Source organism: Schistocerca americana, chromosome 11, assembly GCF_021461395.2.
Source record: "Schistocerca americana isolate TAMUIC-IGC-003095 chromosome 11, iqSchAmer2.1, whole genome shotgun sequence".
NCBI classification, from domain to species: domain Eukaryota; kingdom Metazoa; phylum Arthropoda; class Insecta; order Orthoptera; family Acrididae; genus Schistocerca; species Schistocerca americana.
The window spans coordinates 157,615,355-157,759,533 of NC_060129.1; the positions used below are offsets into that span (position 1 = coordinate 157,615,355).

The following is a 144,179-nucleotide window of genomic DNA, read 5'->3' on the forward strand; positions in this document are numbered from 1 at the left end:
GGAAAGGTGATTTCATTCGCATCAGAAGGACGTGTCGAAGGACCGATACTGTTAACATTACATACCGGGTGTTTCCGTAAGGCCGAACAAAAATTCAACAGGACATAGAGATTGCTCCACTGAACAATTTGAGGTATGGAAGCTGGGGTCTGAGAAACCAGCTTAACAAGATATGGGAGTATACTCGTCCACCGTTCTGTCTAGTGTTACTGTTTTCCAGCTTATTTACAACTAACACGTGTAGAAGTTTACTGTTGGCCCTCTGAATTTTACTGTTGGCACGACACACGCTGGAAAAAGACGTTCACTTCGCATTCGATATACCACACCCTTCCATCGGATTGCCAAACTGTGTACTGTGATTCGTCACTCCACACAGCGTTTTTCCATTGTTCAATCGTCGAGTGTTTACGCTCCTTACAGGAAGCGAATCGTCGTTTGGTATTTACCGGCGTGATGTGTGGCTAATGAGCAGCCGCTCGACCACAAAATCCAAGTTTCAGTCACCTCTCATATACCTGTTGTAGTACTTTCAGTCGATCTTGATGCAGTTTGGAATTCCTGTGTGATGGTCTGGATGAATGTCTGGCTATTACACATTTTGACCCTCTTCAACTGTTGGCGCTCTCTGTCAGTCAAAAGGTCGGCCTGTACGCTCTTCTGCTGTACGTCTCCCTCCTCGTTTCCACTTCACTATCAAATCCATAACAGTGGACCTAGGGATGTTTAGGTATGGGGAAATCTAGCGTACAGACGTATGACACAAGTGACACCCCAATCACCTGACCACATTCGTAGTCTGTGAGTTCGGCAGAGCGCCCCATTCTGCTCTCTCACGATGGTTAATGACTACTGTGGTTGCTGGTATGGAGGACCTGGTAGTACGTTGCAGCACAATGCACCTAATACCAAAAACGTATGTTTTTGCTGGTGTCCGGGTACTTTTGATCACATTGCGAATTTTTTTTTCCCTTCCTTTTCCTACACTCGAATACCAGTCCTCTACCAATATTAAATTTTGCTCTCCGTTAACTTATGAATAATTTCTATTGTTTCATATTAAATTGTTTCATTTTATGTATCATTTGCGAAGTTGGTTGACGTATAAAACTTGTACTGCTCTGGTTGGTTTTAGCTTCCTGTTTATCTTCGCCATGATAATGCATTCTCTGCGCTGTTTACAGTGCGTTAGCCACGTTTCCGTTTTCTTCTTCATTCTTAGACCTGCATCTACGAGGTGTGGCTAGAAAAAAACCGGACTAGTACTGGTGAAACAATAAAACGAATGCAATAAGGCTGAAAGTCGCTTGGCCTGTCACGTTACTCTCGCTCCGCCTACTGCTCGAGTTTCATCTGCCTCCTGCACTCAGTCTGCCCGTGGCGTCTGTTTTAAGTAGTTGACGTTTTGTCTGTGCGTCGGAAAATGTTGAGTATACAGAAAGAACAGCGTGTTAACATCAAATTTTGTTTCAAACTAGGAAAATCTGCAAGTGAAACGTTTGTAATGTTACAACAAGTGTACGGCGATGATTGTTTATCGCGAACACAAGTGTTTGAGTGGTTTAAACGATTTAAAGATGGCCGCGAAGACACCAGTGATGACACTCGCACTGGCAGACCATTGTCAGCAAAAACTGATGCAAACATTGAAAAAATCGGTAAACTTGTTCGACAAGTTTCCTTGTCAACTCCTGTTAACTCAGACACTGCTCTGATTGTTAAACGGCGATCTTGTCGAACAATTTTACCGATTTTTTCAATGTTTGCATGAGTTTTTGCTGACAATGGTCTGCCAGTGCGAGTGTCATCACTGGTGTCTTCGCGGCCATCTTTAAATCGTTTAAACCACTCAAACACTTGTGTTCGCGATAAACAATCATCGCCGTACACTTGTTGTAACATTACAAACGTTTCACTTGCAGATTTTCCTAGTTTGAAACAAAATTTGATGTTAACACGCTGTTCTTTCTGTACACTCAACATTTTCCGACGCACAGACAAAACGTCAACTACTTAAAACAGACGCCACGGGCAGACTGAGTGCAGGAGGCAGATGAAACTCGAGCAGTAGGCGGAGCGAGAGTCACGTGACAGGCCACGCGACTTTCAGCCTTATTGCATTCGTTTTATTGTTTCACCAGTACTAGTCCGGTTTTTTTCTAGCCACACCTCGTACATTACCCCATTTGACTTTGTATTGGTAAACCTATATTGACTTCCCCAGAAGTCCTATCCTTCGTCCTACCACACTTCACTACTCCCACTGCATATAAACTGAACCTGTTCATTTTCTTTTTATATTCTCTAACCAACTTAAACGGCTAACATATTCCCCTCTGTGACCTCTAGAACGCCAGTTTCGTTTTTTTTTCTGTTGATGACATCCTCCCGAGTTTCCCCCGCCCAGAGATCCTCATTGAGGACTACCATACCTCCATAACATTTTACCTGACAGTGTGCCCTCATTATTTAACTATACAGCAAAGCTGCAGGGGCCGCGCGGGATTAGCCGAGCGGTCTAAGGCGCTGCAGTCATGGACTGTGCGGCTGGTACCAGTTGAGGTTCGAGTCCTCCCTCGAGCATGGAAGTGTGTGTGTGTGTGTGTGTGTGTGTGTGTGTGTGTATGTGTGTGTGTCTTTGTCCTTAGGATAATATAGGTTACATAGTGTGCAAGCTTAGGGACTGATGACTTTAGCAGTTAAGTCCCATAAGATTTCACACACATTTCAACAAAGCTGCAGGCGCTCAGAAAAGTGAAGACAACTAGTAATATTTTGTTAATAGCTTTTCTTCCTGATCCTGCAGCGTCAAAAGACGACAAAATATTTAATGAAGTATGTATGTATTCTCCACACATCTATGTTCCCTCGACACACAATAGGGATTCTTATAAACTAAAACTGTACTCCGTCCGAACAGGCCATGAAGGTCCAACTGTAACGACCGGCCGCCGTGTCACCGTCAGCCTACATGCGTCACTGAATACGGACATGGAGGGTCATGTGGTCAGCACACAGCTCTCCCGACCGTATGTCAGTTTACGAGACTGGAGCTGCTACTTCTCAGTCAAGTAGCTCCTCAGTTTGCCTCACAAGGCCTGAGTGGAGCCCCCTTGGCAACACCAATCAGCCGATCGAATGGTCACCTATCCAAGTGCTAGTCCAGCCCGGCAGTGCTCAACTTCAGTGATCTGACGGGAACCGGTGTTACCACTGTGGCGAGGCCGTTGGCACTAGGGTTTATTGCAGGTCGTTGTTAAGTTCAGCTCTACAGCCTGCCCACTGAATTAGATACGGCCCTCTCTCCCTGATGCAAGAGACATTAAACCCCAGTTTTGGCAATGCTTATTATGGCTAACTTGCTTTAGGTGAAAAGTATACTCGATGCACAGTAACCATGTTCTCGCTTGCCCAGATGGCAAGGCAACTTCCGCTTCGGTATATTGACTGCCTTCCTCTAAAATCGCTACACCAGGAAGAACAGCAATTAACAAAATAGTTGTTGACGGTATGCAATATGACAAGGAACACACATAATTAACTCTGTAAGTGACATAAGGTATGGACCTTGGAGAGGCTGCTACACCGCGCGGTCTCAGGCGTCTAGTCACGGTCCGCGCGGCTCCCCCCCCCCCCCCCCCCCCCCCCCCCGTCGGAGGTTCGAGTCCTCCCTCGGGCATGGGTGGGTGTGTTGTCCATAGCGTAAGTTAGTGTAAGTTAGGTTAAGTAGTGTGTAAAATTAGGGAACGATGACATCAACAGTTTGATCCCAAAGGAACTTACCACCACCCCATCACCTTAAAACTCTGAACAAAGGTGAAGCCAAAACGAAAATTAGAATTTAATATCACTCCTTAGATAGTTTAACAAATTCGGTATTGTTGTTATTGTTGTGATCTTCAGTCCAGTGACTGGGTTGATGTGGGTCTCCGTGCTACTCTCTCCTGTACAAGCTTCTGCATCTCCTAGTACCTACAGCAACCCACAGCCTTCTGAATCAGCTTAGTGTATTTATCTCATGGTCTCCCTCTACGACTTTTACCCTCCACTCTGCCATCAAATACTAAATTCATGATCCCTTCATGGCTCAGAACATGGCCTACCAACAGATCACTTCTGCTAGTCAACTTACGGAACAAATTACTCTTCTCTCCTATTCTATTCAGTATCTCCTCATTAGTTACGTGATCTATCCATCTAATCTTCAGCATTCTTCTGTAGCACCATATTTTGAAAGCTTCTATTCTCTGCTAGTCCAAACTATTTTTCGTCCATGTTTCACTTCCATACATAGCTACACTCCATACAACTACTTTCAGAAAAGGCTTCACGAGACTAATTCTATACTCGATGTTAACAAATTTCTCCTCTTCAGAAACGCTTTCCTTGCTATTGAAAGTCTAGATATTATATCCTCTTTGCTTGGGCCATCATCAGTTATTTTGCCTCCATAATAGAAAAACTCATGGACTACTTTAAACGGTTCAAATGGCTCTGAGCACTATAGGACTTATCTTCTGTGATCATCAGTCCACTAGAACGTAGAACTACTTAAACCTAACTAACATAAGGACATCACACACATCCATGCCCGATGGAGGATTCGAACCTGCGACCGTAGCGGTCATTCCAGACTGAAGCGCCTAGAACCGCACGGCCACAACGACCGGCGGACTACTTTAAGTGTCTCATTTCCTAATATAATTCCCTCAGCATCACCTGATTTAATTCGACTACATTCCATTACCTTCGTTTTGCTATTGTTGATGCTCAGTTTATATCCTCCTTTCAAGACACTGTCCATTCCGTTCAGCTGCTCTTCCTGTTACTATGCTGTCTCTGACAGAACTACAATGTCATCGGCGAACCTCAATGTCTTTATTTCTTCTCCATGGATTTTAATTCCTACTCCGAATTTTTCTTTCGTTTGCTTTACTGCTTGCTCGCTATACATACTGAATAACATAATATTCCTTATAAATGTCGTGTGGCTAGGGCCTCCCGTCGGGTAGACCGTTCGCTGGATGCTGGTCTTTCGAGCTGACACCACTTCGGCGACCTGCGAGTTCATGGGGATGAAATAGGGATGATTAGGACAACACAAAACCCAGTCCCCGAGCGGAGAAAAATCTCCGACTCCACCGGGAATCGAACCCGGGCCTTTCGTATTGCCCTTTTTCCGCGCTGATCATTGAGCTACAGGAGGCAGACATAATATTCGGTAAAATCACATTCGATGTTATACAATAGATTTCAATAAATGCTGTTTTCTTTATGATTCTTAGAAAAAATAGTAACTAAGCACCGATTCACAGGAGGACAGGCAAGCGGTGGTGGTGGTAGGTTCCTATGGGACCAAACTGCTGGGGTCAATGGTCCCTAGGCTTACGCACTACTTAACCTAACTTAAAGAAAGTTACGCTACGAAAAACACACACACGCGCTGAGAGGGCTCGAACCTCCGACGGGGGTAACCGACCGAACCGTAGAAACGCGCCCCCGTTGACCGCGCAGCTACCCCGCGCAGCCACAACTAGGCGGTGAAACCTTGGAACCTCAAGCAGGGCTGCACTAGTATGTGCGTGGGACTCTGCGGCACAGTTTTTGTGCCCGCAGTTCGCAACAGGAGAAGAACATAACACTAACCTACAACTGAATCATACATCGCAAGAGACTTTCAAGATGTTCCACTATAAAGAAGCTGGTTTAACGCTGGACTGCGGAATTTCTTTTCTGTGAATACAACAAATAAACAGAATGTGCGGTTCGCAGGAGATCTTCTGTAAAGTTTGGAATGTAGGAGACGAGGTACTGGCAGAAGTAAAGCTGTGAGTACCGGGCGCGAGTCGTGCTTCGGTAGCTCAGTTGGTAGAGCACTTGCCCGCGAAAGGCAAAGGTCCCGAGTTCGAGTCTCGGTCGGGCACACAGTTTTAATCTGCCAGGAAGTTTCAACAAATAAACAGCTTAAGCAAAATTTGGAAGCTTTTTGGTGTGCTTGCACGAGTGTAAAATCTAACACAGAATGAACTGAATACTTCTGTTGCAGAGACGCTCACGCATAGAATACAGAAAGCGATATGTGAATCGAATTTTGCCTCAGTTTTTCTTGTATGTCTTCCCAATACTTCGCTAGGTCACAGCTGTTGCTGAAGTCGAACAAAGATTTTTTTTAAAGGTAATGAACATTCTCAGAGCTACGACGGAGCTGCAGTTATTGTCGGTCATTTGTGTGGACACGTCTTCTAATGCAACGTTGGGTCACCGTTTCGCTCATCATTTGAATTCAGTGGTGTTGCTAGTCTTGTCAGAGGTAAGTGCAGTAATAGTTTCCTCACTTTAAATGGTCTAGTTCCTTCCATTCCACCTGAACCTAATTCACTTGAGCTCTATAGGAGAAATTAAACAAACGAATGCCTTGAGCATGAGCCGTGTGGTGCAGTACAGCATATCGTTTGGTGAAATCCTCATATAGCAGACAGTTAGCTTCACTTTTCAACGACAATATAGCTCTAGATAAGTAGAACGATGAAGCCTGTAATTCTGCTCATGGATTTGAAAACACGATTCAAGATGTTAGTTTCCCTCATTCGACATACTTTCGCAGATGTTTTTCCTCTCGCTAAAACCGTACTGATATATTGTAACGCCGAGTTTATCACACTGGAAAAAGTGTAACACCAATTTGTGCGTTCCAAGCTGTGTTGAAAACGGCCAACGTACGGACGAAACAGCAACTATACATCCTAGGCCTGATACTGCCGTAAATCTAGAAGCAAACATAATTTTGATCAATGTAAGCAGTAATAATTGAAGCTTGTACAAAATCGCTTTAAGATTTCTTTGGACGATTTTTCTGCACTTGGTTTTATTTTTCCTTTTTTTCGTTCGCTGCTGTTTAGGATCACAACGGTGGTTGCGCATATTTCCGGAGAAATGCTGGTTATTTGTTGGATTTCACTGTCAAATGGACTCCAGGCAACTTTGCTGTACTGTGCAGTGCCTCTGGTCGCGCCTCGTCGCACTTTCCAGCTCTGAGCACAAAATGGGCTGCTGCTGGCGGCGTAAGCAACGGAGACACGCTCCAGCTGAGAAGTGTGTGCCGCAGTTCGATTTCTTTATGCTGAGGGATTCCGCCTGATCTCATGCGGCCCATGTAACACAACCCTCACGTGTGATAGCAAGGAGTGGCAGTCATGCAAGATCTTTGAAGCAGAATGTCCATGATTCAGGCTGTCAGGGAAGGAAGCGAATGACAGCCGATTTCCTTGTTCACTGGTTGGATAAGGCGATTCGAGAAAATCGACCTTAAGGGGCAGTCCAGAAGAAGCGGAGAGGAACCCTGCCATTGGGCAGTGACCCTCTTCATGAAAATGCTCAGCAGCTCACTTCAGATGCTATAAAGACGCTCGTGCAGTCTGAGATAGGAAGTGTTTGGTCTCCCACAATAACAGCGTCGATTTTGCTTTATCACTAACGGCAGTGTGAAGCTGTGTCGGATGCTTCCCTGAAGTCAAGGAAAACGTCACAAACAAGGCCACCGGTGTATACACCGTAGTGCGCCACGTGGAAGAACACAGCGAGCTGAGTGTCCCAAGATCTCTATACATGGAATCCATGTTGATTTTTATACAGTAGGCTTCCGTGAGCGTAGTTCATATTCCGTAATTCTTGGTTGATGTCAACGATACAGGCGTATTATTATTTACCTCGGTCTTATGAACCTCCTTCGAAATGAAAATGACCTGCGCTTCTTTTCAGTCGCTAGCTACGCTTGGTTGCTCCATGCGACCTACGATAAACAGCTCGTCCTTGTTCAGGTTTCAGCGCTGTTCTTCATCTTCCTGCCATTGGAACTTTCAACAGCACGCCACTGATAGTCAGAATACTCGTTTTCTCCGTGTTATCTTCAAAAGATAACGTGAGGTGACATAACCTTCAGATTGCCAGCTCTGATCCATCGAACAAAAGGAAGGACAAGAATAGAACAAAAACCAGAACATGATTCACACACCCTACCAATGACATCGCCGTCTGAAAAAAATCAAGGCTAATAGCCTCATAAAACTCGTTAATTCACATGACTATGAACGACCTAACGTGAAAGCCGGTCGGGGTGGCCGAGCGGTTCTATGCGCTACAGTCTGGAGCCGCGCGACCGCTACGGTCGCAGGTTCGAATCCTGCCTCGGGCATGGATGTGTGTGATGTCCTTAGGTTGGTTAGGTTTAAGTAGTTCTAAGTTCTAGGGGACTGATGACCTCAGATGTTAAGTCCCACAGTGCTCACAGCCATTTGAACCATTTGAACCTAACGTGAAAAATATCAACATACACTGCACGCACCTGAGGACGGCTCGACGAGAATAGTTCAGGCCCGGATTTGGGGGGGGGGGGGGGGGGGTGCAGACAGGAGTGCCTGCCCAGAGCGGCAATTTCACAGGGCGCCAAGTACATATTCTTGAAAAAAGAAACCTTGTTTCACATGTCGCCTGAGCATCCAGTACATGTTGTCTATCAATAATTCATATGATTTTGAAATGCATCTAAGTTGTTTTCTGGATATTTTTGAACACATTCTACGTTGGTATCTGAAAGAATCATAAGTTGTTTTCGCATGTATACATAGTCTAAGTGATATCTCTACCAGGGAATTCCCTCGCGTCTAGAAATAAAAACAGAGGACGGTGCTATACGAGCTGAGCCGAATAAACCCGAACGGGTGAATGCTATTTGCAGTTTGTTTATGTGGTTGATTGGCAGTGCGAATTATCAGCGTTATTTTATTAGTTAAATTCATAAATTCAGACTATCAGAGTGGAAATAACTGGTAAGACGGATTACATATTATATTTCTGCGCTTATCCAATAAAAGGAAATTTTGACAGAAAATTTTTGCCAGATCGCTACATTACCAGTTGTACACTCCCCGGTTAGCAGTCGCATTAAGGTCTGTTCTCGTTAGAGAGCGGAAAACGAGTCGTACGAATACGTAATGACGACTGAACGGGGAATAAACGCGTGATAATTGAACCTGTGGTGCTGGCAGGGTTACTGAAATTAAGCAGGGAATAAGCTTTCACAATGGAAGGAATACTTACAGAATATTTGATGAAAATATTCTTGTTAGAACGAGGAAGGAGAGGAAACGGCGACGCCACACAAATTATGTGGAAGAATATGACGACTGCAAATTTATATAAAAGATTTGGTACTACTATTTTTCGATCTCATGAACGAAACGTGATACTATTTCTTAATATAAAACTTTCTGCTTATAGTACGCCTAATAGGCATTTGATATTGATACTTCGTGAGTTATGCTGTCATGTTATTTACGTAAGCGACGTAAATAAAAATGATCATTTGTGCGAAAACGGACTCACTTATTTGGTGTGTGTCACAATTGCAGCAATATTAGGAAGGCCAGTTCATTTTATCTAGCAGACAGTGGAAAAATAGACATAATCAAGTCGAAAAACCACACAAGTCTTGAGTACTACGCGTATTAACAGCTTTTACAGTATTAGAAGACGACATCTTGATTTTGCATATAGCAGACCGTTTGACGGACTTTGATGAGGTAGTAGATTCTTTCACAGTAAGGAAGGCACACCATGGAAATCTGTAGCAAGATTAGAGACAAAAAAATTCTGGGACCTAAGGATTAAAGAGATGTGTATTGTTTTGATGGTCTCTTGTTTTTAATGTTTTTTTTTTTCTTCCTTAGGAGGAGGCAGGATGTGAAACCGAATGACTAGGAGCAGGAAAGACACTTCAGGACAATTTAAATTCCACTACCCTGAATATACGTTTGATGCCTTCCACTGCAAAATATACACGATCGAATTCCACAGAGCAAAATACAGTGACGTGTGATAGACGAATGCTGTGTGAAGAAGCGTGGCACTCCAGTTTGGCATACTTAAGACCGAATAACTTGTCTTACAAATCCTTGAACATATATATTTTATACATCAAACCCTCGAGAAAGATGCGCAGTTCAAAATGAACATATGTTTGAATAATTTAATCTTTTTAAATTTATTACGTCATATCACAAACACTAGAGGTGGTGGGGGAGGATGGGTTCCACTACGTTCCTGCCTCGCTCGCCATGTTGCAACTCTGCGAACTGAAACAGCCTCTCGAGTGCACCGCGCTTTGTCGGTGTGGCGTAGGGAGCCGCCGACTTAGCGAAGGCGAGGCGCCGCATATCGCTTGTGAACCACTGCCCTCGACCGCCAGCAGTCGCTATCAAGGTTTATTTTTTCTTTTCTGAGAAGTAATTACTCACCAGTGCAGCTGAGCAACAGACAAACTGCGAAGAAGGGCGCTGCACATGAGGAAAAAGACGTAAAGGCACTCTCTGTCTGCACATTTTATGATATGTTTAATACACAGGTTCGCGTCAGATTATATCGCCGTTTTCATTATACAGGGTGTATGAAAAAGAATCATCCGATTTGGCACGTCTACATTTTTGAAACTAACAAAGATATAGGAGGTTGGTTCATTAAGTAATGCCCCACATTTTTTCCTCAGAACATATATTTTGTTAAGACTCAGAATTTTGTGACAATATACATCAACATGTCTTGTTCATGTCCTATTTTTCTACGTAGTCTCCATCACGCTCTTTGGCTGTACCCCAATGTTGTGGAAGAGCATGTACTCTCCGCTGGTAAAAGCTCCTGTCCTGCGGGCGTAGCCATGTTTTCACTGCATAACTTGACCTTTCGTCATCATCAGTGTTCCCCGTAGAGAATCTTCAAGCGGCGCAAAGAGATGGAAGTGGGGGGGGGGGGGGGGGGGGAGGTGCATGCATTATCGTCTAGGAGCAAGATCTGGATTCTTGTCCGATCGCACATGTCGGAAACGGTTCTTTATTCAGAGTCTTCAGGTATGTCAATGAATTGATGGTTGACTCCCTTGGCATCACATCTACCAGAATGACGCCATCACAATCCCAAAATACTGTCATCATGACTTTTTTCAGAGTCTTCAGGTATGTCAATGAACTGATGGTGGACTCCCTTGGCATCACATTTACCAGAATGACGCCATGACAACCCCAGAATACTGCTATCAGGACTTTTCCGACAGAGGGGGTTGTCTTGAATTTCTTCTTTTGTAGTGAATGAGGATGATGCCACTCCATCGACAGCCTTTTTGTTTCCGGCGCCAAGTGGCGCACCCTGCTTTCGTCACCGGTAACGATCCGTGACAGAAAAGTCCCTCCGTCGGTCTCAAAACTTCAGATGAAATGGCTTTTCTTTTAATCTTGTGGTCCGCTGAGAGCATTCGTGCAACCAGTCGTGAGCACCTCTTTGCATATCCGAGAGTCTCGATCATTGCAGACGCACTTCCAGTGCTGACCGACAACCGTAGAGCCAATTGTCGAGTTGCGTCGCGCCGGTCGGCACGAATAATGGGTTCCCCACCACTCAGAATGTCTGTGACAGGACGTACCGAGCATGGCTGATCATGGAGTTCTGTTTCTGAATTTCCTGAGGCTGTAACTTTCTTTACCCATCGACCAACTGTACTCCTATCAACTGCATCATCGCCAGAGACTGTACGCAAAATTTTACGGATGTTGACCCCAGTTCGTTTTCCTGTACACAAGAATTCTATAACAGCATGCTGCTTGTAACGTGAGTCGTATGTAGACGCAATGTTGACGCTGTGCTACGGCTCTGCCATCTGCCAGAACGGTTCGAAACTTCACCGGGCACAGAACAAACATAAAATGTGATGCATCAACAAGGACATTTGTCTTTGTACATTAACGCATTTTCAAAAAAAAAATGTGGAACATTACTTACTCAGTGACCCTCGTACAATGAATATTCTTTTTTCATTAACGGGAAACTGAAAAAGTTTCTTTTTCATACCTTTTCGTAGGTGTTCAATATGCTTCCCTTGACATGAATGGCAAATGTCAATCCGGTATTCAAACTGTTCCGCACTGCAGCTAGCATGTCTTCAGTTACAGCCTCCACAGCTGCTGTTATGCGATGTCTCAGTTCACTCATTGTTGTTGGTAATGGAGGCAAATAAACACAGTCTTTTATAAACCCCCATAAGGAATAATCACATACAGCCAGGACCGTAGACCTGGAAGCCAGTAATGTAAGGCTGAATCATTTGGTCCATTGCGATCGATCCATCGTTCAATAATCCTTTGATTTAAAAATTCCCGCACTTCCAGACGCCAGTGTGGTGGTGCCCAATCCTGTTGGTAAATGAAGTCGTTCGAATCCAGTCTCCAACTGTGGGATAGGATCGCTCGCAAACATATCGAGGCTTATGCTTCCTGTAACAGTGTTCTCGGCAAAGCAAAATGGACCGTACATCTTTTACCCTCTAACTGCACAAAACCCATTAAAATTTGGAGAATCCCTCTCATGTTGTACAACTTCATGTCGTTGTTCCGTACCCCATACTCTCGCAGCATTACGGTCCACCTTTCCTTTAAATGGAATGTTGCGTCGTCACTTAACACTAAGGGTGGAAGAAAACTGTCACCCTCCGTCTTGCTGACAGCGAAATTACAGAACACACGTTGTTGTTTGTCACCTTCACGAAGAGCTTGCAGTGGCTGAATTTTGTACGGTTTCACGTGTAAACGTCTGCGCAACACACGCCAGACGGACATCGGAGGCATGTTGAGCTGTCGGCCTGCACGGCGAACGGATTTCTGCGGCCTCCTTGTGGAACTATGGCGGATGCGTTCGACGTTTGTGTCAGACACTCGCAGATGTCCCGGCGATTTGCCTTTACGGAAACAACCTGTTTCTCGCAATTGTTCGCGCCATCGTCTAATGTGCTGTAGCAGGATCCACACCATACCCAGTACGAAAGTCACGCTGAAAAGTTATTACCGTCCCGCACTGCACAAAACGTAGAACACAAAACGCTCTCTCTTGTCTTTACTAGAACTGAAGTGGCTGCACACTACTGCTGCTTGGCGAGAACCATGTAAAACTTGAGAGTTTCCTCTTTCCATCAGTACATTATTCACGCACATATCTCAAGTAACGTAATAGTTGCATTTTTACCGGGTCATCGAATTTTACACTTACTTGATTGGAATCGAAAGAAGGTCAGAAAACTCGGAAAGAACAGCTGCAAGCGCTGAACGAAGCATATGAGGAAGAGGAAGGGTTACTATTTGCTGCTGGAGTCGCAGATTGATCGGAAAGCATTTTACATTATTGTTAACTTCCTTGAATTTCTAGTTTCCGAGAATTTATTTTTCAAAAGCGTTCATCTCGAAATGACTTTTTTGACATTTGCGTGCAATCTAACTCAAAAGGTAGAGAACCGATCATTATGAAATTTGATAGTATGATTATTTATAAAATTACGAAATATTTGAACCACCGTGTGAGATGATATCATGGTTTTAAGCGTATTTTTCTTTGCTTAATTAGAGAAAAACAATCCTGAAAATCGAAGTAAATTGTTCCAACGCCTACAGACATTTTAATATTCATTATTTTCATCTGCACTGAGCTTCATATTCTTAGAAAATAAGCTATTAATGTAAAATCAAAAACTTTTTGATTTCAGATGAAAATCGGAATGGCTGCACTGCACGCAATTGGAGAACTATACTCACACTCTTCAGCGGACATCACAGCCTAACTTTGTTAATTTTGGCTGAAATTATTGAAAAAAATTCACAAAAAGTGTTCGAAATATGAATTAAGTGGTATAAAAATTGCTTCAAATTCTAATTAAATCTTCCTACCCCAAAAGAATCTCGAAAATTCGGTGTCAAACAGCTTCCTCGTGTGGTTTCCCCCTCAATCACAAAATTATCGACAGTTTTGTACACTTTCAGGTGCGAACCCCTTCTCGTCCAACAGGAAGGATATAGAAAAGGCCAAGGACCGTTAGGCAGAGCGAGTGAAAATAAGCAGTCAAGATCTTCTCAATTTTGTAACTCTACAAATCTAGTCATCAATTGTAGGGCGCATCGCTGGAACGAGACCACTGTCATGGCTGGACGCAGTGCTGACGGCAAGTGAGAGGCGCCTCCAGAGGGCGAGTAATGGTCTGTCCGGGGTGCGTATCTCGGACAAGGAGAGGGAAAGGCGACTGAAATGAACACCTCGTGGTGGGCAAGTGCGTCGCTGCCGGGAAATGGAGTGGACAGAGGCTGGGAACGAACAGCATCTGAGGTGGCACACGTGGCTTTCTCCTAGTCAGAGGTTCCAGCCACTCTGTTCCGCGATCGCTTATCTCAGTCTCTGCAGTTTGGGGCTTCGTGCGATGGTCGAAAGAAGGGACCGTATTTCACGGTGAAACAGTTTAGAAATACCGAATGCATCACTTTGCATTACGGTGCCAGAATGGCCACTGGGCGACAGAATACGCGTTATGAATTGACTTACAGCCTTTGCGTAAGAGCAAGAATTCTTAGTGTTTCGGCTAAGATCACATGGCAGAAATATTTCGAACGTCAGACCTATACAAGGGTTATCGTTGTCGGTGCGGAGGGGGGAGGGGGAAGGAGTGGGGGAGGGAGGGGGTCTCGAGGAAAACTGCGGACAGAGTGGGTGGGAGGCGGCAGCCCAGTCCAGGACAAGAAGCGAGTCCCGCTGGCGACCACCACTGCACTGGCTGCCGCGGCGCCCGACGTGTCTGGTGAGTCTCCACGTACTCCTGCCATCAACGTACGGTAGGTATATACTGTGCGTGTAACTTCCCTCAATTTGACATTCTTGTGTTCTCAGTGTTATCCACACTTAAAAGCGGCGAGTATGAAAGCGGGGGAAAACTAAAGGGAGACTGAGATGTTTTTCACTTTTCCCAACTATTTTCCTCGACCTGTAGCGCGACAGCTCTTATTATGAACTGCTGTATTGTCTCACGTCAGCTATGATCTTTAGTAAATACACCTTCTTACAGCACAATGTAAATAATGGTGCTGCCAGCATTAGTTATTATTGTACGGAGTTGGATGGTTTTGATACAGGTTTTAGAACGAATGTTGCTTTTGATGTATGCTTGTCGGACCTAAAAGACAACTGAAGCAGGCGAGGCTTCCGCAATGAAATTTTCACTGCGCAAAAGAGTGTGACTAATATGAAACTACCTGTCAGGCCACTTTCCCGCGAAAGGCAAATGTCCCGAATTCGAGTCTCGGTCCGGCACACGGTTCTGATCTGCCAGGACGTCTCAGGCGACAGTTGCTGGAACACTTTTACAGAGTGGTAATGTATGTAACATCTATCTGCCAGCTGGAAGAAATTCAGATGCTCTGGGTTCATAAATGTTTTTACTAAACTAAGAAAGTTGGATGTTGAATTTATGTAGAGGCTGATTCCAAAAGTTTACTCAGCAACGTTGTGCACAACAGCAGGTGTTCGAAACGACGACTAATTGGAACGCCTGCAGCCTTATCTGTGCAAGTACGTGACATACACGATGCTACATATCCCAGTCACTGGATAGAATGGGGAAACCAATTTGCATGTCTCCTGTGCTCCCCTCATCGGACGCCTCTTAATGTTTTTTATCTCTTGTCATATCAGCAACATTGTCTACATGACACGGTGTCTGTAAAAGTTCAGTTTCGTTAACACATGTTGCAGTAAAATTTATAGTCCATCACTCACGTTGGATGGTGTCACTTTATTTGAACTCACATTTTTGAGAACGTGTGTTTTGGTCCTGTCATTAAATAATTTGTGCAATACTTAATCAGTTTATTACTTCCCATTCGCTCAAGCTCCAAGTCGGTACACACTCACGTTTTATATCAAAGTCTGCACCATTGCTGTAGTTCAAAATCTCACTCTATTTCTGAGACCATATAACTGTTTTATTTCGTACACATCCTCTCTTTGTGTAACGTATACTCGTGTTCTGTAACAACTATTGGTACCTTCTCGTACTTCCCTTGTCTTCATCCGTCTTCTTGGTAATCTTATATCGTTTCCGTCGATACACAGCTGAAATTAAAGTTCTTGGACCTTTTCTCTTTCCTCCTCCTTGTCTTCGGACTTTTCTTCGAAACTAATAGTGTGATCTCCTTTTACATTTTAGTACTGTAATGCGATAGTGCTGCTGTGTTAATATGCTGGGTGCTCAAACTACTTCAACTTCCTGCGTGCTATAGTTCTTTTCCCTCCGACTATTACTTTTCCTACTCATAAAACAAGACTTCCCTTCTGCCCACCTTTACACAGCCACACACCTGGTTCAGCTAACTCGCTTTCGTTTTCACAAAATTTGCACAGGTTAAAATTTTCATATCGGACTAAAGTATTCTCGTTTACGCACAGAGCAATAGGAATCTTATACACACTGCGTTTAATTTAGTTTAAGATCAGTAATACCTACTTGTGTTGGCAACAGGTAATTATTGCATGTCTGAAACCACACTTCAAAGTGGCTAGAAGACGATATAGTATTATGAGGATTAACAACAAGAGTGTGCCCTTTAAGGGACCTCGCGCGACATTTTCTCCCATTCCAAGGCAGTTTCATCCCTGGGACACCCTATGATTTCCGTTATGAAGGTCCGACTCCACCAGTATAGAAATGATGCCGTTAATGCCACAGCTAATTGTCTGCTCTGTAGAGCTTTGTGGCTCACAGAGTGGAAGAATTTGACAACTTCGCAAAATATACAGCGGGATATTTAATTTTGCTTACCTCTGCAATCGTTCAGTTTCTGAGGTTCGGTAGTGTTTTCTCCATACAGAACTCGTTGCGAAAGGCAAACAGTGCGGCTGGTAAGAAGTTTTGGTCAGTCACACAAATCAGTATTCTATCCGAACCACATTCTCATAGACTTTTGAAAGGAATTGAAGGACTCTAATAGGTCTGTAACTAATTTCGCTTATCTGCATTTTTACAGATCTCTGTTTCCAAACGTCATTGAAGTCTGTCAGCAAGTACGGCCCCAGTCATTGAATGATTACAAACAGACTTAATTATATTCCTATCAACTCTGGACCAGATTAAAATAGAAATACATCTAATGCGCCTGTACTGGGCTTGTAGCCACTTTGAAGAAGTAACCAGAGTCGCTATGGCAGAGATTGACACGGTAGCGGGTCTGATCCACACGGTAATCAGGTTATGAGGGAGCTATTTATTTTGGTAGGTACCTACTACGACGATGTGGCACTGATAAACTGTTTTTCATAATTCCTTAGTTTCTCGTCGTAATAAATTATGCTTAGTTTTCTCCACACATTCCCCATCCACAAAATTAGTAGGAATCACCTCTTAGCTCAGATACTAAGTACGCACTTGGTTACAGCAGTTATAGCTGTATGGCGCTCTACTTAGCGACTACGATAGGTCGACCATTATAGAAGGCCAGAAAGGGCTGAAAACTGTACTTCTGATTGTAGATAAACTGAGGAATGAATGAGGTAACAAGTCCGCATGAGCGCTTTACATTATGTCCAGAAAACATGTGATCACACTCCCATGCATGTATTGACCTGGTATGTAAGCGTACTTTAGCATTTGTGTGTAGTTGTTGTAGTAATGGTGGTAGTAGTAGTAGTAGTAGTAGTAGTTGTTTATTAGTAGATCACTATGTACAGGCATATCGGACACGTCCTGGTATTACAATCTAGGATCGATAAAATAAGATAATTCACATATAGAGACATTTGTAGGCTTATAGGTCTAGAATGGCAAGAGTGTGACAAATAGTTAGCCGTGGCCTTATAGTAGGAATAAACCTAGCATTTATCGGAGATGGGTGGGGACAATGAAGAGCGAACCATCCACCCTCCCGAATACAAGGCCAGTCAGTTTAAGACAGTGCTACCTCATTCGGTTTATCCCTTGCGTACAGTACTTCAGGCGGCAGGGAACTCGGTTGGAGGGGTAAGCTACTACCTGAAACAGTTTACAACACAATACGAATTCATCAAACACACTCGATGTCTTGAAAAATTACAGAATTATCTGTGTTACATAATAACAAAATTTAAATGTACTTATTACTCTGAGGTCATCTAGCAACATTACTCATGCTTCACAGCAGAGGTTGCTTCGAACTTTACACCGAGACAGGCATTTAGTTAAATTCAAACAGAATGAAATAATTTGTCAAAAAATAAAGGAATCATTAAGTGAAATTAAATGTATATGAAAGGAAGGGGAAACTACAGCCGTAATTCTTCCCGAGGGCATGCAGATTACTGTATGCTTAAATGATGAAGGCGTCCTCTTGGGTGAAATATGCCATAGGTAAAATAGTCCCCCATTCAGATCTCTGGGCGGGGACTACTCAGAAGGACAGCGTTATCAGGAGAAAGAAAACTGCCGTTCTACGGACCGGAGCGTGGAATGTCAGATCCCTTAATCGGGCAGGTAGTTTAGGAAATTTAAAAAGGGAAATGGTTAGGTTAAAGTTAGATATAGTGGGAATTAGTGAGGTTCCGTGGCACGAGGAACAAGAACTCTGGTCAGGTAACTACAGTGTTATCAACGCTAAATAAAATAGTGGTAATGCAGGAGTGGGTTTAATAACGAATAAAAAAAATTGCAGCTCTGGTAAACTACTACAAACAGCATAGTGAACGCATTATTGTGGCAAAGATAGACACGAAGCCCACGCCTAGCTCAGTAGTATAAGTTTGTATGATAACTAGCTCCGCAGATGATGAAGAGATTGATGAAATGTATGATGAGATAAAAGAAATTATTTAGACAGTGAAGGCAGACGAAAATTTTATAGTCATGGGTGACTGGAATTCGATAGTAGGAAAAGGAAGAGAAGGAAACGTAGTAGGTGAATATAGAATAGGGGTAAGGAATAAAAGAGGAAGCCATCTGGTAGAATTTTGCACAGAGCATAACTTAATCATAGCTAACACTTGGTTCAAGAATCATGAAAGAAGGGTGTATACATGGAAGAGGCCTGCAGGTACTGGGAGGTTTCAGATAGGTTATATAACGGTAAGACAGAGATTTAGGAACCAGGTTTTAAATTGTAAGACATTTCCATCGAGCAAATGTGGACGCTGATTACAATCTATTGGTTATGAACTGTAGATTAAAACTGAAGAGACTGCAAAAAGGTGGGAATTTAAGGAGATGGCACCCGCATAATCAGACAGAACCAGAGGTTGCAGAGAGTTTCAGGGAGAGCATTAGGGAACGATTGACAAGAATGGAGGAAAGAAATACAGTAGATGAAGAATGGGTAACTTTGAGAGATGAAATAGTAAAGGCAGCAGAGGATCGAGTAGACCAAAAGACGAGCGCTAGTATAAACCCTTGGGTAACAGAACAAATATTGAATTTAATTGATGAAAGGAGAAAATATAAAAATGCAGTAAATGAAGCAGGCAAAAAGGAATATAATGTCTCAAAAATGAGATCGACATGAAGTGCAAAATGGCTAAGCAGGGATAGCTGAAGGACAAATGTAAGGATGTAGAGACATATATCACTAGGGGTGAGATAGGTACTGCCTATAGGATAATTAAAGACCTTTGGGGGAAAGAGAACCACTTGTATGAATATCAAGAGCTCAGATGGAAACGCAGTTCGAAGCAAAGAAGAGAAAGCAGAAAGTTGGACGGAGTATGTAGAGGGTCTATACAAGGGCGAAATACTTGAGGACAATATTCAGGGAATGGAAGAGCATGTAGACGAAGATGAAATGGGAGATATGATACTACGTGAAGAGTTTGACAGAGCACTGAAAGATCTACGTCGAAACAAGGCCCAGGGCGTAGACAAAATTAAATTAGAAGTACTGATAGCCTTGGGAGAACCAGCCCTGACAAAACTCTACCATCTGGTGAGCACGATGTATGACACAGGCGAAATACCCTCAGACTTCAAGAGAATATAATAATTCCAATCCCAAAGAAAACAGGCGTTAAAAGATGTGAAAATTACCGAACTATCAGTTTAATAAGTCACGGCTGCAAAGTACTAACAAGAATTCTTTACAGACGGCTGTAAAAACTAGTACAAGTCGACCTCGGAGAAGGTCAGTTTAGATTCCGTAGAAATGTTGCAACATGTGAAGCAATACTGACCCTACACTTATCCTGGAAGATAGATTAAGGAAAGGCAAATCTACGTTTCTAGCATTTGTAGACTTAGAGAATGCTTTTGACAATGTTGATTGCAATATTCTCTTTCAAATACTGAAGGGGGCAGTTGTAGAATAGCGAAAGGCTATTTACAATTGGTACAGAAACCAAATGGCAGTTGTAAGAGTTGAGGGCCATGAAAGGGAAGCAGTGGTTGGGAAGGGAGTGAGACAGGGTTGTAGCCTATCCCCGATGTTATTCAATCTGTATATTGAGCAAGCAATTTTGCGTAATCTCCTTCGGAAACTTAGTGTTCAGTTCTATTCCTTTACTTAAAATTATGCTTATTTTTTCTTGCTAAAGTAAGTTCTGTCTTCATCTTGTTCCAGCTCTTCGGACAGTAAAAGCGAATGTCATCTATCATGTGTACAACTTGTTTGTAAATGTACACACACGGTGCACTTAAGACCTCAGTGTTTTGAACAGATCTTTGCAATCACGTCCAGTTCTACGCTTGGTTACTTATGATATGACACTTTTCTGCAGTTTTGAAAATTGTGTTCGTATTTTGTACATTTGATTCCCAGAAGAGAATATTATAATCAAGATTTGAGCGTACATATGAACAGTATGTAACTACAAGATGCTGGCTGTTATACACTGAAGAGTCGAAGAAACTGGTAGCGTGCAGGGCTCCCTCGAGTGCGCAGAAGTGCCGCAACACGACGTGCCACAGACTCGACTAATGTCTGAAGTAATGCTGAAGGGGATAGGCACCATGAATCCTGTAGGGGTGTCCATAACTCCGTAGGAGTACGAGAGTGTGGTGATCTCTTCTAAACAGCACGTTGCAAGGCATCCCAGATATGCTCAATAATGTTCATATCTAGAATTGTCCTGCTGGAATAGGCCAACCCCGTAGGAATGCACAACGGACGTGAATCGGTGGAGGTGAGCAGACAGGATTCTTACGCACACGTCACCTGTTAATGTCGGATGTAGATATATGTGGGGTTCCATATCACTCCAACTGAACATGACCCACACTATTACAGAGCCTGAACGAGCTATAACAGTCCCCTGCTGAAATGCCGGGTCCATGGATTCATGAGCTTGTCTCCATAATCGTACTCGTCCGTCCGCTCGATATAATCTGAAACGAGACCCACCCGACCAGGCTACAAGTTTCCAGTCGTCAGTAACACAATTTCGGTATTGAGAGGTCCAGGCGAGACGAAAATCTTTGTGTTGTGCAGTCATCAAGGTTACACAAGCGAGCCTTCGGCTCAGAAAGGCCGTATCAATCACGTTTCGTTGAATGGTTCGCTCACTGACACTTGCATTGAAATCTGCAGAAATTTGGGGAATGGTTGCACTTCTGTCAAGATGAACGATTCTATTCAGTCATCATTGGTCCCATTCTTCCAGGATCTTGTTCCGGCCGCAGTGATGTAGCATACTTGATGTTTTACTGGTCTCCCGGTATTCACGGTAGGCTCGTGAGGTCGTCGTACTGGAAAACCCCCACTTCATCGCTGCCTCGGAGATGCTGTGTCCATCCCTCGTGCGCCGACTGTAACTTCACGTTCAAACTCACTTGAATCTTGATGAAGTGCCATTGTAGCATTAGTAACCGATGTAAAAACTCCGTCAGACACTTGTTGTCTTATGTAGGCGTTGACAATCACAGCTCTGTATTCTGCCTTTTTGAAGTATCTCTGTATTTGATTACATATGCCTATACCAGTTTCTTTGGTGCTTCAGTGTATAATGACGGCGGGTCCCTAAGGGAATAGGATGCTGAATACATCACGTAGCAAGTACCTTTCGCTGTTCAACTGAGATGCAGTATTCATCCCTAGAAGCTTTTCATTTGCTACATTGTCTATAGAGGTGCCACTACATTTAAATGAATAGGATCACTTTCCCTCTTCAAACTGAAATTCATGACGTTTGTTCTCTTTATGTTAAATGTCACATTATTGCTTATTTTCCGATTGTAAAACTCTTTAAGGGCTTTGTTTGCTCCCTCTACAAGGAGCTCCCTAGTTTTCTCAGAGATCAGCAAAGATATTATTTCTCCATGACTGTCACTAGTGGGAAGAGTATTGTTCCTAAAATGCTACCCTCAGGCACTCTTGCATTAATATGTTTTGACTCTGATAAATGCTTTACTAAGACCTTAGGCTTATTTGAGGTATGTGTTATCTGTATGATTTTTACCCTGTGTGATACGTATGGACAGAACCAGTCACTAGCTACTGCTCTTATCACTAATGTTTCTACCTTATTTAGTAGAATATCATGGTCAACAGTATCACAAGCAATCGAATCATCTAAAAACTACGTGTGACACACTTATCTTTGTCAAGAGAATTAAGTTATGATTACACTATGGCTCATTCTATACTCCTACTACTTCGAGAGTCAAACAATTATTCACTTAAAATGTATTTATTCAAGTAACTCAGTAATCTTTCATAAATGTTCATATTTTCCAGAATGGTCACAACAGCGCAATGGGCCACTAATTTTCTATACTGTCTGCTTACCTCTCTTTAGCAGGGGTGCAAATCTTGCCTGTTTTAAACATGCTGGAAATTTCCCTGATATTATGAACTCGTCTGTCGTGTGTATTAAGGGAGCATGTACACTCTCTACGCAGCGTTTCAGTACACACATTGTTACTTCATCTAATCCTTTTGACCTTTCATATTTTAGTTTTGCATAGTTTTACTAGCTTCTTGCTCTGTTGCTCTAGCAACAAAAGTGTACTTATGACTTTTTGCCGCAGTTAGCAACGTTTTTAAATCTTTCGCCGCGTGCGATAAAGATTTAATAATTCTGGCGCATTATGACTGTTTTTAATGTAACTGAGGTGCAGAAGCATTTGGAAAGATTTCTTAACAACTGCTGTTATCCATTTATTTTTGTGAAACATTTTTAGTGATTTGGGTGCTTTTCAAAAGGTCTTTTGAAAATTCAATTTAAATGATGTTGAGAATATAGACGATTTTACATTTACATTCGTTTCTCATTACAATTCATCCCAGGTTTGGTTTGCTGGTTCTTTTGGAAAACCTTGTACTTTGATTTCTGATAAATATGTTTCATAAGTTTGGAGTTTAGGGAATTTTCCATACCCGATTTTACTGTTATTTGACAGAAACGCTCTGATAATCTAAGATCTTGTACAGCTATTTCACACTTTTCTCTGTCTATACTTTTGGCCACATGGTCAATCACTGATCCCTTTGTTGTAGTAGCCATTGTTGTACTATTGACCAACTGGGACATCCCTAAACTCTGAAGGATGTTTGTGGGGATGCTACTAGTTTCTCTTGTGATACTCGTCTTCATGTTTATGTCTTCACACAACAATATGTAGACTATTCTACTTGAGATTTTAGCTGGTACTTCTGTTAATTTATTGAGGAAAATGTCCACAGTATCACCAGGAGATCGAGATAAACACATACATATTGATTAATTTCTTGGCCATTAAATAGCCGATGTAGCAGAGTTTTTCTGTACTTATCGTGCTAAGGTCATATCTTGCTTCGAATTCTGATCCTTTTCTGAAATAAATACATGACAGTCCGCCATATGAAGTAGTCATACAATAAGTCTATCCTTTCATCCAACGAAAATACTGCATGTTCTAATCTGAGACTCTACACAAATTCTAAGTGACGCCCCCAGTAGCTGAGTGGTCAGCACGACAGACTGTCAATCCAAAGGGCCCGGGTTCGATTCCCAGCTGGGTCGGAGATTTTCTCCGCTCAGGGACTGAATGGTGTGTTTTCTTAATCATCATCATTTCATCCCCATCGATGCGCAACTCGCCGAAGTGGCGTCAAATCGAAAGACTTGCACCAGGCGAACGGTCTACCCGACGGGAGGCGCTCGTCACACGACATTTCATTTCAGTGACAGAAAGTATTGTACAGTTGAAAGATTACATTCAAGATAAAATATCTGTATTTTATTTTGTATCTATTACATGTTTATTTCTTATTCAATCTACCCATCTAATCTTCTGCGTCCTCCTGTTGCACCACATTTCAAAATGTACCATTATCTCCTTGTCTGAACTATTCATCCTCCACGTCTCACTTCCAATTACGGCTGCACTCGTAACAGATACCACTAACTGGCACTTAAATTGATATCAGATCTTAATAGATTCCTTCTTCTCAGTAATTCTTTTCGTGATGTTCCAGTCAGCATTTTATATCCCATCTACATTGGCAATCAACAATTATTTTCCTCTCCGTATAACAAAGCAACTGCTTTTACTTACTCATTTCCTAGCCTAATTCTCTAGTCATCACTTCATATAATTCGACGACATTTCAGAACTATTGTTACACTTTTATTGATGCTCATTTTACACCCTATTTTCAAGACTGTATCCATTATGTTCAACTGATCTTTCAAATCATTTGCTATTTATGACATAATTACAGTTTCGTCAGATAACCTTAAATTTTACAATTCCTCTCCCTTAGTTTTTTATTTCCTTGCTCAATTTGTCCTTGGTTTCTTCACAAGACACTCAATGTGCAGTTCAATTACGTACGCTAAAGGCTTCAAAGCTATCGTTTCATGTCCTTATAACTGCAGTTCAATTTCTGTACAAGGTGTAGATAACGTTCCATTTCCTTTTTTTTTACTTCTAATACAATACAATTAGAAGTAATTCTAATACAATTAGACCCCCCCCCCCCCATGAACCATGGACCTTGCCGTTGGTGGGGAGGCTTGCGTGCCTCAGTGATACAGACAGCCGTACCATAGGTGCAACCACAATGGAGGGGTATCTGTTGAGAGGCAAGACACCGTGTGGTTCCTGAAGAGGAGCAGCAGCCTTTTCAGTAGTTGCAGGGGCAACAGTCTGGATGATTGACTGATCTGGCAATTTTGGAATTGCAAACGGTTGAAAACAAGGGAAAACTACAGCCGTAATTTTTCCTGAGGGAAAGCAGCTTTAATGTATGGTTAATGATGATGGCGTCCTCTTGGGTAAAATATTCCAGATGTAAAATAGTCCCCCATTCAGATCTCCGGGCGGCGACTACTCAAGAGGACATCATTATCAGGAGAAAGAAAACTGGCGTTCTACAGATCGGGCAGGTAGGTTAGAAAATTTAAAAAGGGAAATGGATAGGTTAAAGTTAGATATAGTGGGAATTAGTGAAGTTCGGTGGCAGGAGGAACAAGGCTTTTGGTCAGGCGAATACAGGGTTATAAATACTAAGTCAAGTAGGGGTAATGCAGGAGTAGATTTAATAATGAATAAAAATAGGAATGTGGGTAAGCTACTACAAACAGCATAATGAACGCATTATTTTGACCAAGATAGACTCGAAGCCCACGCCTACTACAGTAGTACATGTTTATATGCCAACTAGCTCTTCAGATGACGAAGAACTTGAAGAAATGTATGACGAAATAAAAGAAATTATTCAGATAGTGAAGGGAGACGAAAATTTAATAGTCATGGGTAACTGGAATTCGGTAGTAGGAAAAGGGAGAGAAGGAAACGTAGTAGGTGAATGTGGATTGTGCCTAATAAATAAAAGAGGAAGCCACCTGGTAGAATTTGGCACAGAGCACAGCTTAATCATAGCTAACACTTGGTTCAAGAATCATATAAGAAGATTTATACATGGAGGAAGCCTGGAGATACTGGCAGATTTCAGATACATAATATTAAGGTAAAACTGAGATTTAGGAACCAGGTTTAAATTGTAAGACATTTACAGGGGCAGATGTAGACTCTGACCACAATCTATTGGTTATGAACTATAGATTAAAACTGAAGAAACATCAAAAACGTGGGAATTTAAGGAGATGGGAGACAGAACCAGGGGTTGCAGAGAGTTTCAGGGAGAGCATTAGGGAACGATTGACAAGAATGGAGGAAAGAAATACAGTAGATGAAGAATGGGTAACTTTTAGAGATGAAATAGTAAAGGCAGCAGAGGATCGAGTAGACAAAAAGACGAGCGCTAGTAGAAACCCTTGGGTAACAGAACAAATATTGAATTTAATTGATGAAAGGAGAAAATATAAAAATGCAGTAAATGAAGCAGGCAAAAAGGAATATAATGTCTCAAAAATGAGATCGATATTAAGTGCAAAATGGCTAAGCAGGGATAGCTATAGGACAAATGCAAGGATGTAGAGACATATATCACTAGGGGTAAGATAGGTACTGCCTATAGGATAATTAAAGAGACCTTTGGAGGAAAGAGAACCACTTGTTTGAATATCAAGAGCTCAGATGGAAACCCAGTTGTAAGCAAAGAACGGAAAGCAGAAAGGTGGAAGGAGTGTACAGAGGGTCTATAAAAAAGCGATGTACTTGAGGACAATATTATGGAAATGGAAGAGGATGTAGATGAAGATGAAATGGTAGATATGATAATGCGTGAAGAGTTTGACAGAGCACTGAAAGACCTGAGTCGAAACAAGGTCCCAGGAGTAGACAACATTCCATTAGAACTACTGACGGCCTTGGGAGAGCCAGTCCTGACAAAACTCTACCATCTGGTGAGCAAGATGTACGAGGCAGGCGAAATTCCCTCAGACTTCAAGAAGAATATAATAATTCCAACCCCAAAGAAAGCAGGTGTTGACAGATGTGAAAATTACCGAACTGTCAGTTTAATAAGTCACAGCTGCAAAATACTAACGCGAATTCTTTACAGATGAATGGGAAAACTAGTAGAAGCTGACCTCGGGGAAGATCAGTTTGGATTCCGTAGAAATATTGGAAGACGTGTGGCAATACTCACCCTACGACTTATCTTAGAAGCTAGATTAAGGAAAGGCAAACCTACGTTTCTAGCATTTGTAGACTTAGATAAAGCTTTTGACAATGTTGACTGGAATACTCTCTTTCAAATTCTGAAGGTGGCAAGGGTAGAATATAGGGAGCGAAAGGCTATTTACAATTTGTATAGAAACCAAATGGCAGTTATAAGAGTTGAGGGGCATGAAAGGGAAGCAGTGGTTGGGAGGGAGTGAGACAGGGTTGTAGCCTCTCCCCGATGTTATTCAATGTGTATATTGAGCAAGCAGTGAAGGAAACAGAAGAAAAATTCGGAGTAGGTATTAAAATCCATAGAGAAGAAATAAAAACTTTGAGGTTCGCCGATGACATTATAATTCTGTCAGAGACAGCAAAGGACTTGGAAGAGCAGTTGAACGGAATGGGCAGTGTCTTGAAAGGAGGATATAAGATGTCCATCAACAAAAGCAAAAAGCAAAACGAGGATAATGGAATGTAGTCGAATGAAGTCGGGTGATGCTGAGGGAATTAGTTTAGAAAGTGAGACACTGAAAGTAGTAAAGGAGTTTTGCTATTTGGGGAGCAAAATAACTGATTATGGTCGAAGTAGAGAGGATATAAAATGTAGACTGGCAATGGGAAGGGAAGCGTTTCTGAAGAAGAGAAATTTGTTAACATCGAGTATAGATTTAAGTGTCAGGAAATCGTTTCTGAAAGTATTTGTATGGAGTGTAGCCATGTATGGAAGTGAAACATGGACGATAAATAGTTTGGACAAGAAGAGAATAGAAGCTTTCGAAATGTGTTGCTACAGAAGAACGCTGAAAATTAGGTTGGTAGATCACATAAGTAATGAGGAGGTGTTGGATAGGATTGGGGAGAAGAGAAGTTTGTGGCACAACTTGACTAGAAGAAGGGATCGGTTGGTAGGACATGTTCTGAGGCATCAAGGGATCACCAATTTAGTATTGGAGGGCAGCGTGGAGGGTAAAAATCGTAGTGGGAGACCAAGAGATGAATACAGTAAGCAGATTCAGAAGGATGTAGGCTGCAGTAGGTACTGGGAGATGAAGAAGCTTGCACAGGATAGAGTTGCATGGAGAGCTGCATCAAACCAGTCTCAGGACTGAAGACCACAACAATAACAGCAATACAATCAGGAACTGAGAAGAGACAATTCCAAATCTAGGAACGCTTCGCTCCTGAAATGACATACGGTACATTGCTTCTAGAAGAGGAGAAAACTCTTTCGCATACTCTAAATAGAAACAGATTGACATTCTGTCAGATCCAGTAGCTATTCCTCTGTAGAGTGATTTCAGTAGTTTTTGTGCCCAATGGACGTTTATTTCGGAATATGTCATTCAGGCGTTCGCTTGACGAATTAAATAAGGAACCACTGTAAGATCCTCCTCAGAGAAACAATTTTGGAAAAAAGTGTAGTATGTCGGTTATCTCTGTCATCCGCCATTTCGATGCCGTAATGTGGGGACTTATCACTTCAATATTTTCACTGACCTAACAGAAGGATACAACTACTCAGCATTTTATTTGAAGTCAGCAGATGTAATGTATCTTTCCAATTCGTTGAATCATACAGCTTATTTTCTTTTGTCCACAGGACTTGCAGAACAGTAGAATTGAGTTGCTTCATTAAATAATTTATTTTTCCAATTTTGGAGTTCTGTACTGAGAGTAGAAAACTTCGTATTACGCTACTGTCAAAAGAATTCGCGAATTTACATATAACAAAACTTTCGGTTCGGTGTTCAAAGGAGATAAATCCTAAGCTGTAAATTTTTTTTACAAATGAGTCTCTTCCCTACCTTCTGGCAGCGGTGTCTGGACGTCGCAAGGCCGGAATATCTGACCTGCACTGCGGGCTGACTCGCCTTTATGTGTCACAGAGGTTAGTCGCACTCTGGTGTTTTAATGTCCCGGTACGCAGATAAGAAATGATCCATTTGTCTAACAATTTATAGGATGTTTAGCGGAGTATTGATAAATGAACTGAACAATCAAAACCGTAGGGCTAATAAAGTGGACTAACACAATCGAATTACAGTTCATCATTCATAAATATTTATTGATATTACTGAAATATCTGTGAATGGTGATCTCACTTCATTGTGGATTCAAAGGAAAGTCATTAACAAATAATCATAAATAAAGTGCAGAAGTACAGCGTAAATGCAGAACATATGCTTGCAGATTTCTTTTTTCTCAAAGCGGTAATTATCAAAACTGTGTGCAAACATTTCAAAAAATTTTGATCCTTCACACGATGCAAAACATCGTTCACTGCTCACATGCAACCAATAACACAGCTGTAGCAAAATAATCTACAGGGTCAGAATTATTCAACTGTATGAGAAAAATCGCGAATTAGTCACAAGCTGTCGGGCGTGCAGCATGTGAATATCACTACTGATATTCGTCCATGGGTTATGAGACGTTCGATATGCCTGCCATCATTGGTGATGATGTGGCGCAGACGAATAGGGAAATTCTGCATGACCCGCTGAAGTCTCGGAACGTCGATGCTGTCGATGACCTGCTGAATGGCTGTCTTCATTTAAGCAGTGGTCTTGGGGTTACTGCTGTACACCTTGTCTTTAATATAGCCGCACAATGAGGAGTCGCATGTGATCAGGTCCGGAGAATATGGCGGCCAATAGAGACCCTTGAGACCCCAGAGCCAGAATGCGGTCCCCAAAGCGCTTCTCCAGGGCATCAGACACTCTCCTGCTTCGATGGTATCGAGCTCTGCCTTGCATGAATCACATCTTGTCGAAATCAGGGTGTCTTTGGATAATGGGGATGAAATCGTTTTCCAAACCCTGCACGCACCGTTCGGTAGTCACCGTGCCATCGACGAGTATCGCACCGATTATTACGTGACCCGTTGAGGGTGGAGAGATTTCTCGACTGCGGAGTGCGGATTCTCAGTCCCCCAAATGCGCTTGTTTTGCTTATCGACGAATCTACGCAAATTAAAGTGGGCTTCGTCGCTAAAGCAAACCAAACGCATGCGGATATTAATTCCCATCATGGCCCGTGGCTAACCATGCAGTTTTAACGTCCTAAAGCAAACCGTTGGCAAGTTATGGCGATTTTATTGCCGGCCGCGGCGGTCTAGCGGTTCTAGGCGCTCAGTCCGCAGCCGCGCGACTGCTACGGTCGCAGGTTCGAATCCTGCCTCGGGCATGGATGTGTGTGATGTCCTTAGGTTAGTTAGGTTTCAGTAGTTCTAAGTTCTAGGGGACTGATGACCACAGATGTTAAGTCCCATAGTGCTCAGAACCATTTGAACCATTTTTTTTTGCGATTTTATTTCATTCATTTCAATAATATTGCAAGTTCGTTTCTGCCTTGGTTCTCACTAGTACGAAGCTAGAGGTCCAACAAGTGTTCCAAAATAAATCATCGAAACTGTATTTATAGTATTCGAAATCCTGCAGGAAGCGTGGGGCAGAGCTCAGTAAATTAATTGGAGTCCAGCGCTCTGCACCCAGAAAGAGTTTGCGTTAACTCGCCGACCAGATCTGTCTACAGGTTTACCTCTCGTGAGATCACCGGAACGACACTCCGAGACAGAAAGCTGCTGAAACTCGAACGACGGAACACCAAATACCGAATGAACCGAAAGACGCAAAGAGAACAGGCGCAGTGGTCCACGCCCTTCCACATTCTCTGTGGCATCGCCCAACACTGACTCAACGTTTAACACTGAGTAATATTCATATTTAAGGCTGTCCCACATACGTACTTTACATTAAATTCAAAATAGTTAAATTAAAAATAATCTTAGTTGTCACGGACATTTTGTGGCCACTCGAAGCATGAGCAGTGTGATATTACATAAGATATTAACAAAAACGTAAATCATATTCAAGTAAGTCGTTCTGTGCACACACGAAATATGCTACTTAGAGATATACGATTAACGTGTCGCTAATGTAAGAGGAGTGCCCATCCGCCATCTGTTCATTTATTCTCTAAGAAGTTACATAAAGTGGAGCTTTTCCTTTTTCATTTAGAATTTTCTCTAAAGCCCATTTCCATTAATCAGTAAACCTTGGATTAAATAGCATTCAACATCAGCTACAGTAATCATCATAGATTATGATTACGTTTGAATCTAAATATCTCAACCTTCCCCTTATCACGTGCAACTGTGGCAAGTTCAGAGTATTGGCACATTTAAAAAAACCGTAATGCTACAAAACAGAGCAAGTTGCGTAAATGAAATCTGGTTTTTGTAGTGTTTAGCTTTGAGGTGACACCTCATATGCTGCTACAGCTCGAAGAGTGTGTTAGTTGTTAACTGTCAGTGGTCTCTGACAATATCCGTAATCAAAAGTTTCGTAAATGTTGTAATAATTGTCACAAAATTGTGATCAATGTTGCGGTGCGCTCATTTCTTCACCAATATCTCTGTGATATCTTCGGTTTCATGATAGATTGCCCCCATTCGAGTCAGCACTCAGTTGCCACCATATACAGGGTATATCAAAAATATTTATCCTATTTGACACGTCTATATTTCTGTAACTAATAAACATACACAATGACTTTTGTGTTTTGATGAACGGAAAACTCAAAAAAGTATTTTTTTTTCATTCCTTCTGATAAGTGTTCAATATGCCGGCCTTGAAATGTACGGCATATTTCAGTGCTGTATTCAGATTGTTCTCACACTGCAGCGGGCATGTCTTGAGTTGCAGCTTCCACAGCTGCTGTTATGCGATGTCTCGGTTCATTCACTGTTGTTGGTAATGGAGGCACATGAACAGAGTCTTTCATAGTCAGGTCCGGTAACCTTGGAGGAAAGAATGTAAGGCTGAATTATTTGGTCCAGTGCGGCCGATCCGTCGTTAGGCTATCCTTTGATTTAAAAATTCCTGCACTTCCAGATGCCAGTGTGGCAGTGCCCCATCCTGTTGGTAAATGAAGTCGTTCGAATCAGTCTGCAACTGTGGGATAGGAACTTTCTCCACCATATCCAAATATGTACTTCTTGTAACAGTGTTCTAGGCCAAGGAAAATAGGATGTACATCTTTTACTGTTCTAACTGCACAAAACACATTCAATTTTCGAGAGCCTCTCTCATGTTGTACAAGTTCATGTGGTTGTTCGCTACCCCATACTCTCACATAATAACGGTTCACCTCTCCATTTAAATGGAATGTTGCCTCGTCACTAAACACTAAGCGTGGAAGAAAACTTTCATCCTCCATCTTGCTAAGACCTAAATGATAGAACTCCACACGTTGTTGTTTGTCACCTTCTCGAAGAGCTTGCAGTGGCTGAATTTTGTAAGGTTTCGTTCAAATGGTTCAAATGGCTCTGAGCACTATGGGACTTAAAATCTGTGGTCATCAGTCCCCTAGAACTTAGAACTACTTAAACCTAACTAACCTAAGGACATCACACACATCCATGCCCGAGGCAGGATTCGAACCTGCGACCGTAGCAGTCGAGCCGTTCCGGACTGAGCGCCTAGAACCGCTAGACCACCGCGGCCGGCACGGTTTCGTAAGTAAACGTGTACGCATCACACGCCAGGCGGACATCGGGGGTATGTTAAGCTGTCGAGATGCACGGCTAACGGATTTGTGCTTACTCCTTGGGAAACTATGGCGGATGCTTTCGACGTGTGTGTCAGACACTCTGGGATGACCTGGCGATTTGCCTTTACACAAACAACCTGTTTCTCGCCATAGTTCACGTCATCGACTACTGCTGTGTGCTGTAGGAGGATCCACATCGTACACAGTACGAAAGTCACGCTGAATGGTTGTTACTGACACGCAGTTCGCAAAACGCTTTCCGTTGTCCCGACACCATTTTTATTATCAGGGGAACTAAAGGTGGCGAACACTGCTGCTACCTATTGGTAACCATGTAAAACTCGAAAGTTTGCTCTTTCCAGGAGTGTGTTGTTCACCCACATATCTCAAAGAATGGTTCAAATGGCTCGAAGCACTATGAGACTTAAAATTTGAGGTCATCAGTCCCCTACACTTAGCACTACTTAAACCTAACTAACCTAACGACATCACACACATACATGCTCGAGGCTGGATCCGAACCTGCGACCGTAGCAACAGCGCCGTTCCGGACTGAAGCGCCCAGAACAGCTCGGCCACGGCAGCCGGCTCACATATCTCAAATACCATAATAGCTATGATCTTTTTGAAATCGGATGACACTTTTTGACACACCCTGTGTTTCATAGAGCGCAGTTTCCACCAGCACCGCACTCGGATGTACCCGCTGGCGTGTCCTTAGCCGCCTGAGGGTCGCCTAACTCGGCTAACGACACTGCTCCAGCTCTGCATAATACATCACCACGTATTGACACACACTGCAATTTCATTTGAAAAAGAGAGGCTGATCCCCGTCCCCTGCAGTTAATACGAGTACGACGTCGCTCATCCAGCAGTTCCTCGCAGTTAAGCAGGTGCAAACATGATAACGATCCCTTAAACGGTTTCGAAACTGACGTAAACAGTTCAGCTGATCAGCCAGTATACAGGGTGACTCACCAAGGTATGCAAACATTTTAACATTATATTCTACAAGTAAAACTAAAGGAGAAAGTTCGAATAAACATAGGTCCACAAATATTTAGCTACGGGGTTACGGCTCATAGGAGATTTTGCCTGAAATTTAGCAACTTCGCCAATATGAAGCCATCGCAAAACTGTACGAGGTTAAAGTAAAAAACTATTTCCATTTACTTTGTTGTTATTAATAAGGTAAATCTAATAAAACATTTTCCCACGACGTCTAACAGGCGAGACGTACTTGTAATTCCTTCAACAAGAAATGCCCCGCATCCTCGAAGGTGTTCCACTAGCTACGCGATTGCAAATGTATTTTCAACATGACGGTGCGCCCCCAAATTTCGCCAACGCCGTTACTAAACGTTTAAATGATCATTTTCCTCAGAAATGGGTTGGTCGTGGTGCTACACGTCTGCGGCCACCCAGATCGCCCGATTTAACGCCAATGGATTTTTGTATGGGGATGGATGAAAGACATAGTTTGTGAGGAAAAAGTCAGTACACGTGAGGCATTACTTGCTCACGTTATGAATGCAGTAGGCGAAATTAAGAACAACCCTGTGAAATTGAAACAAGCAACAAAATCTGTTCCTACACATGCAGGTAAAAGCACTGAACTCGGTGGAGACATTTTTGAATATTTATTTATAATGTATTGAGAAATTGTATGTTCAATGTACAACTTCCTTAACAGTGAGCTTTGTCTCTTCTGGTTTAACAGGAATTCATGTGTGCTGTGGTATTAATTAAAGCAGATTATCTGACACATTCATAGAGTTTCAGTTAACGTTATTAGCATTATTTTCCAAAATCAAATTCTCTACAACTTCTGTTAAATACTTTGTGGAAACGTCTGGAATTTATAAAACAAATTGGGCCAACTAGTTTATAAATTGAAAACTTTATGAAATTACTTCTTTTCTTTTCTGGATGTTCTGGAAAATTACTGCAGATACACGCCTGGGACAAGTTTTATTAGATTCACCAGACCAACAACAACAAGATAAATGGAAATCGTGCTTTACTTTAACGTCGTACAGTTTTGCGATGCCTTTATATTAGCGAAGTTGGTAAATTTCAGGCAAAAACCTTTATTAACCGTAACTGCGTAAATAAACATTTGCGGACCTATGTTTATATGAACTTTTTTCTTTGATTTTACTTGTAGAATAACATATTAAAACAACTGTATATCTTCATGAGTCACCCAGTATATTCGGAACAACGGAGTGGCAGCCGCCTCATAAAATGGTGAAATGAAGATTAATTTACGCTAATTTATTTATTATGAAGCTAGCTGCTAGAAAATGTCTTTTTAGGTTACACTTATTCCGTAAATTTCAGGTTGTTCAGCAGACTGCAAGTTTGGTGAGGTTATTTTCACAGAAAAGTTCCTTACTTGTCGCGACACCTGAGACCTTCCGCCATGTTCTGCAGAAGCTTTAGTTGGTTCGTCCGCATTTTTGTGGCGGTAGTCATATCTACTGGCTGCAGCCACCCAATTTCTGTTACAGGTAAAAATTTTACTTTGTTCGATCCATATGAGTCTGGGTATGATAGTAGATAACCATAAGAAATGAAATATATTTTTAATTTTTTCATTGAGATTGTTACGAATTTCTCTTTCAGAATTCTATACAGAAGTCACCGCACATAGTTTAACAACCACCAAAGGTAAGTGTTTCATCCATTGCTGCTACAGACACCTCATGGTCCACGTGGTTCTTTTGGTAGTAGTTTATTTAATCACAGTAGTCTTATCTCGTGGTTTGAGACGTCCTCGCCGGCGCCGTGGGGAGGCGAGCGTGTACAAGCTTCCCTCCAGCTGCCTGCGCCACCTGTTGCCTGCTTCTCGCCGTGGCGTGGCGGTCGTATTCAAACACACTGCATTGCTACTTATTTTTAGAACGGCGAAAGAGGATGTAAGATGATTGTACACTAAATTAATCACAAATTATGTGATATCTCATTTGTTCAGAAATCTCTCTCGTCCAAGCGTCACACAAACTTGTATTCAGCACTGTTCGTTGCTCCTACATGATAGGCAATACGTGCCTCACACGCTACTGCTTTTCCAGTAGCATAACTGGCAGAGACGGGCGCGACCCACCCGTGGTACACGCCGGCGTCGACTTGTTGGAATATCTGCTTTGTGTCAAGGGGAAGTCACAAGAATTCTGCGACCGAACTACGCAACGCCGTTGGGTTTCAGTGTATCATTGCCTTTGGTATTGTAGAAAGCTCCAGTTGGAATGCCATTTAGTCGTCATGTTGCACATACTGGGTGATTTTTACCACAGTGTACAGACTCTAGGGATTGAATCGATGAGGGGATACGGAACAGAAATGTGTAACGAACTTATGTCCGAAAATCCATGGTTTCCACGCTAGAGAATCTTTATTCAGTCACATACTGTTACAAAGACTGCCGTATAATTCGCGCTGTACCACGCAGCGACAATTACAGTGTGTGCTGAAAATCGTTTCCAACGCATGCGTGTATACGCGCCGTAGCGTGCTCTGTCTCACACGCTCACATCGATCAGGCTGCAGCCGAACAGTGTCAGAGGCAGGATGAATACGCTGCCCCAGTGTCTCCACGTCTGGAATGGACTTTTCATACGCGCTACTTCTTAGTTGACCCTGTAACCAGAAATGTAGCGGGTTGAAATCTTGTGAACGAGCAGACCGTATAACTGGATCTCCTCGTCCGATCCTTCAACCAGAAAAGATGCGATTGAGATGCGTCCAGGCGCTAATGGCGAAGTGGGCTGGAGGACCATCGTGTAGCAGCCACATAACCCTTAGAATCATCAGTGCACTGTTTCCAGCAAGTCACCCACAAGAAACGCCGATATTTCCGACCTGTCAGGCGACGTGGGAGGAAGACTGGTCCCAAAATAGGTCGCCAATTATCCGAGCCCAGACATTCAGGCTGCCACGATGCTGATGATTCGCTGTCATCATACCATGGGCCTTCTGCATACCATCCCAAAGATGGCTGTTGTAAAAGCTGAAGATCACGTAAGGATGGCGTCATCTTTGAATAGGATGGATGACACAGATTCCGGAATCGTGGTTACCTGGTGAAGAAACCAGTGACAAAACTGGTACAGATGTGGAAAGTCTGTCACTACTAAGCCCTGCACACGCTCTAACTGATAAGGGTAGTACCAGTTGTCATGGAGAATGTTCTACACGGTCGTCTGGCTTACCCTGTAGTGGTGGGCCAACTGCCTGCTACTGATATGGCGGTCGCCTTCCACAGTGCTGATTACATTTTCTTCCAACTCTGGTGTCCGATCATTTAGGTTACGTCCTTCATGACTTTCTGCATCCTAGGTCATTATGTGCGAGAAACAGTATCACCCTCTAGGAGAAAACCGTGAATACTGTAACCGTCGCTGCATGGAATTACACTGTAGCTTCTGTAACAAAGTATGATTCAATAAATGGTGCCTAGCATGCATTTCCGGACATCATTAGACAGTTTTTGTTCCGTATACTCCCATTCATCGACTCCTAGGGTTTGTACATGGAATTTTCACAAAAGTTTACCAACACTCCTTTAGTTGAGTTGTGCTCCACACCGCACTTTTTTCCCATGGCTATTTACTCACAATTTCCTCTATTTCCTTCGTGTCCAAGTAAAATCAGATGTGTCAGATTAATTCGCCTCTAAAATTCGGGTCCCAAAACTTCTCATCAATTTTAAACATGTTCTTTGTGTCAACTGCATCAAAATCCGAGCTTGTGTTGCAATAAATTAAGTATTTTCGTATGCTGTGTGCCACGGGAAACGTACTTTGTGCTATAACGTCAGTTGCGTTTAACATTTCTCCTCGATAAAAACTTTGGACTAGCAACCCCATTCAAAGAAACATTTACCAAATATTTTATTGTGTATCAACGTGAATAAACGTAAATTTTTGAGAATTTCCGTAAGTTACCAATGATGTGTATTGGTACGTCATAGAAAACCAGTGTGTGTGTGTAGTGCTTGTTGTAAGTAACATGTCGTGTTCTGTTGTCTGCATTTGCTGTAAACTAACGATGATTTTGATTTTGTTTTCGATTACTACATCTAAACACTTTCAGGAAATTAGTAGCTTTTATAGAAGGTGCTACTGCTGCCGTAAAGAAAATCTCGATTTGTGTACAGACTGCTTCAGATCTTAATGGTAACTAGCTATCCTTCGAACTTAACTGGTCCAGAGTATAAAAAAGAATAGAAGGATTACTTTAGCGATACTTGTTTGCCGTTCTGTAAGACATTACACCAACCATACTGCAGCCACACTCTGTAAACTATCCTTGAAAGTGGGAAGAGTCAGCTGACGTTTATAAGCTAGGATCAGTCGACTGGGATCTGCTGTGCATGGGTGTTTCTGGAGAGTTCTCAACAGTCATCTATCAGATATACCACAGATACCTGAATTACTATCACCTCTTGCTGTCGCTTCTACAGGAAGTACGTGATCTGTCACTGCTTATCTACTTGGCTGTCAGCAGATTCTACAACAAGTACATGATCAGTCACTGCTTATCCACTTGGCTGTCAGCAGCTTCTACGGGAAGTACATGACCTGTCGCCGCTTATCCACTGGACTGTCAGCAACTTCTACAGGAAGTACATGGTCCCTCACTGCTTATCCACTTGGCTGTCAGCAGCTTCTACGGGAAGTACATGATCTATCGCCGCTTATCCACTGGAATGTCAGCAGCTTCTACAGGAAGTACATGATCTGTCACTGCTTATCCACTTGGCTGTCAGCAGCTTCTACAGAAGTACATGAGCTGTCACTGCTTATCCACTTGGCGATCAGGAGCTTCTACGGGAAGTACATGATCTGTCGCCGCTTATCCACTGGACTGTCAGCAGCTTCAACTTGAAGTACATGACCTGTCGCCGCTTATCCACTGGAGTGTCAGCAGCTTCTACGGGAAGTACATGATCTGTCGCCGCTTATCCACTGGACTGTCAACAGCTTCTACAGGAAGTACATGATCTGTCACCGCTTATCCACTTGGCTGTCAGCAGCTTCTACGGGAAGTACATGATCTGTTGCCACTTATCCACTACACTGTCAGCAGCTTCTACAGGAAGTACATGATCTGTCACTGCTTATCCACTTGGCTGTCAGCAGCTTCTACGGGAAGTACATAATCTGTCGCCGCTTATCCACTGGACTGTCAGCAGCTTCTACAGGAAGTACATGATCTGTCACTGCTTATCCACTTGGCTGTCAGCAGCTTCTATGGGAAGTACATGATCTGTCACCGCTTATCCACTGGTCTATCAGCAGCTTCTACAGGAAGTCCATGATCTGTCACCACTCATCCATTTGGCCCTGAGAAGCCTGTCAGTGGCAGGACTGGGCTCCATGCATCAGGGTGGACTCAGGGCGTCATACCCATGACCCTGACGAATGAGACAATGACATGTCTGGTACATCTTATTTGTAACAACCATTTTTCGTAGTATGATGTAGCCTTTCTCATTGCATCTACTAGTCCTTGAAAACGAAAGTTAACTGTCTCCAGTGAAGGTATATACTTGTTGCAAAACATGCTTCCTCCACACCACTTCTCTCTCTCTCATGACACTTGTTTCACCCTCACCTACAGCCTTATTTAAAATCAATCAATTTAAAATCCTTGCACTCTACTTACTTTTTCTGAATCACTTGATTGCTGGACTCCTTACTCCTGTACTGTCAGAAATCGAACTATTTCATTTTACCAATGCTTTGTGTCTTACTAGGTGCTACAAATAATAATCATAATAATAGTAATAATAATAATACTGTACACACCCTACAACAGAACAGGGGCCACTACATAATATGTCTTGAGTTAAGGTTTAATTTATTTCATGTATTGTTATGGAGATATTTAAAGGTATGTGGTTTGTGTATCTCGATTTCTCTATCATACGTGCATGGTACAAACTACTGTGCATTTTATGAGACATTTACCGTATGCAATTTATATGCCTTGATATCTTTACCATAGGTCCATGGTACAAAGTACAAACTACTGTGTATAGCAGGAGGATTATGTGTGGAAGATGAAGTCCATACATTCGTTTGGCAACCTCTATTTGCACCACATCGTGTAATTCGTTAATGCTTTATTTGAAAATAACCATTAATTAATGGTAACTTATGCAATAACTATCACATCATTATGAAATAGTAATAGTAAAAGTAATCTTTTGGAAATAATTTAGTATTGTGAGCGAAACACATTTAGACACATTTGTTTTCATCCCTCATAAATTTAATTATATCCATTGGGGGGGGGGCTAATTATGCCTCTACTCAACACAATGTTGGGTGTTGTGAGATTGGAGAATGTCAGGATTTGGATCTAGCTATGCCCACCATCTCGATGTTATGTTTCTAGAAAGTCATATCAGACCGTGATAGCAGTTAGTTGATCCCCTGTGAGTATCAGTTCCTGCAGAGAAACTTGCTGGATTAGCGGTTAAGGGCAGAGTATACAGATTTCAGGCGCAAAATATCGTTGTTTCCTTAAATAACTGCAGAAATCAGGACTGTGTATTGAATACACTACCTTCTGACGCTCTTAGTATTGTGCTAGATCTCCATTTTGATATTCTGCACAAGTAATTGTAGAAAGAGATTAACGATAAGAGGTCTGTTCCTTCTGGGCTTTTTGTACAAGCAAATAGGAAAGTTCTAAGGGAGGATGTAATAGATTTTGGTCCAAAAATGGATTTTTCAAAAATATTATTTTCTTCATCTACACAGTTTACTCTATGCTGTGTGTGAATTTTATCGTGATAGCGGTTTTAGAAATGCCATTAAATTGTTAAACTGATTAACTCTACACAGCCGGTGCCTTTTCCAACAACTGGGAAACTGGTTGCTTCAGTGGAATATTTGTCACTGTCAAAGCTATTTTCTTTCGATTCCTTTGGCTGACGTCTATATCATTGCCTGAAAACTTTCTTGCATGTGGTTCATTTACGTTTTGACAATACTAATACATATTAGTAGGTGGAAGGTTGAATTCACAAATCTTTACGTGGGAGTCCACATTTATGCATAATTGGTGGTGGCAAAACTATGTTTAGGAAATGGAGGTTTCATGGAAATCGGGTTACCAAAAAAAAGAGGAAGAAATTAGAAGTGAAGAACTTAAGCTCTTAGCTTATCCAGTGACAAAGCACCAGTGTACCATCTGCGTCTAAAAGACGATCAGTGTAAGTTGAACAATATAAAATGAGATGTATTCCCATAACACTCATTACCAGAATATGTTATGAAAGCATTTAATCCCACATTCAAGTTTCTTGCAAGCCCTGATTTATTGAGGAACTGTCTTCACGGAAAGTCACAAAATTGCATATGAAAGCCTCAGTAATTTAATTTGGATTACATGCTCAAAAAGGACTTTCTGTGGACTTCAAGTACTTAAAATAGGTGTCTATGATGCCGTTATATGTTACAATAATGGAAATAATGGCAGAATTGAAGTTCTGAAGAGATTTGGTACAGATCCTGCTGTGCATACAAGAAAAGGATTTTACACCATCGACGAGAGCAGGGTCAAGGAAGCTAACAGATCAGTGTCTTACCTGCAAAAACAGGCCATGCATATTCTAAGAGGAGAGAAGATAAACCTGGAGGATGAGGAATATCAGTATGGAGGATTTTAAAATTGAGGTAAGCTTATTACATTTAGAAGTATGAGAAGAAAATCTTTGAACATCATTTTCTCTGTTTTACATTTTTTTTACTTTATTGGAAGCCTTGCCTCAAAAAGTATATGTTCTAATGCTATGAAATTTTCAGGAACTGTTAACAACGCTCTGCTGTCTCGTTGGAACTAAAAAATTGTGGATCCACCACTTACTTGCGGATATTTAGATGATTGTATGTAGAAAAAGGAAATTTGGATGCGCAAAATTAAAAACTCTTAATGATACAATTTGTACCACAATTAATAACTGTGGTTCAGTGGTCTTATAACCTTTTCAGGACACTACAATAAAATTTTCAGATTAATTGCATCATTAGAATATGAGCTATGGCTTTTTATAAAAAAGAAAATAAAAAATGAAAAATTAAAATTTTGGCAAAATATTAATCATGCATATTTTATTATATTTGGCTGTTGAAACACAGCTCTTTTGCTTTATGCATACAAAATTTTAGATTGCACATTAATAAATATGACGGTAATGATTTTTAAATAAATGTTATCATTTTCCGTTACATCCCCCCTTATAAAGTATTTTTAATGATTTTTACCTATTCACTTTCGGCATCAGTCTGACACAGCAAAGAAATCATATTGTTGCAACTGGCATGTGATTGGAAACATATCCTAACTGCAGGTTCATACAGATTTGATTGCGGCTCATACAAGTATAGAGAGTATTGTGTGAGGGCAAAGAAGTGATCAGTGACACTGTGTTCCAGAATCCCTCACAGTGGGACGAGTTCAGGCGGCTGAGGAGGCCACGGCCGAGGATCTGGGCGCCCTGCTGGACGCTGGGGACGGCGCTGTGGTGACTCTGCTGGCCGGAGACACGCGGCTCGTGGCTCACAGGGCTGTCTTGGCCGCCAGGAGTCCCGTGTTTGCGGACATGTTCCGTCGCGTCACTGTAGAGGGCAGCAGCAACCAGCTCGTACACTCGGACACAGAGGGTCCTGTGATGCGCCAGGTGCTGGCATACCTCTACACCCTGCAGGTGCCCCAGCTGCCCAGCATGGCCCCAAAGCTGCTGGTCGCCGCCGACAAATACGGCTTGTCGGTACTGAAGGCGCATTGCGAGCAACAGGCGGCCTCACAGCTGTCTATCGAGACTGCGGCAGCCACAGGTGTTCTCGCGATTAGACACTCTGCTAACAGGCTGAAGCAGGCCGCCATCGTCTTCATAAAGTCCCACTTGCTCCACGTGGTCGCGACGCAGGGCTGGGGTGAGGCTGTAGTCAACGACCCACAAACTGTTGTGCAGTTGACTCACCTGATTGCAGAGACGCCAACAGACACCAGGTAAGCCACTCATCTACGTTGCACAGCTCTGAGTGTGTGTACTGCCAAGTATAAAACGTCCACCACTAAGTTTAATTAGATGTGCCTGCACAGTAAAATTGATATCATTTTCTGATATACACTATGTGATCAAAGTATCCGGACGCCTGGCTGAATATGACTTACAATTTCGTGGTGCCCTCTGTCGGTAATGCTCGAATTCAATATGGTGTTGGCCCACCCTTAACGTTGATGACAGCTTACACTCTCGTTCGATCAAGTGCTGGAAGGTATCTTGGGGAATGGCAGCCCACTCTTCACAGAGTGCTGCTCTGAGGAGAGGTACCAATGTCGCTCAGCGAGGCCTGGCACGAGGTCGACTTTCCAAAGTATCCCAAAGGTGTTCAATGGGATTTGGGTCAGGATTGTGTGAAGCCCAGTCCATTATAGCGATGTTATTGTCGTGTAAACACTCCGCTATAGGCTGCGCATTATGAACAGGTTCTTGAAAGTGGTGAAAGATGCAAACGCCATTCCCAAATTGCTCTTCAACAGTGGAAAGAAAGAATGTACATTAAACTTCAATGTAGGCCTGTGCTGTGATAATGCCACGCAAAACCTCCATGACAAATACGTCCACATCATGAAACCAGCGCCTCCGAATTTTACTGTTGTTACTGCACACGCTGGCAGAAGACGTTCTTGGGGCATTCGCCATACCCACACCCTGCCATCGGATCGCCACATTGTGTACCGTGATTAATCACTCCACACAACGTTTTTCTACTGTTCAATCGTCCAATACTTACGCTCCTTACACCGAGCGAGGTGTCATTTGGCATTTACCACCGTGATATGTGATTTAAGAGCAGCTGCTTGACCGTCAAATCCATGTTATCTCACCTCCCACCTAATTGTGACTGTACTTGCAGTGGATCCTGATGAAGTTTCGATTTCCCATGTGATGGTCTAGATAGATGTCTGCTTATTCCACATTAAGACCTTCTTCAACTGTCGGCAGTCAGTCAGTCAACAAATGCAGTTGGCCTGTACGCTTTTGTGTTGTATATGTCCTTTCACGTTTCCACTGCGTTATCACATCGGATATAGTGACCTAGGGATGTTTAGGAGTGTTGAAACCTCGCTTACAGATGTATGACACAAGTGACACATCAGTCACCTAACCACATTCGAAGTCCTTGAGTTACGCAGAGTGCCCCTTTCTGCTCTTTCACGATGTGTAATGACCACTGAGGTCGCTGATATGGAGTACCTGGCAGTATGTGGCAGCACAATGCACCTAATATGAAAAACGAATGTTTTTGGGGGTGTCCAGATGCCTTTGGTGACATAGTGTATGTCATACAAACACAGGTGTTGTTACCATTGGACTGTCACACACTAACTGAATAGCATGTTGAAATGCTCTCAAAGAACACGCAAGCACAATGTAAGCAAATATAAAGAAATTGTAATTAGTACCTAAGCAGGATAGATGCCTCAAAGAAGTGCCGATCTGGAATATTTCAAAATTCGGTATCTCGTAAAGGACTCCTGCAACAAACACCAGTGACATTCTGATTTACGCTACTTTTAGTCTGTTAATGTCAATAGGAGTGGTTCTATTGAAAAACGTGTATCTTTGCACAAAAATACGATTCCTAGGTATTACTACAATCTATTGATTGGCTAACAATACTGATACGCCCGCTAAACCGGCTGGTCAGAACAGGTAATAAGATTGTGGAAAGGGCCAAGGGTTGAAGTCAGTTACTGCTTCCAACCGTCATTCATTCTACATTAATAACCTTTACTACCAAAATGGCACATAGCCACGAATGTAACTCTTCAATAGCTGAAGGCCTCCAACAAGAAATCTTAAAGATAAAACCCAATTAAGAAAACAATAAAATAATTCAGAAACAACATACGCAAAGTGCAATACAAATGGCTGAGGGCCACAATTAAATTCGAAAATTTCAGAATATATTGGCATAGACCTTTAAAGGAAGAAGGCGAACAAGAAACCTTACAAAAACCAAAAATTCCGTTAAGACGGCAATAAAATAATTTAAAACCCCCAAAAAAAGCAACATATGCAAGGTGCAACAGAAATGGCTGAGGGACACAAATTTCATAACTTCAGACTATATTGCCATAGACCTTTAAAAGCACAAAGCCAGCATGTTTAACAACAAAAAATCTTAAAAATCAGCAAGATAATAATCCAGTTAAGATAGCAACAAAATAATTTTAAGGGGCAACATATGGAAAGTGCAGTACCAATGGTTGAGGGCCACAATTAAACTTCAAAATTTTAAATTATATTATCTTAATCTTTAAAGGCAGAAGGCTGCAGTGTTTAAGCTTGAAAGCCAAATTTAAAAATTAAGTTTGCAAAATTTTAAGAAAACAAAACAAATAACCATAAGCCTAAAATTTAAAATAACTGACAACAGATAATTAAAAACCGGTGGCACTCAGATGGCCTCCAGAGAGGTCGGTCTGCTCTCGTTCACTTTGAAACTATGTCAACACATAGCTGTCATAAGCGTAATTGCTGAGCTTCGTACGAGCCTTATATTTATGTATTATTTTGTACCAAATACTGTGTAATATTCTAGGCCACAGGTACGAGAAAATTAGGAGAAGCAATGTGTAAACTGATTATCTGAATTCTGAGTAATTCATCTTAGCGGGCTCGCTACTGTCTTTGGCAGTGTGTTTCGCATTATCTGTGTGTGGACAGTACCTCAGCGTACAGTCTGTGGTAATCTGACCACTGACTTCGATGTGAAAACCCTTTTTGAGGCAGTGTTCCTTCTGCGCAGCACGCCGAGCGCTGGAGAGGGCAGGACCGGCCCCTCCCCGCAGCCGCACAGTGGCCACAGCGACGACGGCCGGAGCCCAGCCACAGCTGTGGCCCCCACCACTCCCCAGACGACTCCACAGCCGGATGACGCCGCCGTTTCTCTCCTGCGGTGAGTTCCATCACTTCATGTGCAGACTGTCCACAACTACAGCGCGACATGTTCGGGAGATAGCCTAGTGTTAAAGCAAAGAAATCGAATGTCGCTAATTCCTGTTTTTGACAAAGCAGAAGTTATAGTTCTCGTATAAAGTTACTTCTTTTATAACTGTGACGTTCGACGAGGCAAGGATGCAAGGGATTCTCTACACTCTTCTATGGGTTTGCAGCTTGTCGTATTTTCAATTCCTAACACAACTGAGCCGCTTAATGAAATTATTTGTTGCAAGATGCAATAATACTGAATATATCCCCCAATATAGCAACTGTGTTGGTGTATTAGATGCAGTTTCTGTTTACAGGGATGGTTTCCTATCTTATGAATTAATTCTGTAGGGGCTGGATCTTGATTGTTGCTTATGACTAGCAATCACCTTCACACTTTCTGAAACTTGCATTGTCTTGCATTTCCACGAATACTCTCCCTACACTATAACGAGATATTCTCTCACAGGGTCTGTGGGAACGCGTGAGTCGTGTTCATGCCATTTATTCCATGTCATCTTCTATTACATTACTCCCGCCTCGTTTACTTATTCTACTTACTAGCGTCACTAACTTCCTACCTTACTTGTCCGTGAGCGGCAGCAGCAGCGCTTTCCATACGTGCACTGTCGTACCATCTCTGGAGCAACCGACAGTATTTCCGTGTCGTCGTGTGTCTGGTCGTCAGTGAGGGTGATCGGACCTGGAGCGGTTGGAGTTGGAACGCGGCAGAAGTGCAGTCCAAACGTAGTTGCAGTCAGATACTGAGCCTCCGGGAGGTCCGCACAGCTAGTACCAGCGAGGGCTACCGTTGGTTGGGCGTTCGGTCGGTCACCTCATCGACGAGGTGTATTTTCAGTCGGTTCCTTCCTGTGCAGAGATGTCGGTTGTGTTCCCTCTGCATGGCTGGGTCCGAGCCAGCGTCTCTGGGACGTCGACCATCCGAAGAAAGTCGGCTGAGTTGGAGACGGACCAGCAGTGCAGTCGGGACGCAGCAGCAGTGAAGTCGGGGAAGGAGCGCCGGTGAGTCGCGGACAGCCAGTGCTCGCAGACCGCTCGTGACAGAGGATGAACTGTTTGACGGACGGAGATTGGAGCGGGACGACCGCTGGTCGTCTCATCGGCCGACATATATTTGGTCTTTTTCACCGCTTCTGGGCCTCATCACTGGCTCATCTTGCAGGATGTGGTTCGGTTCCTTCTTGTGCAGAACGTCTTGGCCAATGGGCAAGAGCTACCTCTGCATGATTGGGTCAGAGCCATTGTGCCAGGATCGCCGTGTCTCCCACTTCCCGAGAGACATCGGGTTCAGTCGGTTAGGAGCTGCATTGAGCTCCGGACAGGCGAGACTCGCCCGACCGTTGCTGATACACGTGGTTTGAGTGCAAATGACCTTGGTTGGTTGCTGGTCGGTCGTGTGGTCAGACGACGTGTTTCGTCACCGACTGTCCTTCGGTTTTGTGTGTGTGTCCTCCTGTGATATGTCCTACTTGTTCATCAGTCATTCCTTTTACGAGTGTTCGAGTTTCTTGTGGCAGTGTTTCGTGCAACACTGTGTACCCTGTGTCAGTTCGACTGAGCAATACGTTCCCCTAGGTAGTGTTATAGGCCCTTCGCTATTCCTTATCTATATAAACGATTTTGGAGACAATCTGAGCAGCCGTTTTTGGTGGTTTGCAGATGAAGCTGTGGTTTTTCGACTAATAAAGTCATCAGAAGATGAAAGCAAACTGCAAAACGATTTAGAAAAGATATCTGAATGGTGCGAAAAGTGGCAGTTGACCCTAAATAACGAAAAGTGTGAGGTCATCAACATGAGTGCCAAAAGAAACACGTTAAACTTCCGTTACACGATAAATCAGTCTAATCTAAAAGCCATAAATTCAACTAAATTCTTACGTATTACAGTAAAGAACAACTTAAATTGGAAGGAACACATATAAAATGTTGTGGGGAAGGATAACGAAAGACTGCGTTTTATTGGCAGGACACTTACAAAATGTAACAGACCTACTAAGGTGACTGCCTACACTACTCTTGTCCGTCTGCTTTTAGAATACTGCTGCACGGTGTGGGATCCTTACCAGATAGGACTGACGGAGTACATTGAAAAAGTTCAAGGAAAGACATCACGTTTTGCATTGTCTCGAAATATGAGAGAGTGTCACAGAAATCATACACGACTGGGGCTGGAGATCATTAAAAGAAAGGCGGACGGAATCTTCTCACGAAATTCCAATCACCAACATTCTCCTTCGATGCGAAAATATTTTGCTGACACCGACCTACATAGGGAGGAACGATCACCAAGATAAAACAACGGAAATCAGAGCTCATACGGAAAGATATACGTGTTCATTCTTCCCACGTGCTATGCGAGATTGGAATAATGAATTGTGAAGGTGGTTCGATGAACCCTCTGCCAGGCACTTAAATGTGATTTGCAGAGTATCGATGTAGATGTAGAAGTTCTGTAATGCTGTCTGCTTACTGCAGTAGCCAGTTGATCGGCTAAGACACAGCAGCGTGTGAATGTTTTCATACTGAGTTGATGCTGTCCCCCACGACGTGTAGTTCCACAGCCGTTGCGACGTTCATATATGTCAGTAGTTATTGTGCCTGGGCCTATTAACACAACAATATTTTAAGACGAGTGTTAATGGTCTCTTCGCCTCGCTGCAAATTTGGTTGTAGTGTTTTTGGTCCGGTGACCGAAATCAGGTGCTTGCTTCTTCGGCTGTCTGTCGGTTGGGTTGCCTTCCGATTTAGAGACTGCTGGTCAAGCTGCCTTTCTCGCCTAAACGGGCATTAGTGTTACGATCCCTGGCTAACCGTTGGAAACTTCTGAGGGCCGTTCCTTGTGTGCTAATAGTAATTTCCCTGTTTGGGTTTTAGTTATTTTATTGATGTGCGGCCTTCAGCTGAGTTTTAATATTTCTTAAATTAATTTCCTTGTTTTGCCCTTTTGCATGAAATGTTTTAAGATAGAGCTTTGTCCCTTTTAAATTGAAACTCTTTTCTAGGCCTTTAGCCGTTGAACAATTTGTTTGATATATGGCCTTCAGCCAAGTATCAATATCAGCTAAAATTAATGTTCTTACCTTGTCCTTAAGGCATGGGATTGTTATTTTTGTATAGGGGCCTTCAGCCTAATTTTATATGAAAATTTTTAAGATACGGCCTTGTGTCTTTTAAAATTCAAACTCTTCTTTCTAGGGCTTAACCCATTACATTATTTGCTGATGTGCTTCCTTCAGCCAAGTTTCAATATCTCTTAAATTAATGCTCTTGTCTTGCCCGTTTGCATGAATTATTTTAAGATACCTCCTTCTGCCTTTTCATGGTAACTCTCCTTAGTGTTTTATATGCAGCCTCCAGCCAGGTTCCATTTAAATTAAATTGCTAAGACCTTCAGCCTCTTTCGGTTGAGGATTTAGAAAATATTTTAGGGTGAAACCTCCAGAAGAACCTTGTCGTGACAGCATCTGCATTGAGAAAATATTCTGGACAAGTTACCCTTTTGGATCCCTGGGAATGGACTGTCAAGGTGGAAGTGACCGTAGAATAAGTAACTTAGGGATAACATTTTATGACTTGGAGCTTTGAATTCCTAAGTTTGGTTGTAGTTGGAAAGCTAGGGAGTTTAAAAACGGAACTGCAAAGACCCAGTGTAGATACAGTGGGGGTCATTGATGTGAAATAGAAGAAAGCAAAGGATTTGCCATAAGACGCATTGGGGTAATATCAACATCAAATTGTATAATGGGATTCGTTATAAATAGGAAAGCAGGGGAGTGTGTGGGCTACTGTGAACTGCTCAATGACAGTTTTTCTCACCAGATTCGATATCAAAAATGGTTCAAATGGCTCTGAGCACTATGGGACTTAACATCTGAGGTCATCAGTCCCCTAGAACTTAGAACTACTTAAACCTAACTAACCTAAGGACATCATACACATCCATGCCCGAGGCAGGATTCGAACCAGCGACCGTAGCGGTCACGCGGTTCCAGACTGAAGCGCCTAGAACCCTTCGGCCACACCTGCCGGCGTTTCGACATCAAACGAATACCGACAACATGGCAACGACACAAGCAAAAGGAGAAAAGACAGGAAGTATGGAATTGAAATGCGATAGTAGAGGAAAGAAAAGAAGAAATTGTCATGGGGATTATGGGCTTGGCACAGTGATGAGAGAGGTAAAAGTCTAATTGAATTCTGCAGTCAAATTGAAATGGTAATAACAAATACTCTGTTCAGGAATCATGTGAGGAAAAATATGCTTGGAAAAGACCCAGAGACACTGAAGGATTCGAGCTGGATTACTTCATTGTCAGACAGAGATTGCGACATCAGATATTGGAACGTAAGGTGTACCCAGATGTACACAAAGATTTAATAATTATTAAGAGTAGAGTGACGTTTAACAGAATCGTCCAGAAGAATGAGCATAGAGCGATGTAGCATCATGCAGTAATGAGAAATGATGAGATGTGCTTGAAGTTAATGAACGATGTGTAAATGGCGGTAAGGAATATCACAGTAGGCTATTCAATTGAAGAGGAGTGGACATCTCTAGAACGTAAAATCACAGGTGGTGGACAGATAGACACAGATAAAGGGAAGCTAATTTCGAAGAAACCTTGAGTAACTGTAGAAAGACTGCCACTGATCAACGAAATAAGAAAGCATGTAAATGTTCAGAGAAAGACAGGAATACAGCTACATTCACTGAGGTGGCAAGAGTCGTGGGATACCTCCTAATGTCATGTCAGACCTGCTTGTGCGCAACCTGGAGCAACAACTCGAGGTGGTGGGGACCCAAGAAGTCGTTGGAAGTCCCCTGTAAAAATACGTTGCCAGGCTGCCTCTATAGCCATCCACAACTACGAAAGTGTTCCTGCTGCAAGATTTTGTACAAGAAATGACCTCTCTATTATGTCCAATAAATCATCGGTGGGATTCATGATGCGCGTTCCGGGTGGCCAAATCATTTACACCAGTTGTCCACAATGTTCCTCAAATCAATCGTGGACAGTTGTTGCCCACGGACATTATATCGTTGTTTGAGAAAATTGAGTCAACAAATGGCTGAAAATGGTCTCCAAGTAGCCAAACATAACCATTTCCAGTCAATGGTTCTTTCAGTTGGACGAGAGGACCCAGCCCTTTCCACGTAAGCACAGTGCATGCCATTACAGAGCCAACACCATTTTGCACAGTCCCTCTTTGGCAAGTTGGGTCCATAGCTTCGTGGGGTCTACGCCACACTTGAACATTACAATCAGCTCTCACCAACTGAATCCGAGGCTTATCTGACCAGGCCACGCTTTTCCAGTCGTCTAGCATTCAACCATCATGGTCACGAGACCAGGAAAGGAATTGCGGGTGGTAACATACTGGTAGTGAAGTCACTCGCATTGGTCATCTGTTGCCACAGCACTTAACGGCAAATTTGGCGCACTGTCCTAGTAGATACGTTCGTCGTATATTCTACATTGATTTCTGCGGTTATTTCACACAGTATTGGTTGTCTCTTAGCACCGACCACTACATGCACAAGCCGCTGCTTTTGGTCGTTACATGAAGGCCGTCAGCCACAGCATTGACTGTGATGAGAGATAATGCCTGATATTTAGTATTCTTGGCACACTCTTGACACTGTGTATCTTGGAATATTGAATTCCCTAACTATTTCCGATATGGGATGTCCTATGCATCTAGCTCCAACTACTATTTGGTGTTGAAAGTTAATCCCCACTGTGTGGCCATAATCACGACGGAAACCCGTTCACACGAATCACCTGAGTACATATGACAGCTCTGCCAATGCACCGCACTTTTGTACCTTGTGTATGTGATACTTCCGCTGTCTGTATATGTGCACACCACTATTGAATGGCTTGTCACCTCAGTGTAGGCCATTTAGAAATGACATATGTGGGATCTGCCGCGTAGACTAGGTGAAACAACTGCAGAAAAATTGTGAAAAAACTAAAAAGAAACAGTCTGTTGCAGGACTGACACATAATATAGAAAAATCAAAATTACAAACACCATGGGAATTCCACTGCCAGCCTCAGAAGACAGAGCACATAGGTGGAAAGATTACATTGAGAGCCTCTACGAATGGGGACCTTGTTTGATGATTTGATAGAGGAAGGAATCTGTGTCGACGTGGAAGATATACAGGATCTACTATTAGAGCCAGTAGTTTAAAGAACTCTGGATGATTTAACAACGAATAAAACTGACAGGGTACCTAACACTTCATCAGGACTACTAAGTTCAATGGCTAAAGTGGCAACCAAACGACAATTCAAGTTGGAGTGTAGAATCTGTGAGTTGGCGACATACCACCACTCTTTTACAAAAATATCATCCACATATTTCCCAAGATAGCAAGGGCAGATAAGTGTGAGGACTAGTGCGCAATCACCTTTCTTACTCATACATCCAAGCCGCAGACGAGAATGATATACAGAAAAAGTGAAAAGAAAATTGAGAAACTGTCAGATGACGATCAGATTGACTTTAGGAGAAGTAAAGGCACCAGACATGCGGTTCGAAAGTTGTATGTTATAATGGAAGCAAGCAAAAAGTTTTTTGCCCTAGAAAAAGCGTTCGACATTATATAATTCTGCAGAATCTTCGAAAGTCTTACATAAATATGATTATATTACAGGGAAGGACAGGTAGGTTACAACATGTACAAGAAACAAAAGGGAACAGTATGACTGGAAGATAAAGATCAAAGTGCTCAGATTAAGTGTGTAGGACAGGAGCAGTCTTTTGCTCCTGCTATTCCATCTACGCATTGAAGAAGCTGTGATGGAAATATAATAAAAGTTCAAGGGTGGGATAAAATTCGCGGTGAAAAGATGCCAATGAAAAAATTGGTTGATGACATTGCTATCCTCAGCGAAAGTGAAGAGTTACAGGATCTGTTGATTGAATGGAGAGTCTGGTGAGTAAGGAATGTGAATTGAGAATGAATCACTAAAAGAAAATTCTACTGAGAAATAGCAGATGTCAGAAAACTTAACACTTAAATTGGTGGTCATGAAGTAGCCGATATTAAGAAATTCTGGAACCAAAATAACCCTTGATATACGAAGCAAGAAGGGCATGAGAAGCATAGTAGCAAAGGCAATATGGGTACAACTAGCCACCATAATTCTCCTGCTATGAAACATTTATGTTTGGATTACTACTTTGTATGATATTGAACCGTAGACAGTGGCAAAAAACCGAAACTGAGGAGACTAGGAGCGTGTCAAATGTGGTGCTAGAGAAAAGTGTTGAAAATTAGGTGGACTTGTCAGATATGGAATGAGGGGTTACTCTCCAGAATCAGCGACATACGGAAACACTGGCAAGACGAAGGAGATGTAGAGCGTAAAGACTGAAGGGAAAGACAGAGATTTAAATACATCCAACAATCAATTGAGTGTGTAGGGTGTAAGTGCTACTTTCAGATGAAGGTTGGTGCAAGAGAGGAATTCGTGGCAGGCCACATTAAACCGAGTAGAAAACTACTTGCTAAAATAATCTCATTTGACAGATTAATAGAATGTATATTGTCTTTAGTTCATAAAGGAAGTGCTACATATTATTGCTGAGCATGCAACACGCAGTTCGTAGTATCAAAATGTAGGTGTTTACGTCACATGTAAATAACATGGCCCGTTTCTCAGTAGACATTCAGTTTCATCGACGGTATATGGACACGTATTAAAGAAAATTAATAAAGGGTGTGTTAAAGTTTCATCTCTATCAAGGCTTTTATTCTGCTGAGGGAACTTTGAGTAATGGGTGTGAACTTCTGTGGAAAATGAGAACCCATTATTCCTCAACGTTGGACGCTTCAGTCTCCAGCGAAGCCAGCTTCTAACTCATCCAGAGCAATTGCATTGGGTTTAGCTCGGAATTCTGGGCGGGCAGTACATTCATATAATGTTGTTGTCCAAAAATTCTTGCCTGACAGATAATGATTTATGATAAGAAGCACTGTCTTGCTAACGCAAACAATGATGATCTACAGTATGCAGTACACGAAGCTGGGAAACGTGCTTGCTATGCTGTCGAATTTAGTGTTCTCTTAAGCTCAATAGGGGAATGATACCATAACCACGGAAATGTGCCAATAATTTAACGCCATCTCCTCTCTCCTTCACTTCTGACATTACACAAGATGGCAGGTAACAGTCATCAGCCAAAAACAGAGCCTTCCATAGGATTGCCACAGGTGGTTCATCTGCGCAGACCATTCGTTTCCATTCATCGATTGTCCAGTGGCGTCACGCTTTTCACCAATTTAAGTGTTGCGTAGCACTGACTGCAGAAATGTGTGCCTTATTGAGGGGGGGGGGGGCTGCTTGACCATTTTACAACATTCTTTTTACCTCCCTATGCACAGTCTTTGTGCTGGCTGCAGTGCTTCATGCGATTTTTTACAGCGACCCTCCATAAAGCTTCATGGTTCCTGTCCATCAGTACATGCCTCTTCTACCTTTTGCTATGGTTGTTGCTCTGCATTTCCACTTCACAACAGCGTCTCCAAAAGTCGCCTAGGGCTACTGTGTAAGGGTCGAAACATTCCTGGTACATTTGTTACTCAGGTGACATCCAGTGTGTATTGGACATTCGAAGTCCTTAACCCCCCTGATGGACACATTCTGCTATTTCTGGTTCTGTACTGACGACACAAGTCTCTCGGCCTCCTTTTATACTGGCGGATCGGCCTCTCATTACACTTGTTGTTCAGACACACATTAGATAGAGGTATCTAGATACTTTTGATCTGACAGTGTAGCCTATCCCTGTAGTTATTCAATCTGTATGTTGAGCAAGCTGTAAAGGAAACAAGAGAAAAATTTGCATTAGGAATTAGAAGCCATGGAGAAGAAATAAAAACTTTGACGTTTACCAATGACATTGTAATTCTGTCACAGACAGCAAAGGGCCTGGAAGAGCAGTTGAATGGAATGGATAGTGTCTTGAGAGGAGGATATTAGGTGAACATCAGCAAAAGCGAAACGAGGATAAAGGAATGCAGTCAAATCAGGTGATGCTGAGGGAATTAACTTAGGAAATGAGACACTTAAAGTAGTAAACGAGTAAAGCTATTTGAGAAGCAAAATAACTGATCTTGGTCGAAGGAGAGAGGATATAAAATGTATACTGGCAATGGAAGGGAAAGTGTTTCTGAAGAAGAGAAATTAGTTAACATCGAGTATAGATTTTAAGTGTCAGGAAGTCTTTTCTGAAAGTTTTTGTATCGAGTGTAGGCCTCTATAGAAGTGAAAGATGGACAAGAAACGATGTAAACAAGAAGGTAATAGAAGAGAAATGCAGTGCTACAGAAGAATGCTGAAGATTAGATGGGTAGATGAGGTAACTAATGAGGAGGTACTGAACAGAATTGGAGAGAAGGAGAATTTGTGGTACTACTTGACTAGAAGAAGGGATCGGTTGGTAGGGCATGTTCAGAGGCATCAAGGGATCACCAGTTTAGTACTGGAGGGCAGCGTGGAGGATAAACGTCGTAGAGGGAGACCAAAAGATGAATACACAAAGCAAATTCAGAAGGATGTAGGTTGCAGAAGTTACTTGTCGTTGAAGAAGCTTGCACAGGCTATAGTAGTATGGAGAACAGCATCAGAGCTGTCTCTGGACAGAAGACCACAAGAGCAATATACCTAAATGCTGTCAGGCCTTTAGTGTTATAAGAACGTAGGATTCCGCGACCAGTGTCATAGTGATTAAAATTCTTCTGGGTATTATGCCGCGTCATTGCTAAAAACTAACAACAATAATAAACTAAAACCGACGTTTCGGCCCAATCAGTAGGTCTTTAGTATGTTTACGAAGCCAACATGCAGCTCGGCTAGTAATTTGAATGGTATAAATTTGATGTACCATAGTTTCCAAAATTAAAGCAACAAATGGAAATTTTGCAAGGTTACGTGTATTTTACCATAAAATAGTTGAAACAGGTGATAGTAAAATAGAAACGTTGTAAAATATAAAAACATAAACAGCTACAAAATGCACAAAGGTAGATAAAAATGTTCTTATTTTTTTAAAACTTAACCGATTTGCACTCACCATTCGACATCTGGTTAATGTGTTCAGCATCGGGTGTGACCACCTCTGACTCATGCAAGCCTGACAGTGACAGGGAAAGCTGTGAATGGTGTCATCGATCTCATGTGGAGGCAATTACACTATTCTTCCTGCAGAGCTACTCGCAAGTCTTAAAGAATTGTTGGCGGATGCTTATGTGATGCAACCCATCTCCCTAGTGTGTCCCCGGCATGCTCTATGGGATTCAAATTGGGAGATCGAGCGAACCACTCCATATGTGCAATATCTTCAATTCCCAAGAAAACGTCAATCACCTGATCTCTATGAGGCTTAGCATTATCGTCCACCAATACGAAGTCTACGCCAGAGCACCTCGCAAAAACCGCATATGAGGTCCTAAGATCTCGTCGCGATACCTGACAGGAGTTAAACCTAGCCGATTCACCCATACAACGTCATGAAGAGGTGTTCGAGTAGTCAACATAATCTGTGGCCACACCATCAGGCGTCCTCTTCGATATCAGTCTCTTACAAAGCTGTTTGGTTTCCGAAATCGTGTTCCGCATTCCCTCCATATGCAAATCCGTCGAGAATCACTCGACAGACTATATTGGAACTTACCTGTGAAAAGGACATGGATCCTTTGCTCGGCCATCTAGGTGGCATGTTGACGACTTTAACATTTCTTTCTGTGAAGATGTGTCAGAGGTACATATACAACAGATCTCTAACAATAAAGGCCACTCTGCTGATGATGCCTTCTGTATAACGTCTACCTCGATACAACACACCCAGTGCATGCTGCGAGGTTAGATGGCAGTTGCCATGCAGTAACAAGGCGGTGCAGTGATGCCCTTTTAGCCAGATAGCGGCCCTCCCTTTCTGGTATCAGACGTGTTGGGTCCTGCCCTCGTCTTTGAGATACAGTTTCTGTCTCTACAAACTGTCCCCACATCTGAGAAACAACAGAGCGCAGGGAGCCTGGTAGGCGTCTTCTCTGTAGCATACTCCACCGTCTGTAACTGTGTCTACAGCGATTGTGGATGTGAGACTACCCAGCAAACACTACCCCATTTTGTAGTTTCACTGACTTCATCGTTGTAGTTGTTCAGTGACTGGAATGCCAGCTACCATGCAGAACACCATGGTTCAGGTACCTGATGACAGTTGGCATGATTACATTGGGAATTAGACACACGATGGGGAAATCGCAGTTTCTTGCTTTAATTTTGGACACCAGTCTACTGTGGTAACCTTCTTGGAGAGATGACTTTTTGGAACTCATCACAGTTCTGCGATAGTGTTTTGTCCTCAGACGTATGTGTTGGGAGCAATTTGTAAGTGTCTTTCTTTTGATGTAGGGATCTTTCTGGAGAAGAGAAGGACCAGATGCTAATCGTGGCAGCTAAGGAGGGGTCAGTGAGCAAGGTGCGAACTTTGCTGGCAGTAGGGGCCGACGTGGAGGCGAAGGACGACGACAAGCGGACACCACTGCACTGGGCAGCAATCAGGGGACACGTGGAGGTGGCGAGGTGTCTGCTGGAGGATGGAGCAGATGTCAACACCAGGGACAATTGGCAGAACACGCCTCTGCATCAGGCTGCATGGAATGACAATGCGGCTGTGGTGCGGCTCCTGGCGGCATCCTCTGCCGACCCCAACGCCAGGGATAGCGATGGGGGGACACCACTGCACGATGCGGCATGGCGTGGACACGCAGATGCGGCGACTGCACTACTGGAGGCAGGGGCTGACAGGGAAGTCAGGAATGACGATGCGGACACCCCGCTGGACCTAGCCGAGCGGAACAACCACCAGCAGCTCACATACATCCTAGGATCAAGTTCAGTGTAATGCAAACGAATCTGGAGTAAATAAAGCTTTTTATGCGACCTCTGCTACTTTTAACATAAAGAATTACGAAAATCCTGCAGTCTTGCTTTGCACCTATATTTACATAGTACATACAACGACCCCAGTACCATTACAACAAGAATGCTTCTAGACTACTACAGGTAAAAGGAGAGGCACTCCTTTTGCTGAAAATTCAAAAGAAATTGAATAATTCTCATTAATAATAAACATCAGGTTTCTACAGTATTTTATTGGTGGAAAATGCTTTTTAGGTCCATGTTTGGTGCTGTGTGGAACTTCTATAAAATGACAAAATTAATAGATGTTTTTGAAATGCCTGGGCTAGCAGGACAGAGCAGATTAGGTAGTGGAAAGGGGCCAAAATAAGTTGATGTCAGGTGATGAGACAGGATGCTTACGTACGTGTCACCTGTCAGATTAGTATCTAGGCTTATCAAGGGTCCCATATCACTCCAACTACACACGCCACACACCATTACAGAGCTTCGACCAGTTTGAATAATCCCCTGCCGACATGCACGGTCCATGCATTCGTGAGATCGTCTCCATACCAGTACATGTCCATCCGCTTGATACAATGTGATACGAGACTCGTCCGACCAGGGAACATGTTTCCGGCCTTCAACAATCCAACGACGGTGTTCATGGACCAAGGTCAGGCGTAAAACTTTGTGTCGTGCAGTCATCAAGAGTACATGAGTGTGCTTTCGGCACCAAAATACTTTATCAATGATGTTTCGTTGAATGGCTCCCACGGTGATACATGTTGATGACCCAGCATTGAAATTTGCACCAATTGGCGGAAGGGTTGCACTTCTGCGATGTTCAATGATTCTCTTGAGTGGTCCTTTGTCCCGTTCTTGCAGGATCTTTTTACGGCCACAGCAATGTCGGAGTTTGATGTTTTTCTGGATTCCCGATATTGCTGATAAACTCGTGAATTGGTCGTACGGGAAACTCCCCACTTCATTGCTACCTCGGAGATCCTGTGTCGCATAGCTCGGCGCCGACCACGTTGAAACTCACTTAAATCTTGATAACCTGCTATTGTAGCAGCATTAACCGATCTAACAACTGCACCAGACACTTGTCTCATACAGGCATTGCCGACCGCAGCACCACATTCTGCCTGTTTACGTATCTGTCTATTTGAATACGCACGCCTGTACCAGATTATTTGGGGCTTCAGTGAATATTATTGAAAAGTACGTTGATTAACTCAAGAAGCATGCCTGGGATGATTTTTCAATTAAAGTTCCATGTTGTTCAATTTATGAAGAAAAAATGAATACAGCAACGAAAATTAGAATTGCTCAATAGATTGCATACTCCACATTTTTAGTTGAGTTGACTGCACACTGCCCACTATAAGACACCACAAATTAGTTTGCTTCTGATTTCGTGAGTTTGTAATGTTATTGCATTAATTTGTTCTGAAAGCGGTGCTCATATTCAAGACCATAAAAGTGGGTTAAAAGCTGTGAGCTATCTGCGGAAGTTAACCTTGCATTACTGCGCAACTGTTTCACCAGGTATCCAGTCTAGCTTATCAAATTCCCAACCAGACTAACATTAATTATAATCTTTTAGTACTCATCTTACGATAATCGGTGATATATATATAAAAAGACAATTTAAATAAAAAGCAATATATCAATTTACATTTGGAAATTTATTTTAACATTGATCATTGTTCTGTTAAAATTTCAGCATATCAAACTTGATTCATAACTAAACTGGTGCCTTATGTATCATTGTGAAAATGTGAGTTTGTAATCTTACGGAACGCATCAGATAGGGAGCCAAGATTGGGAGACTACATACAACACAGCATTCATAAAATAACACATGAAGAACGTTGAGACATATGCAAGAGAAAATTAACCACAACCAACAGATTAAATTTTCACCCAAAGAAGTTACGTTCATAGCGCAATCCTGTCCGTCATGAAATTACCACACACTGGTATACTAAATTCATACTAACTCTCTGTGAAATCTTCCTGAGAAGAATAGCTGAGGGCTACTTTGATGCTTACACCACATGCTTCACGTGGTCAACTTGGTTTACACAAAGAGTGTAACTCCACAATAATTTTGATAATTGAAATAAATTACATTGAAACACAATTTACAAAAGAAAAACCTCGAACTGGTTACTATCGTCTTACTATTAACCTGATGGGTCAAAAAATTGTATAAGCACGTGGTACTGGTCTCACAAAGTACACCCCACGTGGGTTTAACATAAAGAAAAGTTGCTATATTGAAAAATATTGTCAAGACGAGACGTTATAATCTCACGCCCATTGGCATTTAAGATTGATGATCTTAGTTAGAGTTACTGATCAACACGTGGTTCCACTTTACTCACAAAGTAGTGACAAAGCAACTACCAGAAGATATTCTGAACTTCACTGCGTTGCAATTTAAGATAACATTAGATATTTTAGATCCAAACCTGAAATAAAGGTGATTAAATTTTCAGTTAGGCTTAACTTAAGAAATCCATTGTCCTACGGACTTAGCAGACACGCGCTTAGCCGGAGATCTTACCACTTCAGACGCTCGCCGTGGACAGACTGACCTGGGCCCCTACTGAGCGTGCTTAACAGATACAAACGGAAGTGACCAGAGAGGCAGCTTCCTACACCAACATGACAAGGGACGGACAGGACCATACTAGGGATAGAAACCGCTCTGCTTTTAGAAAGAGTAGCTACCTGTTCCGACGTTGGTCCTACAGTTCTCTAGCAGACAGGCTTGTCTGCTACCATCCAGCATGCAACTAGAAATACATTTGCTCATTCATGCTCTCACACAGAAGGGAAGGGGGATGACAGTATCTTATCATATACAGTATATAAAAGAAAGTGGATGTAGGTTCCGTATGAGACTGTGTGACATGAATTACATATAAACTGTGTTTTAAAGTGTAGTAGTGTGACAGATCGTTCTTGTTTATGTGTAAAAGTAACACGTTTCACTGCTCAGTCTCTTCCCAGATAGTCAGAAACACCACAGTAAATTTAGAAGAGGAATTTATGCTCTAAATGACAACAGATTTAAGAAATTAACATGAAAGGAATCCAACAGAGACCTTTCATAACCCCAACGCTCCGGGAAAAGACTGTGCAGGGAATTTTCTGCCCATGCTAGGACATTCCCAAGCAGGCTTCTCACACCCAACTTAAACCAAAAATGTAAAGAAAAGGGAAAAGGTCACCAGCTACTTGCTAAAACACAATCATTTCAACACATCTTTAGAATCTACCAATTTCAAAGGGAAAAAAACAATCTGTAACACCTATTTCAAAGATAGTGTAGACCTAATTCGGTCAGCAAGTAAAAACAATGGTCCCTGTGTCATTAATATGAAAACAATTTCTGGTTGTTACCCTAATGGAGTTCACCAGTATTTGCTCATTGCAAGAGCCAACTGATCACAGGAAAATTTATGACTGTTTATTAACAAGTAAAATTTATGAAAATAGCAAAGGTGCCACAGCATTTAAAGATAACATGAAAATAACATCAGTATTATAAAGCAGAACATTACAATGCACAATCCGCAAAAGCAAAAAGAAAGATAAGGGAAAAAACATGTTTTACAAAAAGGACATCGCAAAAAAGTTCTATATCTTATAAAACTAATTATTTGTAGAATTAAAATAACTTTGTGGCACTAATTTAATCACTCTACTATATTTCAGTTAGTTAGCAAACAATGATCACTGTGTCATTATACTAAAACTACAATTAATTATGTGATTGTAACCCTTAAGGGGTTCCTCAATATAAATATGTCCCATGCAAAGGCTAATCGATCACAGTCCGATGAGCATGAATAGCTATTTGACTGATAAACGAAGCAATGCCACAGGAATGAATTTACGAAACAAAATATCTCAAATCTAATACAACACACAAAAACAAACATTGTGAAATAAAACAGCTCTGAAAGTACAGTAGTCAACGTCTAAAAAAAAACACCAATAAATAAAACACCTGCAAAATACAAGAGTCAGTCTAATAAAAAAAACACCAATAAATCGAACCCCTGCAAAATACACGATCAAAGTTTCTCTGAAAGGAGGCACGTATATGCATTGGACTAAGAACTGTATAATCACTGTTCACTGGCACACTCAGTAGTTCCACTGTTCCGAGGCACAATATAAGAGGGGGAGGGGGATTCGTCACCGCAGCTGTCAATAGGGATTTTTGTCCATCTGTTGCGTGCAATCCCGCCGACTCTGCCCTCTCATGAAGTTTCTCTTGGTGGCCCATGTCACGTACATCTCGATTTGGTTCCATGTTTGTGTTGTCAAATTCGTGTAGTATCCTCGTTTGACACGCCATGTGGGCAAGGATGATACTTAATGGCTCTTCTTTGTGCCACCCTTAGCTACCAGAGAACATCGAATTATGATTTACTGTCGCTTGAAAGAGGGCATCCACCAGGAAACGTTGATAGGCGTCGATGAAGTCTTCCAGTTTCTCTGGACAGTATGTGTCAAAAGGCTCCACGCCCCTTGTGTTGTTACATTCTTGAGTTATCCTCAATTGGCTCGCCGGTTTGATATTCCTGGGCAAGGATGACACTTAATGGCTCTTCTTTGTCCAACCCTTAGCAACCAGAGAACACTGAACCATGACTTTCTGTCATTTGACAATGGGCTTCCGCCAGGAAATGTTGTCAGGCGTCGTTGAAGTCTGCAAGTTTCTCTGGACAGTACCTGTCAAAAGACTCCACGCCCCTTTATCCCCTGTCTTCTGTCGTTTCACCGCGGCCGTCTCGTCATGGTCGCGTGCGTGTGGTGCGTTGCCAGCAGAAGGATTTCCGCGCGGAGGACCGCTCGGCCATCCCAGGTCATCGCCTCCATGAAGGGTCGCACTGGTGCGGCCGGCCATTAGCTCCGGGTGCAATGGAAAGTGTTTGCCGCGTACCCTTCTTTTGTTGTCGACCGCGCACCCGAAGTGGCCCGGTTGACACTGTGTCCTGCTGGGAAACCCGCCTGGTTACACCTAGTTCTCCTCCTCGCTGCTCCCTCTGTCTCGTAAGAGTTTAGCCGGTTCGCTTTCACGTTCTCAACTGCATTCACAGAAATTGTTCATCATAGTTATGTGATTACAAAATGTCATACATAATACCACTTAGTATTGTCTTTCACAATTTTTTAATAAAAATAAAAATTAAATGAACTGACAATATTATATCTAAATCCACATCACTAATGTGGTTCACTTGCGTTTTAATAAATCAAATGCTACTTATTAATTCACTAAAATGAATAGGATTATGCCTTGTGCAAGTATAGGTCAGGACAGCATAGGATTTACATGCTATTTACAGACACACATGCACATCTGTTGTCTATTCTACAAACTAGCTACCCATAAACATGAATTACTCAAACTTTTACCTCAATCCACTACTAGTTAATCCAACAAGCTAATTCAATGCTACTTCAACACAGTGTTCATACCACTACAACATTGTTCTAATTCGTCCTCTTCCTGATGCTTGCGGCATATGTCTTGTCACGTGATAAATATGGAGAAACTTTCCTTAAACATACACAGTAAAAAGAACAATGGTTATTTACACGCCAAAACATTTTTACCAGTTGACACACCTGATAAGAGACTCGCAATTATACATTTATCATACTCATATGTTCATACATAAAACAGTAAGACAATTTCATCTAAGATTAGGTCATCACAAGAATTAATCACACAGATGACTCTGAGAAGGGTAAAATACTTTCATCATACAGGTTATACTATATTTTCTTACCCATTTTGCTCCAATTTCGTTCCTTCTTTAAGTTAGCTTTTGCTTCCAAATCAGTTATTTCGCCTGTGGTGGTTATTCTGAATTCATTTCTCATGAATGGCAAAATTGTGGTCTCCTCTATTCTGTAAAACAGTTTCGTCTTAACATCCTATTGAACTTACAACTGACACAAAAGATCCGAATCCTCCTGTAGTTTAAATGACAAATGTTTTTCTTCATCCTTATTACATTAAACCAAGCTTTCCTTCGGTCCCATAATCAAAATTATTTAATCTTCCTCTACCTTCAAGAGGGAAATTTCTTCAGTTCAACTCATATAGGCTGCAGTGCATCCCGCACCAGCAAAAACAGTAAGCTGTAAGCTTACAGCATCAGCAAAACATATAAACGTCGCTTTTCTAGGGCAAGTATTAAAGCAGAATAATTTTTCAGGCTCTGGCTCAACATCAGTCAAGACTACAGAAAGGATCCATATTTCTGTTCCATTCCTCATCTGCTGAAAAACCGCTCGTGTTTGAGTACCACAATAATATTTCAGGGCCACGTAAATTACACAAACCACAATTCTTCTTTCACCTTGAAGGGAATCAATATACTGACGAAATTCACAAACAGCACTTTACATACTCAGCTATAAAGAACAAAAAGACATATATCATTAATATTAACATATCATCGCATATTGGGAAGCCCGTGGTTAAACAATCGTATTATTGCATCCTGTTTTCAAGATTCCAAACTTACTCATCCCTTTCTCAGAGTTCTCCTATTTTAAAATATTCATACAGCACGCATGCTATAGTAAGAGCTCCTCATTTATACTGACAGATATAGAATAGTAATAGATAGATAGTAGCACTGAAAGCAAAAAATCGGAAACAAGGCTACAACAGCTGGCGACCTGGGTTTGCCAGACCCATAATACCCACAGATCGGATATTCCCCTGAGTTTTGCATTAATTCAACACAGATCTTGCTTCCCTCAGGAGCTACTCTTTTCAATTTATACAAAAAAAACCATAAACATCACTTCAATCAATCACATAGAAACATCTTTATCATTATTTTTACCAACATGTTATTCAAAATGCATTTATCACAAATGTAAGCTAATCAATTCTTTCTCTTCACCGTCCTCTCTACTCTTCACTGTCCTTTCTACTCAATGTATGGTTTTACATTTGAGACATGGTATAGCCCTTCTGATTTCTTCGATCGAAGAGTTTCAACTTCTATGGCGTTTTCATGGGGAATCTTCCTTATCCGATACGGGCCGTTAAAGACATTAAAAAATTTCTTGCAGACACCTGACCGTTTGTTAGACAGCTTGTGTGATCTGATATGAACATTTTGTCCTACATGAAACACTGTTTTTCTCACGTTTTTCTTATACGCCTTGACTCTGGCTTCTGCTGCACGCTTGATGTTGCGTAAAGCTAAGTCAACAATTGCGTTCCGGCGTAGTCTCGGCTCTAGTGGCCAAGGCACCACCTCTTTGATTTTGCTCGGGGGCTCCTTGTTTTTTAGCACAGTAATTGGCGGAAGCTTTGTTGCCGTATTAGGCAACTCATTAATTATGTTCTGAAATCCTTTTAGGTGTATGTCCCACGATCGGTGATCACGACTGCAGTATAACCTACATAATTTTCCTAATTCACGCATAATACGCTCACTGGGGTTCGAGCTGGGGTGAAACAGAGATATATATATATAGGTTTAATTCTTCTCCTTCGAAGCATCCGCTGCCAGTATTGCGATCTAAATTGTGGTCCATTATCCGAGATAACCCTTTTCACGCTCCCAACTTTATGCAGAAACTGCTTTGCAAATGCAGTTGCCACTGCCCTTCCTGTGGCTCGCTTCAACGGAGTCAGACACACAAACTTGGAGGTTAGCTCCACCGCTACGAAAACATATGCAAAACCTGCTTTAGATCGTACTAGTGGCCCAAATACACTCCTGGAAATGGAAAAAGAACACATTGACACCGGTGTGTCAGACCCACCATACTTGCTCCGGACACTGCGAGAGGGCTGTACAAGCAATGATCACACGCACGGCACAGCGGACACACCAGGAACCGCGGTGTTGGCCGTCGAATGGCGCTAGCTGCGCAGCATTTGTGCACCGCCGCCGTCAGTGTCAGCCAGTTTGCCGTGGCATACGGAGCTCCATCGCAGTCTTTAACACTGGTAGCATGCCGCGACAGCGTGGACGTGAACCGTATGTGCAGTTGACGGACTTTGAGCGAGGGCGTATAGTGGGCATGCGGGAGGCCGGGTGGACGTACCGCCGAATTGCTCAACACGTGGGGCGTAAGGTCTCCACAGTACATCGATGTTGTCGCCAGTGGTCGGCGGAAGGTGCACGTGCCCGTCGACCTGGGACCGGACCGCAGCGACGCACGGTTGCACGCCAAGACCGTAGGACCCTACGCAGTGCCGTAGGGGACCGCACCGCCACTTCCCAGCAAATTAGGGACACTGTTGCTCCTGGGGTATCGGCGAGGACCATTCGCAACCGTCTCCATGAAGCTAGGCTACGGTCCCGCACACCGTTAGGCCGTCTTCCGCTCACGCCCCAACATCGTGCAGCCCGCCTCCAGTGGTGTCGCGACAGGCGTGAATGGAGGGACGAATGGAGACGTGTCGTCTTCAGCGATGAGAGTCGCTTCTGCCTTGGTGCCAATGATGGTCGTATGCGTGTTTGGCGCCGTGCAGGTGAGCGCCACAATCAGGACTGCATACGACCGAGGCACACAGGGCCAACACCCGGCATCATGGTGTGGGGAGCGAACTCCTACACTGGCCGTACACCACTGGTGATCGTCGAGGGGACACTGAATAGTGCACGGTACGTCCAATCCGTCATCGAACCCATCGTTCTACCATTCCTAGACCGGCAAGGGAACTTGCTGTTCCAACAGGACAATGCACGTCCGCATGTATCCCGTGCCACCCAACGTGCTCTAGAAGGTGTAAGTCAACTACCCTGGCCAGCAAGATCTCCGGATCTGTCCCCCACTGAGCATGTTTGGGACTGGATGAAGCGTCGTCTCACGCGGTCTGCACGTCCAGCACGAACGCTGGTCCAACTGAGGCGCCAGGTGGAAATGGCATGGCAAGCCGTTCCACAGGACTACATCCAGCATCTCTACGATCGTCTCCATGGGAGAATAGCAGCCTGCATTGCTGCGAAAGGTGGATATACGCTGTACTAGTGCCGACATTGTGCATGCTCTGTTGCCTGTGTCTATGTGCCTGTGGTTCTGTCAGTGTGATCATGTGATGTATCTGACCCCAGGAATGTGTCAATAAAGTTTCCCCTTCCTGGGACAATGAATTCACGGTGTTCTTATTTCAATTTCCAGGAGTGTAGATCCACGGCCGCGAGGTCACAAAGTTTGCTTGGTATTATCGGGTGCAATGTTGCAGCATAAGTCACTGTGGCCGCCTTTGCTCGCTGACAAGGTCCGCACACTCTAAGTACACCACGAATACGCCGTATCATGTTATTAAAATAGCATGTCACTTTCAGTTTTTCACAACATTTCTGTGCTCCGAAGTGACCATAACTCAAATGTACGTACCATATAATTTTGTTTACGAGTTCCTCCGGAATCACCAACACCCACCTGGAGTCGTCCGGGGCTCGTTTCTTGAATAGTATTCTATTGCGCACTAAGTAGTACTGGCGTATTCCTACATTCTCCTTGTCCTCCCACTTCTTCTTTATATCTTTCAATACTGCGTCCTTATCCTGTTCGTCCGCTATACTCCCTAAAGAGGTGGTAACAAAATCCTCGGACGCTACATTCTGTAAGTATAGGATGCTAAAATTATTTTCACCGAGTTCCCCTTCTTCTGTGTGAACCAAACCTATAGGAATGCGCGATAAAGCGTCAGCAATTACATTTTCTGTCCAGGAATGTATTCTACAGTGAAATTATATTCCTGTAGGTATAGTGCCCAGCGTCCTAGTCTCCCATGCGTGATTTTTGTGCTCATAAGAAATTGGAGTGCACGATGGTCAGTGTACACCCTGGTGGTCCTCCCAAATAAGAAATACCTAAATTTTGAGAATGCCCAAACTATCGCGAGTGCTTCGAGTTCTGTCACGGAATAATTTATTTTTTTTCACATCGAGAGAGCACCCTGCTCCCAAACGAGATTGTTTTCCAAGTTGTAATATCATTATTTCCTTCCGTTTGAAACAGTACCGCACCTAATCCTGACAAGGAACTGTCTATCATTAAACAGAATTCTTGTGTCAGGTCGGGATGCACGAGGATGGGAGCCTCTACCAATGCCTTTTTCAATTTATAAAATTCATCCTGTGCCTCTTGATCCCAGACCCACAAAGCGTTCTTCCCTGTTACTCCACATAGACGGGGTGTACCAAGTACACTAAAATTTATAAATCGCTTATAAAAATTACACAGGCCTAAGAATGCTCGCAACTGTTTTTTATTTGTCGGCATTGCACACTCCGCTATCGCCGCAATTTTCTCCGGGTCAGGTTGTATTCCATTTGCTGAGACAATATGGCCTAAGAATTTTATGTTCTCTCGTCCGAACTGTGACTTATCTAAGTTGACTGTTACACCTGCCTTCTCAAAAACATCCAGTAGTCTGTTCAGAACGTCATTATGGTCCTCCCACGACTTTTCCGCAATTAATATGTCATCCACGTAAATTGTCACTCGCTGTTTCAAATCATCAGGTAAAATGCTATTTCCGACATAATAATTGTGTTTAATTGTCTCGAGTCCAGCACCAAACGAACCGAGTTGTCGCGTTTTGGTACGACAAGCAAGGGTGAATTGTACGAGCTTACTGCCCGCTCAATTATTCCTTGTTCTAACATCTTGTTTATTTCCTTCTCCACCTGGGCTTTATACGCCACTGGAATAGGGTATGGTCTAACAGAAAACTTCTGATGGTCACGTACTCTGAATTGATAAGTAAAACCCTTAATCGCCCCCGGAGTCTCAGAAAATACCCGTTCATGATTCCTAAGTAGGCAATACAATTTCTCCTTTTCCCTGTCCGTGGTTCTGACACCCGCGATGCTCTTTCTCAGTGCATCAGCAAAAGCAACATCTTTCCCCTGCTCACCAGACGTAGAGCACGACTCACTTACATAGTTCACGAGTAGCTCCAGTCTGGGTTGTGACTCGGTTTGAGCTTGAAATTTTAGGCAACTATTTTCTGACTCGGCACGTAATATGCATTCATCAAATACTAAAGTAATTGGCTGATCCCCAACTTGAACTGTCATTACTCCTCTACCCATGTCAATTACTGCATGGTGGGCATTCATGAAGTCATTTCCTAAAATCATTGCCACATTCAGCATTGGGAGCACAAAGAAGTTGTACTCAAACTCTCTTCCCTGGCAGGTAAAATTAAGCCGAGTCTGCCTTCGGATTTCTATGCTCTTACCGTAGATTGCGCCCTTCACCTTTATTCCTCGCACTTGAAAAACGGGCCAAGTCCCAGTCCCTTCGCATTTTTAAAATGCTGCCTCGCTCACTATCGAGAAAGGGCTTCCAGTGTCAATGACACACTTAAAACATATTTTGTTTACTGCAACTGTCACGACTGGATTTATTCCCGAAATTTTAGCACTCGTAGTTTCTTGCAACAAATCCTCTCTAATATCTTCCCTCTCTATATACTGTATGCACTCCTTTCCAATGTCGTTCATTTGTTCCGATTGGGCGCCTTCTGCACTGATCGTTTGTCATTGCCGGTTTTGTTCATTTCCATTTGCTGGATTATGTCTAGGGTTAGCTGGCCGAATTTCAACATCATGAAGTGCTCCGCCTATAGTCCTATTCCCACCGTGTTCACCGTAGTATCGATTCTGGTTGCCGTAACTGTTCCGTTCACGATTCTGTCCACGTCCTCGATCATTTCCGTTGTTCCACCTGTGTTCGCGACTATTACCCCAGTTTCTATACGGCCTGTCCCGATTATTGTTCCGTTCGCGTCGCGACGACCAGTCACGCCGTTGATTAGTACTACGGCCACGACTGCGATCGCGCTGCTGTGCCCCGTAATAACTTTGTGCCTGATTAGGAGGGCATTCTGCTGTATTATATTCCAACTCTTGGAGAAGTGTCTTAAACGTTTCCACGTCCTCTTTGCATCGTCCCGCAAGAATGACGTGGCGCAAGTGCATCGGCAATTTGGTGATGCATATCCTAATTAGTTCCGCAGGCCCGTATGGGTCGTATAAAAATTGATTTGCCTGCAGCATGTGGTCGAATAGGCGTGCAGGGCTGCCGAAACCAGACTGGTTCAAATTTGGCAGCATAATTATGCCATGCTTGACCCTATCTTGTGCCGCTTCCGACCAATAGGCGGACAGAAAGGCTTGTCGAAACTCCCGAGTGGAGTTGCAGTGACGCGCTGCCGACCTCATGCGAATCGCCGGTTCGCCTTCCAAATATCTTATGTGAACTTGCCCAGTCGGGGGGAAGACAAAACTCAAATTGCTCGAGCCATGCACTTGGATGTATTCCTTTTTGCGAATTTCGAAATATCTCAAACTTTCTCACCGTAAGGAAATGTTTGAAATCAAATCCCCGTATTTCCTCCTGGCGAGGCCCTTGAATGTTTCTATTTTTCTCACGTCTGCCCCTCAAATTACATTCTTCGCTGTCGTCAAAATCTCCCTCGTGGCCGGAGTCCCTCTCTGCACTGTTCGTACGGCTATTTTTAGTGCTATTGGCCTGTTCGGAATCACACGCCATGCGGTTTTCCAGATGCGCCACGCGTTCTTGTAATTCGCCTGTTACAGCTTTGTGCTGCCTGTTCACTTCGAACTGTTCCTTTTGAAATCTAAGAAGCGAACGCACTTCTTCAGTCTCTGCGGCCGCTACCGGTGTAGTATTGTTCTCGCTTTCCGTCAGCTTCATCGTGCCTACAATGTCCGCTAATGCCGCAATCTTATCATGTATTTGTCTCTTGTCCTCCGCTCCAGTCTGCTTCAATTGTTCTACTTCCTGTTCGAGTGCGTGTATCGCTTGACAGTTGTCCGCTACTGTGTTGCTAATGGACGCTGGACAATGCGTTTCCGCCTCCTGGACCCTCGAGAGTACCTGCTGGTGTTCCCTTTGGCATTCTTCTCTCAGCGCTTGGAAATTCCTAAGTAGCTGTTCTTCACTCTCTTTATATTCCACATCGCGACTCCGCTTGCCCTGTTCTAAGGCTTGCAGACGGTCATCGATTTGTTCAAATGTATGGCCTAATTCTTTCATAATATCACTTTTTATTTCACTTGCCAGGTTGTTTATTCTTTGTGAGATATCATGGGACACTCTCTGCATCGACTTGTCAACTTTATTTGTCTGCTGGATTAGTTTTTTGTCTATTTGTTTGCCTAGCTCTCGAATCGATTTTTCACATGATTCTTTTTGTTCTCGGAACGATTTTTCTGATTTCTCTGCGTTTTCTTTATTTTGTTTCAATAAGGCTTTCATGAGTTCTCCCAAATCAATTTGGTTAGTAGGAGGCAAATTAATTTCTGGCTCTGCTGTGAGCCCATTCGTCCTGTTTTGCATTTCGTCTGAAGTATTTCCCATTGTATTTTCGGAACTGTCCGACGCGTTAATATTCGAAATCAAATTATCCCCTTGGTCCATGTTGCTTAAGTTGTCGGACCGCTTACTTTTAGCTTGGTTACGTGTCTGCATTAGTGCAATTTATATCCGGTACGTGACACACTAATCAAAATAAATGTGTCCCCCACAAATTACGACAGTCACACGAAAGATACCCAACGTAGTACGCACTTTTTCACACGCAAAATAAACTTTATCTTTGATCGAAACAGTGGAATTTACAAGCGAGAAAAAAAAACACACACACACATATAAAACACACAAATATAGAAAACAAAACAACAAGACAAACAACACAACGCCGCTCAACAACGCCGTGAATCATTTGAAGGTCTGCTCAGAAACATCGCAGAAGTTGTTTGAGCGCTGCAGGAGGAAAAAAATTAAGATTATAACACGCTCGCAATCTAACGTTTCAGAGATTCCAGAGTCTAGCGGAATCACAGAACAGGGTCGCCATGTGTAACGTTGTTGGTTTATTTTGTGGTGTAAGCGGAACTGACAGCCAATAAAAGCGGGTTAAAAGCTGTGAGCTGTCTGGGGAAGTTAATCTTGCATTACTAAGCAACTGTTTCACCAGGTATCCTGTCTAGCTTACCAAATTCCCAACCAGACGAACATTAATTATAATCTTTTAATAGTCATACGACAACCGGTGATATATATATAAAAGAGAGAATTTGAATAAAAAGAAATAAATCAGTTTATATTTGGAAATTTATTTTAAGATTGATCATTGAAATTTCAGCATATTAAAATTGATTCCTAACTAAACTGGTGCCTTATTTAGGATTGTGAAAATGTGAGTTTGCAATCTTACGGAACACATCAATTATGGAGCCAAGATTGGGAGACTGCATACAATACTGCATTCATAAAACAACACACAAAGAACGTTGAAACGTATGCAAGAGAAAGTTAACCACTACCAACAGATTCAAATTTTCACTCAAAGAAATTACGTTCGTAGCACAATCCTGTCCGTCATGTAATTACCACACACTAGTATACTAAATTCATATTAACTCTTTGTGAAATCTTCGCGCAAAGAATAGCTGAGGGCTACTTTGATGATTACACCACATGCTTCATGTGGTTAACTTGGTTTACACAAAGAGTGTAACTCCACAATAATTTTGACAATTAAAATAAATTAGATCGAAAAGCAATTTACAAAAGAAAATCCTCGAACTGGGTACTAACGTCTTACTGTTAACCTGACGGGTCAAACAGTTATATAAGCACGTGGTACTGGTCTCGCAAAGTACACCCCACGTGGGTTGAACATAAAGAAAAGTTGCTATATTGAAAAATATTGTCAAGACGAGACGTTATAATCACACAAGCATTCACATTTAAGATTGATCTTAGTTAGAGTTACTGACCAACACGTGGTTCCACTTTACTCACAAAGTAGTGACAAAGCCACTACCGGAAAATAATCTGAACTTCACACGAGAATTACACTGCGCTGCAATTTAAGATAACATTAGATATTTTAGAGCTAAATCTGAAATAAAGGTGATTAAATTTTCAGTTAGGCTGAACTTAAGAAATCCATTGTCCTGCGGACTTAGCAGACACGCGCTTAGCCGGAGATCTTACCACTTCAGACGCTCGCCACGGACCCACTGACTGGTCCATTCCTGAGGGTGGCTCACAAATACAAACGGAAGTGGCCAGAGGGGCAGCTTCCTATACCAACATGACAAAGGACAGACAGGACCATACTAAGGATAGAAACCTCTTTGCTTTTAGAAAGCGTAGCTACCTGTTCCGACATTGATCCTACTGTTCTCTAGCAGACAGGCTTGTCTGCTACCCTCAAGCATGCAACTAGAAATACATTTGCTCATTCATCCTCTCACGCAGAAGGGAAGGGGGATGACAGTATCTTATCATATACAGTATATAAAAGAAAGCGGATGTAGGTTCCGTATGAGACTGTGTGACATGAATTACATATAAACTGTATTTTAAAGTGTAGTAGTGTGACAGATCGTTCTTGTTTATGTGTAAAAGTAACACGTTCCACTACTCAGTCTCCTCCCAGATAGTCAGAAACGCCACAGTAAATTTAGAAGAGGAATTTATGCCGTAAATGGCAACAGATTTAAGAAATTAACATGAAAGGAATCCAACAGAGACCTTTCAACTTGACATTACGAATGTATTAAATAAACTGACATCTGTATCTAAATCACTACCGGACAACAGTCTTAATTGAGAAACAATGCTTTTCAAATCCTTCTAACAAGAAATACAATTCGCTATTTAGATATGTCTGTTTATGTGCACCAGCTCAACTCATTTCCACAACGAAATCTATTCGGTATATCACGTATTTACCTGGATCCAGTAATTACTGTTAGTTGTGTGTAGTTCACAGGCTAAGTACTAATGATATGCCGTGTTGGTATCGACATTCTCTGCATAATTATGCTGTACAAATACAGGTGATATTTTAATTTTAACTACTGACGACGCGTTTGGCATGATTGTTTTATGTATCTCCACTGCAGGATGCGATTTTAGTATATTTAGATATACTGAAACCATGGTCTAGGATTTCAATAAATCTTTATCCTGTAACTGTTTGGCTGTTATCAATTACCGTGAAGTGAATTGTCTATAAGTAACGAGAAAAAGGATCTGATACTAAATGAGCACTAACAGTAATGTCATAGAATCTTGCAAAAAAAAAAAAAAAAATAGGAAAATCGATTGAAGAAGCAAATATTATGTGCTTAGAAATACCACATTTGAAATTTACACTCGGTTGTAATGTCTCAATTTAAGCGTCCTGTTCAGCTTCGCTGCTTCGCTACAGCAATGAAGTGCAGACACTAAGCAGTTTCTCAACATAATTACTGTGGTAACTGTTGAAATTAAAATTCTTCGTTTCCATCGCGTGCTAATTGCATTGATTACGAGAATAGTTGGAAGAGTACAGACTTTGATAAACAAAATTCGAACAGTTTGGTTGTGAGTTGGCCAAGCCAAAGATTGTAAATGCGAATCTATCATTGTGGTAACATCTTGATCTGCTGCAGAGCCTCATATCTGCGTTCGCGCTATGTTTAACACAGTTTTCGTTATAAAAATAAAAAGTCCAAACTGAGTTCAGAAAATCTGTATAATGCAATGAACAAACCTCCAACGAGTATTTTGATACATATTACATATGCCTCTTGGACACTAACTACAAAAAATGCAAGTAGAGAGGGGGCGATGTTACACTTTTACAAAAGGTAGTTAACCTGCTTCTCACAAGGGATTGCAGTCGCAACCTCTTCTCATTCTTTGTTATTTACATTTAACAGATGACGATCTATCGTTTTTTCCATCACATTAGGGACATCGACATATTGACAATGACTTCGAAAAAAAGTTCGCGGGGGGTATGAATCATTCTGGAACCCACACACACAACGCTTCTTAGTCGTCATTACTGCAGCAAGGCATCTGTGACCAAACAGTAGTTATGGCGCTACTAGAATACGTAATGGGCCTCATAAGAAATTAAAATCACTTCACATCGAAACGAAATGCTTGGTAGGCTGTTAACATATCGCAGAACTTTGACGGGTGTGTTATCTGTCGCTCTAGAGCTGTTTGAATATGAGCGAGAGCACTGCAACTGCTGTTTGCATACCAGCTGTAACGGTGTCGTTCTGAACTTGATTCTGAGTGCTTCCTGAGGTAAACCGGTCTTCAAATCATTTTCCTCATTTTGTCGGAAGTCTATTTACAGCAATAACAGATTAGAAGCACAAAATATTGAAAAATTTTAGAAACTTTTCGTAACAAAAAATTTCCACGTGTAAGTGTTCATGTTTTACACGACAATAGCAAGAGAGCTGAAAGATGAGGCGATATTGGAGTTGCTCTAGGAACACTTTCCATCTGGTACTGACGCTCCTATTCCATGAACGAATTTCTGTTTAAAAACTGCTAGCATGAGTGTGGTTGCACGAGCGGGACTACAAAATAATGCGTCCATAATTCGTTCCACATCATTGCGATACGAGAATCGTTCAAATGAGCTAACTCTACATCCACACTCCGCAAATCATTGTGAGGTGCATGGTAGGGTGTACTTCCATTGTACCAGTTACTTAACCTTCTACATACTTCTGTATGGGACACGGGAGGAATGGTTATTCAGATACCTCCATCTGTGACATAATTAATCCACTCTAGTCCTAACGATCTCTACGGGAGCAATATGTGGGCGACTGAAAGATGTTCCTAGAGTCATAACTATAACTTCGTTAGTAGGCTTTCTCGAGCGAGTTTGTGTCTGCCAGTTCAGTTTCTGAAGAAATTCTGTGATGCTGTGCAATAGGCCAAACAAATCTGTGACCATTCAAGCGGCCCTTCTCTGCACGCATTCAATATCCACTGTTAGTGCTATTTGGAACAAGTCCCACACACTTTCACAATATTCCAGAATGGGTCACGCAAGGGATTTGAAAGCATATCCTTTGCAGACCGATTGCATTTCCACAGTTTTTTTACCAGTGATACGATGTCTGCCACCTGCTCCACTTGAGACTATGTAATCATTGCCTTTCATATTCCTATAAATTGTTGCATCAACGTATTTCTACTAGTTGACGTATTGTAACTATCAGAGGATTATATGTTTGTACATTTGAAGCAAGTTTCCAATCATTGTACCACTTCAAAATTTTATCAACACCTGGCTGAATATTTGTGCATATTTCTTCAGACAGTACCAGATTATGTACAACTGCATTATCTACGACAAGTCTGAGGTTACTATTGATACTGTATGTAAGATCGTTAACATACATCATGAACAGCAACGGCTCCAACGAACTTTCCGGGAGCATACCCGAAGTTACGTCTACATGTGTCGGAGACTTTCCATCCAAGACAACTTGCTACATCCAACTTACCAAAAAACCTCTCAATCCAGTCATAAATTTCGCTTGATAACCAATACGCTTCCACTTTTGATAACAAAAAAAAACAGAACTGCTGCGACTACCTGACTCCCTTGACCCATGAGTTTCAGGACATCACGTCAGAAAAGTGTGGGTTGGCTTTCACATGCTCGATGTTTGCGGAATCCGTTCTCGCTGACAAGGTAAAAAGAATTTTGTTCAAGATAACTCACTAAGTTTGAGGTCAGATTTTGCAGCAAATGGGTATCAAGGACATTTGACAGTAGTTTTCCTGTAATGGTACTTTGACTTCCGCGCCTCCGCCAATACCAAGATATAATTTACGATCGCGCATGCAGAACAGCGCTGCGCCAGCGAACGATTTTTATAAATAATTTTGTTCGTCTTTTTACTTTTGCGTAGGTTTTTTGTTTTTAACAACTAATTGATTACACTCTCTCTCTTGTCTTCATACGAAAGACGTGTATTTTTCGGCGATGTGTTGAATGTGCTTTTTGGGTGGAAATTAAAATTAAATTACAAAGTGAGGTTGTTTCAATAGTGATTCGAGGTGGTTATCGCCTAATTTGCAAATTGATCATGACAGTGACAACTTGAAGAAGCTTTTCAACAGACGGAGAAAAGTGAAAGACGAGTCGTCCTACAAGAGAAATTAGGAGGACAGCCATGAAGACTATATTGTAATTAATACTGCATATCTAACAAGATTATAAGGTAAATTTCAATTAGTTTTCTGATGCTATTTCCGTACAGTCGCTTTTTGTAGTGTTGCCGACCCGGTCTGCCATGCACGGTCAAATTACAGCACGATCTCAATCAATAATAAGTCCGCCTTATCCGTAACTGAAACCACCAAAATTCAAGACATCAATCAGATTTTCAATTTTATATTTTTCACGGCAGAGCCCCGAGGATAAAAGGGAACACTACAATTGGCGTCCTGGTGACAGGACTTGCAATCTTCGGATTTGATACAAGTGCAGTAATTATAAATTTTGGACATTTTATCTAATTTTAACCACTTAATAGCATCAGAAAATGAATTTGGACTAAGTGTCATTCATTTCAATTGTAATGTTACGTGCATGAAATTTACAACAATATTGTTTTCCCTGTTATTAAATCGTGTTAATTTTCATTTTCATGCTGAGGAAATTAATTTGGTAAAAAAAAAGGGAAAAGGATAACGTTCCATAAAATAATTTGCACGGACGCGAAAGAAAAATTTTGGATTGAAAACTGTATATTTGACGCTACATTTGCAACATAAGACTGAAGAACAAAAAAAAAAAAAAAACAAATTGGTGAGTACAGAAATTTACATTTGTTCCAGTTTCAAGCAGCCATCTGTACTTCCTTTATTCCGATCCATTTATTTCGAAATTATTTTTTCAAATTGTAGTTAAAATTGATTTACTATTATTGCAAATGTTAAGTGGAGAGCATATTCACAGTCATTTATTTGTGAGAGGGAAATTTCAGTCCCAGTTTAATAATTCAATTTCTAATTAAAAATCATATAGAAATATCCATTTCCATAAGAGAAATTTCAGATTTCAACATATCATATTTTAAATTATTTTTTTTTGCCATTGAAAAAATTTATTTGCAATTAATTACGAAAATCGCAAGATGGACGCTAGACGCATAGAAATTGTTTCCGCGGACGAGCTTAGTGAAAGTGACACATTGCAAAACATGTCCGACAGTCAAATGAATATTGAACTTAATTGTGAGGATGTTCAAGACATAATTTTACCGGATCGATAAAGACAATAACCCGTATATTTAAACAGATATACAGGTGAATGGACAGTGAGTATTATGCGACAAAACGTGACATTGACAACGTCAACTTCAGAACCAGACATCAATCAGACACGACAAAATGACGAAACTAAGACACAGGACTCTGTCTGACATGCTCAACCAGATTCTGAAGTTACTTGGTGACCAAAACAGAAAATTTGACAAAAGATTTGACGCTTTAGACTAGAAAAATGACAATTTAAAACGTGACGTTGGGAAATTTGACACTAAATTCGATGAACTGACACGGGACATAAAACAAAATTTTGAAAAACAATCGAGACAAATTTGGACTTGACAGAAACCACCAGTAGTCTTGGAAAGAAATTTACTGACTTATCAGACAAGGTTACAAGACAAGAAAAGGTATTTGTGGAATTGAGTGACGAGACAAAAACTGACTTACAACGATGTAATGAGAAATTGTTAACAGTAGTTTTTGAACAGCAGAAAACCAGTACCCAAGTTGACGAATTACGACAGTCACACAATTCCGTAAAAACAAACCAAGAACACTTAGACCTGACGATTACAGACCTTTCAGACAGATTAATTGATGTAACATTGGAGCAGAAATCCTTACAGGAAAAGTTAGAAAAACTTGAAGACAGAGCAGATATAGCATCTTTAAAGAATGACACAACTCTAGCAGAGAAACTTGTACATGAATGCAAATTATGTGATGATTATTTAGATGAGAAGTTTGAGACAGTGACACAGATCATTTTAGATAAGACAAAGGAACAAGTAAAGGGAGAAACAGATAATATTCAGAAAGAGGTACGTAAATTTAAAGAAAATGTAATACCAAGTTTGTCAGTGGTACCAAAACCCATAACAGGCAACCAAAACACAAATGAGAATTATAATAATGCTAGACCCAGCACACAGCCGAAAATAGAATTACCAATGAGTGATACAGATCCCAATGAACCATTTTCAATGCTACCACAAGATTAAAATTACTATCAGACATCACCACATACTATGCACAGTTTGACACAAAATGCAGGACCCATAATACCATCGGGAGTAGCTGATGAAACATTAGTACGACATGGATACTTTCAGACATTTTCATGTGATGAGAAAGACAAAGTGCATCCGATTGTTTTCATCCGCTCTTTTGATGGTATTTTCCCGAGACATTGGTTAGAAGCCGATAAAATTCGATATGTTACAAATTTGTTACGTGGAAGAGCAGCTAAGTGGGGAGCAGCAATGAAAAGACGATGTTTAACATTTGAACAGTTTGAACAAGCATTTCTTGAGGAATTCTGGTCGATCACAGAACAGCAAAGTTTAAAACGAGAAGTATACAATCCAGAAATTTACAACCCGAAGAAAGAGACTTTACGTCAATACTTTGAACGCTACCTAGACAAAACACTATATTGGACAAAACCAGCTGATTTACCAGACGTAATTAGAACACTTAAAAGCCACTTACCATTTCCTTACCGTGACAAATTAATAGGAGTGTCCGAGAACAACATAAAGAGTTTTTTCAGTTATGTTGATGAGATAGATGTTGTTTACAGAGATGAGATCAGGAATTTCAATCAATTTTATCCGATCCATCCAAGCAATTCGCGTATGCACAACAGAAATGACAGAGGCTATTGGAATCCGCCTCCGACACCACAACAAAACACTCAAACAATTCGCACTACAGTGGGACAAATCCATTCATTATTAGGAGAAACAACTCGCAGCATTGGCAAGGAAACAGTAATTATTACTATAATGGTTATCCGAACAGTAAATACAATCAGAACAATAACAGTTATATTCCAAATAACAACAACAGAAGAAGGAACCGAAATCATAGAGATCAAAGAAGAGAGAATAACAGGTACCATCCAGGATATTTTCAGAGAAACAACATCCAACAACATCCAAACATGTATTGCAGGAATAACAGTAATGACAATACCAGTTACAGTCATGGGTGAAATAAAGTATGAGGAAATCACAATGGACCACCGCCACGACACATGCAATACAGCAGCCCTCAATTCCTACCTAACGGAACTCCCAATGCGACGCGAGGTAATGTCAACAACCAAACAGCTGATACTTGGGTGACACGCGACAGAAATGTAAATATTATTGAGTTGGGCAATGACCCCAACCCGCAGCAACACCCGAATTTGCCGGAAAACGAACGACGACCGAGCTAAGCGCTCGAGTTACGGTCGATAGGGAGCAGAGCGCAACGGAACCGACGATTTGTTTTCTCCGACATGATGACAGTAAAAAAATAGAAAAAGAATTATATCAGGATGTAGTTTTTAATAGTACCAGTAAAACAAAGAAGATTATTCAGGCTATAACACGAGTTATGATCGGTAGTTATGAAGTGGAAGTAATGTTAGATACAGGAGCACCAGCAAGTGTCATTTCAATGTCCTTACATAATGAACTCAAACAAATAATGAACATACAAACATTGCCAGTACAGAATTGTCACATTATAAGTGCCACCGGTAACAAATCCAAGAATGTGAAATTTCAAGCGCTAATTAACTTCACATTTTCAAATATACCACTCAATTACAGTTTTCTGGTAGTAGACAAATTAGTTATGCATTGCATATTAGGAATTGACTTTTTGAATGAATATCAAGCAATCATAGATTTAGGAAAAGGGAAATGTCATTTAACCGTAAACCAACAACAACTGACAATAGAGTTAACACAGGGTAAAAACTTAAACAGTAAACAAGGTAAGTTTGAAGAGTTACATTTTGTGTATCCACCAGCAACAAACGTATGCGATTTAACTTTTAATGAAGCTGTATCTCAGGGAGTTAAACCTAATGATTTATATGACAAATGCACAGAATCTGAATATCTGACGAAGGAACAACAACTTGAATTACTTGACGTTTTGCAGCAATTTGCTGAGGTATTTGTGGAGGAACCTGGAATTATTACAGGCTATACTTATGAGATGGATGTTAAACCACACAAAACATACTGTAGAACATATTATAATATTCCTTGATCAAAGAAACCCGCAGTTTTGAAAGAGATTGAAAAAATGCAAGCTTGGGGTATCATTGAAAGGTCACATTCACCATATTGCAGTCCGATACTAGCAGTTAATATAGAGGATGGTAGTGTAAGGTTAGTGCTGGACGCATGAGAAATTAACAAAGTTATAATCCCAATCAACACACGAACTATAAATTTGGAAGAACGACTTTTAAAATTTCATAATGTACAGTATTTAACCAATATCAGCCTCTGCTCATCATTTTGGCAGGTGAACCTCCATAAAAACAGTCGTAAATACACTGCATTTCAATGTGAGGGACGTAGTTTTCAATTTTGTGTTCCACCCTTTGGTCTACGAGTGAGTGCTGGAGTATTTATTGCAGCCTTAGATGCTGTTCTTGGACCACAATTGTTATCGCAAATCACAGTTTATGTTGACGACATTGTCATTGCCACCACTACTTGGGAAGAACATGTTAAACTTTTGAAGCAACTTCTGACTAAATTTTCTGATGCAGGTGTCACTATCAGTTTATCAAAGACTTAATTAGGGAGGAGAGAAATCAAATTCCTTGGTCACATCATATCAATTGAAGGCATTTATCCACACTCAAGAAAAATTGATGCAATAAAGAATTTTCCATCCCCACGGAATCATAAACAACTCAAAGCCTTTCTTGGTCTATCTTCATTCTTCGGGAAATTTGTACCCTACCACCTTCTTAACAGTCCACATCTTCTATCTTTACTCAAAAGAAATAATATTTGGAAATGGACAGAGTTCTGTCAGACAGATTTTGAAGCGATTAAGAATGCTTTAATAAATGCACCGTTGTTATGTCATCCTGACATGACGTCAGACTTTTGCCTAGTAACAGATGCAGGTTCCTATGGGCTCGGAGCGTTTTTATTCCAAATTCATGTAGAAAATGAACAAACAGTCATCAAACCTATAAGTTTTGCTAGCCGCACGCTCACTGAATGCGAAAAGTCATATTCTGTGACCGAGCGCAAAACACTTGCCATAGTATGGGCATTTCGCAAGTTTCGCTACTTTCTATGGGGAAATCAAGCTCAAGTTATTACATTCACGTCTTGCACGCTGGTGTGCATCACTACAAGAATATGATTTTGATATTATATACATAAAAGGAGAATCCAACATTATAGCCGATGCTCTATCTCGTTTGCCACAAGGTCTACAAGAATTTTCAGATGTGACAGAACAAACATCAGATTTCAAAATTTTACTCATGTATGATGGTACATTTGCACCTTACTACAAAAGCATGTGCAGGAAGTTAGCCATATTGCAGGACAATGATCCCAGGTGGATCCAGATAAAGAATAAATTACGTGCAGGAACAGACCCACATCTTGAAAAATATTACACATTACACAAAGAAGTATTATTTCGCTGACGAAACCCTGAATCACAGCATTGGTGTGTTTGCTTACTTGAAGCTCATGTTGATGATTTTATTTTATTTACACACAGAGCTTGGGGACGCTATGGTGTAACCAAATGTACAGATAAGATTATGCAATATTGCTATTTTCCAAATTTAAGGCGAAGAGTATTGAGTAATATTAGGAAATGCATCACATGTCAGAAAGCCAAATATTCTAATCGCACAATCATGGATGAATTGCACCCAATCATACCTAAGAGACCATTACAGCTAATTTCTTTAGATATTGCAGGACCCTATCCACAAGCACGTGGAGGAATTAAATACATCCTTGCTGTGTTAAATGTTTTCACAGAGTATTTAAAATTATATGCTTTACATTCAGTTTCTACCACTGCTATTACCAGACGTCTATTAACAGATTATTTTGTAAGAATAGGAAAACCTGAAGTTATGATCACAGATAATGCAGCATATTTTACCAGTTTAAAATGGAAGACTTTTATTGAAGAACAGAATGTTAAACATATTTTAATTTCAAGATTTCACGTGGCAGAAAACCCAGTAGAAAGAACATTTCGAGAATTTGGACAGTTTATGAGAACACACATACCAGAAAAACACACAAAATGGGTAGAATACCTGGCACCATTTGAACAAATAGTGAACAATTTAACTCACATTTCTACTGGATACACACCAACTGAATTAATTATGGATAAAACAGAAAGAAATGAATGGACAGACCCTCTACCTAAATTTACAGCAACAACAAATCATGTTAGTTTAGAAGAAAAGGTAAGACAAGCTTACAAAACATTATGTGACAAAGCTAAGGAAAGAAAGCAGAAATATGACAGAGGTGGCAGGAAAGCAAAAACATTTCAAGTTGATGAGTTAGTTTTACTAAGAACACATCCTAAACCCACAAAACTGAAACATTTAAACAGGAAATGGCAGATCTTATACTCTGGACCATACCGAATTGCAAATATTCCACACCCTGGCTGTTATTCATTAGAATATCCATTAACACATAAACCCAGAGGTGTACATCCACACAGACATTTGAAAAAATACATACAGTAGAATGTTTGTTAATGAGAAGAAGATAATTAATATGATATACAGTTATGATGAGCCTACATTTAAGTGATACATATACTTACAATCTAATGAATGCAGGTAAGTCTAGAAAGCAATGTGAACCATCCAAAGCTAATAAGATATTTGGTTATAAGAGGAGTTGCTATTGAGGCATATACACATTAGAGAAGGCATATACACATTAGAGGAGGCAGAGAACTGAAGAGAATTATTTTCTTTAGGAGGCATGTGATAATAGTAATGTTGATATGAGTGATGTGAGTGACTGAAAGTGATGAGTGAATATAATTTTAGTTTAATAAGAGGATAAATAGTAATATGAAGAGAGGTAAATGGAATATAAGATGAGAAAAGGGTATTATTATTATTACTATTGTTGAAGTAAAAAAAGTACATGATGATGAATAAGAGGAATATATATACATATATATATATATATATATATATATATATATATATATATACACATAATGCTGAGGAATAAGTATATGTTATTTTGTGAAGAATGAATAATGGATAGGTGAGAATGTTATGAGTAACTGAGAATTTTTGAGAGGAGAGAAACTAGATTTGAACGCTATATCACATGTACTCATGGAATACAGAATGAAAGTAGTGGAAAGATTATTATTTATTGAAAGATTGGTATGCCTGAGATAAAAACTTATGTGATGTCTCATATATTCTTATAACTAAAGGTGAAAGTATAGATTTATGTGGAAAGAATTATTTACAACAGCCACTGTTGGAAATATACCAGAAGATTTAAATCTATAACACTTTAACACTAATCTAATGGGAACTTGTAATGAAATTTTTGGAGTTATGTAGGCTTGACACTTCAGATTGGAAGAATTATTTAAGAGAACATATTTAGCAGTCATCTAATGACATAATTAAAGGTCATCTACTGAACTGAACTAATGCACCATTAAATAGAAAGGAGAATAAGGAGAAAACAAAACGTCGGTCCTCTGTTGCGGCTCATACTTTCATCCATCCAATAGAAAAATTTATACATGTTGATGAAATATTTGACATTATATAATTCATGATTATCTGACAGTATGGAGAGACATACACACATTTATTTATGAATAGAATTTTACAGGTACCATAAGGTAAATACAGAATGGATATACAGCATGGAACGCAGCAGCAATTATCTAAGAAGATTTATTCATTTATTAAGTAAAACATTTATTTATATTGCTTGATACTCATGAAAGGAAGGAGATGAACTACACAAACTTTATAGGAACTTGATTGACTTGAACTAGATATATACATATATATATATATATATATATATATATATATATATATATATATATATATATATATACACTTACCACACTGATGTACGTGCTTGTAGGATCCTAAGATGTTTAGAGGGTCACCGCTCTTAGAAACGGTAATAGAGGGGTACCACTCTTAGAAACAGCAATAGTGGGGACACCCACACTTAGAAACGGTATTAGGTATAGGAACTTTTACATTATATTAAGTTAACATGTATTTTATTCATCATATTTTATTTTGTGTAGTCCACTGTAGGAGATGACTTTACTAGTATTTATGAAGTAGTTAGCAACCATCCCATGAACCTATCCTCCTACAGAGGGCTGTCTTGAAGCTTGAAATACGCGTAAATTTTATTCCAGGAGGCAAGATGAATTTTAAGTTGAATATTCTGGCGAGTTGCCACAATTATCTTCAAATGTTGCAAGTGTAACGAAATGGAAAGAAACAAAATAAGAAAAGAAAAGAAAAAAAGAATGAGCTAACAAATAAAATGTATATTTCAATCTGAATGTAATGTAATTCACATGTCAGCACAATGATATTGAATGTAACGTAAAAATTTACTATATTTTTCATTTAATTCTGTATATGTACTATATGACAACAATGTAACTATCTTATGTAATGATTAATTGTAAATATTTGTATATTTATGTACTTACTATATCATGAAATGTATTTTAAAGAGATATTAATGAACTGCAAAGGACTTGTGCATGTAGCACATGATTCATATAAATGGAACTGAAAATGCAAAGAACAAACCAACATGATGGAACACTTGTCAAGAAATATTTACGTAGTGTCAATATGCCTTGAAGTGTATGGTGTAGTGGAACCAGGCAGGTCTTCAGGTTGGTGTAAAAGACAAGCTGATCACCTGTCGTAGGCAGTGAGGTGTTTCCTGCGCCCTCATTGACCATTTATACCCCAATAGACACCACCAAAATTCGACTGCTGGAGATCACAATTTCATGTTGACACATTGAACAAACTTCGGATTTTCTTCCATTGTAAACATGAATCATGTGAACTGAATTCAAACGCTGTGCTAAGCATCGATAATACGTTGCAATTCTAAGACATTAATGTTACAACTCCTAAAGAAGATACACACCAAAAAGACTGTATACAAAGACTGATATGCAAAGAGCATTTTGCTCAGAAATGTTTTCTGTAATATGTAAATTTCTTATTTTCTCATATATATGTATCTATATAAATTTTCTATACTGCCACGCTCTCTTGCAGAGCGTGTCAGTAGAGGAGGCATTGTAATGGTACTTTTAACTTCCGCACCTCCGCCAATACAAAGATATAATTTACGATCGCACATGGAGAAGAGCGCAGCGCCAGCGACCGATTTTTATAAATAATTTTGTTCGTCTTTATATTTTTGCGTAGGTTTTTTGTTTTTAACAACTAATTGATTACACTCTCTCTCTCTTGTCTTCATACGAAAGACGTATAATTTTCGGCGATGTGTTGAATGTGCTTTTTGGGTGGAAATTAAAATTACATTACAAAGTGAGGATGTTTCAATAGTGATTCGAGGTGGTTATCGCCAAATTTGTAAATTGATCATGACAGTGACAACTTGAAGAAGTTTTTCAACAGACGGACAAAAGTGAAAGACGAGTCGTCCTACAAGAGAAATTATGAGGACAGCCATGAAGACTATATTGTAATTAATACTGCGTATTTAACAAGATTATAAGGTAAATTTCAATTAGTTTTCTGATGCTATTTCCGTACAGTCGCTTTTTGTAGTGTTGCCGACCCAGTCTGCCATGCACAGTCAAATTACAGCATGATCTCAATCAATAATAAGTCCGCCTTATCCGTAACTGAAACCACCAAAATTCAAGACATCAATCAGATTTTCTATTTTATATTTTTCACGGCAGAGCCCCGAGGATGAAAGGGAGCACTACATTGTGAATCACCTCCACTGGGTGTAGTCTGTGTTTTCTGTCAACTATTGGAGGGATCTTCGACATATTATAGTTAAAACAGAGGCTAACTCTCCGAAATTTGGTATAGAATTGGGTAGGGATTCCAACGGGTTCTGGAGCCTTCCTCATCTTAGAACACCTCGAACACTAATATCTGTATGATTCATCTTTGCAATGTGTAACGTGACATCCTTCTCTAGCTTTACTTTTCCTCCATAGCAGTTGTCGATACGAATACTATTTTTCGAATTTTGAACGTGTCAGGTTTATATGAGTTGCTTTTCTGAAAACTTTCACATAATTTCATACAGAGTATTTTATATTTCAAGCTAAAATGTATGAAAATGAATTACTTTATAGAATGTTTTACTCTATGTTATAACCCATAAGTACTAGTTCTGAGAGCACAGTTAATTTATTTTTTTGAAGCATTTGCAATCACGAAGTATTGGCATACTTAAAATTTATATTATTAACTATGTAATACTGTACTGGCTATTATGTTTATTTCTGGCTTCATTTATGAAATAATTATTGAAAGTAATGATGTAACAGAAATTAGTAGAAATGCATTTATTATGAAAACTTGTAAACCCTTTGTACTATAGTTATTTTCCACAGAGTGTGCGAGCCGTAAGCATGCCTCTGATACGATTGGACGTATTTTTGTATTTTGTGTGAACAATGTAATTTCGGCTTTGTCAATGTGACCAAAAGGCTGTGTGATAAACCAAAATGTGAGGAAATAGATTTACATAAAAATAAAAATTCTGCAACAAAAATCTTCAAATTTATTTACATCAATCGAACCGTGAGGACCCAAAATGTGATATTTTCAGCTTCAGAAATCAGACCCCACCCCACAGACAAGACGAATAGGAGCCAACTCTATATGACAAGCTAAGAAAACAGAAAGTTTTTAGTATTCTTCGACCCTTTCAGATTTTTCATAGAAGACTACGCTTATTTTGGACAATTGCTGCAAGTAAGATAGAGGGGCGTAGATTAGAAGTGGAGTGAGAATTAAACTGGATTTTCATTTGCAAATGAACATCTGAAAGAGAAATATTTCTTCTTTTATTTCGCTACTCTCAATTTCAGCCTCTTTATCGTGTATGAGTGGTTGGAGAGTAAGTTTGGTGCCATTAACAGTCTTTACATGTATGACCAAAATTTTTTTGGGTTTTGTGAGAGATCTCTTTCAACGTTCCTCTTCAGTAGGCGTTGAAAGCGTCATGCATTGCCCTCTCGGCAAAAATGTGTTTAATTTAGCAACTCTATCTGTAGACCGAATCTTTGTTTAACGTTTATTATGCAGTAGTCTGTTTCTTTAGACGTTTTTTGCTGGGGTTGTATGCTGTGGAGTGCGTTTCCCACGATGAAACGTTATACTAGGTACATATCTATCGAACACATGGTCAAGTAATCTTATAAACGTGAGCCAGAGTGCTTCAACATGCTTAGAATTCCTAATTGAGATACAACGTTGCTATCCCACCAACTGCCAGAGATCGAAAAAGGACCTGAGTACTCAGGTGTTAAACTCCAAAGAAGTCTGCCCTGAATGTCGTGTGACAGTGTTCATGACTCTAACTCTCCAGAGGGCCTCAAACACTAACTGGTGGAAAAGAAATGTCACAGTGTTGAAGAGTACTTCCCACATTAAATTTGTGTATATTGTTATTAGTAATCATTGATGTTAGAGCATAGGGAAAAAGGTAAGGAAGTACATGATAATGAATGTTTTCTTTTGTGACATAGGCTATATTGCGTATACACCTTGTAATCCTACAGGATAAAATAAAATTCGATACAATTCAGTCCCCCTCCATGAACCATGGACCTTGCCGCTGGTGGGGAGGCTTGCGAGCCTCAGTGATACAGATGGCCGTACCATAGGTGCAACCACAACAGAGGGGTATCTGTTGAGAGGCCAGACAAACGTGTGCTTCCTGAAGAGGGGCAGCAGCCTTTTCAGTAGTTCCAGGGTCAACAGTCTGGATGATTGACTGATATGGCCTTGTAACAATAACCAAAACGGCCTTGCTGTGCTGGTATACCGAACAGCTGAAAGCAAGGGGAAACTACAGCCGTAACTTTTCCCGAGGGCATGCAGCTTTACTGTATGGTTAAATGACGATGGCATCCTCTTGGGTAAAGTATTCCAGAGATAAAATAGTCCCCCATTCGGGTCTACGGGCGGGGACTACTCAGGAGGACGTTGTTATCAGGAGGAAGAAAACTGGCGTTCTACGGATCGGAGCGTGGAATGTCAGATTCCTTAATCGAGGAGGTAGGTTAGAAAATTTAAAAAGGGAAATGGATAGGTTAAAGTTAGATAGAGTGGGAATTAGTAAAGTTCGGTGGCAGGAGGAACAAGACTTTTGCTCAGGTGAATACAGGGTTATAAATACAAAATCAAATATGAGTAATGCAGGAGTAGGTATAATAATGAATAAAAAAATTGGAGTGTGGGTAAGCTACTACAAACAGCATAGTGAACACATTATTGTAGCCAAGATAGACACAAACGCCAAGCCTACTGCAGTAGCACAAGTTTATATGCCAAGTAGCTCTGCAGATGATGAAGAAATTGATGAAATGTATGATGAGATAAAAGAAATTATTCAGGTAGTGAAGGAAGACGAAAATTTAATAGTCATGGGTGACTGGAATTTGAGAGTAGGAAAAGAGAGAGAAGGAAACATAGTAGGTGAATACGGGTTGGGGGTAAGATATGAAAGAGGAAGCCATCTGGCTGAATTTTGCACAGAGCATAAATTAATCATAGCTAACACTTGGTTCAAGAATCATGAAAGAAGGTTGTATACATGGAAGAACCCTGGATATAATAAAAGGTATCAGCTAGATTACATAATGGTAAGACAGAGATTTAGGAACCAGGTTTTAAATTGTAAGACATTTCCAGGGGCAGATGTGGACTCTGAAAACAATCTATTGGTTATGAATTGTAGATTAAAACTGAAGAAACTGCAGAAAGGTGGGAATTTAAGGAGATGGGACCTGCATAAACCGACTAAACCAGACGTTGCAGAGAGTTTCAGGGAGAGCATAAGGGAACAATTGACAGGAATGGGGGAAAGAAATAGAGTAGAAGAAGAATGGGTAGCTCTGAGGGATGAAGTAGTGAAGGCAACAGAGGATCAAGTAGGTAAAAAGACGAGGGCTGTTAGAAATCCTTGGGTAACAGAAGAATTATTGAATTTAACTGATGAAAGGAGAAAATATAAAAATGAAGTAAATGAAGCAGGCAAAAAGGAATGCAAACGTCTCAAAAATGAGATCGACAAAACTGCTAAGCAGGGATGGCTAGAGGACAAGTGTAAGGATGTAGAGGCTTGTCTCACTAGTGGTAAGATAGATACTGCCTACAGGAAAATTACAGAGACCTTAGGAGAAAAGAGAACCACTTATATGAATATCAAGAGCTCGGATGGAAACCCAGTCCTAACCAAAGAAGGGAAAGCAGAATGTAGGAAGGAGTGTATAGAAGGTATATACAAGGGCGATGTACTTGAGGACAATATTATAGGAGTGGAAGAGAATGCAGATGAAGATGAAATGGGAGATACGATACTGCGTGAAGAGTTTTACAGAGCACTGAAAGACCTGAGCCGAAACAAGGCCCCGGGAGTAGACAACATTCCATTAGAACTACTGACAGCCTTGGGCGAGCCAGTCCTGACAAAACTCTACCATCTGCTGAGCAAGATGTATGAGACAGGCGAAGCACCCTCAGACTACAGGAAGTATATAATAATTCGACTCAGCTCAATTCAGTTCAGATTCATCTCTGCTCAGTTCAGATTCATCTCAGCTCAGTTCAGATTCATCTCAGCTCAGTTCAGATTCATCTCAGCTCAGTTCAGATTCATCTCAGCTCAGTTCAGATCCATCTCAGTTCAGTTCAGATCCATCTCAGCTCAGTTCAGATCCACCTCAGCTCAGTTCAGATCCATCTCAGCTCAGTTCAGATCCATCTCAGCTCAGTTCAGATCCATCTCACCTCAGTTCAGATCCATCTCAGCTCAGTTCAGTTTCATCTCAGCTCAGTTCAGATCCATCTCAGCTCAGTTCAGATCCATCTCAGCTCAGTTCAGATCCATCTCAGCTCGGTTCAGATCCATCTCAGCTCAGTTCAGATCCATCTCAGCTCAGTTCAGATCCATCTCAGCTCAGTTCAGATTCATATCAGCTCAGTTCAGATCCATGTCAGCTCAGTTCAGATCCAGTTCAGAAATATACAGCTTCTCTTTCCCTAAATTTAAAAGATTCCTAGCCCAACTGACTGTAGCTGAAACAGTTAAGCCTTTGACATTACAATTGAAACAATTTAACCCACTGCAATTACCTTAAGTTCAGAACCCAAGAGCTCATTTCTCCAAAGTTTTAAATGGTGAGATGATTCAAATTTCACTTGTTCTAAAATTATAATGGTGAGAAATTCACTTATCCTAAGTGTAATATGACAGAGAGCCCTCTGGTTGTCAGACCTAGATCGCTTATACCATACTGTATAGCTCTCTGGTGTAGCTAGTACAGTTGGCACATGAGACACTATGTTTGGGATGGGGATAGGAGAGGTAGGCACTCACGCCTTTATTTAGACAGCAGGAAGGGCCTCCAGGTCGCAGTCTCAGGATGCATCAGAAACCACGCTGTGTCCTGTGTGCCCACTGAGCCATGCTGCTCCACTGTTGGAACCTCCCTGACTGTCAAAGGCAGCACATGCTGCACACCCACCTGTGAGAGGCACCACTCAGGCCAGCTGCCTCTGTGCAACTCAGAGCTGCTGCTGCCATACAGAACCTCCAACATGCTCTGCATTGCTTCTCATAGTCTACTGGCCAACAGGCAGGAAGGAGTCCTGTGCTAACAGGAGTATCTCTGCACGCTGCAATGTAGGTAAACAGCTGTTTGGGGACAGGCTGAGTATAGTGCCACAGTAGACTACACAACTCAGAATTTCAGATCCAGACAGTTTCTCACCTCTTTTTCCTCTGGAATGCATCGCTTTCAGACAAACTTTTTCTGATGTCTCAACCAAGTCTCAGTTTTACAAGTAGTGTGCAACCAGAATTGACGATTATGGCTGCACACTACAGAGCTGCAGCCAAAGAGAGAATCTTCAGCGCTCAAGTGGGTCACATGTCAAGTCGCATAACAATATATCATCTAGGTGACTCACAGTGCCCACATTAGTACACCTATTGTGATGAAGTGGCACCACACACTAACTCTAGGTGCATGCCATGCTCTTAATCCAACTACTTGTCCTTCTGACAGAAACTGTATTAACCTCAAAGAGATTGATTTCAAGTTAGTTTTACATTTTATTTCATACGTTATACTGTCCACCAGCGTTCCATATGAATATTCCAGAAGAATTTGAATATGTTAATACACTTTAGCAACGACTTTCAAGCAGCTATAAACCATGATTTTCGATTGTGAGGCTAGCTCTCCTTCACTCATTCTTTCCATACACTATTCTTGAATGGATCAAAAGAGAGTGTGGGGGCAGTAGCCACCCTACGTCAGCCTATGCTGACTCTCCCATATGCTGACTCTTCCATCACTACCTTTTCTTCAGTACTACACAATGCCATAGTGCCACTGCACTGCACCTGCTTGTATTACTGGAGTTTCTGCCTCTCAATCTATTGTAGACACCCCTTTACAAGATAGGCTGTGCCATCATCTCCTAAGTATTTCTCTTTCCCTGAACAGTCCCTAGACCCTATGCTAGCCTCAATGTTTGACAGTGTGAGAAAACGTCATCGTTCCGATGGCCTGACAGTGAAATTAATCATACTTTGCTCTCATTTCCCAGTATGTAGATGAAAAGAACACATTGAAGGCCTCTATGAGGGGTAGGGGTTGTTGGCTGATTAGGTGATAGAAGAAGAAGAAGCAGGAGTTGATATAGAAGAGAGGGGTGATACAATATTAGAATCAGAATTTAAAAGAGCTTTGGAAGATATCTCTAAAATCACTGGGGGAAGTGGCAACAAATCGACTGTTCACACTGGTATGTAGAATGTGTAATACTCACGATATACTGTCTGACATTCAGAAACCGGTATCCACACCATTTCGAATTTCGCAAGAGTCAGTAACTCCGAGAATTCACCTTAACAGCTCATGTGTCCAAGTTCTCAACAGGAATAGTATGCAGAAGATTGGAAAAGAAAATTGAGGATCTGTTAGATGGTTTATTTTTAGGAAGGATAAAGGCACAAGGGAGGCAGTTCTGATGTTGCAGTTGATAAGGGAAGTGATACCGAAGAAAATCGAGACATTTTCATAGGATATGTTGGCCTAGAACAGGTATTCGACAATGTAAAATGGTGCAACATACTCTCAATTCTGCCAAAGATATGGACAAGCTACATAGAATAACAGGTAATATACAATACGTACAAGAACCAAGATGAAGGCTAAGTCTGGAAGACCTAGAATGACGAAGTACACAAATTAAAAAGGATGTAAGACAGGGGTCTAGTATTTCATCGTTGCCGTTCAATTCATAAATTGAAGAAGCAGTGATGAAATAAAAGAAAGGTTAAAGAGTGGGACTAGAATTCAAAGTGTAAGGATATTGATAATATTTGCTAATAGTAGCTCTATCCTCAGTGAAACTGAAGAAGAATGACAGGATCTGCTGAATGGAATAAACAATCTACTGGACTACAAGATATGAATTGAGACTAAATCGAAGAAACGCGAATACAATGAGAAGTAGCACAGATGACAATAGCAAGAATAGGTTATCACAAAATACATGAAGTCTAGGAATCTACCATCTAGTCAGCAAAATAACCAATTATGGACATAGCAAGGAGGACATAATAAACAGACCGGCACAGATAAAAAAAGACATTCCTGGACAAGAGAAGTCTGCTAGTATCAAACATAGATCTTAGTTTGAGGAAGATTTATGAGAACGTACAATTCGAGCATGGCATTATATGGTAGTGAGACATGGACCGTTGGAAAACTAGAACAGGACAGGATCAAAGCATTTGAGATGTGGTGCTACAGAAGAATGTTGAAAATCAGGTGGACTGATAAGGAATGAGGTGGTCATCCCCAGAAAATACAAGCAAAGGAATGTATGAAAAACACTGACAAGATGAAGGGAAAGGATGATAGGACATCTGTCAAGATATCTGGAAGTAATTTTCATGATACTGGAGGGAGCTGCAGAGAGTAAAAACTGTAGAGAAAGGCAGACCTGACTAATCCAGTAGGTTGCGGTTTCTACCTAGTAGGTCACAGGTTTGATATGGGTACCACTCAGTAAGGGTGTGCAGTTTGAGTGAAGCAAATCAACATTTGTGTCTTACTATGTGGAAATTTTTCCGACAGCTTGCTTCAGTTATCTAGTAAACGAAGATTTCATGTGTAGGACACGCTTACAGCAAACAGTCAACATAATGCAACTTAGGGACACAAATATTTCAGTTAGTTATTTTACAGTATTTGAGGGAGTGACACTGCACGTCGCCATAGACCAGAAAGCAGATTTGTGGAATGTAGAGGTGAGCGTGTACAAATAGAGAAAAATTAAACCATCCCACCTAGTCAGATGTTAGCTCTGACATGCCTTACATGCCCATAGCGTTCTTGTTGCACATGAAATGCCTCCATCATGGGGATAAAACTATTGTTCATGTAGACTGCCAACAAAACTGTGCCAAGTGATGACTAAACCACCTAGTGCTTCCATCATTCATTTGACGTTCATTTCCTACCCCGCCCATTACTTTGGTTCATATTAGTTCCTCAAAGTGAATTCTATTAGGCGAGTGTCACAACTGCCCACCCTAACGGACCCCATACAAGCTGAGCTCTCACTAGCAGGGTCCAAGAATCTATCACTGGATAGACTGTTGTAGCTCCTTCGTCACTTAGCACGGTTTTATGAGCAGTCTAAGTGAACAATGCTTTTACCCACATGATGGAGAAATTGCAGGTGTTCAATCGAAAATTCATTCAATCGAAAATTCATTTTAAGACCACATTTAATAAGGAGTCACCATATTACACCCTGGGATGGTTGTAACAAAGCTTTGCTTTCTTAATGAGTCATGAGTTTTGACACTTTAGACGTTCACTTTAGGCTCTAGAATTCAGAGTTAAGCTAATCTGATAACATTTCCATTGGTTATACAATTGATCAGTTTACAACTTCAATGTTGGTATATCCTACATCGTCTCTAGCCTTATGCAGTGTAATTATCACTGTACATTAGACCTATAATGGTGGTTGTGTTGTCTAATAAAAGAACCTCTATACAGCTAATATGACCCTGAGGCATTTTCATCCCTTCTCAGAACAAAATTTTAATCGATTTTTAAAATTTTGGAGAATTTCTGTAAATTTCTTTACACTAACAATGTACGAGTGTAGCTAAAGCTGTTGTTGCTCCGACTACAAAATATTACGACTCTTCAATATTTGACTGAATGTCCAATGGCCGACTACATGAAGGACATCAGTTTGCAGAAATGAGGAAACAATATGGTCGGCAGTCTTGTTTTCTGCAAACTGATTCATTAATTCAGCGCCTAGATACTGATATCATGACAGCATAATACACACATCAAAAAATGTTTTGCATCACCCCAGTTTCCAGAACTCCTTTTGTTTTCTGCAAACTGCCAAGTTCTATCTATCTGCATAGCTATTCCATAAAATGTAACAAGTACAATTTTCTTCCTTCTTTAGGATTGGGGTGGCATATGTATCTATCGTGAAGTGCTCCTTTTCGTGACCTAGTTGTCTACAGAAGTACGATACGTTCTGGTATCGGCTGTAGAATTCCTGCAATCTGTAGTTACAAAGACTGCCAACTGGGGCAGTGTGGGTGCTGTCAGCAATGGCGCCTGTCTGTCCAGAGTTGCTACAAGCGCTCATCTGACGATATCTGGATAGGGGAATGCACAGAAGGTCGAAACAAGGGAAATGTGTAAAGTAGTGAGATCTGCCAAGGCATCCCATACGTGGTGGTATTCAACACTGTCTGTCAGATCGTAACATGTTTCATGTCAGCAGCATTACAGCCAGATGAAGATCATGAGATTTGAGATTGAGCTTTGCTTCTCTGTAGTTAAACAAGAACTGCTTTTACAATTACAGATGACCAGCACATAAGGTAATGCGAATTATGCTACCAGTATGACACAATAATAAAATATATGAACTATTCCATTATTGCAGCAGACGCAGAAATAGATACCGTCTTATATCATAGAAACATATTCTTATCTTTTAATCTGGAAATTTGGCTGTGTCCTTTTCTTTTATAAGAATTTAACTGATTTTTATTCTATTGACGATGATGCTTCAGCTGCATTATGACATAGGACCATGAACAATTATCATTATAACAGTTGTAAGATTGTGCTGTATAGAATTGCTTGTCTAATCATTTGTGTGTCAAGTCTGTGTGGCAGGCACCTTGCATGAATGGCTGCTTAACCCCAATTGCCTCGCACACCACAGAATACGAAGTCTCTGATAATGAGACCACTGTATTTGAGTCCTACTTAAAGGTGAGTACAAATGATGGACTGCAGTATTCACCTTTGCATTCTTTATTTAGAACAATATCAGACAGATGCAGAGAGTCATTTCAGCATTATTGCAGAGATGTTTGTTGAACTGAATCCTTCACGATAGCATCTCCACGAGTTGCTGCTTGCCGTTCTGCCTGGCGATGACACAGGGTTCGTGCCCGTGTGCGTCCCTGGCCTCAGTGTCAGCTCCTGCATCGAGCAGCACGGCCGCCACCTTTGTGTGGCCGCATCTTGCTGCACAGTGCAGCCCAGTGCAGCGGCGTGTTCTGCCTGCTGTCCCCGACATCCACCTCTGCTCCACCTTCCAACAGACATGTTACTGCTTCCAGTTGTCCCCTCTCAGCTGCCCAGTGCAGAGCAGTTCACATGTCCTCGTCCCTCGCCCCCACTTTCGCCCCTGTCGCAAGAAGCACCCTGAGCTCCTCCACCGCCCCCCCCTTAGCTGCCTGGATCAGTCCTCGGCTAATCTTCTTTCCAGGAAGGCTCCTGCACAAAACATAAAAATTCTCACACCTTCCTGAAAACATACACTTAATAAAGAAAACATACAACCAAAAATGTATACATATGTCCAACAACGACCCTACTATATTCCCCTTCTATGATACGAAACTCGTATATTAAGGTATAGTGGTTCTGTCTTCAACCACTATCCATTAAAAGTTTGCTTATGCAACCTCTCAAGATTTTCATCTGTCAAATTCCGACACGCTGATTGCTGTAACTAATTTTCTTTCAACTTGGGGTGCTGTTTCTTAGCAGTCATTATATCCGCTACAATAGATGCTTCAGGAAGCTTACACTAGTTCTCAGTGAAACTATCAAAGATTACACACAAAACAATTGACATTTACATGTTAAAGACTTTCCTGACGTTAAAGCAAAATCCTTCAAACCTCTTATTGGTATATTTGGTGGCCTTTATCAGCAAATTTCGCCAGCTTCTGTTTCACATAAAAGAAATTCATCGAAACGTTTTACATGTAACAATGGCACCTAATCTACTACTTCTCCATCGTGTGTGTGTCTGTGTGTGTGTGTGTGTGTGTGTGTGTGTATGTGTGTGTGTGTACAACTGAAGCCTGTAACAGAGTACAGTCTTCTACATGAACATATTTGAAAAAACGGGGAAACACCGACACACAGACACAAAGTGTCACTTGTATCTGACAAGTTCACTACAGTCATCCTAGAAAAGAATACATATTGTAAAATACGTGTGACATGCGCTGGTAACTAAAATGTGGCAACTTCTGGACAAACAAAGCAAATAAATGATATGTACTTTTCTTATTCTGCAAAGAGATTTATTACAACTTATCAACATAATATTCATCTTCCATATGCCCAGATCCGTTCTGATAAAATATCAGATGCGCACTAAAATGGTAATACGACTGTTCCAGTTAAAATAAATCCATGAAATGGAATGAAAAATTAATGAACTCTTACATACATCATGTACTCTCGATGAATAAGTTTTTTTGAAAATTTATGTAACATTCCATAACCTGTCCTATTGAATAATGAGGTAGAGAATGTGAATCATGAAAAAGTCTACAATATTTAACAGCCTGCAAATCGTGTTGACCCCCATAGTGCTTTACTAGGTCCACCAATGGTTGTGCTGGTTGTGCTGGTGGTGGTGGTGGTAGTGGTGCTTGTGCTCTACTGCCTACCTCTATTGTGTCCACTGGTTTACAGGGAACAACAGTGACATTTACTACATAGTAGCAATGTTGCTACTTCATTTTAGAACACAGAGTGCACAGAGATACCAAAATCAAGTTAAAGCATCATGGGACTGTGAATGAATAGACCCTGTTGTTTGGAATCCGAGGCTATGGTAAAGAGCAACTAAGTCGCTTCATCTATGTCTATATGTATACCATAAAATGACATGTCATGAGTAAAGACAAAACGACTCATTTTTGCCTGATCAACTGACGTAATAAAACCATTTAAAATATTTACAAATACATTGCAATAGCACTACTAATATCATAAAAGAGCTTGGATCCCAATTCCTACCAAATTTTTGCAGTTTCTTAAAATATTTGTCCGAAAGACTACATGCCCGTCATGGGATAAATAAGCCATGGAAAGGGCCATCAGTATAGTAAACAAGAATGAAATCGGCTGATTGAGAGCAGCCAGACAATTTGGTGTATCACAGGTGACTTTCAGAACGCATGCCACAAACGAAGGGTCAGAGGTTTCAGACTACATTTGATGAGGGGTTTATGCAGGATATAGTGTCCCAAAGGAACTAGCTTACTAAGCCGCAAAACAAAATAGTATCTCTCAAAAATGTAATAAGGACTGACTGACTGACTGACTGAATGGATTTATGCCACACAATCCTGATTTATCTTTAAGGGAGCTGGAAGCTGCTACTTTGGCTCATGCAATGGTATTTAATAGAGTTCAGGTTAACAGATTTTACACGCTATATGAATGTCCTCAATAAAGAAGGAATTTCACCAGCATGAATTTATCTGTACTTTCATGTGTGGACATGAGGCAAAAAATTTTTGCAATGACTGGAGAAACAAGTGGGGGTACTTACAATTGTTGAAAGGAGGTTGCACATTACAACATTAGCGTGCATGAATTCTGCTGCTAACTTTATACCTCCAGCTTTACTCTACCCCTGAAAAAACCGAAAGAGCAATTAACTGATGGAGTACCTATAAGAACTCTAGAAATAGGGCCAGAAAGTGGATGAATGGCTGGAGAAATTTTTCTAGTTTCATTAAGGTAAGCAAAGAGAATAAAGTGTTTATCACTGATGATGATTGCTGGAATCTCAAACATGTTCAAGTGCTGAAATGTGCCAATGAAAATGGAGTTTCTCTATTTTGCCTACTATCCCACTGTAATTGCCAACTTCAGCCAATACACGTTTGCATTTTTGGGCCCAGGAAGACCCATTATAACGAAAGTTTCAAACCTCCTAGAAACACACCCAACGTCACCCAGTGCCAAATGCGTTAGCTCTTTGCCACTGCATAAGGTATAGAAGCATGTGTGGTTAATACTAAGAGTGGATTTCCTAAGGTTGCTTGACTCACTCCAGGTCACACTGTTGCTGCCCTCTCGTTCGCCTGCATCACTTAGCTAGCTGAAATGTCCACACGCAAAAAGGGAGGCTAAGTCAAGGGAAAGTGAAAGTACCACTCAAGCAGGGCTGGGCTTCAGCTCCTAGTCAGCAGAATCCACCCTCTTTTGCGCAAGGCTAAGTATGCAGAGCCTGTGGGTGCCTGGGCACCATTGTACCTCGCCGCCATCACTGAGTACCTAGCAGCTGAGTGCTTGAGCTGAATGGAATCGTAGCCTGCAACAATAAGACATATGTCACCCTGCACCACTTGGACCTGCAATCTGCAACAATAAGATGCGCAACAAGCTGCCCTCTGACATCACCACAGAGGCTTTTGTCCTGCCCAACATCCAAGCAATCCTGTTGCCAAAGGAGAGTGAGAAGAAGGCATAAACGGCGGCCGCCTCTCTGGATCATGGGACACACAGTGCTGCATGCTCCCTGTATGCAATGGGCTCGGCCGGCAGCTTGGACGAAAACAATCTTCGCCTGTACATAGTGACCAAAATTCACATCCACCTAAGTGTGACAACAAATATCCCAATTTTCCTGCATGTTCACATGTTTTACAGAATATTTCACCATCTGAAGAGGAATACTTCCACAAACAGCTTTGAGACTTGTAAAAGATAGCCCTAGATGACTCAAGGCACCATTTGATGAAGTATTTCCAGTTTGTGCTGCAGTACAATGCGCATTAAAGAAACGTAAAATAACTCTGGTTTCTTCTGGCTTTCTGAGTAGCTGTACCAACAACAAGCTTCTAGAAGAGAAAGTGCACCAGTGAAAATTAACTGAGGATTGACAGATATTTCGACAAGCTTGCAAAAGAATATAGTTAAGCAGATAACTCTATAACTCAGATCTCAGTGCAGATGATGACTGTGTTTGTATGTACTGCACTATCTTCTTCCATTCAAGACCAGGGGAATCGTGCATTAAATATATTAGATGTAAGGTATGGGCTCACAGTATGCTGATATCCCAAGTACAGTTATGAATTTTTTCAGACCTTAGAAACATATGCATTGATATGTATTAAACCCTCAAGAGGTTTTGGCTTAGGGTGTTTACTTTTTCTGAAAATTGTGCACTATCTTTTTGTCCCTATTGTAAGTAAAAAATGACACATGAGCATAGTTTCTTGTCTTAATTTTTCTTAGTATTGTAGTTTCATGTTTAATGATTTCTAATAATTTTTGTGGACGTCCTGGATTTTGAAGTGTTTACATAATAAAAAATGATTAAATTTTTGAATAAAAACAAAACATTAAAATAGTGTGTCATTTCTGGAACTGTTCCCTACAGCATTACAGGTCACTAAGGAACCAATGAAAAAGGAAGTTCTGGAAAAACAAAGCAAAATGGTTGCTGGAAAAGTGTGAGCATTCAAGATCAAGAGTAAGAAAGGAATTCTGTTGTTAAAAGCAGAGCAGAGCAAGGTTGGAAACAGTATAGTGAAGACCTCTATGAGTGAAAGGAACTATCAGATGACATGACCCAAGAAAAAAATGGTCATCAAATAACAAAACATAGGGGACTCAGTATTAGAACTTAAGAAAAGCTTTGGAATACTTGCACACATACAAGACAATCTGGTTGGATAATATTACTTAGGAATTTCTATAACTTTTGGTGAAAGTGACACCCATACGACTGTTCACGTTGGTTGCACAACCTATGACAAGGGACATACAAGCAGACCTTCAGAAAAAAATGTCATGCAGATACTATAGAAGCAGGAAAAGGCCAATAAGTGAAGAGTTCCACACAATCAGCTTGACAACTCATGCATCCAAATTTATGACGAGAACAACATACAGTAGAATGATAGGGAAAGTTTAAGATCTATTATAGTCTGATAAGTTTGGATTTAGGAAAGATAAAGGTCTCAGAGAGGCACTTGCACTTGGTAATGGAATCAATATTTACCAAAATTAAAGGAATGTTCATTGGATTAGTCTACCTTTAGGAAGCTTTGGCAGTGTAAAATGGTGCAACTCGTATAAAATCCTTAAAAATAGTTTAATAAATAGGGGAAATGCAGGTAACATGTAGTTATATACAATAATCGACAGGGAAAAATAGGAATGGAAGAAAGAGGAACTAATTCAAAATATGCTAGAAATGGTTCACCCTTATCGTTTAAAACGAAAATCGAGGTATCACTGCTGCAACTGAAGAGATTCAGGAATAGAATTAAAATTCAGAATGAAAGGATTTCATGATAGGATTCGCTGATGGTATTGTTATCATTAGCAAAAGTGAGAAAGAATTACCAGAGCGGTTGAATGGAATGAACAGTCTAATGAATACAGCATTAGGATTTACAATCAAAAGAAAGATGAATGTATTGGGTAGTAGTATAAACAACATTGATAACAAAGTTATGAAAATTAAGGACCACACTAGCAACAAACATAGACATGAGGGACAATGAAAGTTGCTCCGGCAGGGTAATACGACATTCCCTAGAAAACAAGACTAGAAATACCAAACACAGGCCTTAATCTGTAGAAGAAGTATCTGAGAATGTACATCTGGAGCTGAGTAGTGAATGAAAATGAATCGTGCGCTGCGAGAAAAGCAAGAAAAGAGAATACCACATTCAGAATGGGAGGCTATAGAAAGATGTGAACTGATAAGAAAGAAACTGTGGAAGTTCTCTACAAAATAGGTGAGGATACTCATATGTGGGAAACTGACAAGAAGAAGGGACAGGGTAATAGTATGTGAATACATCAGGGAATACAGCCATGGTACTACAGGGAGCAGTATTGCTACTCTCATGTGAAGAAACTCATGTTCCTCCCCCCACCCCCATATCTCACATAAACGTAGGTGGTGCTATCAGCACTAAATTTCTTGGAACAGCCAGAAAAGTAATCTATAACGGTTACAGTTTCTGCTCTGTATGTGTGTCAATGCTGGGACAGGCTGTTATGCAAAACTGCAGCAGCGTGACCAAGGTGCTCCATATCTTGAGGAGCTCAGGCAGAAGAGGCCTTTCCCACTTTCTTCTGATTTGATTCTTTAAGATCGTGTTTATTGTTACCAGTAGGTATTTAATTCAGAATTCTAGGAAACTTTCTCCTCTCTCATTCTTTCCAATAATCTTATATTGTCTCTTAACTATGTCTTTTTACCTTCCCCTATTACAGCAACCTAATGATTATTGGATGTTTCTCTCTTTTTACATCCAGAGATACCTATTCACTATTGTTGTATACTCTCTTACTGTCAGTTGGTTTTCTGGGAGTGACAATGGCTTCCTAACCCGAATTATTGTTGCTATTGTTTTGCTAATTATGACACAAATAAATCACTGAACTCTTCAAAATTACTCCTGGGTTGCTATTCAGTGCTGACCTTTTCCTCAACTTCCTCATCCTGTTGATATCATCACATTCCTCTAACATGCCATCCTTCTTTCCATTTCAGTTCGCTGGTCACGTTAAATCTAGATTCAGGCATCATATTTTCTTTTTCATATTTCCCAGCCTACCTACAATTCCCCCCTTTCCCCCTCACCACTCCAATCGAGGATCTTTGGGACTACCTCGAGTGTGCTGTTCATGCCATGGATTCTAAACTGAGAAGCCTAGTGCAGCTGGCCTGTCTGTACCTTCCAGAAACTCATTGACTCTCTTACCACATACGTTGTGCTGCCAAAGGAGCTTATTCAGGCCTTTGACAGGTTGTCACATTAATGCGATTAGATAGTGATGTGTTCCGAAAACAGCTTCTTTAAAGAAAATGTAGAGCAGTTTTAATATATTTCGTGTTTCAAACATGAATTTTCATGTCATGCTAACCAAACAAGAGAGAATCAGGCTGAATAATTAACAATAGGGGCTAGAAGTTAATTATCAATGATCTAGGGAGTGCAGCCAATTTAACCAAAAGAGAAAATTTCTAGTAAGTAAACAGCACAAAGTATTGCATAAATATTTAAGTCTAGCCAAAAATTTTATTAGCTATCAGAAATTCAGGGGAATATATAACTAAGTGGTGTGGAACAAATGGAAGTTAAATATCAGTGACTCTTCAATGTTCAGGTTATCGGAGAAGGTACAGCAGCAGCAATGGGTAGGGTAGGCAAGGCCGTCAGCAGCACCCTAACTGAATGAAATCCTGTGGTAGTCACTGGAGAGTTTTGTGAAGATACAGAAAACTTGAAAGACAGGCAGACAAATATGACGCCTTTTCATCAAGGATGCAAGCAAAGCATGTTGACCACTAAACCCCTTCTGTGGGAGTGAGTGTTGCATGTGCTCTGCATGATGGCTAAACAGAGAGAAACAATATGGGGACACTCCAAACTGTATGGGAGCACCCAGAGCTGCCGTTAGACCTGGGTTCTTATCCTCTGAGCTGGTCACAGGTTGCATGCATAATGGTCAACCTCACATGGGTGCACAGACGCTCACTTCACCTTTTCTGCGAATCATCTATACAAGCCATTAATGAGAAACAGTTTCATCTGCTGTGCCTTAAATGTAGTTAAAAAGTTTTCTTGTACCGTCTAAAGACAGTAAAGGATTGTGCTGAGAAAATTATTTTCAGATTGTAAACACCGAGTTGGGAATAGCAATTGCTCTGAGTATCTACTTTACACGAACTGATTTCCTCAGGTCTATATTAGCTACATCATCAATCGAAAACTGTAAATATATTGTTGCTCAACATGATCTGTGCTGCAGTAGGCTACTTTGTACCAGGTGTTGGTTATGAGTGACACACTTAGTCCTCATCTTTTCTTGTGTTTACGCAGCGTGACACTATTGCTAGGTATTTTACTGTGAGTAGCAGTTGCAGAAGACACACTGAACCGCTTTAAACTCTACTTTATGCAAACAGGATTTTAGTGACCTGCACAGTGCACAGAATGAGGCCTGAGGCACAGCTCATCTTGGCCCCAAACTAGACACATCACTGCTTCGGCTTATGTGCTCAGCAACGCATCTTTGTGCCCACAGCAAAATGACTGATGCTGTATACAAAGGGTTTGTACCTTTGTTGAGATACCTGATGCAGAAAGCTATAGGGCAACGTTTTGTACACATGCAATTTAACAGTGACAACAAATAACGAGGGACTGTTTAAAGGTCAAAATGTTTGAAGCTACGAAAACTTGGGCTATTTCATGACATGTGCTGGTAAACACTGTTAAATTTAGAGATATGTCTGAATGTGACAAAACTGCCTATTGGCTTCTGTCGCTGGTTCTTTGGCCGATGTTTGTCTGATGATTTTACTGATGTTACGGCAGCATGAGTGGCTGGCATTGTCAAAGCTTCACCCTCCATTGCCGGTGATGAACTGGAGCCGAGCTCACAGCCACAGACCATATGTATCTGTTGCACCAATGTCTGAGGGCTTTTCCGCGGTCATTTCCGGTGCAGTTGTACTCTTGCTACCTGCGACGGTCGTTCGCTGCATTACAGGAATCCAGGATCCGTTTACCTTAAGGCTTTCCGCTTTCTTGTTGAAGCCATTCACGTGTTTTTATATTTCTACAGCTTCTCTGAATAAGCGGCTGATTTCTCAAGCTGGCCCAACCTGCAACGTCTCTTATGTTCTTTCATCCTGGTAATGATTGATCGTCCAGTCATCCCGTCTGTGGCAGCGAGGTGGGCTCCAGTTCACCACTGGCAGTGGTGAAGCTTTGACAATGTCAGCCACTCGTGCTGGCGAAACGTCAGTAAAATCATCAGACGAACATCGGCCAAAGAACCAGAGATATAAGCCAGTAGGCAGTTTGCCAACAAGTGGCGACGAAAGCCTTAAGAATTCCCTTTCAATCTGCCAGGCAACAAAAGTATTCTGAGGTACCAGCAAATGGCTGTTGTAGGCATCAATGAAGCTGCATTTTACAGGACAGAGACATCTATACAAACTCAGTGGCAAACATTATAGCCTTGAACACACACACACACACACAGGTATGGGGACAGAGTTTCACACTTAACAATGGGAAATGCAGGTGATCATCTTGTGTCGCAGTTACCTGGTTTCTGTTAGTGGCCCACCGAGCAACTGACTCACTTTGACCACCTCATCAGGGTGGTTGAGGACCGCATCGGCCCAACCCGCTGTGGCAAACACCAGCGAGTTGGCTTTTATGAAGGCGACAGCGACCTCAGCGAGGCTGGGACAGGAGTGCCTCACTGCCAGCACCGCCGTGCGCGCCGCGTTCTCTGCTGACAGCTGACTGGCCAGCTGCTCCTCACACTGGACCTTCAGCCCCCACACGCCGTACCTGTCTGCAGCTGCCAGGAGTTGTGGGGCCATGCGGGGCACCTCGGGAGCACGGAGGGAGTACATGTAGGCCAGCAGCTGGTGCAGCACCGGGCCCTCCACGCCGGGGATTGTGACCACACTGCTGCTGGCCTCCGGCGTGTCCTGGCAGAGCATGGCGGCGAACACGGGGCTCCTGCCTGCCAGGACGGCCCTGTGCGCCTCCAGCCGCGTGTCCCCGGCCACCAGAGTCACCGTGGCCCCTTCCCCAGCACCCGTAGCAGCAGCCTCTTGCACCTCCTTGGCGGCTGCCATTGCGAATGTTTCTGAAACAAGGCATCACTGAACAGCCATTTGCCCTTACACAGCACCGTAAATTCATGTATTAGGCATACGTGATCTGTGCTCAGCAGCAGCGGGTAAATATCGCCTATTACATGTCAATCACAACTGCATGACATCCTTCCCTAGCCATAGGTGATAGCCACGTGTCTTCAACAATACAATAACAAACACCCGTATTTCTTACAAGAAGTCGACAGAAAGGGGTGATGACACTATTTCTGCAATTTCTAGTCGCAGTACAGTGTTACAAAACAATGAAGGTTTTAAATATGGAGATCAGGAACAATACAAACAAGACCTGGCGAATCTACAGCTCATAATCACTCCAGGTATTTAGGAAACTGCTAGTAATTACCTTTCCTGTTCCACTCCCAAGTAGAGCGACAGTGAAACAAGTACTAAAATGTAGACTTTCACGGCCGGAAATATCATGTCCATTATAATTATCCGGGCTGTTATGCCGTGGTCGGTTGATGAATTCTGTGTCAATTCCCAACGTTTCGTCTCCGACTGTGGGAGACATCTTCAAGGGGGTCAGTAGCTCGATGGAAGGTCCAACACACCCACTACAGTCAGTAGCGAGCCAGTGTGTGTGTTGGACCTTGCATCGAGCTACAGACCCCATTGAAGATATCTCCCGCAGTCGGAGATGAAACGTTGGGAATCGACACAGAATTCATCAATCGACCACGGCATAACAGCCCGGATAATTATAATGGACAGTGAAACAAGTGTCTATATGCCTCCTTATGAGTCCTAATTCCTAGCATCTTATCTTTGGGTTCTTACGCTAAATGTACGTTGGTAGCAGCAGAATCGATCTGCTGTCAGCTGCCAAAGCCAATTCTCTACGTATTCTCAATGGTGTTCCTTGAAAGAACAACAGCTTCCCCCCAGGGATTGACATTTGAGTTTCCACAGCAGCTCTGTAACATTTTCTTCAAACCTATTGCTAGCAAATGTTAGAAGCCTGCCTCAATTTCTTTGATGCCCTTCCTTCAATCCGACCCAGTGACGATCAACACTCACGCAGTACCCAAGAATGAGTCGCATTACTGTTCCATAGACATCTACTTTACAGGTTATTTACACATTCCTAAAATGTACTGAGTACACGCCTTCCCTTCTACCCTACTTACGTGCTCGTTCTATTTCATATCGCTTTGCAGCGTTACTCCAGGATATTTAATCGACGTGACTGTCAAACAGCACACTTCTAATGCTGTAGTGGAGCACTACTGGGTAGTTTTTCCTAATCATCTGCCATAGCTTACATATTTCTACGTTTAAAGGTAGCTTTCATTCATTATACAAACAAGAAATTTCGTCTAAGTCACCTTGTACATTGCTAAGTCACTCAAAAACACCACCTTTCTGCACCTCAGGATCATCAGCAAATAGCTGCAGACTGCTGCCCACCCTGTATGCCAGCTCATTTATGTGTGTGGAGGATCACAGGGGTCCTCTCACACCGCCCTGCCGATACCCCTGACACTGATGAATGCTCTTCATCAAGGACAGCATATTAGATTCTATTATTGAAGAAGACTTTCAGCCACTCACATATCTGGGAACCTTTTCTGTTGCTATCTCCATTAACTGGCTGCAGTGCGACAGCTGCAGATACTTTCCGGAAATCTAGCAGTATGGACTACCTTTTGCCCTTAAACCAGAGTTCGCAGTATAATCATGTCAAATAACAAAGCGAGATTCACACATGCAATGCTTTCTGAATTTGTGCTGATTTGCACACAGAAGCTCTTAAATAAAGGAAATTTATTTTCTTTGAACTGATAACATGTTCAAGGATTCTACAGCAGACGAATTTTGAGAACATTGATCTGTAATTTTGCAGATTCGTTTTTTTATTCTGGTTATATGGATGCACTTTTTTCCAGTCGCTTGGAGTTTAGTGCTACACAAGAGATTCGCGACAAATGAAAGCTAAATTAGGGGCCTATGCCGTATATCGGGTGTCACCAAACATTTTAGCCTAAGGGTCACACTGGCTGTTCTGCAAAATGCCAAGAGCAAGACCTGGCTAGAGCCTCTAAGTTTTCCTGAGGCCTGATACAAGTATTGCTCTGCTATCCTCGGTACAATTCAGTTTTTGTGACGCTTATCACTGTCGTCGTTCTTTACGAGCTGACAGTGGCACTGCAGTTGCCATGACGCAATGAACAGCTATTATTGCTTGAAATCCGGGAAGGAACAAAATGTGTAAGACTCTGTGAGTAATCACACTGAAGTCGGAAACGAAATATCAAGCAAAAATTGGAAACATTAACAGAAAGGTAGAAAAGCTGTTAAAAGTGTTAAAAACAATATAGCAGGTGGCCTTGGCTGGCTGACTGCAGTAATAAAAATGGATGAGCCAGACACTGCCACACACTAAAATCCGCAGCCTAAAAGCAAAAGGCAAGAGAAACACAAATGCTGAAAAGATGAATACCAAATCTAATACACAGCACCAGAGGGGGCGGGGATGAGTTAAAATACAGGTAGGGTGAACGGATGGAAGACAAGGCCACATGCCAACCCTTAGACTGAATGTTAAAATCCTCCTCTCAAACAAAATTTCAAGCTAGATTGGCTGTTCAGGTCGTGCAGCGACACTTCTGCGTGCTCGTGGGGGCCCTATAAGAAATTCGGCAGGTTGTAAGGGAACAACTGTGTGAGGGGAAATGACAAGTTTAATGTCGCAATATTTCTCACCAAAATTACAGCTTTTCACACAGTTTTTAACTCGCCAACATAAAAACAGCGTAATGCATAACACATCTTGCAAACATCAAAAAGTGATATAAGATTACACACAACAATGTTAAATGTTAACTCTCTGAAAGCACATTAACCCTAAATACAATATTATGGAAGTTTAATTCGAAGTATCTTTACCTTAATCCCAAGCACTATAATATGAAAGTTTAATTTGACGTTTCTTTACAAAACTGCTCCTACACATACATTATGATGTTGGTCAGTAGTACGAAAATCGTCCGATTCCAGTTCAAAGTTCGGTACTATTTAGGATGACAATCAAGTCTACGATGGATGGTTAGTCAAGTGACAAATTTGAGCGCAAGATTACCCAAAGCCGCTCGAGTTTACAGTGGACGCAAGCTGGTGAACCGACAATGTTTACGCCTCTGCACGCAGCATTTACCTTAAGCTGCGACGTGCTGCTGTCTGCAAGGCCGCCCTCTCACAGTGAAATTCCTACAAAACTAATCTGGCCTTTGCTGAACTTTCCAGCAGAAACCTTCCCTATGTTTCTCGTTATGTGAGAAAACATGCACTCAGCCCTAGTCTTATTATGTGGCGATATACACGCACATGGTTGGAGCAGCATGCATATTATAGTGCACTCTCAGTTCTCGCTACTTGGCTGGTTCGTTTCTCCACAGTTGGAGACAAACGTTGCCACAGCTGATTCTTTAGCTGGAGTGCAGCCACTGTGAACGCAGCGTCCACACACATTTCTTCTCTGCATCGTACAGAGCGTCAAGTGCTCCGTTCTGCACTTGACACCAGATCAGACAACAGTCCCCCCAAAAAATTTCTCTCTTGTCCTACTCATGGCAGAACTGCATCCCTCCACTTGGGTTCCTTTTTCACGTCACGGCTTTTTTCAACCAATAGGAGCTTTCCTCTTATTTTGTACAAAAACCTTCTACCAATCACAATGTCCTTTCTATCAAACTGCGTCGAAACACTAGTATTTTTCTCCTTCCTAGCGTGTTTCCGCCAATCGGACGTTTTGTGCCCGTTCTAGATGCCTAAAGTACATTGACATTTCCATGTCTTGTACTCGCTGGACGAAAATGTGTCACTTGCTTTTGTTTGTATCCCATTAGAACTCCAAAAAGCAGTTTTCTGAGGCTTCTTCTATGCCCTTGAGCAGCTGCCTCGTGCCTCGCTACAGGCAGGCCTCTGGCTTGAATCACCTGTTCCGGGGTCGCTGCCCTCCTTCCTGCCACCCCTTTAAGTGGTTTCCAGCGTAACTCCAGCAGTGCAGCTTCACTACACCATTGTAGAGCTGGCTTTTCAAAACTAAAAGCGACTCGACTCGTGTTCCCTGTTCTACCTTCCGCTCAATGACACACATTGTATAGGAATTGTGTGTTAATTACAGTCGATTGGCTGTCATCCGTTTTTGCATTACATATTGATAGGCAAATGTTCTAATAACTGCCGATTTACGTTAGGTGTCATCTTCACCTTTTCATTGCTATTTGTAAAGGTCTTCTGTGAGGTGTGAATCTGGCCATTTATTCTGCCACCTTACAAGGTGTAACAGTTTCACTAATAAGTTGATAGTCAGGGAAGAGTAACTGGTTCTCAGTACCTGAAACTGTTGAAAGGCAAGGTAACAAAGAAAGAGGAAAGTTTGTAAAAGTTGGCAAAAATTGATGTGCTAAGCAATATTGAGTTCGTAAGTAATTTTTCTGATTGAGACAACAATGAATTAGTGAAATTTGCTAGAAAACAGCGAATGGATTGAAAAGGTCACTTGGTAGAACTGAGTGATGAGGTTATTCATTTTAAAGCGTGCGTGAAGAGCAACAAAATTAAAACCTGCTCCCCAAGTCCTCTGTGCAGAGTGTTGCGTGAACACCCAGAGCTCTCTTTCTCACTCCTCAAAAGACTCGGCAGTTACTTGCGGTCGTCCATGTCACAGGGTTGAGTCGAGAGTGTTGCCATCCTCTCAGTGAACCCTGGCATAACACAGCAACCAGAATGTGAAGATGTGATCGACGAATTTGCTATAAACAAGGGACAAAATAGACAACTTTGCCTGACTTGAATATGAAGAGTTCAGGAAGTATGTCTTTATTATATTATGATTATTAGCGGCAGCAGCAGTCGTAGTATTAAGTCACATACAGATGTACGTTACAAGGTGGTGATTTTATGTCGAAATGAAGGGTGAAAATATTTTCTCTGCCTAGGGACAGAAACTAGCAAAATTCACCCTTGCCATAGACTGACCGGCAGTTGGTGTTTTCATTTTAGCGACGCACTCCAGCAGAGCTATTGATTTTTTATGTTTTACTTGTACACAAGGTACATGATCAGTGAGATTTCGATTTATCCAATAGAATTATGATTTTATGGGTCAGAATATGAAAGGGTACTCATTGCAGTGAATTTCGTTTGTTTCGTATCGTTTGACAGTAATGTTTCACAATTACAAGAAAAATATTGCGTCGTAATGACAAGGGGGTACGCTAAACAAACTAGTCAGATAGAGTAATGTTTTCTTTATCTTTGAGAAATATTGCCACGCATTTTGGGATAGTTTGAGATTACGAGTTGTGTGTGTTGTTGTTGTTCGGATGTACCTCCATCAAGAGCAGTTCGTGGTCTGGCGAGCCCCGCCGCTCTCCCGCGCCCTCCTCGCCCTTTAAACATGGCGACACGTCCGTAAACGCACCCCTGCTGTCCGGTCGCCGTGTGCACGTGAGCAGCCGGCACTGAGCGGCAGAGAATCTCAGCAGGTGGGGGTAGGGCGTTAATTGACTCCCCTGTCCAGTTAAGACAGAGCTAACCTGTACAGTCCACATGTCACTGTACAGACGTGACGTGGTTTCGGCGTCACAGGTAGCTATCGAAGACCGCAGGAACTGCTATTACACTTGTCAGCGTCCCGGGGGGAGGGGGTGCTTCTAGACACCGTAGTGGACTTCGCATCCCAAATTACGTATTATAAAACTGTACCGTTTCAAGGTAACGGTACATTGAAGATTTGTAAAAACACGTCAGTTTCTTTCAGATTTGTTATAATTGAACGTCATGTAAGGATATATCGGCTGTTAAAGCCTTCATTAAAGTTTCGGTACGAAGGCTGAACTTGCAGCAGCACGTTCAGAGACCGTGAATAGTTACAATAGAAAGAAAACAGCCCTTGGTCATTATTTTTAACCTCAGCCCGTTTTGCAACCTGCACCACGCTAGTAACGAGCAACCCTTAGTGGCTCGCCATCACAGTTTTCTTTACCTTACATTTCTTTGTGACTAAAGCCCTTTTGGCATATTTATTATTTTATAAATGACATATAAGTACTGCCAGTCTTTCACAATGATTGCGTACCTATATTCTGTACCATACGTTTTTAGTCATAATTCTGTGACCATCTTATAGACCATTCTTTGATTTACATTCTGAGGAAGACGCTCCTAGCAATGTTGAAACCCGGTTTATTCGTTAAAAATAGTGACCGAGGGGTGTTTTCTTTCTATTGTTCCAGCAGTACATTGTCAGGCAGCGGTTATGAGCGCTGAGGTACTGAGCACACGCTAATTATGGGGATGATTCGCGTCCTGCCACATCCAAAAATTGTTCTTCACGCCTTCACGTTTGTAAAAAGTTCCTGGGACTTCTCTGTTAAGCTAATAGAAGTATGTTCTGTAATATTTGATGTTGTGTACATATAGCAGCTCTCTGTCTCTCTCTCTCTCTCTCTCTCAGCTGTGAGTTGTCATTGTCAGTAATTTACAAATTAAACGTGAAACTTGCAAATGCAAATGTACATTCACACACACATTGATCATCTCGCAAACCAAATCATTATTGAAAATATAAATTATAGAACCAACTCACTAATTTGCAACACAATTAAAAGATAATGTAATCTGTAATATATGAAATGTAACTATATATAAAGTGTATAAATTACAATTTACGAGCTAGTTCTTCTAGGCAGCTTCTTCCACATACAAACGTCTCCAATTAAAGTGCATTTTAAACCACGAATATTAAGTTTTTCATCATTTTATTACAACAAATTTTTACTAGTAGCGACTCGTTTTCTAGAGATCTTGATTGTGTTGGTGTTTTGAAACAGCATTTGCTCGTGGGACATCAGGTGAGTGAGCTGCTGCCTTACCTCGCCTGTTGGAGTGGCTGCCCGCCCTTCCTAACTACAGACAAACTCCTGACACTAGTTCTTAGAGTTTCTACAAACGAGTTTATCTTGTTGAGACACTGTAATGAAAAATCGAGAAAGTCGACAGACAACTCGTTTCGTCTTCCATACAGCCTGTGTCGTGAAAATGACATTCATTCATTCTTTATTTTTATTTTATGCAGTCAGATGGCGTGCTAATATTAGTCAGGGCCAACCAGTTACGAAACTTCGTAACCGGTCACACAGCTACTAAAATTATTGCATTTATTCATTAATAGTTTTAATTAAGACCCCATGCAGTATTACAACTATGAACAACTTGAATCTGAAAGAACACATAGAAAATGTTGTGGGGAAGGCTAACCAAAGGCTGCGTTTTATTGGCAGGACACTTAGAAAATGTAACAGACCTACTAAGGAGACAGCCTATACTACGCTTGTCCGTCCTCTTTTAGAATACTGCTGCACAGTGTGGGATCCTTACCAGGTAGGACTGACGGCGTACATCGAAAAAGTTCAAAGGAAGGCAGCACGTTTTGTGTTATTGCAAAATATGGGAGAGAGAGTCACAGAAATGATACAGAATTTGGGATGGAAATCATTAAAAGAAAGGCGTTTTTCGTTGCGACGGAATCTTCTCACGAAATTCCAATCACCAATTTTCTCCTCCGAATGCGAAAATATTTTGTTGACATCGACCTACATAGGGTGGAACGATGTCCAAGATGAAATAACGTAAATCAGAGCTTGTATGGAAAGATATAGGTGTTCATTCTTTCCGCACGCTATACGAGATTGGAATAATAGAGAATTGCGTAGGTGGTTCGATGACCGTAGCGGTCGCGCGGTTGCAGACTGTAGAACCGCTCGGCCATCCCGGCCGCGGCCGCCTGCAGAATATCCATGTAGATGCAGATGTAGGTGAGTTGCCAGCGGAAAACAAACACGAATACTACCAACATGTCTCTCCGGTACGGAAGCCTCGATGGTGCAGCTCCGTAGCTGGCAGCTCCTGGAGGCGAAGGCGACGTGGGCGTCGTAGCAGTGGCAACAGAGTGAGATACCGACTGTGGGAACGCGTTCGCTGCCGGCGTCTGGCCCAGGAAACTAACTCAGAGTGCCCTGGTCGGGCTCAGCCTGGGCACTGAGCTGAACACTGGTCAGGCGCCAGGACGCTGCAGGCGCTGCTTCCGGCCGCAGAGAAGGCGTGCGGGGCCGGCGAGCACTGGCCGGCTGCAGCCCGGCCGCCGCTCGCCTGCTGTCTGCGCAGCCGAGCTGTCCCCTGCGAGCCGCACGCCCGCATGACACAACTGTGTTGCCGGTTGCCGGATGAGTAGGCGCTAGGCTTGAGACGGCTGCTACACTTCCACGGGCAAACGTGGACTGTATCTCCAATGTAATGTTTGCGAAATGAAACTGTTTTACGCCTTTTTTTTAATTTTTCAGTTTCCGTGCTGTTGCAAACCATATTAGAAAATACTTAAAAGCTTTAGGGTGCTGTCGCAATTAAGTTTTCTTTCCATTCACTGCATTTATGATCCTATTCCATTTCTACATCTACATCCACGTCCATACTCCGCAAGCCACCTGACGGTGTGTGGCGGAGGGTACCATGAGTACCTCTATCGGTTCTCCCTTCTATTCCATTGTTCGTGGAAAGAAAACTGTCACTATGCCTCTGTGTGGGCTCTAGTTTCTCTGATTTTATCCTCATGGTCTCTTCGCGAGATATACGTAAAGGGGTGCAATATACTACGTGACTCCTAGGTGAACGTATGGTCTTGAAACTTCAACAAAAGCCTGCACCAAGCCACTGAGCGTCTCTCTTGCAGAGTCTTCCACTGGACTTTATCTGTCACCTCCGTAACTCTTTCGCGATTACTAAACGATCCTGAAACGAAGCGCGCTGCTCTCCGTTGGATCTTCTCTATCTCTTCTATCAACCCTATCTGGTACGGATCCCACACCGGTGAGCAGTATTCAAGCAGTGGGCGAACAAGTGTACTGTAACCTGCTTCCTTTGTTTTCGGACTGCATTCCCTTAGGATTTTTTCAATGAATCTCAGTCTGGCATCTGGCATCTGGTCATTCCATTTTAAATCGTTCCTAATGCGTACTCCCAGATACTTTATGGAATTAACTGCTTCCAGTTGCTGACCTGCTATATTGTAGCTTAATGATAAAGAAACCTTCTTTCTATCTATTCGCAATACATTACACTTGTCTACATTGAGATTCAATTGCCATTCCCTGCACCATGCATCAACTCGTTGCAGTTCCTCCTGCATTTCAGTACAATTTTCCATTGTTACAACCTCTCGATATACTACAGCATCATCCGAAAAAAGCCTCATGTTATCCGCAAGATGATTTATATATATTGTGAATAGCAACGGTCCTACGACACTCCCCTACGGCACACCTGAAATCACTCTTACTTAGGAAAACTTCTCTCCATTGAGAATGACATACTGCGGTCTGTTATCTAGGAACTCTTCAATCCAATCACACAATTGGTCTTATAGTCCATATTCTCTTACTTTGTTCACTAAACGACTGTGGGGAACTGTATAGAATGCCTCGTGGAAGTCAAGAAACACGGCATCTACCTGGGAACCCGTGTCTATGGCCCTCTGAGTCTCGCGAACGAATAGCGCGAGCAGTGTTTCACACGATCGTCTTTTTCGAAACCCATGCTGATTTCTACAGAGTAGATTTCTAGTCTCCATAAAAGTCATTACACTCGAACGTAATACGTGTGCCAAAATTCTACAACATTTGTTGTTCTGCTTGCATTTTGTTTTTCAAACTTACTACTGAACTACTGCATCTGTCCACTTGTTCTACCTCTGCTCAAACCTGACCACACACCATATCTTCTGGTTCAACACGGTGTTGTTCTAGGGAGCGTAGCTTTAAATGCCAACATTATGTATGGAGGTCCAATAATGAGCTGTTTTACGGTACACAATTGATTGTACCTATTGGATGTTCACGTGACTCGGATGTGGGACGTTGCGACGTGCTGTAACAGTGGTGACAGTTGACGTGGCACCCGTCCTGTGGCAGCGCTGTGAGAGATCGGACGCCGTCTACCAAAAACATCGCTCACAGCAGACATGAGTAAACAACTTGCGATGGAGGAAAATTAACATCGACCTACACAAAAGCGTAAATAGTGGAAATCAGCAACGAAAGTCTACGAGCTGGTCTCTGTCCGAGCAAATTGCGTTATAAGAAAGACTGATACCATGTGGCGTGTCAAGGCTACACGCTCTCCCGGCAAACAGACATGTAAGCTACTAAATAGAATGTACCTGCGATAGATTTCGGTAACAAAACTGGCGACAATGCAGCGAATGTCTTACGATTGAGAACTGCTCAAAAACATGAGAGCACGTCAACCTGCATGATACTGAACCAAATCAAAACTAAAAAATTATGTATTTTTGAAGACAAATGTTGATGGTGTTAGGACAGCAACCAGCCACAAATTTACTTTCAGTTCCTTTATTCAGAGGGTACTGTTACCGGTTTCGAATCGTTGTGATTCATCCTCAGATGGTTTACACGCTATCTTTATGACATGTGGTGTGTTTTTTACAGATTAATTGTTTTAAAATATAAATAATACATAATTATAAACACGCCACACACAGATGGTTGCGTTACAGATTTTCGTTGCATATGACTTACGTGAAACGTCGGTTTGGAGTGCTTGTTTCCATAACATTCTTCCAATAGATGTAAATGCATTCCCACTGCATTCTTATTGTTGCACACGTAAGGGACTCTTGGAGGTATTTACATCATGGATTACGTTTTTTTTGTAATTTATTATTTGTGGAAAACTGATTGTGATATGTTTTACTGAACAAATATGAAATACGTAACTGCATAGCAATGAATCCCTCAGCACTAAAACTGTGTGCACAGCCAAAGGTTCATGAAAAGAAGTCCCATTCGCGAGTATGTTAACTCAAGAAACAGCCCTGCATACTTCATAAGCCGTAAATTAAAAGACCTCATTACCAAATACGATACATTTGAAAATAACTACACCATACATAACACACATGAACTCATAAACTTAATTAGACTTCCACATCCCACCAACAGCTAAATTAGCATCACTAGACATAGTCAACCTGTACATGAACATCCCTGTCAAAGAGACTATTAACATTATAAGAAACAACCTGCTTAAATATAAGAAAATTAGTGTTGCAGAGATCTGTGAACTCATAGAAATACTTTGACTTATTCTAGAGCATAATTACTTTAGCTTTAACAACAAACTGTACCAGCAATATGATGGTTTGGCAATGGGAAGTAGCTTAGCTGGGATATTGGCTGACATTTACATCAACCATATAGAACAAAAATTCTTCACAACCAACCAGCACATCTCAAACAAAATAATCTACTACAGAAGATATGTTTATGATACAATCTTGCTTTTTGATGGTACCAGCAATGAAATAGATACGTTAGGAGAAGATCTAAGCAAAATGCACAAAAATATTAAATTCACAGTTGAACATGAAACTAATAAAAGCATTAACTTTCTTGACCTGAAAATTTGCAATAGTAACAATAAACATCAATTTAGTACTTGCAGAAAACCTACCACCACAGATGTCAGTATTGGCAACTCATCTTCCCACCCCCGCCAACAAAAAATAGCATATTTCAGAACGATGCTACACCGAATTGAAAAAGTACCAATGAGTGACACAGACCAACAAAATGAAATCAATATAATTAAAACAGTTGCTTATAGTAATGGATATAAACCCACAATAACAGAAAAACTCCACAGCAAAATGCAGACAAAAACCACAGATCCACTTCACAGCAGTCACTTCAAGCCAAATCAGTGTGCCACTGAAGCCAAACCTAAACATGCTACTCTGCCATACATAGCCCCACTTTGATACCAAATAGCTAACTTATTTAAAAAGAAGAAAAATATCACAATCAGCTTTCCCACAAATAATAAATTACAACAAAAAGTAATCCATTATGTAAATACCTCCAAGAGTCCCTACCGTAAATAAAGAATATACAAACTCAAATGTGACACATGCCCAAAATTCTACATTGGACAGACAGGCAGAAGTTTTGAAATTAGATACAAAGAACATATTGATGCTCTAAGACTTGGTAACTTGAACAAGTCAGCATTTGCAGCCCATATTGCTGAAGAAAACCATTCAGTGCGAAACATTGAGGACAACTTAAAGATTTTGCATCTAGCAGAAAAAAGAGCCAGTATGAATATATTACAAGAATTAGAAATACACACACACAAAAACAGCACCACAGACTATATTCTTAACGAACAAAGAGACTTAGCTGACACTCCTTTCCTGAAAAATTTCCAAAAATTACTTTCCAGCCTCCAAAGCAAATAATATTAGTACACCTATCAGCAGATCAAGTAGCAAATTTATATGTTACTATATTTCTCATGATGCTAAATGTAATTAAATAATATACTATTTTACCTATATAGTTCTATATACATATATAAAAACTTTTTAATCAATTTAACAATATCAACTCAAAAATTCAATGTCTCTGTACTAGAGTAAAAGGCGTTACAGTTGCGTAAATGAATATATGATCCTTTCCAAACATAGGACATCACCATCAAATGTTACGATATATCATAGCATCTGTGATACTCATATGATTGTAATCTCTTTGTATGTATCAAAACATTTGGTGCGTTGTAGAAATCTTCTGTGACAAATCCAAAGTGTATAGTGAGAACAATTTACGTGTGCAACAATAAGAATGCAATGGGAACACATTTACATCTATTGGAAAAAGTTATGGAAACAAACACTCCAAACCGACGTTTCACGTGTCACATGCAACGAAAATCTGTAACGAAATCATCTGTGTGTGGTGTCTTTGTAATTATGTGTTATTTATATTTTAGGACAATTAAACTGTAAAAAACACACCACATGTCATAAAGAAAGCGTGTAAACCGTCTGAGGATGAATCAAAACTATATTCTAAACCGGTAACATTACCCTTTGAATAAAGGATCTGAAAGTAAATTTGTGGCTGGTTGCTGTCCTAACACCATCAACATTTGTCTTCAAACTACAGCCACGGTCTCCATCATGTCATCATATGACAAAATTGCATTATGTATTTTTTCAATTTCAGTTTGCCAGGTCGTGTCTGCGATCTTAGTATCTGCTTAATATTATGCTGACAGTGCAATAAAGAGATTCCTTACGGTTAATAATGTGTTGCTGGTACTCCAGTTTGCGCAACGAAGATGTAATGGAGAACGTATAGGCAGGGGACGCTACGTGTTCATTAAAGAAATCCGTAGCATGGAAAACCGCAGTATATCTAAAGCTGTTCGACGATATTCCACCGAAATAAGTATAACTCGCGGCAAAATTACCCTTAGAACCCGATTTTAGTTGCATTTCCGCCACACTATAGAAAGAGTATGTACAAAACATAATTGCCCGTTTTTGTAATTTTGCAGAAATATGCAGTACGGCGTTGCTCACGTCCAAGGACAGACTTTTGTGGTTGAGTGCTTTACATGAAGTGTACACAGATGTGTGAGCAACCTCTACATACGGTAAGATGGATGACACTCAGAGGTTCAGGACATACCATTCACTGTGGGCATGCGCTGTCACAGCTGGAGTCCAGAGGACTTCCAGCATGCAGTGAGGTAGCCACAGAACGTGATGCTGCTTTCGTTAAGACCACGCCTGGAAAAATACCTTCCTCCAAAATGTAGGCCACAATAGTTTTTCTGGTGCGACACAATACAAACACAGTATATTGCCTATGATTTTGCAGTCTTGTTAAGTGATTTGTAGAATAAAGCAGATTCATTGAAATATAATGTGTATGTAGTGTTAATGGTTATCTTAACTAGGTTGAGAACTCCTTTTTTTCCACGTGGCACCCATTTACCTTGACGCTATTATAAGCTCGCCCCTATGCATAGGTCTGTTAATAAACTTTCATTCAGCACAAAAAAATTTTAAATGTAACTTTACCTGTTTATTGTCCGTCTTAGCTCTTCATAAAATTGGTGAATGCGCTCTGCAAGTGTGTAATACCTAAACTAAACTGAACGTCGGTGGAACAGACGTTGAAGGTTTAACAGCACCGACCGACCGCCGTGTCGTCCTCGCCCCACAGGCGCCACAGCACGCAGTTAAGGAGGGGCGCGTCGCTCTCCAGGCCGCCGTCAGTTTGCGAGGCCGGAGCCGCTGCTGCTCGGGCGGTTGGCTCGTCACAGCCGCTGGAGGCTCCCCGCTGGCCGACAGCAGCCGGCAGACCCGGGCGTCCAGGCAGCCGGCTTGCCAGCCGAGGCCGACAGTGCCTGCCCTCGGCGACCTGACGGGAACCGACGCCACCACTACGGCAAAACCGTTGGCAGGCCAGTAATACCGCTACTCCTAAATGTTCTCGATAGAACGTTGTTCACTATCTTCCAGTATACAGCTGCACAGGGCGTCTCATGGGAAATGGTGAAAAGTTTACGTGGTTGTTGTATAAACTAATTCGAATAAAACAATTTCATATAACATGTGTCCAATTTTCAATCGTTACAGAAACACTGATTCTTCATAGCGATAAATCTTTATTTCATGCACTCGCATTCAATTTGCTATGGGTTTTTTCGAGTGACGTCACGAGATTTTAGTAGCTTCAACGCATTAATGTAGAGGTTGGAAAGTTGCTTATACGTGAAGAATGGTTGTAAATGTAACAGTGTTCTGTAGCTAGTGTCTTTGTCTGTGACAGTGTTGTAGAAAAGGATGCAAACGTGCGCGCTTGACGCTTTGGAGCGAGATGCGGCAAGGAGTCTCCACGCGCCGGCAGCAAGGGTGGTACCGCCCCACCCAGCTGGCCACTGTTCGACGCAGCGAGGGCCGCAGGACAGTAAGTAGGTGATTGGTGACTGCAATGGTATCGTGAAATATTGGTTTCCGTATGGCTACTGGGTGTCAGAAGTTCCGTCCTACACGAGAGCCCTAGGCGAGAGTTGCTCTTTGAAAGTTCTACTTAGGCATAGCGTACAACAGTCACCCAGGGAAAGACAATTGATGGTTGATCTAGTCGGGATCGCAAATATCGTCGATCGGTTTGAACGAAGGATATTGATCTAGAGTTTGATCGAATTTTGGGTCACCAAGTTAGCGTGGCCGGTTTTTGTAGACCAGTTATGCAGTGTGTCTGCTTTGAGTTTATGCTGTTACATAGGACATGTTTAGGGTACGCTGAGGTCAATTAATTTGCGATTGTTCTAGTTGTAAGCCCAGCAAAGGTTTAGCTTCGACATCGGACTTGGTGAATGTGTTACTTGTCGCCGGGAGGGCGTAGGTATGGTTTATTGGTAGTCAGGGAGGTTGTAAGGTGGCAGGCTGCCGTGCTGAGGAAAAGTTTCGCTTGATTTGAGGAAGCAGCTGTGTTCCGTATTTGTACTCATTAGAGTGACAGTCAGTCGCGGAACTCGTCTGTTAGGGCGGTTAGTTGCTTTCCTGGTGAGCGCAAGGCTTCGAAAGTTGTGATTGCATTCTGTAGTGTTTCGACGAACGCGAATTCTAAAGTAATTGAGCGTTTGCGATAATTTTGTGGATGGTATACGTCGCACACTGTAAGGTAATTGATTGTTGAACAGTTTGCTGAAGTTTTAGTACGCTCTACTGCGATAGTAGTGTATCAAATGGTTCAAATGGCTCTGAGCACTATGGAACTTGACATCTGATGTCATCAGTTCCCTACAACTTAGAACTACTTAAACCTAACTAACCTAAGAACATCACACACATCCATGCCCGAGGCAGGATTCGAACCTGCGACCGTAGCAGTCGCGCGGTTCCGGACTGAAGCGCCTAGAACCGCTCGGCCACCGCGGCCGGCAGTGGTGTAACGTATGTGATTTATGTACCGTCGAGTTGAAGTCTCAATCGGTGTTTAATGAAAGCCAGGAACCAGAACCTGTTCGGTTTACACTGAGAGAGCACAGCCACTGTTCCCCATAAATGAGTGACTTTAAACAGCGGGGGTAAGTTTGTATCCTAGTGGAACGAACGCACGTAAAACGACAATATTCAATTGCCTCCTGGGTTGATGAGTGACAATTAATTTAAGGACTGTTAGCGGCAACACGAAAGCCAATAGCTGAAGAGGATGAGACTTGATTATAATTTTAAATTTAGTACCAGAGTGGTGGAGACACGTAGGGTTTTTGTTTTCATTTCTTTTGCCATTTCGTATTTGTTTGGTGTTTAGCTTTTGTGCCACTCATTTACAATGAAATATGAAAGTGATATTTAAAATAATTAATTGAACTAAATAAAGGAAGTGTCACACTTAATTCTTAAATTTGCGGTACCTGTTTCAGTTTAGTGGAAAGGACAGAAGTATATTTACACCAGTAGCGTAAACAGTGACAAGATATTATTTCGAGTTTCAGAGCATTCAAAAGTGACTGTCGGAAAGATTAGTCAGTTTTAACAGTATCAAAGATAAAGAAACAAAGAAAGCAGTTTGTCCTTCTTATAAGTCAATCAGGATCGTTGGTTAGCAACCGAATAAATAGGATTGCAATAGTTAATCTCCCAAATTTTTGCGAAAAAAGCAGAAAAATATTATTAGGACACATGCACGTCGAGTGTGTTAAATAAATACTGCGAGATCAAAACAATAAATATGGACTGTGGCCCATACGGCGGGGGAGGAGGTCTCCCGCCCGAAGTGGAGTCATACGACCGAAGAGACGAGCAGTCACCGTTCAACAGCACCAGCAACGAATAACGAAGGAGGTGAAGAATCCGATAGCACTCCACATACATATGTCTGACAGTTTTAATTTAAATGAAGTTTCAAGTTCCCTTCCCTGCAGCGGGACTTAGAGGACTGCACTGGGTGGTAACACATTCAGCACTCAACTTACACAAGCACAGAGTAATAAACCAAGGAAAAATCTTTCGCAAACAAACAGCCAATGTGTGATCGAAACAAAGGTAACAGATATTTCAGTGATGCAGAAGGTCCATTTTATGTATTTGTTTCAGGGATTTAATAGTAATGTAGGTAAATACCAGCCCATGGCCTTTGGAAAGATACTATTTACCTCAGATTCTGATGTCAAGGTTGTGGGGAAAAACAAAATTCGGACTGATTCATCAACAAGAGAGGCTACGTACAAGTTTGTAGAAGAGAACCCGTTCCACCAAAAAAAGATGGTAGCATACATATCAAACCCCAGAACACATCAGCAAGGAGTTATTAGAAATGCAGATCCCGAATTAAGAGAGTTAGAGTTGAAAGACGCTTTTCAGTCTACGATTAAAGTCACCCACGCGTTCAGAATGATCAAGAGGATAATAAATTTAGAAGCAACGAACTAAATACCCCAGAAAATGTATGTGGTCGCATTTGCATCGCAGTTCTTACCAGAATATGTGACGATATATGGCGTGAAGAGTGATGTTGGACCATACATACCCCTATTCAGGCAATGTTTTAAACGCCTTCGGTATGGCCACCTTAGTAATCAATGTCAGTGACAGACTCGATGCAATCAATGTGGAGGGAACCATGAGACAGCTCAGTGCATACGTGAAATAACGTGCTGCGTCCACTGTAAAGGGAACCAAACACCGAGAGATTAAGTCTTGCCCAGTATTCCTCAAAAAACTACGGAAAAGAAAGTATCAGCTAGGCACAATATATATAATTCAAGGAAGCTGAAGATTATGTAAATCAAAGACCTTATGCTGCTGTGCCAGAGAACGCTGGCAGAAGTAAATTCGATTTTGAGAAAGAGTCCCCCCCTCCCCCCCCCCCCCATAAAAAGTATTCAGCACAGATTCACAACAGCTGTTCATCACAGTAGGCTGAAACGAATAAAGACCACGCCAACTTCAAGTCCTCTTTTTGCAAATATAAATTTACCAATATCTCTTATTAAAAAGAATTCATATACACCACGACCATACACTCTCCTACCACAACAGGCACTTATATCCGATAATCGAACAGTTGGTGGCTGGAATAACGAACCTGATAACACAGTTCCATCACTGAACAAACATAGTCTGCATCAAGCTAATATACACGGTATGGTTGTTTCGATGGTATCAAAAAATGAAAATTGTTCACGACGGAAATAGGATATACTCACGGTCTACTCATATGAACAGAACAGCGGATTTTAAAGTTCTCCAGTGGAATGCCAGATCCTTACATGCTAAGAGAGAGTCGTTAATACATGAACTTTATACGAATGACTACTCTCACGCTGTTGTAAGGGAAACCTGGATTAAACTAAGTTTGTCTATTACATGACGAGGATATCAAACGAAATCGGATGGAAAAGGTAGAGTAGCCATATTGATTAGTAGAAAAGTCAACTATAAACCAATTACCATACCACTACCTATCCTTGACTTTCAAGCAGCAGCAGTAGAAGTAAGTACTAACAAATGCCAATATCTATTGCATCTGTATATCGTCCCCCAACATGTATGAATTTTGAACAACACATGCACACAGTGTTGCAATATATGCCAAAACCCTTCGTAATACTTGGGGACTTCAGTGCCCACCACACAGTGTGAGAGTGTCATAGGAATGATAAGGCAAGGGAATACATAATATCTAGCATTTATGATTACAGCATGATCATATACAATGATGGACCTGTAACATTAAACCAAGGCCCATGGATGAGAACAATGGCAGTGTATATAACATTAGCTTTTCCTAGTATGAACCAAATCACAGCGTGGTTTGTTCTGCAGGATACCATGGTATCAGATCATTTCCCTATAACTATGAATATAAAGTGCGAGAAGAGCAAGTGAGGATATGTTGCCAACAAATTGACCTGGAACATGAACAATGCGGATTGGTATAAATATCACCAAATTCTTCAATTACAAGTAAAATCAATATTAAAAAAAAAATCTTCACACAGAGCCTATACGCAGCTATAGAACAGCATATATCACGCAGCAAATAAATCCATCCCAAAACGACATTTATCAACAAAAGCAAGGTTACTGGGTAATCCATGGTAGAATGAAGACTGCAATAAAGACGTACAAGACAGAAGAGTAGAGTTATGTGGATATGTTACACAGCCTAACGTGAACAGATTTTTGCTCTATAAACCAACAGCAGGGAGAACAAAAAAAAAATACTGAAATCCATTAAGAAGAGTAGCTGGATAAAATATTGTAGCAGTTTGACCAACAATACTAAATCATCAGACATATGGCAGAAGGTCGACAGATTTAGGAATATCGCCCCTGCAGTCAATAATATATAATCATATGAGAGGATAGAAGAATTCTGTGACCTTATTGCCCCACCAAGTGTTCGCAATAAGCTCATCAGAAAACAAGTGGAAACTCTTGCAACTCAACATGTGCTAACTACACAGTTCAGTAATGCCGAGTTTACGTCAGTAATCAAAGAGAGCCGTAACACTGCCTGAGGAATGAGTCAGACCACATATTCCATAACACAAAACAATGTTTGACAATGTCGTAGAATTACTGTACTTCTTCGAATCTATAATGGAATCTAGATGCATCAGGAATTGGTCCCAGAATGGAAGACACAGATCATAGTCCCTATATATGAAAAACGGAAAGATGCATTACTAGCCACTTCCAACAGACGAATTGCATTGTCTTTCATGTGTTGCTAAAATATAGTAGAAACTAACAAAGAGGCAATTCGAATCATGGGTAGAACCTTCGTCCTTACTGGCTGGGTCGCTGTTTGGGCTCCGTGAAGGAAGAAGTCACATGGAATACATGTCAAAATTTGTCTCCTCCGTATCGGCTGGTCCTGGTGAGAGCAAACATACAGCGGATATTGCGAAAGCATATGATAATACTCAGACAAGTATACTATTAGGTACGTTACTACTTTTAGAAGTTCCACCTCAGTTTGTAGAAGGTATGTCGTCATTAATCAGTGAACGAAGTGCTTATGTTAGAAAGGATACTGGACTCAAGGTCCCACACTTGATGGACCACGGCTTACCACAACGACTGGTACTCAGCCCACTACTGCGTGCATATATATCTATGAAATGGTAGCGCCAATAGCTCAACAAGCTCGATTTATACAGTTTCAAGGCGACAATAGTGTATTTACTTCCCAGGAGGTGATGAACAATCTTACATCATCGATACAGAACCCGAATGGATGGTTTTGTGAAAATGGCCTGATGATGACACCTGGGAAGTCTTCAGTAGTCACGTTCACCAGGAATGGTTATATACCAAGAAACTGTTTAATACATGCACATTATAAAATAGTACAAGTTAAAGCACTTGTTCGGATCTTCGGAATGGCATTGGGCAGCAAGCTTACTTGGATGACACATATTAAAATCTTAAGTGAAATCAGTGAGCAAATGCTTAATGTTATTCGATCACTTACTACAGCTCCCACCAATTTGGACTTAAATCCAGATTGGATTACGGATGTATATACTACAAGTACACGACATGCAGAATGTTAGAGAAACTGGGCAGATTGCAGTGCCAGAGTGTACGCACCTGCTTAGGAGTAGTGAAATACACACCAACAAATGCACTCCTGCTGGAAGCGCAGGAGATGCCCCTCCATACCAGGAGGAAGACCTTCGTGGAACGTTATGTCGTAGAGAAATTATAACGCTCACAGCATGCAATCGGGAAGATTTTACGACTGTACCGTCCTTCTCCAGGAAATTGGGGTAGAAAACCTATTGATTTCATTCCGGCTTATAATTATTTGGCAGATGACTGCAAAGCTATTTCCACAAGTGCATGAAGGCCTGTTTACCAGTATCACTATTTCATAATCAGGGATCACATCTCATTCCATATGATAGAGGGAAAGTCTGACTTCTTGCAGACAATTACGGCACTGCAAAGACAAATAGAGGACAGAAGGCAATGGGTAATCCACACACATCCAGGTGGGTCAAAGATAGTGGTAGAGGACAACACAGGATGTGCTATATTTAATTCACAACTGCAGATGTTCCAAAAATATAAATTACCAGCAACAACTTCTACCCATATGGCTGAAACAATCGCACTGTTAAAGGCTATACAGTGGTGATAAATGAGAAATACACATCCTATGGAATATTATCAGACTCGAAAAGTGTACTTCAAGCAATATCAAATATAAAAATCTCAAAAACCACCATTGAGTACCTACACCAAGCTCGTTATTGGTATTATGAATGGCTGAGAAAGTGGAAACAAATTGCCTTTATGTGGTTGTAAGCTCACTGTGGAATCCCAGGCAATGAAAAAACAGGTGAGTTAGCAAAGCAAATGAGTTAGAAAAGCAGGCTATGAGAAACTGAACAGCACTAAACATCAAGCTTCCCTGTAACGAGTGTGGACAACTTATTCGGAACAGGGCACTCCAGTCTTGGCAGGAAGAATGGACGCAGAGTTCGCGATACAAAGGAGGCGACTATGTGCAAATACAACCACGAATTCCGAAACCACCTTGGTTTGAATACGTTTGTGGATCCCACTAAGCCACATCCACATTAAATAGAATAAGGCTTAACCATGGGGCATTTTCAGAGCATTTATACCGACTGTATACAAACAAAACACCAGCTTGTGACTGTGACGACACTACACAGGGAGACAAACCAAACAACAAACAACTATAACTGAATTACGATTGAAGTTCAGAAAATATTAGAAAAAGTTTTAATCAGAATTTCATTTGACATATATAAAAAGGAATAATAACGTTCATAATTAAAAGATTATTTTAAAGTTTTAAAAAGATAAACATAATAAAAGCGTAAGAAGAAAGTGAGATCAGAGATCATCGAAGTTAATATTATCGCAGAGGTACCTATCGCTATATCGATGGTTTATAGTAAAATTATAACTTTGATTGCTACGATCGGAATTCCCGTAAAAAGAGACGAGTTGGTATTTAAGTGATAAGGGATTTTATTAAATCGATACTTACCATAAGTGAGATTAGGCGTAGCTACGGTAAATATTGGGTACGTGAGTTGATGTGCCTTGCGCTTTTCCTGCTAATTTCACGCGCTCGGCTGTAGAGCAAGTTACCCATCGATAGCTGTAGTTATCTCGCATGGTGGAGTTACTAAATGTCTTAAAGAGGTGGAAATAGGGTCAACTGAAGGATGGGATGCAACCTGTCGGCTTTGACCAATGACCTCACACTTAATTCACATATTAATGTACTTTCGAGCTGTAGATAATAAATCGGTTATCTTCCGTGGCATACAGTCATCATCGTACATTGAAGGAACTGAATGTGTTTTTAAAAGACAGGGGTAGGCACTGTATGATTTTTGTCGCTTGTATTAAATTATTTGTTCGTTCCAATTCATTCGGTACTTATTTTCATTTTTAGTGAGCTTGAGATATTTTGGAAGAATTGTTTTTCATTTAGGACGACTTGAAACGAGGATATAAGATGAACATGAACAAAAACAAAACGAGGATAATGGAATAGTCGAATTAAATCGGGTGATGCTGAGGGAAGTAGATTAGGAAATGAGACACTTAAAGCAGTAAATAAGTTTTGCTATTTGGGGAGCAAAATAACTGATTATGGTCGAAGTAGAGAGGATATAAAATGTAGACTGGCAATGGCAAGGAAAGCGTTTCGGAAGAAGAGAAATTTGTTAACATCGAGTAAAGATTTAAGTGTCAGGAAGTCGTTTCTGAAAGTATTTGTATGGAGTGTAGCCACGTATGGAAGTGAAACATGAACGATAAATGGGTTAGGCAAGAAGAGAATAGAAGCTTTTGAAATGTGGTGCTACAGAATAATGCTGAAAATTTGGTGGGTAGATCACATAACTAATGAGGAGGTACTGAATAGAATAGGGGAAAAGAGAGATTTGTGGCACAACTTGAGTAGAAAAAGGGATCAGTTGATAGGACATGTTCTGAGGCATCAACGGATCACCATTTAGTATTGGAGGGCAGTGTGGAGGGTAAAAATCGTAGAGGGAGGCCGAGACATGAATACACTGAGTAGATTCAGAAGGATCTAGGTTGCATTAGATACTGGGAGATGAAGAAGCTTGCAGAGGATAGAGTAGCATGGAGAGCTGCATCAAACCAGTCTCTGGACTGAAGACCACAAGAACAACACAGTAAAAAAACAATTTCAACACTAAAAAACCATTCAAATTATCATTAAAATAATAACAATTTAAAAAGTCGAGAGTGATGACGCGCTTCCAAAAGGCACGTAGCTGCATGAAGGTGCTTTATTCGCAACTACCGGTTTCATGTCAGTATAGACGCATATTCAGGTTTAAATAGTTATATTTTCATAATGTACATCGACAGTAACGGAGTCCCAGCATTCAGGGAGTTACCCACGTTACGAGTCAAACGACACTGTGCATTGTCGTAATAAAATTGGGCGCATCTCAAAAGATCGTTCTCAGAATGTACAAAGAATAACTGTTGAATGAACCAGGCCAGATAGTGTCCCGTAGATTATATTACATGGTTCGGTAGACACCAGCTGTATAAAAAGCAATGTAAGTAAAACTTAAAATCCTGTGGGGTGTGAGCAACCTGTGGAGGCCAGCAGTATGTATACTGCGTCTCTGACCTATGGTTTCCCTCCCCATACAGTTGTCTGTTACGGCTATTATAACCGTGAACCCATCTGTAGGAGCAAAACCGAAGGCCCCGGCCGACCTGACGAGAATATTCCTGTGCACTCGGTGAAGAGCCGATTACAGCCTGACCGGTCTGTGTGTCAGCGAACAGGTCATCGACATGAGCACGGTTGAGTACGATCCTCTGGATCTCGTGGACGAACGGATGAAGCCGAGATTAGCGAGTCCTCTGTTTACACTGTTCACCTCAGGGACGACCGGTAGGCAAGAAGAGCGCAGCCTGCACCTCGCCTAGCCTCGTCTGGCTGCCACACAGTCCTGCAGTGAAGGGAGGGTGGGGGTGAGGGGGGGGGGGGGGGGGGGAGGCAGGGCAGCGTGGCGTAGACTGCAGGGTCGCTAGAGGTGCAGGAGGGCCTCGGATTTGATAAGCTTTGAATGGAGATCTGCTGTCTCCTTTTCAAAGGAAGCATCGCAGCGTTCAAGTGATTTAAGAAAACCACGAACAGCGTATGTCTGGATGGCCAGATGGGGATCTCAACTGCCATCCTCGTGAACGTAAGTCCATTGGGCCCCCTCCCCTCTCCTCCCCTCCACACTCCCCTCCGACCACTCCCACCACACACGTGGTGGTCACAGCGCTGACAGAGGTGAGACACGCAGCTGGCAGGACGGTGCATGGGCTGGGAGGGGAGGAGTTGGTTCCACCTCCAGCTTTGACACAAGTGACGTCCAAGGAACGAGTCACTCGCTGCGACCACAAAGCTCTGTACCAGCTGGCCCAGAAAGCTCTGGGCTCCTCGAAATAGCAATACATTGGAAAACAAGCAGCCAAATATTTGTGGCAAGCAAGAATATGCACTGATGACCGAAAACTCCTCATGACAATCTGCTTAATTGCTTGTTTGTCCGTCTTTGGAACGAAATTCGTCAGTGATTCCGCATATCAGAGAACCAAGACTTTGTTCGTAGGTTTGTGAGGGTATGTGATATTAGATGACTTGACACAGGTCCTGTGATTCGGGTAAATAACGGGCCGCTGATGTGCGAACGCGGTGAGGGATATCGATAGCGACCCTGATGGATTCCATAGGATTTACATCAGGCGAATTTGGTCTCCAAGAAATCAGCCCCAGTTCACTACAAAGCTCCTGGCTCCGAGATACGGACAGCTACACTGCTGAAAGATGATAACGCCACTGGGCAACACTTCAAGCACGATGGGTTGCAGGTGGATTGCAGCTGTCAGCGTGTCTTCGATCACTATCACAGGTCCCGTGCAAGCGCAGGAGAGAATGCCTCCCGTAGCATAATACTGCCCACACCAGCGGCGCGCTGCACGTTCCGAGCCGCCGTCCACCTCGATGACGACGTTTGTGGAGACTACCAGCGGCCTAGTGTAGGAAAAGTGTGATCCACCCAAAGAGCTAACGGGTTTCCGTTGATCGACGACCGAATCGCGATTGTCCCGTGCCCACTGCAGTCATATTGACGATGTCGTCGGGTCAACATGCGAGCACGTAGAGGTTGTCTGCAGCGGACGTCCATGTTCGACAATGTACGATGGACTGCGTGCTCCGAAACACTTGTGCGTGCGCGAAGATTGCGCTCTTTTGTCGGAGATGCTGCAGATCACCATCTACCCTACTTTACAGAGCAGACAAGCCTCCGAGGTTTAAGATCTGTGAAGTGTCGAGGACGTCCAACCATTTAGCGCCTAGTGCTAGTTTCACCATCCTTACACCTCTTTCCAGTAGATGCTCAGGACAGTAGCAGGTGAACATTCGATCAGCCTTACTCGTTCACAGGCTCTGCGTAATATTAATGTGCCCTTTGTCAGAGTCGCTTATCACAACGGATTTCCCCATCTGAGGCCCACGTCTTCGCTAGGACGATGCCCCACCCGTGTCTGCTCTGCTGACATACGTTTGTTGCCCCGTCACGTTCCCACAACGCCGCCACGCGCCATCCATCGCCCCATTGTGCAGTGGTCGCAATGGTTAGGCTTGTCAGAGTAAATCACATCCTTGGAAGTCGCGATAAATTCAGAAACAGGCAAATGTTTGTCACAACTAAGAATGTAGTTGCCGTTGCTGCTAGTTTCACTCCCACCGATTTAATCTTTCGTTTTTTTAATCATACTAGTCACAAAATACACTCCTGGAAATTGAAATAAGAACACCGTGAATTCATTGTCCCAGGAAGGGGAAACTTTATTGACACATTCCTGGGGTCAGATACATCACATGATCACACTGACAGAACCACAGGCACATAGACACAGGCAACAGAGCATGCACAATGTCGGCACTAGTACAGTGTATATCCACCTTTCGCAGCAATGCAGGCTGCTATTCTCCCATGGAGACGATCGTAGAGATGCTGGATGTAGACCTGTGGAACGGCTTGCCATGCCATTTCCACCTGACGCCTCAGTTGGACCAGCGTTCGTGCTGGACGTGCAGACCGCGTGAGACGACGCTTCATCCAGTCCCAAACATGCTCAATGGGGGACAGATCCGGAGATCTTGCTGGCCAGGGTAGTTGACTTACACCTTCTAGAGCACGTTGGGTGGCACGGGATACATGCGGACGTGCATTGTCCTGTTGGAACAGCAAATTCCCTTGCCGGTCTAGGAATGGTAGAACGATGCGTTCGATGACGGTTTGGATGTACCATGCACTATTCAGTGTCCCCTCTACGATCACCAGTGGTGTACGGCCAGTGTAGGAGATCGCTCCCCACACCATGATGCCGGGTGTTGGCCCTGTGTGCCTCGGTCGTATGCAGTCCTGATTGTGGCGCTCACCTGCACGGCGCCAAACACACATACGACCATCATTGGCACCAAGGCAGAAGCGACTCTCATCGCTGAAGACGACACGTCTCCATTCGTCCCTCCATTCACGCCTGTCGTGACACCACTGGAGGCGGGCTGCACGACGTTGGGGCGTGAGCGGAAGACGGCCTAACGGTGTGCGGGACCGTAGCCCAGCTTCATGGAGACGGTTGCGAATGGTCCTCGCCGATACCCCAGGAGCAACAGTGTCCCTAATTTGCTGGGAAGTGGCGGTGCGGTCCCCTACGGCACTGCGTAGGATCCTACGGTCTTGGCGTGCATCCGTGCGTCGCTGCGGTCCGGTCCCAGGTCGACGGGCACGTGCACCTTCCGCCGACCACTGGCGACAACATCGATGTACTGTGGAGACCTCACGCCCCACGTGTTGAGCAATTCGGCGGTACGTCCACCCGGCCTCCCGCATGCCCACTGTACGCCCTCGCTCAGTCCGTCAACTGCACATACGGTTCACGTCCACGCTGTCGCGGCATGCTACCAGTGTTAAAGACTGCGATGGAGCTCCGTATGCCACGGCAAACTGGCTGACACTGACGGCGGCAGTGCACAAATGCTGCGCAGCTAGCGCCATTCGACGGCCAACACCGCGGTTCCTGGTGTGTCCGCTGTGCCGTGCGTGTGATCATTGCTTGTACAGCCCTCTCGCAGTGTCCGGAGCAAGTATGGTGGGTCTGACACACCGGTGTCAATGTGTTCTTTTTTCCATTTCCAGGAGTGTATAAAAGAAGAACTTATTCCAGAGAGAGAAATGTCTTACGTGTAAGCAACAGCGAATATTGCAAACATACTTCAGTCACACGAGTAGGAAAGTTGCACATGGTGTTGGAAATGCGAATGTACTCCTTCAGACAGCATAACTTACGTCCGTAACCGCTACCCCACAGCGAAGACACAGAACTTGCAACAACAGTGTCATCCATATTAAGATATACTGAAGACTTTCACTATCGATGTGTAATTACTTCACGTTTAATTATAACAGAATATTATCAAGTATGATGTGTTTCCGCCAGATATTCAGATCACCATTCCCTGGAAACGGCATACTGTCCAAACACTCTACGACATGTGATGAAGTCTACGGTGTCTCTGCAGCTCTCCGTTTCTCGAGTACCGTGGCAGCCCTGAGCGAGGCGCCGTTTTGCCCCGACTGCCGCGCAGGCCGGTGATTGGCTGACAGCTCGCGGGGCCGCGTGTTTGCCTGAGCTTCGTCCGCTAGCGCCATGCCCGTGCTGACGCGGCACCTGCGCCTACGTCTGCGTGGCTGCTCTGCCAATCGCACGTAAGTGCCTGGCAGAGGGTTCATCGAACCGCCTTCACAGTAATTCTCCATTATTCCACTCTCGAACAACGCGCGGAAAATACAACACCTGTATCTTTCTGTTCGAGGTCTGATTTCCCTTCCCTTATTTTATTACGATCATCTTTACTACCTCTGTAGATCGGCGTCAACAAAAAATTTTCGATTTCGGAGGAGGAAGTTGGTGATTGAAATTTGGCGAGAAAATCTCGCCCAAACAGAAAACGGCTTTGTTTTAATGGTGTCTATCCCAAATCCAATATCATGTCTGTGACACTCTCTCCCCTATTTCGCGATAATATGAGGATGCTTTGAAAAGTTCTCGGAATTGAATAGAAAAAAAGTAATTACATCACTGAAACTTGTAGTCTCCCTGTAGATTAATGTACTTGGTCCGACGATGTTCCAGTGCCTTGATCCCACCTCGAAAATGAGTTTCCTCCAGGCCTGCGAAACAGTTGTCAACTCTGGCCATCAAGTCTTCGTTTGAAGTGAATCTTCGTGTACCAAGAAAAATTTTCAGTTTTGGGAAGAGACGGAAGTCTGACGGAGCCATATGAAGCGGGTAAGGCGGGTGTGGCAACTGTTGATGCCTTACGGTGCTTTCGAATATCAGCGGCGGCTGTTGTCAGTTGAGCGTAGTGGCCAGCGCGTGCTGGGCTGGCCGGCCTGCGGCACTCCTCAGACCGCCGGCTCAGAGCACGCCACCCTCACACACCTTACCGGCTGGCTCGCCGCCTACTTGATGAACTGCGTAGCATTTCGTTAATGCTCCCAGTTATTGCGATACATCGAAATTAATAAACTACTGCAAGAAACTCTTCAAGTTTGCAGTGGAAAGTAAGAGCCGCTATGAATTTGCCTTGCGTGCATGTAACTTCATATGGTTGCTTCGTACGAAACGTAGAAAACATACTGAATTATTCTTTAAACTGGAGGGGATCCGTCTGCAGTCTCGAGAAAATGGAAAGTACCTAAACCACTCCGTCATGAAAGCACGCGCCAGCGAAAAAGCCAGAAAGAAAGTCAAAAGTCCCAAATATCTCATAAATCGTTCCGGGTAGCGAATCAAGATTTTGGCAAATGATCGCTCGTTCTTGTGGGATTCCATTGCTAACATAGCGCACGCTATTTACAGCATGATCAACAACGCCAACATCTTGGCAATAATCTGCATTGAAACTGAAAGCTTTCGCTGTCTGGATTTGTTTCGCGATCTCTTCTTTAACTTGCAGTACACATATATTTATTAATTTATTTATAATGAGTTTTGACCTAAAGGTAATATGACTATCTCTACCCTTAAGTTTTCCCTACTTTTTTCTTTTCTTTTTGCTTTCAATAACTGCCTCGAACATGTGGATTTTGGGAAGAGGATCTTACTTCAACTACATTTAGAAACCCACAAAGGAATTGTAGGTATTGTCTGCGAGTGTGCAATGATTTAAATCAATGTGGAATGTTGGAAATTTGTGCCGGACGGAGATTCGAACCCAAGTCTGCTGCCTGCCGGGACGTATCGTCCGTAAGGACAGACATCCCGTGTTCGCAGTTAAGGCGAAAACGGCCAGGGATCTCTTCAGTTCGAATGCACACCAGGTTGGAACTCATACGGTAGTCTGCAAGATGTGTAGCCCCTCTCGTATTTTCGTCGGTTGTAGGTGACATATTTTAATCTGACTTTATTATTTTCTTAGCAATTAAAAGAAACATTTAGTTTCATTACTATTTAAATACAAAGTGATCTCTAAGAGTAGCAAGTAAAGGGAAAAAAAAGAATGTTGTTTTGTAGATTGTTTCGGTCTACACAAGCTGCTGTACGACATTGTTAGCTCTCTTCTGTTTCTCGCTTGCTCCTTGTTGCTTTTGTTGCCATTTACGGTTACTGATTTGATTTCTGCCGTTTTTATTGAGATTGCAGTAAAATTTTTATTAATTTGTGCTGTGTAAAAGAAGTATTAAAAATACAACAAACTTTATTTTAAGCAGTGTAAGTCCTATAACCAGAGATAGCCCTGCGGCAAGTCGGTGCTAATTACATCCTACGAAATAATTATTTCTTAATTCTGAAACTTGGATAGAGGGAGAGAAATATTAACTGTTCCTTAAATGAGAATTCATTAAGAAGTGACTTTTTACTAAATAGGCTGCGAGATTTTTAAAAGTGATTTTAATCAGAAATTTTTAGAGTGAACATTTTGCTACGAACCACAAAGATATTAACAGTGTCAGTCGTATGTTATCTTTAAACTTCAATAGGACGCAGAGAATAAAATCTCCGGTCTAGCCGGAACTTTTTCTTGTAATTAGTTAAATCACATTTTTGGCCCCTGCATGTTAGGAAAGATTAGAAAGTTAACATAACAAAATTATTTAAGTGTACCTTAACACAGGTCGTCTTAAATAATCGATGTAGTCCGTTACATAGCGTGTGAATAAACAGTGCATTATTTACGTGTCCCACGCAGTGCGTATTAAAAGCTATTTAAAAAGTATATAATAAGGAACTGTATTGCTCTGGGGCAGATCGTGTATCTTGTCAATGTCTAAATACGACCAGAGAAAAATATTTCCAAGATAGCACCGTCGTTACCAAGTGGGTCGTAAGCCAGGGGGCAGACATAGTAAGGGGGCCGCGCAGGCTGGGACCCGGCTGCCAAACGCCACCCCCACTACATGGCCAGTTCGACCCTGATTATGCACATACGCACATTGCTTCTGCCCCTCGTTGCCTTCGGCTATGCTTGAGTGTCCCATAGAAGTGCACCAAGATTTCAGTTATTCGAAATGTAGCTACAAACAAAACGATTTCTCAAGTTCTCTAGTACAATGAAGAGGTGCTGGAATTTGAGGGATTATTACACTATGTCATCGCAATTAACCGGACACCTGGCTGAAAGTGACTTGTAAGTTCGTGGCGCCCTCCATTGGTAATGCTGGCATTCAGTACGGTGTTGGCCCACCCTTAGCCTTGATGACAGCTACCACTCTCCCAGGCATACTTTCAGTTAGGTGCTGGAACGTTTTTTGGCGAATGGTACCCAATTCTTCACGTAGTGCTCCACTGAAGGGAGGTGTCGATGTCGGTCGGTGAGTCCTGGCAAGAAGTCGGCGTTTCAAAACATCCCAAAGTTGCTGTTGGTGGAGGCCAGTCCGTTACAGGGATGTTATGGTCGTGTACCCATTCCGCCACAGGCCGTGCTTTATGAAAAGGTGCTCGATCGTGTTGAAAGATACAGTCGCCATCCCCAAATTGCTCTTCAACAGTGGGAGGCAAGAAGGTGCTTAAAACATCAATGTAGGCTTGTGATAATGCCATCCATGAAAAACACGACCACACCGCAACACCACCGCCTCCAAATTGTACTGTTGCCACTACAGACGCTCTCAGATGTCGTTCTCCAGGCATTCGCCATACCTACACCCAGCCACCGGATCGCCACCTTGTGCACCGTGATTCGTCGCTCCACACAACGTTTCTCCACCGTTCAATCGTGCAACGTCTACGCTCCTTACACTGAGCGAAGCGTCGTTTGGCATTTAATAGCGTGATGTGTGGCTCATGAGCAGCTGGTCGACATGAAATCCTAGTCTTCTCACCTCCCGCCTAACTGTCATAGTACTTACAGCGATTCCAAACTCTGCAATCGCTGTGAGATGGCCTGGATTCATGTCTGCCTGTTACAGATTACGACGCTCTTAGTTGGCGTTGTCTGTCAGTCAACAAACCAGGTCGGCCTGTACACTTTTGTGCTGTACGTGTCCGTTCACTTTTCCACTTCACTGTCACATCGGAAACAATGGACCTAGGGATGTTTATGAGTGTGAAAATCTCGCGTACCGACGGATTACACAAGTGACACCGAATCACCTGACCACGTTCCAAGTCCGTCAGTTCCGCGGAGCGCCCCATTCTGCTCTCTCACGATGTCTAATGACTACTGAGGTCGCTGACATGGAGTACCTGGCAGTAGGTGGCAGCACAATGGACCTAATATGAAAAACCGTATGTTCTTGGGGATGTGCAGATACTTTTGTTCACATAGTGTATACCGATCATATATGGTGCGGGAATATGAAAAGATTTTGCAAGGTTGTTGCTTGTGATTAACTACAATGGTGAATATCGATGTAGAAAAAATAAAATCGTTCTCGTCTCTCTGAAATGAAACTATGAAACGTCCCCTTTGAACAATTTTACAAGACTGTGCTTAAACTGACACACAATGTTTTTAGCGCAACGCAATCTGACTTTCAAAATTCCCTACAAAAGAATGGCCCTGACTAACATTAAACTATACCTTTCGCAAATCACTTACCTCACAAAAATCTTCGCTGCTCAAGCTACTGCAATACAGCGAGCGCCACTAATGCCAGCTAAATAAAAGATTCAAACTACTGAAGGCACTAACTACTCATAGGGATAGTTAGCAAATGAAAGATATTAATAGAGAACAAACAATGTATTTACCTTGATATCATCATATATAAATATAGCAGTTCATGACAAATTTCAAAACTCCGCCATCTCTCTCCCCACATCCACCACTGCTGGCGGCTCACCTCCAACTACGCAACGCTACGCGCTGTTCACAGCCAGCTGCCCAACACTACAATGGCGAGTATTACAACAATGCAAAGCAGCCACAGACTGCACACAGCACAGCCAGTGATTTTCATACAGAGGTGGCGTTACCATAAAAAAACCTAAACAGCCTACTTACAAAGAGAAAACATAAACAGCCTACTTACATAGAGAAAACATAAACAGCCTACTTACATAGAGAAAACATAAACAGCCTACTTACATAGAGAAAACATAAACAGCCTACTTACATAGAGAAAACATAAACAGCCTACTTACATAGAGAAAACATAAACAGCCTACTTACATAGCCCCCATGCTCCCCACAAAAAATTTTACAAATTGGTTTGGGCAGTGCCCAATACAGATTTGAAAAAATTTTTCATAATTACAATAACAAAGATATCAAATGCACACACTTATTGATACAACGTTGGTCAAAAGCTAAAATTTTGTCACATTCCGTAAAGACAGTCCGGATCATTCATTACGGTAAAATATAGTGTTTTTCTCAAAGTCTGAGCAGTAGAAGAAAATGCACACGGAAGTAGTGGATTTCCATGTAGTCTTAAAGAAGTAGTGTTGTCCTTCCAACGGAAAGACAGTGCTGACTCTCGACATGCAGACAAGTATTGGGTCACAATAGAGCAAACCCACAGCAGAGTCATTCGAAGTTTGGAAGAATATTGGTAGGTAGGTCATCACAGAGCAGACCCACTGTAGTCCTGGTAGAGATTACGGTTGGGCCACCAGAGGTGCAGACCCACTGTAGTCCTTGTAGAGATAATGGTAATGGTGGGCCATCAAAGATGCAGACCCACTGTAGTCCTTGTAGAGATGGCCAGCAGCCATCTGTTGCGATTGTGCAGGTGCACATTCACCATCGAAGAGTCTTGCAGAGAATATAGCAAGTCCATAAACCACCACTTGTGCACTCACAAAGTTTTTGGAATTGTACTTAGAACCAGAAATGCTGTTATCCAGTCCCTTGCTGAATTATTAACACACGTGCAAACACTAACAGTCCCTACTTCTCACATATTGTCCATATACTATGACCAACAGAAACGTGTGCAGTGAAATGTAACTAACAAGTTAATAATATCATGAACTGGTGACAATTACAATTTTATAACATAAGAATACAATAAAGGTACAAAATACATCATTAAAAACATAATAATACAGATAACATTTGTACTAATAAAGGCTTTACAAAAGAATAGAACTAACATACACATCAGTGGAATTATGACATGAGTACATACATAAAAGATCACAATAACTTTTTAAACATCAACTTCACACATGAGCATTAAACAGAACGGAATTAATAATGTCTAACATCTTTACAAAGTGAATAACATATTATTAATGCCAATTATATTCGAGGATAACATTATTCCTCATCATAGTGAATGTAGCTTAATATTAAAAGAAGAAAAAATTCTATGAAACTACACAGAGACAGGAAGAAAACAAATACACAAGGGTACACACACATATAGTGGGATAACACAAAAGGGAAAGGACAGGGTTTGTTTTACTGCAGTATTTTGCATGGAGATCTCCCTTTGTTCATCATTATTCCCAAAAAGTCCTATCTAAGCCTGCCTTCTGTATTTTGTTCACATCCTCTGTCAATAATAGTTTTTCTCCACTGTACAGTATCCTATTTCTTATAAATTTATAATAGTTAGTTTCTTATATAGTCTACCCCCTCTTAAGCTAACTTAAATCTACTGAGCTCAGATGCTAAACTAAGGGACGAGGGAATGCAGCAGCACATAAAACAATTAATATAAACAGCAATAAAAAAATGGAAAATCGCAAAGCAAGCTACAGTAAATCTAAATTACCAAGCAATTCAACATTACAACTAATATGAGGCAATGCGCAGCAAACAAAAAAATAAATCTGGCTTAGCAGAGTAACACAAATTAAAGTTCAGTAGCACTATGCCTGGCAAACAGCAGCTTATATCTAAACATGACATAGCTCAAGCAGAAAAAATATTACAGTAAAGATAACAATGCAGATAAGGGAAATGTATAATCACATCTTAATGTCTAAGTAATTAAAGTGGTGCACCACAACAACTTATTGTAAAAAAAATATGACCATGTACTTGAAAAGAAAATTATGTGTCCAGTTACTGTTACTAGTCCCTTCTTATTGTTCTTTCCTTTCCAAGTGCTCCTTTTTTTTTAAGAATGTGGATCACAAAATTATTATTTAATAGATCTGTTGACAGAAAGTGTTCACATTAGCAAATGCATTTAATTTTATTTTATGAAACCAATGCTGCAACACAGCTGGAAAACAGATGTCAAATGAAATAAGAAATTACGCAAACCAAAGCATAAAAATATCATTCAATAGTCATGTGGCATTTCGTAAGTCAGTAGCTCTCAACTCTCGTAGAAAGACACTTGTCATAATCAGGTTTGCAGATGTAAGAATATTTCCCATCAGTTTATAAGCATTTCAGTAAGTAGCAGAAAGTAGGCACTCCACAATATAATCATATGTTTCCAAGTAATGAGCGTGTCTTATTTGCGATGCTTTCCACAAAGGAATGTCAATAGCGGGGTTAATGGTCTCTCCTTTTTTTTTCTCCACCTGCGCCTCTGAAAGGCTAATGGCTTTTTTTTTTTTTTCGGGCGGCTGTCGCCTAGGTGGGTGCCCGCGACGCATTACGTGCAGGTGGTCACTTAACTTTCTTACGGAAATATTTATGACAGCAGTTTCCGCTACAGTGACAGTCTCACATAAAAATATTTCACAGGTCAAGAATTAGCGTTGCAAATCTGTAGAAAGAAAATCCTATAAATATAAGTGTCCAAATGAAATTTTCGCCGGCATTGTGATACATTCACGCATTTACACACATTTCATAACTCTTAAAGTACGATTCTTGGTTTCCAACATCCTGTTTCACAAGTCAAGAGTCCCTACCCACTATTCATTACTCCTTACCTTATTACACATATACGTATCCATCGACACACGTCAATATTTCGTCATTATAAATATGAAGCATAATCAAATAACTCATGTAGCCTCAGCCTATTAATCATAACCATACCGCAACAGCATAATACACATAGTCATAGTAATAATAACATCATAACACCTCGGTCAACTCTCAAAATCGTCGTACCTTTCTCCAATAATTTCAAAACCTAAAGAAAATTCTCTGCTCATTTCAATAGTGTCATCTACCTCAAATGTACTTTAAAAATCATGCTCCCTTACCAAATACATCATTCAAAGCTCTCATAGTATGACAATGGTTCCGGAAAAATATGAGCATTTCACAAAGTACAGACAAAATACAATTTCATAAGTGTGAAGTTATCCAACTGTGTATTGCGTAAACATGTGTCACTGATGTACTAAAAAAAATGTTTATCTCTCAGTTAAATGATCAGATAGCTGGGTAATTTGTGTGTTAGAGAAATATGGTACTGATGTGTAAAGTTGTATAAGCAAATACCATATTAGCTAGGGTTCCTTGTGGTTGCCACACACATGGTACACAAAGTAAGCGTGTACCCCCCTGAGGATTAATGTAATTATACCCTCAGGTGTTACAGATTACAGCAATGAAATGAAATGTATCACTGAAAACCTTTGTATCATTGTACTTTAAATATCTTTAAAAATACATGATTTAAGTGCAAAATTAATCACTAAAATACGTGTCCTGTAGTGCTAATGTGCGTCTTGCTGTAAGATAATCTCTGTGGAAGTGTCGTAGTTATTGTCCTCTGAAAGCTAAGTTCTGCAGAAGCCAATGTACTTACTTCATGATAAACAAAAGTGAAATGCTTTATGTATAGATATCGTAGTTATTGCGCTTATTGCCATGATGAAGAAAGTACTGTGCTGTAACGTATTGTTGTGCTACGGAAAAGGCAGTCTCATTGTAGCTATACCACAAAAGTTACTACTAAAACATGTTTTACTTTCCAGAATATAACAGAAAAACTGTGCAGATATAAAACAGAAACACCGCAAAAGCAACATTGTATATTGTCACTCATTAGTAGCGTCGTGATAAAATCGTGTAGCTGTCACATAAACTAACCACTGTGTCATCTGGTATCTCACAGAAAGTACTTTAAATCCAAAATATATTTTCAAGTAAACCAAAATGTTGCATTAAAATCTCATTAGCAGTACTGGTAAATGTTCTAAGTATGTGAGCCTTACAGTCGTTACGTAATCGTGCAACTAACAAGCAAGAATGTACAAATGCAACACTGTGTCGTCTGTTCACTATAACAATGCATTCGTAATTTCTGTTTAAAAACGTTCTCTAGGTTCTAGACTGGATATTTAACTTCAAACATTGTTGTATGTTAACAGTTTCTTAAGTCTGACACAGCATACTAGTAATGTAAAGTGAAAAGTTTTATGGCAATGACAAAGTTAAAAAGCAGATTATCTTTCAATAAACGGTTTTACATGTGAAACCTGGTGTAAACCTTTACTCTTCATAGTACTCAGAGTTTGAACTTGAATGCAATTGTCATGCGGTATACGTCGGCAAAGAATACTGGAATTTTTCTCAAGGTTAGCGTCTATGTTATTTTTCTCTGAGCCAGCCGGCGCACGTGGGTGCCTGCGGCGCGAGTCATTGTCTGTCTCTTTGTTGGCGCGCGTTGTTATTGGGATTAGGAGACCTAACTTCTACAAATTCGCCTTGCCGAGAGGGCCCAGCTCTGTTAGAATCCCGCCAGTTCTGATGAAATTCACGTCTGTCGTTTTGTCGGTAGTTTACATAGTTTCTTGTTTGTCGGTCATGTGGTGGAGAATTTGTCCCTGAATCGTAACTCTGCGCCGAACTGTTGCGTCTGAAGTTATTCTGCCTCCCTTGATAATACTTGTTTTGGTTCCCATATTGTCTGTTTCTCTGATTGTCTCTGTGATAGTCATCACTACGGAAATGCGATCTTTCTCTGTAACTATTATTACTCTGCCAACGGTTGTCGTACGGGTGGTGTCTATTTTGGTCACGATTTGCGTTGTAAGAATAGACCAGTCGTGTCCGGTTATTATTTCTCTCGTCACGGAATTGTGACGGATGTGACCTGTAATTGTTGTGTCCTTGTTTTCGCGTTCCGCGATTATCAGTGTCAATTTCTAGTTCTTGTAACAGTCCCTGAAAAGCTTCAATGTCGTCTTTGCAACGTCCTGCTAAAATAATATGCCGTAAATGTTCAGGTAATTTGATTAAGCAAATGCGGATGAGTTCTGAGGGGCTGTATGGGTTTGACAGGTACTGATTCTTGTGCAACATGTCTTCAAAATATTTCACAAGACTGGAGAATTCAGATTGTTCGAAATGTTTCATCATTATGATACCATGTTTTACTCGGTCTTGTGTGGCTTGAGACCAATATGCTGAGAGGAAGGCATGGTAAAATTCTCCTTCACTGTGGCAATCGTGAATGACCGATCGCATTCTTACAGCTGGTTCATTCTCTAAGTAGCCACACATAAATTCTAATCTGTGTTCCAACGACCAGTTGGGAGGAAAACAATGAGAGAATTGATGGAGCCATGCTTGTGGATGAATGTCGTTGCCAGAATTCTTAAATGTTTTGAATTTACGTGTAGTAATGAACAGCTTATAGTGAAAATCGTCATGTCGGCGAGTCGCATATCGGTCATTGTTAGGTCGTGTCGGCCGTTCCATCTCAAAATTCGGTGCACATTGCCAATTTCTTTCATAACTTCCGAAATGCCCTGTGTTATTATTTTGCGGCTTTTCCGTGTTTCTAAGTCCCTCTTCCCGTGTTGGAGCGCCAGTGTCCTCTGAAATACGTAATTCTTGTATTACCTGTGTCAGCTGATCTTGTACTTCCCGGATTTCTCTTTGGTGTTGTGTATTAATTTGATTCTGATTTTGTTTGAATTTTCTTATTTGTTCATACTCTTCTGTGTCAGTGAAGGCTACGGGTCTTGTGTCATTCAGATCATCATCTACCTTTGTAGATAAGTTAGTGACCTGATCCGAAAGTTCGGCTACTTTCTCCGATAATGCACTTATTTCTTCAGTGTGTTTTTCTGAACCAAGTTTCAGAGTATCTACTGTGTCCTTAAAGTTTTCCTGAGTTTTTGCAAGTTGCGTAACCGAATCGGTAGATGCAACTGAGTGAAATTTAGCTTGCAAGGTCTCATGATTTTCATGAACAATAATTTGCAGTTCT

General features: G+C 41.7%; 3 protein-coding genes and 1 long non-coding RNA gene across 5 annotated transcripts; 3 read left to right on the top strand and 1 right to left on the bottom strand.

The window, feature by feature from the left end:
- The first annotated feature begins 14,561 nt into the window (after positions 1 to 14,561).
- On the top strand, positions 14,562 to 35,100 carry LOC124554020. Of its 2 annotated transcripts, none has more exons than XR_006968208.1 (3): positions 14,562 to 14,653; positions 34,748 to 34,917; positions 35,033 to 35,100. It is a non-coding gene; the product is annotated as an uncharacterized LOC124554020 (long non-coding RNA). The 2 variants fall into 2 exon arrangements; XR_006968209.1 differs by having other exon boundaries at positions 14,589 to 14,687.
- Positions 35,101 to 41,560: 6,460 nt separating this feature from the next.
- On the top strand, positions 41,561 to 57,406 carry LOC124553422 (poly [ADP-ribose] polymerase tankyrase-1-like). Its single transcript, XM_047127285.1, has 3 exons — positions 41,561 to 42,433; positions 45,244 to 45,393; positions 56,876 to 57,406. Exons 1-3 carry the CDS (start codon positions 42,024 to 42,026, stop codon positions 57,366 to 57,368), a joined length of 1,053 nt encoding a protein of 350 aa, XP_046983241.1. The 5' UTR covers positions 41,561 to 42,023; the 3' UTR covers positions 57,369 to 57,406.
- A 103-nt stretch (positions 57,407 to 57,509) lies between these two features.
- Positions 57,510 to 90,647, top strand: LOC124553423 (protein SON-like). The gene is made up of 2 exons (XM_047127286.1): positions 57,510 to 57,529; positions 90,170 to 90,647. Exons 1-2 carry the CDS (start codon positions 57,510 to 57,512, stop codon positions 90,645 to 90,647), a joined length of 498 nt encoding a protein of 165 aa, XP_046983242.1.
- Positions 90,648 to 96,315: 5,668 nt separating this feature from the next.
- On the bottom strand, positions 96,316 to 105,680 carry LOC124553424 (speckle-type POZ protein-like). The gene is made up of 2 exons (XM_047127287.1): positions 105,067 to 105,680; positions 96,316 to 96,439 (listed from the first exon to the last, which is right to left on the bottom strand). The coding sequence occupies exons 1-2, from the start codon at positions 105,609 to 105,611 to the stop codon at positions 96,316 to 96,318; spliced, it is 669 nt and encodes a 222-aa protein (XP_046983243.1). The 5' UTR covers positions 105,612 to 105,680.
- Between the last annotated feature and the right edge of the window lie 38,499 nt (positions 105,681 to 144,179).

Excerpts from the sequence above, each read along its gene's own strand:
- LOC124553423 (XM_047127286.1), top strand. The coding sequence starts at position 57,510 with ATGCTTCTAGACTACTACAG. Across the intron at positions 57,530-90,169 it reads ATGCTTCTAGACTACTACAG|TTCAGATTCATCTCAGCTCA; the intron begins GTAAAAGGAGAG and ends ATCTCTGCTCAG.
- LOC124553422 (XM_047127285.1), top strand. The coding sequence starts at position 42,024 with ATGTTCCGTCGCGTCACTGTAGAGGGCAGCAGCAACCAGCTCGTACAC. Across the intron at positions 42,434-45,243 it reads GAGACGCCAACAGACACCAG|CACGCCGAGCGCTGGAGAGG; the intron begins GTAAGCCACTCA and ends CCTTCTGCGCAG. Across the intron at positions 45,394-56,875 it reads GCCGCCGTTTCTCTCCTGCG|GGATCTTTCTGGAGAAGAGA; the intron begins GTGAGTTCCATC and ends CTTTTGATGTAG.
- LOC124553424 (XM_047127287.1), bottom strand. The coding sequence starts at position 105,611 with ATGGCAGCCGCCAAGGAGGTGCAAGAGGCTGCTGCTACGGGTGCTGGG. Across the intron at positions 96,440-105,066 it reads GGGCCACTAACAGAAACCAG|GAGCCTTCCTGGAAAGAAGA; the intron begins GTAACTGCGACA and ends TGTTTTGTGCAG.